This window comes from Pristis pectinata, chromosome 22 (assembly GCF_009764475.1).
Source record: "Pristis pectinata isolate sPriPec2 chromosome 22, sPriPec2.1.pri, whole genome shotgun sequence".
NCBI classification, from domain to species: domain Eukaryota; kingdom Metazoa; phylum Chordata; class Chondrichthyes; order Rhinopristiformes; family Pristidae; genus Pristis; species Pristis pectinata.
In genome coordinates, this window is record NC_067426.1 from 8,361,953 (window position 1) to 8,506,131 (window position 144,179).

Genomic DNA, 144,179 nt, shown 5'->3' on the forward strand with positions numbered 1-144,179 from the left:
CACAAGTACAAGATTATCTTGTGGACAAAAAGCAGAGTTTAATGGCCAATAGTTGTTTATCAGCCTGAAGGGAGTTTACATGGTGTTGTCCTGAAGTGAAGCAAAAATCAAAGAAAAAACCTCCAGATGTTGGAAGAAACAGAATGATGTAGCTATTTGTTATGCAATGTGGGGAATTAAACATTTTCAAGTGGACAACCTTTCTTCAGAATGGAGAAAAATATAGACATTTGATCTCTTCACCCCTTCCACCTTCTCTGTGACTTAAAACATATTTGATAGCTAACTTTTTCCAGTTCTGATGAATGGTTATTGACCTAAAGTATTAACTGGTTCTCCCTTTCCACAGGCACTGCCTGACCAGCTGAGTATCTCCAGAGGGTTGGTAATAGGCCCAATGCTCTTTGATATTATTAATTTTGTGGACTTGGGTATTCAAGGCAAAATTTCACAATCATTAATAATTAATTAACTTGCGAACTGTGGAGAGTAGTTTTATGCTGAAGGACAGGACTTGGTGGGTATGCTAGATAGAAAAGAATACAGACAATTGGAGTGATTCATTTAGGTAGAAATATTAAGTCAAAGGAGTAGAAGCAATGCAAAATGTTTCAAGGCTACGTCTATTAAAATCTTTGAAGCTGTCACGATAGATTACAAAAAAAAATCCCTTCTCAAATATAATTTATGGAGTTAGCAGCTGTGATCTCGTGAGTGGCAGAATGGACTATTTCTACATATCAGAAGCCTTATGAATCTACTAATTTGCTCTTCAGCAATATTTTTGATTTCCACACAAACTACAATGTGATTGAAAATACCTGAAGAAAAAATATTTTTTTTAGTGGACAAAAATAAGTATTTGAAGCTAAATTCTGATCCTTGTGTGCTGTGTCAGCTTGAATGAGTTGTCAGCATTCTGGATTCTCAGTTAGACTTTTTGCACTCTTCATGTGTGAAACATTGCACTCTTCCGGTTTTTTTTAGCCCATAGATGCTTCAATTAATTTAAGATGGTGCTGTGGGACACGCATTTTAGGGACTTAAAACTGGAGCCCTGTCTATCTGTTATTGCGGGTGTAAAAGTTTCAATGGCATTACTTCAAGAACGAGGATAATCTCCCTTTTAGTTTGGCCAATATTCAACATGACCAATGATACCCAATCAACTGGTCATTTTCCCATTTGCATTGCGAGAACTAGGAACATGTAATTAATGTAACCGAAGCGGTTATTAAAATGGATACAGGTTCACAGTTAGGGCTCTTGAGTGGGTCAGTAGCTTGCTGTATCTATGTGAGAGTTAATATCTGCAACGTTTATCCCAGGCTCTTAAATGAAGCAAGGCAGGAAATATTGGCAACCCCACCTATTATTCTCCAACCCTCTTGGTTACAGGCATGGTAGTCGGGTCTAGAAGACAATTGTTGATTTAAAAAGGAAGAAAAATTATTAAAAAGAATTTTTAAAATGTTATTAAAAATTAAAAAAAGACAGTAAAGGCAAGTTGACTAAATAGTCAACGAGTTATTAGAAAAAATTCTGAGGGGTTACAGAAATCAGGTAGAGTGGCACAAATTAATTGTGGATTTGTCTGAATTTCTTGAACTTTGATAATTGGTGTCTCTTTACCATTGCCAAACTTCACAAGTCACCTGGATGAATAACTCAGTGCCAGGAGATTACAAAGCTGATGTGTGCAACCTGTGGGATGGAGGAGGTTGCTGCAGCTCGGCCTGATTCTAATGATTAAAAACACTGGTTACATCAAAACATGAAAGAACTTAGAAGAGCAAACAGCAGTGAAAACATGATATAATCTTCCAAGAATCACAGGAAGCCATTCAGCTATCCAATTTCCTACTCCCTATCAGGGTATTTTAAATTCCACAAATCAAGCTTGTCTCTTCTACCACTGAATTCTATCATCCAGATGGCTGACGTATGCCATGGCTACCAAATTTTTGAATGTTGTATAGTAATAAAAAAAATCACTTTACTGTGTTAGTTACATTACAATTTGTCTTCAGTGCTCTATTAATCACAGGACAGAAGTGTTTTAAATTGGAATAGCAATTCTGTTATTTCAAACAATCCACTGTATCTATGTAATTTAAATACAGAGGATTAGTTATTTATCCAGCTGCTAAAATAGTTTCTTGCACTTCTTTTCCCTGTATTTTTTGGAGGTACATTGAACTGTGAAACCAAGAAAATAACATACAATTACAAAGACATTGTTAGAAGTTTACATTATTTTTATTTATTTGCCTCTTCTAATTAATGTCCTATCCTGGTTTTATTGTCAACCTCTGCCTCAGTTCTGATGAAAGACTTAAAACATTAACCCTGCCTCTCTCTCCGTGGATCCTGGATGACCTGAATATTTCCTGCTATTTTTGGTTACTTTAGATTTCCAGCACTGCTTTTGTATCAGTAATTTCACACCAAGTTCCTTTGATCCTGCATTGAGTGTAAGTAGATTATTTGTGTGCACTTTGTTGCCATTCAGTGTTGATATGGAACAGAATTTCTGTCCTGGACTGTATTGTATGCAAGATTTTACTCGTAAAATCTCATTCAGTGCATGCCACTCTGAGCTGAAGCCCCAACTTTATGCTGATGAGACCCAACTATATTTGTCAGGTTCAGATCAGATCAGGTGTATGTGCTCATGAACCATCCAAACTTGGGTGAATTGGCTTTGGCAGTTAATAGATGCAGAAAGATAAAGAGAAGTTGTTAGAGAAAAGCAGCGAGATGTTGGGCAGGCCAATATGAATGATGCTTTGCAGAATGTGTTTGAATTAAAGTGAAGAAATTCCAATTGATGCTGCAAAGATTGCATGCCTGGTGAGTTCTTAGCCTCCAGCAGGATGCACAAACACATGAGGCAAGAGGAGCTCAAATAAAACATGCTTATTTATACAAGACTCTTCACAGACTGCCTCTGGAGCTTTCTATAAATATTATTGCAGCCCAAGAGCTGTTGTGCATGTGACAACATTTAAAAGGGGTGACAGCTTTAAAGCAACCAATATTACATATACTACTCTTGTGGGGAAAAAACACTGATTTAACATATTTTCAACTTTAAAAATTTAACCAAGTCACCAGTTTTTTAATTCTCTGCAGTCCTCCCAGCGATGCTGACGTTGCCTTAGTTGAACTCTCAGATTCACCTACGCATGTAGAGTACCATCCACTTATTGACTTTCATCAGAAATATTATCTGTTCTTAATGAACAATTGTAGTAGCCACTCTAGGAACATCTCCCATCTAGGCATCTTAATTGCAATTTGCCTGATTCTCCTGGGCTTACACACTTGGAGCAAGTGGTCTGCACACAGAGTCACAAATAAGGGAACATAGCTACAAAATAAGGGGCCAGTCATTTAGAACTGAGGTGGACACAAATTTCTTCTTTCATAGTGAATATCAGGAATTCTCTGCCTTCGCGCCCCCTGCCCCCACCCCGGGAGGTGGTGAAGGCTGGATCATTAGATATATTTAATGTGGGGATAGATAAAGATCTAGGGATTAGGGGTTATAGGGAGGAGAGGAGTTGAGGCCAGCATAGATCAGCCAAGATTATATTGAATGGCAGGGCAGACTTGAGAGGCCTGGGGACCTACTCCCACTCCTATTTTCTTGTGTTTCCATGATTTCTCAACAGTCTTCAAAGAAAAAAATTTGCAGAACTATATACCTCCACCAATCCCTCAACATTCTTTTTTTCTCAGCTGACCTGTCATTCGTTTGCACACGAACCTCATTGTGCAAACTGAACCAACTTTCATTGCAGCTTCTGCCATGACATCTTTTCTCCATTTTTGGTGTCAACAAGGCACAACTGTGTCTTGAATCTCTTGACCATCAGCACTTCTAGAGGAGTGTACGCCACTGTGGAATGAAGTATTGTTCTATAGCTTAGAAGAAATGCGACAAGTTGGTGTTTCATTTGGTGTTTGCTTAACACCAAACAACTACCCACACATTTTTTTCAATAATCTATCTGGAACCATTGGAATCCTCTTGTAAGCCACGTCCACACCTGAGTAGGAGCTTCAGGAGGTTGAGTTCTGCAGTATTAACATACATACACTGACCAGCTAGAAATTATCTATCTTTCTCTGTACCAAACCAAAAGACAAATCCTTTGGCCACTGCCTTTATCTTCACAACACCTAAGTATTCTGCACTGAGTTCTTCAAAATTTTGTTTTGCAGTTCCTTAAGTGTCATTAACCTGTGTTCCCAGTTTTGCCTGGAAGACAACTCATAGTATCTGCAATGAAATGGCTTCATGTCTTCATTCAGATCTGTGCCTGAGCCAGTGCATCCACTGAGCAATTACCCAATCTGTGTTTGGTTTCTCCAATATAGAGGAGACTACATTATGAACAGCATATGCTGTAACTAATTTGGAAGAAATGCAAGTGAATTGCTACCTCATCTGGAACGACTGTTTGGGTCCCTGGACAGTGGGAAGGGAAGCAGAGAAAGACAAACATTGCATCTCCTGTGGTTGCATGAAAAAGTGCCATAGGGTAGGGAGTGGTTGTGTGGGATGAACCAGGACTCACAAAGGGAGGGGTCCTTTTGAAATGCTGAGATGGGAGTGGAATTTGTATCAGGTAATGGAATCTTCTTGGAACCGGCAGAAATTGTTGAAAGCAGAAGCTGGTGGGGTGGAAGATGAGGACCAGGGAACTCTGTTCTTGCTCTGCCCAGGAGGAGAGGGGTAGAGGGCAGAGGTGCAGTGAAGAGGTGTGGTCAAGGGCTCTGTACTCAGTGATAAAGGGGATGCCATGCTTCAGGAATAAGGAAGGCGTTTCAGAGGTACCTTGTGTGGAAATTTTTGAGTTCTCTATGAGTGCAGGGAACAGCACTAATGGAGTCATGGATGTAAAAAGAATGGCGGGAGTGGGCCCAGGTAGGGCTGAAATGAAGAGTCTTCTCCTCCGACTTGGAAATCACCCAGGACATCTTCCAGTTCATCTGGGGTTTCAAGATGGAGCGAGCCTGAAGGCCATGATGCACAAGTCCCTAGAGAATGGGGGCAAAAGTGTACCCAATGTTGCCCTCATCCTGATGACCACCTTGGTATATGGCTGCATCAAGCTGTGCGTGGATCCAAGTACGTGAGCACCAAGTGTCACTACGTGCTGAGTTTCTACCTGTCCCTGGTGTTGCGGAGTGTAGGTCTGGACAAATCTTAACACTACTGAATGTATTGACTAAATGACACTACAAATGTAAAAAGTTTTTGCACTGTGTTTTTCTTTTTATGTATGTATTTTATTATGAATAAAGTTTGTGGGGGAGGGCACACAGATGTGGCCCATTCCCACCCAGCAGAAGATGCCCGCAGCTGCTGGCAAATCCATCCCCATCCATCCCAAACTCTTGTTCATATGTACGGGGGTCTATTAGTCAGGCATTTGTAACCCAAGGAGGACCTGTATCGGAATTAGAATTGGAATTGGTTTATTAGTGTCACAGGTACCGAGGTACAGTGAAAAACTTGTCTTGCACACCGTTCATACAGATCAATTCATTACACGGTGCATTAAGGTAGTACAAGATAAAACAATAACAGAATGCAGAATGAAGTGTAACAGCTACAGAGAAAGTGCAGTGCAGGTAGACAACAAGGTGCAAGGTAGGTTGTGAGGTCAAGCGTACATCTTATTGTACTAGGGAACCGTTCAATAGCCTTATAACAGTGAGATAGAAGCTGTCCTTGAGCCTGGTGGTATGTGCTTTCAGGCTTTTGTACCTTCAATCCAATGGGAGGGCGGAGAATGTCTGGGGTGGGAGGGGTCTTTGATTATGTTGGCTGCTTTACGGAGGCAGTGAGAAATGTAGACAGAGTCCATGGAGGGGAGGGTAATTTCCGTGATGTGCTGAGTGTCTACAAAACTCTGCAGTTCCTTGCAGTCACGGGCAGAGCAGTTGCCGTACCAAGCCATGATGCATCCAGATAGGATGCTTCCTATGGTGCATCAATAAAAATTGGTAAGGGTCGACGGGGACATGCCAAATTTCATTAGCCTCCTGAGGAAGTGAGCTTTCTTGGCCGTGGCGTCTACGTGGTTGCATCGAGGCAACTTCTCTGGAACAACTACATTATTACTAATCACCTTGTCTGATCGCTGAAAAATAGGATTATTTATATCATCAAAAAATCTGAATATGAATCAGCTTTATTATCATTGTCTTATATGATGTTTTGTGGCAGTACAGTGCAAAGATAAAAATTACAATAAATTTCAAAATAAAAAGTACAAAAAAAGGAATAACAAGGTAGTGTTCATGGATTGTTCAGAAATCTGATGGTGGAGGGGAAGAAGCTGTTCCTGAATCGTTGAGTGGGAGTCTTCAGGCTCCTGTACCTCCTCCCCGATGGCAGTAACGAGAAGAGGGCATGTCCCGGGTGGTGAGGGTTCTTAGTGATGGATGCCGCCTTCTTGAGGCACCGCCTCTTGAAGATGTCCTCCATGGTGGGGAGTGTTGTGCCTGTGAAAATCAATTAATTGCAAAAATAAAGCAAGTTAGAATAATGTAAGGCTTACTTTTCCATCCAGTGATTTTTAAAAATTTTTTCGGAATGTGGACGTCGCTGGCAGAGTCTGCATTTATTGGCCATGCCCAATTGCCCTAGGATAGGATGATTTGCCCTGCACTCTGTCGCTGAGTTCTCTCAAAAGCGTGATGAACTTCAAAATTATTTTGAAAATGTTTGTAATGTGACAAATTAGGGCACCTTCTTTTCTTGCAACCCACTGAACGCAAAGTATCTCAAAACGGAAAAGCCTGAACCGTCCGTCTGCCCCTCCATCGGAGCTCCCCCCACCCGTCTGCCTTTGGTTCACTGAACACAAAGGTTGCAGCACACGTGTCCCACCGGATCCTCGGCCTTGATTCCCGAATCAGACCCCTGAAACAAAAAAATCTGCTCCTTCTCCGGAGCCTCTTCCTATGATTTCGGATTTTGCAGAACAGAACAATGCACGGCGCTAAATTTCCAGAGCTCTGCACTCATATATATAAAGAAGGGGTGATAATCGGGTGCATTGGTAAAGGGGCGGTTGTGGGAGGGATGTGCAGGATTTGGGAGGGTTTCCCGGTTGCTGATTGGTAACTGCGAGGGGGCCCATTCCAGTGCGGTAGTTCCGCTCATGGTTGCGGGCTGTTGCTGCGTTCCCGGCGGCACGTAGCCTCCCGAGGAGAGCTGGTGGGGAGTCCGTGCGATAGAGGAGGGTGGGCGGATAAAACTAAGCCAACTCGTTCAATGCAGCCGGGGAGGAGTGAGGGTGCGGATGGATTGCGGCTGGAGTTAGGACCGCAGAACTGATGGCGTCTGATGTAAGGCAGCGCAAGATCCCACGGAACGGGGAGGGGGACCGAAGTCCGGCCCCATCGCCAGCGAAGCCCGGTATAGGGCTGGCGAAGAGCGGCCGCTGGGGGCTGCTGCCGTGGCTGGGACTCGGGCTGGTGATCCTGGGCATCGGAGGATGGAAACACTACACCGATTACCAGCGAGCGAAGCAAGTGAGAGAAACTAACACGCCCGCCCGCTGCGGTGTTTATTTCACTTTTAACCGGGGAAGGGAGCCGTTTTACTGGTGAAAGCACTGGAGTTAAATAAAACCTGACGGATTGGGTGAACTGGAGGGAGGATGTGGGGCATTTGGAGCTGAATTTTGTGCAAAGATCCACGTAAATGCCCCTGCTGGAAGGGCACTCCCGGTGAAGACCCCCTGTCCCTCCCTTCCCACACACACACACACACAAGCCGTGTTTTTATTATTAGATCACACGGAGTCTTTCTCTATTATGTCATCTACTTGAAACAACCATGAAAGTTGGGTTTTGCATTTAGTCCCGCTGGAACCAGTGGCAGTTAGGATCTTTCACCCACCAATTGACTCAGACTGCCAGTAAACTCAGAATCAGGTTTATTATCACTGATATATGACGTGAGATTGATTGTTTTGGGGCAGTGCAAGATTTAAAAATCTGTAAATTACTAAAGTAAATAAAGAGTGCAAAAATAAGGAATGATTAGGGTAGTGTTCATGGATTGTTCAGAAATCTGTTGGCAGAGGGGAAGAAGCTGTTCCTGAATCGTTGAGTGTGGGTCTTCAGGCTCCTGTACCTCCTCCCTGATGGTAGTAACGAGAAGAGGGCATGTCCCGGGGTGGTGAGGGAGGGTCCTTAATGATGGATGCCACCTTCTTGAGGCACCACCTCTTGAAGATGTCCTCGATGGTGGGGAGGGTTGTGTCCATGATGGAGCTGGCTGAGTCTACAACCCTCTGCAGTCTCTTGTGATCCTGTGCATTGGAGCCTCCATACCAGGCGGTGATGTAACCAGTCAGAATGCTCTCCACCGTACGTCTGTAGAAACTTGTAAGAGTCTTTGGTGACGTACCGAATCTCCTCAAACTCCTGACAAAGTAGAGTCAAACTCCTAACGAACCAACTCTTGATTTGAGTCTAAATCCTCCCCATTACAGCCCTCATCTTTCACCTCTGTAACATTGCCTGTCTATTCCCCCTTTCAGCACCATAGGAGGGAATGGGGGGTTGTCACTATGCAGAAGGACAGTAAACAAGGACATTAATAAAATTACAGAGTGGGCAAGTAATTGGCAGATACAATAGAGACTGCAGGTGCTGGAAATCTGGAGCAACACACACCAACTGCTGGAGGAACTCAGCGGGTCAGGCAGCATCTATGGAGGGAAATGGACAGTCGACGTTTCGGGTCAAGACCCTTTGTCTGGACTCGCTGGGAGCAGGTGTGGGGTCAGAGGAGGATGGCGAGGTGGTGGAAAGAGGACTCAGAGGAGTGAGGGGAGGACAAGGGGAAGGGGGAAGCGTGAGAGACCAGGGGTGAGTGGGGAGGGTGCTGCTGAAGTAATTGGCAGATGCAGTTCCACACAGATAAACGTGAGGCAGCCATTTTGGCTGGAAGGTGTAAGTCTAGTTTGGAAGTAGGAACAGAGAGATCTAGTACAAATATAACAATCACTTACATTTGTGCCTGACGTTAGCAAGGCCGAAAACAAAGCAAAGGGATTGATTCTGGAGGAACAGATCTGAAAAGTTCTGGGTCACTTTTCTCTTGGGGAAAGATCGCTGTGGGTTAACCTAATACTGCAGAGGTCTTTAAAATTATGACGGGTTTGGATGGAGTGGATGCAGAGAGAAGGTGTCCATCTGCGGGGAGGAGCTGAACTGGAGCTGGTAAGGAATTCAGAACTCGTTTACTCAAAGAGTGGAGAGAGTTCGGAAGGGGTTGAGGTGAACAACACAAATGGATGTAATGGGAGGCTGGAGAAGCAGATAGGAGCGAAAGGAATGGAGGTTCGTGCTGATAGGTTTAGATGAGGAAAGATGGGGGAGGCTCACATGGCATGGGGGAGTGGATGGGCTGAATGGCCTATTGCTGTGCTGTAAATTCCATGTTATCTGCAGCTGACATCCTCGTCCATGCCTTTGTTACCTCTGGATGTGAGAATGGCTGACCTCCCAGATAGTTCACTCAATTAAACTCCCCGATACAATTCCCTTCCCCTCACACTTACTTTGAAACCACTAATCCCAACCCAACACAGTCTCTTCCCACCCCCAATCCTTCTGCACCCACCAGCCAGACTCTTGAGGCTGTACCCTACCTCAGGCCAAATCACCACCAACCCTGCACTGGTCTGAAGTCTCCGTTGTGTGTGTTACCCCAGATGAGGGACTGGGGGGAGGCAGAAGAGCAGAGAGATGTAACAAATCCACTTGTTGGAAATTGCTACCCAACTGGTCAGTGTTGGGGAAGGTTTCTTGTTTGAGAACTAGATGTGACTGTGACAGCTATTGTTGGAAACTGGGTGGGGATGGAAAATCAGACACACAAATCCTGAGTTAATGTTTTAGGTCCGAGACACTTCGTCAGATCCTGCATTGCCAGACCTGAAACATTAACCTGCTTCTCTCTCCACAGATGCTGCTTGACCTGAACGCAGCTTTTTATGTTTTTATTTCAGATTTTCAGTGTCTTTTATTTTTGTATAATCCTTGTGTAGCTGAGTAACAGGAAAAAAAATGTAGAGGAATTCTCGCACAAAATTTTACTGCAAAATATTTAATGCTATTTATTAAGTTGAGTGTTTTTGATCAGCTGTTTAGTATTTAACCAAATACTTATTTTTATAGGAAAATGCTCTGAGGTCACTTGGCAATGAAGGCTTGTTCTTGTTTTCCTCATTTGACCTTAACAGCGACTTGTACCTCAGTCCAGAAGAATTTAAGCCTCTAGCTGAAAAACTAACAGGTACAGTATGGTGTCTTTATAGTGGGGACCCACCTATACAATAAGGATTGTTCAGCATTTAAATATGTGACATTTAATGGCACGTGATAAAAGCCAAATAAATATATCCTTTTATGCTTGCTTATCGTTTGATACAAAAAAATCTGACTTGAATCCAGCCCAAGATAGCACTTTAATCAGTTAATTGTGCAAGTGCAAAGGCGATTCACCCAGATGTTACAGCAACAAACAATCTGCTGGAGGAACTCAGCGGGTTGAACAGCATCTATAGGAGGAAAGGAATTGTCGAAACGCTGCGTCAGGGTTTCGACCCGAAACATTGACAATTCCTTTCCTCCCACAGACGCTGCTCGACCCGCTGAGTTCCTCCAGCAGATTGTTTGTTGCTCCAGATTCCAGCATCTGCAGTCTCTTGTGTCTTCACCCAGATGTTGCCTGGATTGGAGGACTTTAGTTATGGGGCAAGATTGGGCCGGCTGGGATTGTTTTCGTTGGAGTGAAGGAGCCTGATAGGGGTATATAAAACTATGAGAGGCATAGTTAGGATAATCAGAATCTTTTTCGCATTGGTAGGGAAATCAAAAACAACAGGGCTTAGGTTGAAGGTGAGAGGAAGCGGATCTGAGAAGTACCTTTTCTTTACACAAAGAGTAGGTGAAATCTGGAATGCGCTGCTAGCGGTGTAGAGTCAGATACAGTCATTACGTTTAAGAGGCTTTTAGACACTTGAAGAGGCCAGGCATAGAGGGATAGGATGCTAATGATTGCAAATGGTAGATGGGCTGAAAGGTCAGCATGTATGTGGTGGGCCGAAGGACCCGTTTCTGTGCTGTACGACTGTGATTCTGTGTGTTTTGTCTGTGTGCAGGAATGAGCCAAGCCCCTGACTACGACAGTGACGCAGAGACTGATCCCAATGCAGAGATGTTGACGATTGAAGCTGCGTTCCAGCCTCTCATCCTGGAAACCATGACAAAGAGCAAAGATGGATTCCTTGGAGTGAGTGGACTTCGCTTCCCACTTTTTGTTCAGGTGTTCTGATTGTGGTCTTGTATTTTGCCAGAAAGCACCTGTCTGGAAGTCATTCCCATTAGGGACACAAGTAGGAATATTTGTGCCGTGTTCTCGGACTCTCAACTTTACCTCAGTTATTCTGCCATTGTCACCTTAGCATTTCTTTTTGCTCTGCTTCAGCTTGCACTGCTGTCTTTGCACCGTTCTGTTTTGCGCTTGTCATTGTATTTATTATTACCGTGTACACTGTTTACAAGGAATTTCATTACACCCGGTGTATATGACAATAAACTAATCTGGTATAGAATAATGTTAATGAAATTATCATGGAATAATGATAATAAAATAATTTACTGAGATACGGTGAAAAACTTAGTTTTGCAAGCCATCCATACAGACCAAAAACATAAGTACTTTGAGGTAGTACAAGAGAAAAGCAATAACAGAATGCAGAATAAAGTGTTACAGTTACAGAGAAAGTGCAGTGCAGGCAGACAATAAGGTGCAAGGCCATGACGAGGTAGATTGTGAGGTCAAGAGTTCATCTTCAATGTACAAGAGGTCTGTTCAAGAGTCTTGGGACAAAGTGATAGAAGCTGTCCTTGAGCTTGGTGATTTGAAGCTTTGTGTTTCAAGCTCTTGTATCTTCTGCCCGAAGGGAGGGGGGAGAAGTGAGAATGTCCGGGGTGGGAGGGGTCTTTGATTATGCTGGCTACTTTACCAAGGCAGCCAGCATAATCTATTTTCGTGAGTTTAGAATCACAAAGGGTAATCTCATTGAAATGCGTAACATTCTTAAAGCGCTTCACGATATAGATGCAGAGTTGGTGTTTATCCTGGTTGGACTGTCCAGAACAAGAGGTTTCAATCAGAAAATAAGGCGTCAGTTATTCAGGACAGAGATGAGAAGTTTTTTTTCCCATCCAGAGTATGGTGACTTTTTAGGTTCATCAACCCAAGTGGACTGTCAAGGCTCAATCACCCAGAATATTCAAGGAAAACATCAACAGATTTCTAGATGTTAAGGGACTTTATTGAACGACAGAGAAGGCACGAGGCCAAAAGGCTTACTTCTGTATCTGCTTCTTACATTGCTGTGCTGTTTGAGAAGTCTCCCACTGGGACCGTCCAAAATGACAACCAGGCCCTTCAGGAGCGGAGGGTGGGAGACACTTCTACACACTGAGGTTGATAGGAATTCGGAACCACTTCCTTCTGTAGGCATTCGATGCTGGGCCATTGTCAGTTTTAAATCTCTGAATAATTTTTTGTTAGTTAATGGTATCGAGGGATATGAGGATAGACAGGTACGTGGAGGTAGCTCTCAAATCACCCTTGATATTGAGCGGCTAACTTCCTCCTATTCAGATGGTTATTGGAATTTAGGATTAACCCTACGTTACCTGTAGATCAAAACACACTATCGCACAGTAGAACAACTTCATGCAGAGCCAAACCACAAATCTAATTTGATTTCAATCGTATGCTTTATAGCAACAAATATACTTATTAAATATTAAATCATCCTCTGAGCTGGGCCAGTGTTTAGAAAAAAATTATATGCTCACTGTCACGCTGCTTTTCATGCGATCTTGTTTTGTGCAAAGTGGCTGCTATTTTTACTTTATTACAACAATAACTATTCTTCAGCAGTCGTACTTTGGAACATTCAGTGGTTGTGAAAGACACTTCATAAATACCAAGTATTTTAGAGATGTATACAATACTCATCAACTGCTTAAGAGCATTACTTGAACATTCAAAGCTTGAAAGATTCTCCTTTTTTTATACTCTTTAACTTCCTAGAACCATTGATCATTTGTACTTAATTGGACATTCAATGATCCTCATTAGAGTAAATGAACCATTTTGTAATGGTGTTCTGTTGGAATTGCTAATGAAGATATAATGTGTGATCCGAGGTGATTTAATATTGAGGCCAATAACTAGAGGATGTAGAGTTCATTGGGTGGAAGGATTAGAAGGTAGCTTGGGGAACAAAGAATTGCTCCATAGTTAGCTGGGGTCGGGCACTCGCTGTTGTAAGGGATGGTGGAGACAAGTTGTGGTTATGTTTAAGAAGTGCTCAGATGAGCTTTGGAGACCCCTAACCTACAAGGCTAAAGGCCAAGAGCTGGGAAGTGAAATTGTATAGTCCAATCATAGACTGGTGGTGGTGTACATTTCTATGTCCATAACATATAGGAGCAGATTAGGCCATTCAGCCCACTGAATCTGCTCTGCCATTCAATCATGGTTGATTTTTTCACCCCCACTCTCCCACCTTCTCCCCCTCACCAATCAAGAACCTATCAACCTCTGCCTTAAATACACCCAATGACATGGCCTCTACAGCCCTGCATGGCAACAAATTCCACAGATTCCCCATCCTCTGTCGGAAGGAGTTCCTCCTCAGTTTTAAAGGGACATCTGTTTATACTGAGGCCGTGCCCTCAGATCCTAGACTCTCCTACTAATGGGAACATCCTCTCCATGTCCACTCTATCCAGCACTTTCAATATCTGGCAGGTTTCAATGAGATCTCCCCTCATCCTTCTGAACTCCAAGTACAGGCCCAGAGATGTCAGACGCTCCTCATGTGTTAAGCCTTTCATTTCTAATTTAATATAACAGCAGTATTGAATTGATTTAAAAATTACCTGCCTATTTTACCAGACATTTGCCACACACAAGTGGATCCTTAGGTTAACATAGTCTCGGACAACGTGATAGTTAATGAAACAAGGTTAAAAGAAAATCTACTACCATGATTGAAGAAACTTTAGTTTTGCAGTGACTTAGGATTGAATAGGTAATCCATTTTGCATTTAGTGGTAGAAAAATATAGGACAACTTAATTGAACCTGAACGAGCTGTTATTTTAATAGATTAGCAGCAAACTTTGCATTTTATTATAAATAAATAAATACGTGGTAAGGTAGCAGCAGTGTTTCCACTGTTGTTTGCAAGCACTGAAAGGAATGGTTCAAAGATCACACATATTTCCTTGTGTTTTAGGTTTCCCATGGTTCTCTGTCAGGACTGAGGAACTGGAAAACAGCAGAAATGTCCTCTGGTGTGTTCAGTACCAGCCTGTTCAAAGCCTTCCTTCCTCTTAAGAATAAACTAGAGCTGGGAGAGACGTGGTGGATCATCCCCAGTGAGCTTTCCATCTTCACAGGATACCTCTCGAACAATAGATTTTACCCTCCTGCGCCACAAGGGAGAGAGGTATGTAATGGCTTTTTCTCTGCTGCTGCTTCCTCCCTCCGCACCCCTCCCACACCACCCTTCTACAGTCGTGTAACCTGCAAGGTGACAAAGAACCGAGTTATTTAAGCTGTATGATGACGCGTCTATAGTTACAGCCAGTGTCCCATTGGGTAGCTCTCTGCAATGATTCAAACTAAATTCAGCTCAGTTAACAGATGAAGAAACGTGCTCGACACAGGACTGGCAGTGAGGATAGGGCTCTCCTCCAGATGTGGGTACGTTCTCACTGAAATGGTATGGTTTAAAAGTACTTTCATCTCTTCAGTATTAAAACTCTTTCAAGGTCATCCTTCAGCCTCAGACTGTTTCTGCTTTTAGTAGTGTAATGATTCCGAGGAGCTTTCATTCCGGGAAGAAGGCAGAGGTGGTAATTCCATTCTGCTTGTGACCCGTGGCACCGGCAGAAATGGGGTGGATTGTGAAGCGCAAGTTTCCTCCTGCGCTGCAGTTTGAATGTTTGTAATTTTCTGGCCTGTTTGTAGCCAGTCAGAGGTGCTGGCTTGAGCTCTTGGCTTTCCTTCCTGCCTGGTAGGGACATGGGGCAACTGTTGATATTTACAAAACACACATCATGCAAAGAAACTTGGAGGAATGGGTTTGAATCTCAAACCTGGGAGATGGCTGTTTCCCAAGTTCCTCTGTTATTGTAGGTCAGAAGTAAAGCATCAAATTATTTTGCAAACTGAAATGGTAGTTTTCTGAAAATTGGGGTCAATCTGTTGAGCAGAAATTGGTATCTATTAACGTGCCTCAGTACTCACCAACTCAGTTACTGGGCTGGCTTACCTCTCAGGGAGAAGACGTGGGTTCAGATCCCACTTGATCGTATAAATCTAAATTCACAAGCAACTGCATTAGTGAGGGAATGCTACATTGCCAGTGATGTCATCTTTTAGATGAGAACCTCAACCAAGGCCTTGTTGTCCACTTTGTCAGGTGGATGTGGGAGATCCCTCAGCACTGTTTAAGGAAATTTTGAGAGTTTTCCCTGCTCTCCTGACCGACATCAATAAAACAGATTGTTCATTAATACATTGCTGCTTGTGGGATCTTGCTGTATGTCATTTGGCCTTGTTATTTCTTGCTTTAAAGCAAAGACTATGCTTCGAAAGCTTCATTAGCTGTAAAGACTTTTCACTTCTACATTCCAGGGGTTGAACTATCTAATACTAGGGGGTGTGCATTTGAGCTGAGGGGGGGTAAATTCAAAGATGTGTGGGGCAAGTTTTTTTTTACACAGAGAGTGGAGGGTGCTTGGAATGCGCTGCCAAGAGTGGTGGTGGAGGCAATTATGATAGATGTGTTTAAGAGGCTCTTAGATAGGCACATGAATGTGCAGAGAATGGAGGGATATGGACATTGTGTAGGCAGAAGGGACTAACTTAGTAGGCCTTTAATTACTAGTTTAATTTGTTCAGCACAACATTCACCACAGCATTCTATGTAAAGTGTTTTGGAACCTCCTGAAATACTTAAAATCAACCCTTAGATAAAAGTTCTGTGTGTGTGTGTGTGTGTGTGTGTGTGTGTGTGTGTGTGTGTGTGTGTGTGTGTGTGTGTGTGTGTGTGTGTGTGTGTGTGTGTGTGTGTGTGTGTGTGTGTGTGTGTGTGTGTGTGTGTGTGTGTGTGTGTGTTGATGAGCCAGGGCTTGTGCACATCTCTTGAACATGTCTCCTTTTTAAGCAGGTCCTTATTCATAAACTGCTCAGCATGTTTCACCCACGGCCCTTTGTGAAGACCAGATTTGCTCCACAGGGAGCGGTGGCCTGTATCCGAGCCGTCAGTGACTTCTATTACGACGTAGTGTTTCGGTGGGTATAATTCCTCCGTCGGTTCCACAAGTTGTTTTGCTGTGTTCAGGTGTGAGCAAAGTCCGCTTGGGTATTTTGAAACGTTGAGGCACCTTGGGGGATACGTGGGTGGCAGAGCAGCGCAGCTGATGGAGCTGCTGCCTCACAGCTCCAGTGACCTGGGTTCAATCCTGACCTCCGATGCTGTCTGTGTGGAGATTGCACATTTCTCCCCGTGACCGTGTGGGTTTCCTCCGGGTGCTCCGGTTTCCTCCCACTTCCCAAAGACGTGTGCGTTGGTAGGTTGATTGCCCATAGTGTATAGGTGAGTGGTAGAGGGATGAGTTGATGGGAACGTGGGAAGAATAAAATAGGGTTGGTGTCAATGGGTGCTCGCTGGTCAGTGTGAGCTCAGCGGACTGAAGAGGCTTGTTTCCCCGCTGTAAGACCGTATGACTCTATTGTTGAAGTCAGTCCTACCTTTAAACAACAGTGTAAATCAGTCGCTGACTCCACCCCCCCTCCCTCACTTCTATCCCCATTGATGTGGAAAAGATCCCAAATGAGCTGCTGCAGTATCAAAATCTACAGCAGTAATTTTACGCTTTCATTGTTGGGATACTTTGGGCAAGAATTCATTACAACTTCTTATATATGCATTGGTTTTACTCACCAACCTTTAACTGATCTACAGTGTGATTTAATTTCAGCCCAAGTAAGAGTTACACAGAAGTTTAGCATCTTTCTCCATATTTTAAAATGATTGTATTGTTTTAGCGCAAGAACAGTGAAGGCAGTGCATAGGAAATCGCAGACTTGGGAAGTGTTTGGGATGTCGAACAGGCCTTTAGTTTGCTAATTGCTGAACACTGGAAATAGGGGAAATAGTGATTAACCTGGGCACAAACTGCAGTATTTAGCTGAGGTTAGGGTTAGAATAAAACACGATAAATACAACTGGTCCCTGAGAAGTATTCCGGAGTGTCTGCCTGGATTTGTGACTAAGGATCTTTGATTATAAATGCAGCAGTATTCTACTCTTAAGGCAGCTTGTTGTGAATCCTTGCCCTGCTTTGGGATACAGCCCTCTCCTAATAAGCATTGAGCAAAATTTCACCATCTTAAAAGATAACTGCAGAATACAGAATTAAAGGCCTATTCAAATGTCAAATTAAAACCCAACCCAACTGCTGCCAATTCCAGCCTGAGAACTTGTAATCTTTTTCCATTCCCAACCCAGAAGCTTTTGATCAAGAACAATGTGCAGTGATACTCGGCAAGTTATTCTGACCCGGATAAAATACTGAGCCACACATGCACAAAGTTCAACACACACAAAATGCTGGAGGAACTCAGCGGGTCAGGCAGCATCTGTGGAGGGAAATAAACAGTCGACATTTCGGGCTGAGACCCTTCATCAGGAGTGGAAAGGAAGAGGGCAGGAGCCAGAATAAGAAGGTCAGGGGGGGGGAGGAGCACACGCAGGCAGGTGATAGGTGAGTCCAGGTGAGAGGGGAAGGTAGGGGAGGGGGATGAAAGGGAGTGGTGTCAGAAGCTGAGAGGTGATAGGTAAAAGAGGCAAAGGGCTGAAGAAGGAATCTGATAGGAGAGGGCAGTGGACCATGGAATAAGGGAAGGAGGTGGGGAATAGATGGGCAGATCATGAGGGTGAGGGAGGGGAAAGAAAAGGGGTGAGAGGGCCACAGGAATGAGGGAAGACAAAGCAGCGGGGGGAAGGGCAGGGGGTTACCAGAAATTGATGTTGAGGCCGTCAGGTTGGAGGCTACCAAGGCGGAATATGAGGTGTTGTTCCTCCAACCTGCATCTGCCCTCAACGTGGCAGTAGAGGAGGCCATAGATAGACATGTTGGTATGGGAGTGGGATGTGGAATTGAAGTGGGTGACCACTGGGAGATTTTCGCTTTTGCAGTGGACAGAACGAAGGTGCTCGACGAAGTGGTCACCCAACCTGCGTCGGGTCTCACAAATATACAGGAGGCCACACCAGATGCAATAAAGTTAGTTTAGAGTCTGTTTGCTTGCAGGGCAGGAATTAAGCTTTATTGCACCCTTAGCTCACTTAAACTTTAATTGGAATTGGTTTATTATTGTCACATGTACCGAGGTACAGTGAAAAACTTGCATACTATTCATACAGATCAATTCATTACACAGTGCATCGAACTAGTACAAGGTAAAACAATAACAGAATGCAGAATAAAGTGTTACAGTTACAGAGAAAGTGCAGTGCAGGTAGACAGTAAGGTGCATGGTCACAACGAGGTAGATTGTGAGGTCAAGAGTCCATCTTATCGTACTAGGGGACTATTCAATGGTCTTATAACAGTGGGATAGAAGCTGTCCTTGAGCCTGGTGACTTTCAGGCTTTTGTATCTTCTGCCTGATGGAAGGCGGGAGAAGGGAGAATGTAACACGGCTTAAGATTTTCAGTGTATTTTACTGTGGGGTCCAGCTTATAAACAACTTAAGTTCATGTAAATTGTAAAGATTTCCTTTAATTGTGATGGAGCGGGTTGGATTAGTTACAGTACTTGGGATTTCTGCTGTCAACTGTGCACATGTAGAAATCCCCCAGTTGATGTCAGTTTCAAGGATTAATGAGAGTTTGTGCTGGCGGCTTTGCAACGCTTGGCTCTGTATCTAATGAGTGGTGGTCATCAGTCTGACAGACCGAGAGTTGTGTTTGTGTTTCAGGATCCATGGAGAATTCCAGTTGAACGAGCCTCCAGATTTTCCCTTCTGGTTCACACCAGGACAGTTCACTGGACATGTCATCCTCTCCAAAGATGCATCGCACGTTCGAGACTTCTGGATGTATGTTCCCAATGGCAGGTTGGTATAATTTTTCTTTCATTTTGGGTGATTATTTTCTGTTGTCATTTCATTGTTTTTTGGTGAGGTCCTCTGGTCTCGGGGTAGAAACTGTGGCTTTAATGTCCACGAGTACATAACCCAGGTGGACCCTTCTGAGTGGCCATCGGCTGCCTCCTTTGGAACAAAATGTTAAGCAGAACCGTACCTGCCCTCTCAGCTGGATGTCACAGGTCCTGTTACTGAAGAGGAGCTGGAGTCCTGGCTGATGTACATCCCTCAGCAACTATCACCAAAGCAGGTTAAGTAGTCATTTGTGGAATCTTCCTGTGTGCAGCTTGGCTTCCCTCTGTGGCAACAGTTCAGATCAGAGGTCATTCATCAGCTCTGAAGACACTTGATATAAATCCAGGGCTCCCCTTTCTGTTAGTGGGTTCCAGCACGGCCACTTGGGGTGGTTCTGAAGCAATAAGCTGTCAAGATGTTTTCATTCTGGAGATGGGGAAGATTTGCACAGGGGAGAGATCCCATAGCACGTACTGGAAGTAAACCCCCATTATCTGGAACGCCAGCTCATTTTTGTTTCTTTCATCCAAAATGTCGTCCTCTCTGGGCCGGGGCATTTCCTGGGGGGTTTGGGAGTTTGGGAGCCCTCTCGCCTCCTGGTCCGAGATGATAGGCTCAAGTCTCACCCCAGAGGTGGCCTGAGTACTCCAGTGCAAAGCGAAGACGGTCGTGCACCGTCGTTCAGATGGGACGTTTTATGCCCCCTCAAGTGGACGTAAAAGATCCCATGGCCCCGTATATCGAAGAGCAGAGATGATTATCCCTGGGATTTTGGCCATTACATATCCCTCATTCAACAAGATGGAAAGATTATTTGGTCATTTTCATGTCGCTCTGTGTGGGGTCTTGCTGTGTGCAAATTGTGTGTTCCTACATGACAGCAAGCAGTACTCTTCAAAAGTACATCATTTGTCGTCACGCGGCACGGACACAGGCCATTCAGCCCACAACATCCATGCTGAGCAGTAGGCATTAATCCCATCTCCCCACACTTGGCCTGTAGCCTCCTGTGCCTAGCGAATTTGTGTAGGATTGTGCAGGAACTGAAATAACCTTTTGTTGGACATTTATACACAAACCCATGTGCATCCTTCATGTCTTTAATCGTTAAGGGGGAGGTGGGATGTGCGTACACCTGATTGGCTATAAAGTGCTCTCTAAAGACGTGAAAGTTGCTATACAGTAAAGCTGACAGTGCAATACCCCAGGTCTGGCAGATTTTCCCAACCCTGGGATATTATTCCTATTGATACCCCCAGCATACTTTTAATTCCCTTTTAATTTGATTTTAAAGGGATCACAGGGAATAGACTCTGGTGAGCCATTGGGATTCCCAAACAATGGGCTCATAGATTATCAGAGTTTTCCTGCTGGCCTTTATCCGGCTTTTCCCCCTTTTCCTGGTTTTATTCCATCTATCGGTCATTTCTGCGTGACTGGCGACGCTGCTGCCCAGTGCTGGCCCCTGCTGCGGTAACTAGACTCGGTGAAGATGTAGGAGTGGGTGACAATAAATAAGGAAGGGAGCTGTCAAGACACTGGCCCTTGGCAGCGAGCAGTGCAGTTGGCAATGTGAACTTGCTGATTCTCAGGTTTGTTAAGCTCCTGCTGCTCCCTGGGCTCCTCAGTAATTACTGGGTCCCTGTGAGTTCAGCAATGTTGCCTGCTCTTCATGCTGCTCTTCCCACTTCTTCCAAAGTCTGGAGAATGTACAAGTTGGACTCATTCTCAGGATAAGCTGTCGATCATTCGCGACTGAGGTGAGGAGGTTCATCTTCAGTCAGAGGTTTGTGAATCTGTGGAATTCTCTGTCATAAACCCCAACTTCAACATTCTATTTAAGCTCCGTTTTTACCAAGTAGTGGGAGTGAGCCTTACCCTGTTGATCTTGCCAGTGCTTGTTGGGAGTGTAGGGGTGGGACTGTCCCATTCCTAAAACCCTTGTCGGTAGACTGCACGGTGAGATCTTGCATGATCGATAAGATTTCTTTATTAGTCACGTGTACGTCGAAAGACACAGTGAAATGCACCTTTGCGTAGAGTGTCCTGGGGGCAGCCCGCAAGTGTCGCCACGCTTCCGGCGCCAACATAGCACGCCCACAACTTCCCAACCCGTCCGTCTTTGGAATGTGGGAGGAAACCGGAGCACCCGGAGGAAACCCACGAAGACACGGGGAGAACATACAAACTCCTTACAGACAGCGGCGGGATTTGAACCTGGGTCGCTGGCGCTGTAATAGCATTACACTAACCACTACACTACCGTGCCTGCCCTCGAGAGTACCAGATGATTGCATTATTATCTTTCATTAGTGAATAGAATGATTACAGGGATCTCCCTGACACACGGAGGGATTGGCTGGGAAAGTGGATGAGCTACGGGGTCAGCAGTGACCTGGCTGATTGGTGGAGTAGCTCAGGGACTCGCTCCTTTTAGTGTGACTTGTTCACAGAGGGAGGAAGGCGAAAGGTGGGGAACTACAGTTCAGCCCTTTGCCTCTTCTACCTATCACCTCTCAGTTTATTACATCTTCTCCCCCTCTTCCACCCATCTACCTTCCCCCTCTCACCTGGTCTCGCCTATCACCTGGACTCACGCCTGCGTGTGCTCCTCCCCCTCCCCCCACCTTCTTATTCTGGCTTCTGCCCTCTTCCTTTCCAGTCCTGATGAAGGGTCTCAGTCCAAAACGTCGACTGTTTAGTTACCTCCATAGATGCTGCCTGACCTGCTGAGTTCCTCCAGCACTTTTTGTGTATTGGTCCAGATACATCCAGCATCTACAGAATCTCTTGTGTGTTAGCATCTTACAAACAATAGAGATTAAACTAGGGTCAATAATCAATAGGAGAAATAGCTAATAATTTAGGAAGGCTTAATATAATCAAACCATGTCAACATGATTTCATCAAAGGCAAATCAAGTTCTTCAAGGATGTAACAAGCGGAGTAGATAGAAGGAAACCTGTAGGTGTAGAGTATTTGAACTTCCAAAAGGCATCTGACAAGGTGCACAAGTTAAAAGCTCATGGTATTGATGAAGTGTGCCAGCATGAATTGAAAACTGGTTGTCGCATGGAAAACAGAGTTGGAATAAATGGGTCCTCTTCAGGCAGGAGGGAGGTAACTAGTGGAGTACCCCAAAGATCAGTTCTTGGCCCTCAGTTACATACTGTGTATGTTAATAACCTGGAGTAGGGGGCAGAATGTCTTCAACTTTGCCAGTGACATAAAACTGAGTGGAAGGGGAGGCTATGATGAGGATATTGTGACTCTGCAATGTGATGTGGATAGGTTGAGTGAGTGGGCGAAAACCTGGCAAATGGCAAATTCACTGTAGGAAAGTGAGCTCACGCACTTCAGTAAGAGGAATCAAAAGGTGGATTATAATCTACGTGGAAAGAGACTGCAAATGAGTGAAGTGCAGAGGGATCTAGATGTTCAAGGACATGAATCACAAAACGTTAGCAGGCTGGTGCAGCAAGAGGACAAATGGCATATTGGCCTTTATTGCAAAGAGGTTGGCGTGTAGAAATGGGGAAGCTTTGTTACGGATGTACAGGGTGTTGGTGAGGCCGTAGCTGGAACACTGCACACTGTTCTGGTCCGCTTACGTGAAGGACGAAGTGGAAGCCGTCCAGTGGAGGGTCACCAGGGTTATTCCTGGAATGAGAGGGTTGTCCTGTCGAGAGAGGACAAACGGGTTGGGTTTGTATCCCTTGGAGTTTAGAAGAATGATATTATTGTAACGTGTCAAATCCTGAGGGGGCTGACGGGGTGGTGTTGAGATGTTTTCACTACTGGGAGAATCTCAAACCAGAGAACATGGTCATTTACGACTAAGGTATGTCGAAGTTTCTTCTCGCAGAGGGTGGTGAATCTCTGGAAATCTCTGCCCAAGGGACCAGTGGAGGCTCTCTCATGAGAAATGTTTAGAGTGATAAGCTTTGAAAGATGGGGGATTGAGGGTTGTGGGGAACTACACAGAAGAAAGGGGTAGATCAGCCATGGTTATATTGAATAGTGGGACAGGCTTGAGGGGCCGAGTGGCCTACTCCTGCTCCTGTTCTGAGAGATTACAAGAGGTTTTTCTCTGCTATGTAGCTTCCCAGCTGGGTCTGACGGTCTTAGCCAGAGTTTGGGGTTGAGGTATTTTTGGTGGATTATCATTCGTCTGGGAGAGGAAGTTGTCCAGGATTCTAGATGTGTTCACAATACTGTCTCCTCTTCCCGGAACAATTCTGTGCTGAGTTAAGAACACTCTGGTTAAGTTACTCTGATCAATCGCAGAGTCCGTTCAGTTGTTCCAGTTAAAACGATTTTGGGGTCTGATGACTCTCTTTCCCAAGGTATGTCGGGATTTTCACCATTCACCAACAGTACAGCTTAACACAGCTCTGCAAAGGCCAGTGAGCCAGTGACAGCTTGTGTTTGTGACCCCAACCAGATCTCTGAACGTGGACATGGAGTGGCTGTACGGGACAGGCAACAGTGGCAACATGGAAGTGGACATCGGTTACCTGCCACAGGTTTGTTCTCATTTCCAGCTCCGGTAAACGGTTCGATGGAGTAAATGAGGTTGGGATTTTTTTATATTGGAATGTAGGAGAATGAAAGTTTCCAGTGCTTTCAGAAAGTTGGCACTGGAAATGAAGGGCTACATGTCCTCCAGCGATCTGGAGTTCAGTGGTTCCATGAAACTGACATTCATTCCATGAATGCAGGGGGGGGGGGGGGGGGAGCAGTGGGGAGAATGTGTTGCACTTTTAAAGTTTGTTTGTAGATATGTGACCTAGGTGTGTGCATCTTTACCTGGAAAACAACGTTTAAAAGTGTCTTTTGGAGAAATGAACGTTATTTCTAAATAACGAGTTCAGCAGCGTGACCTTCCCATTGCTGGTCATAAACACGTTTCTCAGCACTCCGAATAACATCCGGTTTTCCCAATGGATTAGGAGGGATCTTTACCCAGGAGAAGCTGGCCTCATCCTTCACTCTGCATCATTCCGGACGGTGAGGGAGGGACTGTACCACACAGTCCGAAACTCGAGTCAAGCGTGCAGTGAGATGATTGGGGACGATGGAGATCTTTGCAGGATCGAGGGTCTCAGTGGTTGGATTATCTTCTCTTGTAGTTGGGGAGTGGAATGATCTCTAATCGATCTCCCTGACACCATCTGTGTGTGTGAGCCGAGCCTCTGCTGGCTTCGAGCTGTTCCATACAACAATGTTAGTGGTTGTCACTAATGATCTGGTTAATATTGCAAAGGTCCAGAAATCCTGGATAAGAGTGACAATCTGCGGACACGTGACTTGAAAGTAACAGCATTGTGTCTGGTAGCAAAACAAACACATTGTCACAATCAGGAGCACCTTGTGTTGCCTCAGATGTCTGCCCTTTCTCCTAAGTGCCTGTCCCCCTCTCCTCCATTTAGATGGAACTCAAGGCTGCAGGTCCGTCTATTCCGAGTGTTATCCTCGATGAGAATGGGAACGTAATCGACAGCACTGACCCTTCGGGGGAGCCCATTCAATTTGTTTTCGAGGAGATTGTCTGGCAGTCAGAAATCAGTTTTGAAGAGGCTGCCAAGAAGCTGGAGACAACTCTGTATCCGTTTAAAAAGGTAATTGGGAATAGAACTGGACACTTCTCGACTTGTGGCGGTTCCCATTGTCTCAGCCATTCAGCCGATGGGGAGAGCAGAGCTGATTCTCATTAGATTATTTCTTTTCAAGGTTTCCTACCTTCCTTTCACTGAAGCCTTTGAGCGGGCCAAGGCAGAAGACAAGCTCGTGCATTCCATATTACTTTGGGGTGCACTTGATGACCAGTCCTGCTGAGGTAAGTTGCAGCCTTCAGTCTGTGCATTCTGAAATGGAGCCTGCAGTCTGGCTCACTGACCATAGCTGGTCTTCATTGTTAATCTTTAGTTGTCATTGAGCAATGGGGATTCCTGCTCCTGAGGGCTTGTTTGGAAGGTGGACGAAAGTTTGCCTCAGCTACCGTGAGATTGTTCAGAGTCCAATCTCAATCAACTAAGAGCCCACACTATATCCAGCCCTCAACTGGATAGAGTCAGAGAGTCATACAACCTGGAAACAGGCCCTTCGGCCCAACTGGTCCATACTGACCAAGATGCCCATCTAAGCAGTCCCATTTGCACACATTTAGCCCGTACCATTCCTGTCCAAGTGCATTTTAAATGTTGGCTTAGACGCTTGCTTTAGACAATGTTTTAGATGTCGGCTTGTGCTCTGAGCTTAAGCCGCTGACTGTTGCCGCTCTGAGTTTGGCTCAGGATGGGGAAATTTGTTCCAGATCGGTCCAGGTTGTACTCAGAGGAGGGAATTATTACAATGCAAAATGCTGCATTTTGCAGCGCCAGCATTTCTCACCCTGGTGATTGCAACCCATCCTGACAGAAACTATTTTGAAACTTTGGTTTGGGCTTGTCCGTGTGGTTTGGATTGTGAGGCAGGATTGCAGCCAATGTCAGTCCTGCTCTGTACCTCAAATCCAAAGCGCACTCCCGCTAAGCACTGAGCAACTGATCAGAAACACAGAATGTCAGGGATACTGAGCAGGTCAGGCAGCATCTGTGGAGAGAGAAACAGTTAGTGCTTCTGTCGATGATCCTCAGTCAGAGCCAGAAAAGTGAGGAAGCAACTGCAGAGAGAGGGCCTGAGATGGAGAGAACAAAGAGGATGCCTGTGATTGGCTGTTGGTCAGGTGACACAATTGCCTTCCAGCGGTCGGGGGAAATTGTACCTGATGCACCTGTTCAAGAACTGACCGATTTGTGTTGAGGCAGAGGGGTTGATGATGGGACTTGCTGTCCCTTGCCTGAGGGATGATATTGACTGGTGCCACCTGATCCTCACCTTGCCCAAGTGTCAACAGGGCCAGTTGCAACTGAGCGTTGGGCAGTGTCCGTGGTAACGGAGGGGGACAGGACAGTGGCCTTGGTCTTGGGAGAGCGCAGATTATCTGCTCCCTAACTTGGGCTGGGTTTGTGAGGCTGCTGTAGGAAGGTTTAGAGTAAAGGTTCTGTTCTATATTATCTGTGGGGAGAAATTCTGCAGGTCCGTACATTCAGTTCACATCACAGCTCGTTGCCTTTGTGAGGCTGAATTTCTGCTTTTGTATTTTGTGTAAAACGAGCTTTCCTCTTGTTGAAGCACTGTTGGTCGTCACTCGCTTTAATAAACTGAACACCCTCTTCATTTCTCTTTGCTCGTGCAGGCTCAGGGCGGACTCTGCGAGAGACAGTTCTCGAGAGTTCGCCCGTCCTCTCACTGCTGAATGAGAGTTTTGTCAGCAGCTGGTCGCTGGTCAAGGAGCTGGAGGCTCTCCAGGTAAAGGGATGGCGAAGCGGGAATAATGAGGGATCGGTTTGAACCAATAACCAGCCGGCTTAAACAGATTAGATTTCTAACTGGGACAGTCGTAGGAAATATTTTAATTTAGAGAATGATTAGGGTGTGATTTGATTTAACCACTGTGTGTTTGGAAGCTGCCAGATTAAATTCAGAAGTGGGGAAAATGTTTAAAGTTTTTATTATCGATGAATGGTGTGGGGGTGTCACAGCAAGGCCAGCATTTAGTGCTGACCCCTAATTGCCCCTTGAGAAGTCAGTCGTAGGCTGTTGCTTTGAAGAAGTGCAGATCAAATAACAGAGTATGAAGGAAGAATGGAAAGGGGATTTCAATGGGTACTTGCTCACTGAGGCACAGAAGGAGGCCATTCAGCTGATTGGGTCTATGCTAGCTCTCAGCAATCTCATCAGTCCCATTTGCCCTCCTTATTTCCCTGTGGCCATTATTACTTATTCCTCTCTCACATGCACTCCCATTCCCCTTTGGCTATCTGTCACTTACCTACACTAAGGGGTAATTTACAGCAGCCAATTCACCCACCAGCACGCCTTTGGGATGTGGGAGGGAACCAGCACAGCCGCAGCAAACATGCAAACTCCACACAGACAGCACCGGAGGTGAAGATCGAACCCTGGGTCCCTGGACCTGTGAGGCAGTTGCACTGCTATCCACCGTGCCTCTGTGGGTAGCTCTGGTGGAGATAGCACAGACCAGTTAATGCAGAGCGGCCCTTACTGGAGGAAAGCAATTGTAATATCTAAATGGACTAAGTTATGACATCTCTGATTTAGCACGTTACTTTCAGGAGGGCGAAGGTGAAGATCGTGGTACTCGGACAAGCTTCTGGAGAGAAGTTGGTCGGGTACTCATTGGATTAATGAGTTATAAGCTGGTGAAAGTGTGAGGGTTTTCTGTCGCAGGTGAGCCAAAGAAAGGGGTGGAATCAGGCAATATGAGAGGTGGGACAGGCAATCCAGGTATAGTGGGAAGCTCGCTTGGGGCCAAACAACATCAAAGCTGTTTTAGTTTCAGACAGTTACCATGGAGATGGTGATTAGGGAACAGTTTGTGATGGAGACGGAAAGTAGTTTGAGTGAAGGTGCAGTTTAGCAAAGGCAAATGGCTTTGTTTAAATGGAAAATTCTATCCTAATGTGTTAACACACTGTCAAATTCCACTGAGAAGTTTCCCTCCTCACACAGTTGATATTTGACTAGACGGTTGGTGTGGGGGTCAAGGAATGGCTGGGTCCTTGTATGGTCATTCAATGTTTCTGAGTGCTCCCACACACACGTTGCTGATTCGATGTTCTCCTCCCCAGAGCAACCACGAGAATGAGGAACATGCCCGGTTAGCGAAGCTGCATTTAGAACACTATAACTTCCCTGTTGAGATGATCATAGCTTTACCAAATGGCATGGTGGTAAGTTCTGTAACCTGTTGTGGTCAGTTGAAACCAGCTGGTACCTGTCCATATTACTGACTGATTTAGATCCCAGGACCAATTGTATCTCGTTGTCTGAATGCACATTGCTTTTAAGGAACAAATATCTAAACATTTAAGTTAGTTGCTGAGCTGTTTGCAATTCCAGCAGTGGAAAACTTAACTAAGTTTTATTGTGATGTCCGTTCCTGGTGTGGCTGTTACGTCCAGTTTGGTGTTGGTGATGGGACTGAAAATAATTCTAAGGAAGGTGCCACTTAAACTGAGCAAATGGTTCTGTTTAAATCACATCAACGTTTCAGACAGACGTGTTAACACCCTGTTGGCTCGCAACAAGCACGTGTCCGAGGTCACCAGAGGTTGAAATATGATCAGTTCCTTTGTTGCAAATCCATCCCTCTACACTCCCCTCGTAAGCCCCTTTGCTAAAGATACAAAAGCCTGAAAGTGAGAACCGCCGGGCTCAGGGACAGTTTCTACCTGCTGTTATAAGACTATTGGCATAATTTTAAGGTGATTGGAGGAAGATACAAGAGGGATGTCAGGGGTAAGTTGTTTTTTACACAGAGTGGTGGGTACATGGAACGATGGAACGCACTGCCGGCAGAAGTTGTGGGGGCAGATACATTAGGGACATTTAAGGGACTCTTTGATAAACACATGAATGATAGAGAAATAGAGAGCTATGTGGGAGGGAAGGGTTAGATAGATATTAGAGCAGGATAAAATGTTGGCACAACATTGTGGGCCGAAGGGCCTGTACTGTGCTGTAGTGTTCTATGTTCTATTGAATGGTTCCCTAGTATGCTAAGATCTCTTGACCTCACAATCTACCGTGTTATGACCTTGCTGTCTACCTGCACTGCACTTTCTCTGTAACACTTTATTCTATAGTCTGTTATTGTTTTACCTTGTACTACCTCAATGCACTGTTGTAATGAAATGATCTATATGGACAGTATGCAAGACAAGTTTTTCACTGTACCTCGGTACATGTGGCAATAATAAACCAATTTACCAATTTGCTGGCAGTCCTGTCTTGCCTGAGAATGCATCCATGAACCCTCTGGAGTTTAGCAGAATGAGAGGTGATCTAATTGAAAAGTCTACAACCAGGGATCACAGCTTCAACTGAGGGCAGCCATTCAGAACAGGATGAACACTTATTCATTCATAATTATGTACATACATTTAAGGGTACTTTGGGATTTCTGAGGTTAGGTGGGAGGTGCCTAGTGCAGAATGTAGGAAGCTGTACAGATCAGTGGTTAAATGACTGGCTTCTGTCTCCAGGGTTTAAAACTGCCCTGTGTAATTGGCCAGTACTAACGTTGCTTACCACCTTAAAATGTAGGAAGGAATGAGCTTTAGTTTATAGAACTGACTAAACATTTTCCATTTCAGAGGTGTTCCTGTTCTGACTGGCCACCTGATTGGGAGTGATGTCTTGTGGTTATTTGCATTTGGTTAGTGACTTGTGATTGCTATTAACAGGTTCACCACATCAATGCAAACTATTTCCTGGATGTCACTTCAATGAAGCAGGACGAGATGGACAAAGGCCTCTTTGTCTCCTCGCGGTTCGAGGACCCTTCCACTGCAGCTTACGTCCAATTTCTGAAGGAAGGGCTGGAAATGGCCAAGCAGTTTGTACCGTCCTAACTAAGAGAAATGCATCAGAATGAAGCTCAGATTGATCACGCTGCTCCTTCCCTACAGGCCTTGATGCATGGTCACTAACCATTTACCCAGGGAACCCAGTTATCTGGGCTTCAGAGAACCGAGGAAATGGACTACATATGTTGCTGAGGTCTGTATGTGAACAGAGGTGTGGTATATGTTGGAATGTTCCTCTGCTGCACCACATCCTTGTAAGGTGATGAATCAATCAGTTGTTCTGTGTAAATATTGCTGGGAGAAATTTTAAGTGAGAAAGCAAATGATTTGAGATGTTGATTTAGGAACTCTCTCTGTCCCATTAATAGTCATCAGAGGATGAGAAAATTTTATCTCAACACTTACAGTAATTAGGATTATTTCAGGAATATTATTTTACATTTCCACTTCATTTTCTTATAAAATTTGAGTGCTGGCAGGCTCCAGAGCCTTGTGAAGCATGTCTATGAATTTCATACTTGCAACATGATAACCTTAATGTGTCTCGCTCCTTGTTTTCACTTCCAGCAGTGCTGCCGATGTCCAGTTACTGAATTAGTTCCTGGGTGGGAGTTGCCACCACTTCCCATTCCCTTCTGTGGAACTTTCTTCCTTACTCCCAGGGTTAGCCAGGTCGTTGACTGATGATGCTTGATTTGTTGCCTCCCTGTCATCCCAGGTCCATAGATTTGACTAATGACCTGGCTGAAGCCCTGTTACAATTTCAGGTCTCATGACCTTATTCCCTGTTTGAGAAGATCGTGCTCTTCCACTTGTGAAGATTCAGCCCATTCTGCAGTGCCTTCTAGCATGGCAGCAGAGGGGAGGAGGGCAAGACTTGAGAGAGGATCAAACACATGGTCTCAAATATTAGATTTGCTTAAAAGAGAGACTTTCTAACCTGACCACTTCTTAAAGATTCAGATAAGTAGCAACAATGCAAAAGTAACTGAATTGAGGTACAGGATCTGAATGTCTCCATGAATAAAGCAGAAACGAGGTACAGGGTTGGCTGTGCAGTCTGTGCTCATGGGTTATTACAAACCCTTCATTCTGTTTGATGCAAAATCATAAAATTTAACAGCACGGAACTGCCCATCATTATTGTCTAGGCTTTCTGAAAAGAACCATTGTTTCTCTTTTACAATTGTCTAATATTTACCAACTTTTTTTTAAATATCCTGTTTTGTAGTCAGTATTTCTTGTAGGGCATCACGTGATTGAACATCCCTTTGTGCAAGTATTATTTCTCAGAGCCTCTTCCTTTTGATGCTGAGCTTCAGTTTATGGCCTCAAGTTAATTGACTGTTAGATCTGTTCATTTATCTCTTTACCGTCATAACTTTACACCTCTATTCAATTTATTCCAGTGAAGGCCTGTGATGATGCTTGCTGGTATGATTTTTTTTAAATGAGTCTGAATGTTTAAAATTGAGGACAAGTTGGAAAGTCTAAAATTGAGGTTTATTTGGTGGTGTGGGGGGGAAATGGGAGAAATAAGTCACTTTAAAAGGTCAGCAACAACACTTCACAGCAACATCCCTTGCCTATTATAAACAACTTGAAACAAACTCCATTGAATTGTGACTTAACTCTTGTGAACAGGAGCGTATATTTAAAATTCTGCACACTTTTCCAATTCAGCTTTATTGTGGATGTGAAGATTGGGTTTTTAATGCAGAAAATGAGCAGTCTTAGCATCAGAACCTCTTGCATTAACTTGCAAGCCTGGTTCAACTTAATCTTTATCTCTAATAAATCAAAATTATGAAGGGTTTTGCAAGAGTATATGAAGCCAAACTGTTAGAATCAGTAACCAGAGGACCGTGCATCTGAGGTAACTGGGAGAAAGGATGGGAAATCAGCAAAGTGCACCTAGGATAGATGTTTGAAAAGGCAAGGTTTGTTGGAAGTGGAACTAATTATACATCTTGCTGAAAGTGCTGGCAGCAATGCAATGGGCTGAATGGTCCTCAGTACTTCTATTAATTTGCACATAGTAGACCAAATGATGATTAGCTACACAAGACTTGCTTATGAACAGTAATCCTTCGGGTCGATTCGTCCCTCTTCAGAACTATAAGTTCATCCAGGTCACTTTCAACCTTCCTGGTAGTCCAATTATACTGCAATAATGTGGTTGTCCAGTCAAGTTCTACCAGTAGTCTACACCAGACCCAGATACGGGAGAGGAGAATCCAAGAGTTGGAGCAACACAGGAGCAGTCTCTCATGAATCCAAGAGATGGAGTGCTTTGAGAAGGAGTGAGCCAAAGTCCCAAGTCTTTCCTGAGCCTGTTTGTGCCTGGCCATTTCATATCTCATTGTGTCCCAAATGTCATTTTTGATGGAAATCTGAACTGATTTTTTTTAAATTTAAGCTAATCTGTACTAAATGCTTCCACCATTGCCCAAAGACTGCTCTGTAGCCACAGATGACAGACAGTATTTAAGTACATTAACACTTGCATCTACCTAGAGGTTAAGAGGCCTACTCCTGGATGTATGTTTACACTCAGTGCGGGCATCAATTCCTCTATCCTGATCCATTGGCATGTGCCAAATGGGATTTCATCATTGGGGAAGTGGGATTGGGTTTTCATAATGTGAGCATCAACTGGCTCCATACACGACCTAGACACAGCCCCTGCCAGTGTGGGTATATGAAAGGCAAAGTTATGACTCCGCCACCATCCTGGAACTTGCACAAATACAGAAGTACTGTCATGACCTTGTGCAACCTGACCAGATAGTTGAAATAAGGTAAATGTAACTGTGCCTCAAGGTTTTCTGTAGGTTGCTCCATGTGATATAAAACAGTTGTCGCTTCAACCTGGCTGTTCATTACTTTTTCTATGCAAAGGTTGCTTCGCTATTTAAAACTATTTTATCATGGCTACAAAATATTTATAGTCAGAAGTAGATAGGTTTGACATTTTTGTACTTGATTTGCATTTTATACATTGACAGCCCAGTGTTATTTTTATGCTAGTTATAACATGAAGTGCATCAAAGTGGCTGTGGGGAGAATCCAGACCTGGCCACCTAGAAGCAGAAGTCAAGGATGGCATGGGTTATTCTTTTTAAGAACTGCATTAATGAAGGCTCATCCCCAAAGCCTGCAAAAGGACTGGGTTCAGCCTGATGCCAGTGAGCTACTCTTCAGAAGGAACAGCCTGATGCCACCCTTGCTGAATAAATTAAAGTCAGAATCCAGAGGTCTTTCATTGTGGTTTCTTTTGTTCATTGATTTGCATTGTGTGGAGTCAAATGGAAGAAAACAAGATCAGCTAGGAATCATCCAAGTGTTATAGTAGCTAAAAGGTTGAGGTGCCCAAGTCCCATGACAGATTGACCAAGAGAGGCTCAATTTGAATTGAATGTAAAACTCATGTTACCACTGCCTTTTTTCCTGGATTTTATATCCTTGGGCAAGGACAGTACCTCCTCAGCAAAATGGCTACAGTCCCTCTCTTAAGCCATTTCTTGATAACTGGAGTAGCAGCAGCATCTCAACACAGTCTTTTAGGCTACCAAAACATGTACACTGGAAGGATCAATACTTGGCTCCTTTGAACTGCACTGAGCAGCTGTTCAGATTTATACATTAGTAGTTCAATCAGTATGCAGCTAGCAGATTTATACAATAAGTAACTATTTCTGCCATTCTAAGGTTGTACTTGCCTTAAATACAAAGTTATTGATTCATGGATAAAGATCCTGGTTTTGTTACTTGCAAACATTTTAATTTGGAAAACAATTTTTTTGGGATTGTTGAGTTGCTAGTATTTCAGTAAAGCAAGTTTAAACTACCAGTTGTTGGCAATGGACTCTGACATCTAAAAAATGTGCATATAGGGGGCAAGGTTCTTCACTCACATTTCTCCAGCTAGGACAGTGCAATAGTGTACATTGTTGTAGTACTTAATGCCAGAAGTTTACATTTCTGCAGTTTTGTCATGACTGCATTTCAGAACATTAAAGTCACCTACACATTTTAGATCCAATGCATTCCAGTGATATTTATGATTACAATAAGGTATTTACTATGAACTCATTGGCATCACTACAGATACACACATGATAATCCTTACATTAATTTTCAGTAGCAGCAGGAGATTAAGGCTGTGTAATAAACATGGAACACCATTCCTGTAACAAAGTGTACAGATGCACAGTGATAAGTCAGTAGCAAAGTGCAAGTCAGTAAACTTGCTCATCCCCATGCTTTGCTTGGATTATATCAATACTATATGAGCAGATTTTCACATATTCTAGAAGTATGCCAGTGCTTCACTATTTAAAACTACAGCCACCTTCACTTTGGCAGTGCAAAACCATCTTTCTAGGTACACTGGGGGAAAAGGTTCAGAGAGCCCTGAGCTACTAGAGACAAGGTTTCCACCTCACATACTAAGAGTTAACTTGTCACTTTCTAGGTGCAAACTTCCTCACTAAATCAATATACCCAGCTGCAGACACAATACCACACCCTATATGAAGTGGGAATGGCAGGTCATGTCCCTTTTTAACTGAATCAGCCCACAAGTGAGAACATGAATCTTGTATTATTTCCTGCAGCACCCCCCTCCCTCCCAGGTGCTTCATGCAAGCAGTAGTCATCAGCTGGTAGAAACAGGACATCAGTGCACAGCTAGCGAAACGTCCACACTTCAAGATCCTGCACCATGAAATCTTCGTTTTTGGACAGAATGGAGTTGTTGAATGTTGTACAAGGATTGCTTCTTCCACGATTGAGATCTTCATCCAACCACAAACCAAAGTGTCCACTTAACAGAAGAGATAAACATTAAATTTATCACCAAAACTTCTGGCATATTTTAAAAGGTTCCTCTGTCAACTGAGTTTAGAAATATTACATGAAAATCTATGAAAATATTGGCAAGTTTGTTTGGTTCAAACCCCCCACCTTCATTTTTCTTTCTTTCTGGGAGAAGAGGACACACCCAGCTTGACCTGCCAGGCACATCTTCCTGCTCTGCATTTCACAACTCTTATATTCTTTAGTCAATATTCTCACTCTAACCGCTCCCATTCCACTCAATGATCAGAGAACCTTATTTACAGTTTTGCCCTGTCAGAGAGATCTTCCCTCCACACCCTTTCCATAGCTTAATGAGCTTTTCACAGTTCTGACAAAGGGTCTTTAACCTGAAACTGTTTCTCTACCCACAGATGCAGCCTGACCTGCTGAGTGTTTCCAGCATTTTTCATTTTTTGAAAATTTATTTCTGTTGATTCAAGTGTGCTGGTATTTCCAAGCTAAAAGTATAGATTGATTGGGCATACACAAATTGTTGGCAAGACAAAAGTGAATTAAGTGTATTAATTGAGAAGAGCCCTTCTTAAGAAATTCTGCACATTCAAAAGGCTGAAAGACTTTATGCTTTATACATTTGCTGATTGAATGGAGTCTGAAGTGGGAAGCAAATGTATGAAGATAATTCAGCAATAGGAAGGAAATGTGGGTGTTAGACTATATAGTTCTCTCCTCCTCTGCTTGAAAGCAGCACTTTGTGGGGTAGGCAATGTCCTGAACAGGACTTAGAGGATGGTTTGCATTAGAGCAGAGGCATTATAGAGGCAGACTTATTCCTGTGCCAGATTGAGACAAGTTTAAAGGATAACATTCAAATTAAAAGACAATAAACACATTAAAACCAAAGCAACAGTATATCCCAAGTAATCAGAAAATGTTGAAAATACTCAGGTCAGGCAGCATCTGTGGAGAGTAACAGTTAACATTTCATGTCACTGACCTTTCAAACTCCACCAATGCTGTCTGGCCTGCATTGAGATCATCCAAATCAAAATGGAAAAGCTGCAGCTTTCTAGAAACCAGCTGAATGCAGACTCATTCACAAACATTAATGCCTGTTTAGATGGTTTTCCCAGTTAGATACAATGGTAGTCAATTTGTGTTATGGTCTAGAAAGGAAAGTATTTGGTGGACTGAACAGGTAGTGTTGGGAACTGGAAGCTTTCTCCCTCCTGTTGCAGGCGCATTGAACTATTAAGCATCTCCCCACCATCAAAAATGGCAGAAATCATTTTCCAAAAAGGTACCTGCCACCCCCTAATGCCAGGGAGTCCAAACTTCCTTTTATGAAGAAAGAATTCTCTCCAGTCCATTGGAAGATCTGGGGGAAGAAAAAGTGTATCAAAAGGAGCCCGTTCTTTAATGAAAGGAGAGGAACTTCCTTCAGAACAATCACTTTACAGCCAATGAAGTTTTTCAAAATCTGTTTACTATTCAGCTGGTGAAGTAACTTTCCTTTGCCAGTCATTAAATCTATGCTTGCTTGATATTGATCTAAGAAATAGGACCTATTTATTCAGTCCATGCCTCTCAATTTTGTACACTGCAATTAATACACCTAGGTCAGATCTATATACAATCACAAAAAAGGTCTAGTTCAAATCCCTGTGGAGCACATCACTAAAATTCCTGCCACTGTTGAGCTTTGCTTTCTGCCATTGATCCCACAGGCTTCTACTTCCTTAATCTATATAGACACATCTATTGCCTTGCTAAACTCACTCACACCAATCAAATGCTCTGCCCCTGTTCCTCATTACATCTTCAAAGATAATTCAATTAGATTAAAAAAAAAGGAATAAATGGGTCTTTTTCAGGTTGGGAGGCTGTGACTGGTGGGGAGCCTCAGGGATTGGAGTCAATGATTTGAATGAAAGGATCAAGTATAATATACACAATTTTGTTGGTGATGCAGAGTTAGGTGGCAATGTGGGCTGCAAGGAGAATGCAGGGGGCCACTGATAGGCTATGTGAATGGGCAAGAACATGGCAGATGGAATTTATGTGGAAAAATGTGAAGTTATCCAACTTCATAGGAAAAGATGGTAGTTTTAAGTACCGATCAATTGAAAAGTGTGTTCAGAGGGACCAATCTGACCTTGTACATATGCAAGTCAAGTACACAATCAGGAAGGCAAACCATATTCATTGCAAGGAGATTGGAATATGGGAGCAAAAGCTTCTGGCTCCTATTATGTAGGACCATGCAATACTGAGTACAGGTCTCATCTTTCTACTTAAGCATAAACTTGTAATAGAGGGAGTACAATGAATGTCCAGATTGATTTGAGAGATGCCTGGAGTTTTCCATAGGAGAAATTAAATAGACTAGGCCTATATTCTAGAATTTACAATGAGATGATCTCACTGAATTATACAAAATTGTGCAGCTTTTGACAAGGTAGATGTGGAGTTGATGTTTCCTTTGGTTAGCATGTTAGAGACACAAATTAAGGGACTGGAAAAATACTGGATGAGAGAAAAGAATCTTCTCACCCAGGTGGTGAATCTTTTAGTTTGTCTACCCAAGGGGATGCCGTCTCAGTCACCAAATATATTCAAGATAGGAGATTTTTAGACAAAGGGAATCAAATGATGCAGAGGTAAAAGATCAGCCACAATCTTATGGGATGATGGAGTAGGCAGGGACTCACAAAACTGTTGTTAATGTTACCATCTTCTTACAGACCTTCAGTACATTCTCAGCTTGTTATTTAAATAGTAAACGTGCCTGTGCACATGTACACACATGCAGGGGGATGGAGTTTATGCTCCCAGGTTGCCCAAAGCTAGCAGCTGATCAAGTGGTGGCTCTTGTTATAGATTTAACATGCTGCCATTGGCTCAAAGAGGTGAAAAAATAAAGATGGAACCAATCTTCCTTCTTTATGGGATAAAGGCCCTCTAATTATATATAAACACAATAAAGAGCAATGCTGTACACCAAGATCAGGTCAGCAAACACCATTCCTACAAATAGTGAAAGAGCCTTTAATGATGCAAGAGGGTCATGAACTCAGCCCAGAACTCTGCTTGTACACGATCTGACACCATCCAATTCACCCATCACTATTTATAAACCAGAGAACACGCCTCTACTCCCTGGGCACTGGTACCTGGCGTACAAATTTCTCATCCTAGTATACATCCCGACCTGGCCTCACCCCACCCTCTGTACAACATTTTTCAGACCTCCATGAGTTCCCTTCTCCTACTTCAAGCTTTGTACCCATGCAAAACTTTCACATTAGTAGTGACCTTTCAGCCTCAAACTCTGAAAAGGTTTAGGATGGAAACTCCCATCATGCTGTTAGCTGCCTGTTGCACTGACTCCTTTTTGACTTGATACCAATTCCTCCCCCCAAGCTCAAGATGACCTAGAAACCTCGTCGAATGGCATTATACAATTATGCTAAAGGTCTTCATACAACTACCAGATTTATGCTACAACTTCATTTCTAACTAAATAATTAATGGAAACCCTTTCCTTAAATCTCAATTCAAAAAGCATAATTGATCTGCAAATAAAAGATCATTTCATAGATTTGAAACACATACAACACCCAATCAGAAGTGTATGAATAAAGTTTACCCCATGTGACAAAAGGTTATGCATTTTATTTTCATGGGGCGTTCATGCTTGGAGTAACACAACTTGGACACCAGCATCACTTCTATTGTTCCATCAATAGTCTCCAGAGAAAGCCACAAAGGGGTAATTTGAGAGCAGCGCAATGGCAGAGATCTCATCTAACAGCTGGAAGCAACAAGCTAAGTTATGATCTATCCCATGATTAAATTGCCTGACATCAACCACGTCCAAGCTTGGAAGCAACAAAATTGCTGTTTGGGCACAATTCCAGGGAGCTGCCACTGCACTTGGAATCATAACCAGCAAGGAGAATAATGATGGGAAAAAATCCACATAACTATTGATAAATGTCTAGTACCAGATTGTGACGAACGTACCTTAAAATCAAGATTAAAAGTAAACAGAAAGGTTTCTCCTGTCCCAAAGTAATGGTCACTCAGCTTTGGGGGGTGAGAAGTCAAGGCACCAAACACCTGTAATTGATACAGGGGAGTTAGGCATTTGTTTTTCATGCATGTCAGGAGGAAGTTGCAACACCAGTGTCTCTCTCTTACCTGACCACATGTATCCTTTACAACCAGCAGTACTGGTGAGTCCGTATTAGCTACTTTGCGGTACAAGGTTTTTAGGCTGAAGCCATGCAGGGATGTGCTGAATGCCAAGCACCAAGGATGGCCCACTGTTCTAGGTGGCAGATATTTGGAAATCTACAGATCAAGGGAGGAATCTAGATTAAAGCAAGCAGAAACTAAGTCGTCGTTATTTGAATAAACATTTCTAGAACAGATTTTGTGGGAACTAATTAGCTTTCAATGTTCAGCTGTATTAAAATAACAATTCATTGATTTTTGTAGAGGGCCTTCTATTGTCTCCAGTGCACTACATTTATTGAGGAATTTCATAGCTCAAGAAAATCTTGCAAACCTTTGGACCTTACACAATTTTAGATACCAAGTATCAGGAGTCAGTGGGATCTGCCAGTAACTTCTGTCCATTGTCTTCCCAGGACGTGAAGCAAGCAACAGGAACAGCAGGTGTACAGTTTGTTTTGGGAAAGCAAACCAGAAAAGGTGGCAACCAGAGAGAATACCAGAGTTGCCAAATCCAGTAGCTAAGGAAGTTCTTTCTAAAAAGAAGGACAACCCTGTTCCAATGTCTTCTTAGCAATGACAGATATCAGGGTACAGGTAGTGTTGGGACCTTCTAAAGCACCCCACACACCTCCAAAACCTGCCCATAGCTCCTTTGACTCATGTTAAGAAACCCCAAGCTTATGATCCTATTCCGCAGAGAAAAAAAAAATCACATTTACCAATACACTTATAAAACTCTTACCAAGACTTCATTTCTGCCAGATTTCTCCCTCTCCTTCTCTAAGTGCACCACTCACCTTGATTGCTTAAAATTTAAGAGTGCCCACCCTCCTCTTAATTGGGTCGTAAAAACTAAGTGACACTTAGGTCTGGCAGCATCTTTGGAAGGAGAGATTGAGTTAATGTTTCACATTGAAGACTTAATTCTGTTTCTCTTTCTACAGATGCCACCTGACCCAAGTGTTTCCAGCATTTTTGTTTTAATATTTCATTTGCAGTTTGCTTTTCATTAACACTTTCATCAAGTTTAACAACTTATCTTGGTACTGCTCCGCTTGGGGGAGAAAGTCATATTAGGGCAAATTGTTAAGGTTGGATAAAGCATAGGAGGAGCTTCATAAACAGGCATAGGCAAATTGGGGCCAATGACCTGCTTCTGCAATGCAATTTAAGCAAATTCACAGTTTGGTTCTCACTTGCAATTTTCATCCCTCTTAAAATTTGCTCTTTATTTCTTAAAATTCTGATGCCTTATAATGTAAAACCGTTTCTCTCCTCAGTGATGCTCCTAGCATTTTCTGTTTTTGGTATGTTGTTGTTTCCTTGCCTGAACAGTGCACTCTTGGAGAGATGGACAAGGACCTGCAAAATAAGGGAGGTAACCTCACTGTGTCATACCTTCTCAATGTGGAAAGGTTCCATTAAGCAGCTTTTCCCCTGAAGAACAGGTGCCATGTTCCCAAATTCTGGATCAAAAGAATCATTGAAGTGCTTCAAAGGGTCATCTTCCTCTGTTATAATCTGCAAAGTGCATGAATTGCAAGTGAATAGCTAATTAGTTTTTAGACTCTTCAGATTACCACATGTCCTGACCATTGTAGCAGGGCACCCATGCTATAAACACATGTTTCTTTAAGAACTTCAGTGACAGACAAACAGGCTTACACAGAGCTTGTGCCTGTGGAGTACAAGTTTCAGTCAGGTTGTATAACCAAGGTACTACTTGACAAAAATCCAAAACATTTACTGCTTTTAGATCAAGCAGCTAGTAATTTGATCCAAATCTGGCCAGGTAGAATAGTATAAACTGCTCTCTTGCTCCATTTTAAGTAACTTGTACAATAATTCACACTTTAAAATCATTTCCTTTGTCAAAGGCCTTCTGATGTTATCAGTTCCCAATTACAGGTCTCAGGTAATCTACCATCAAAAAGCTTCCACGACTAAAGGCCTATTTTACTCCATTGGCAAATCCTAGCACTTCGATATTAGTTGGCAGTTGGCTGTGCAAGACCTCTACTTCACTGGTAAAGTTATACTTGTGCAAAGATTGGATATTTAAGTCACTGGTTGAGGTTAAACACAGAGGGATAGGGTCTATTTTCCCTCAGGTTTCCCACATCAGCAGCAGCACCAGCTGTGGCTCAAATCTACTGTAACTAGTACTTAAATAATAACTTGCAGACCTTTTCCGCCTCAAGCTTTCACGGCCCATTTAAAATTGGAGACACTTAAGGACATTAGGAGGAAAAGATTTAAAACTGACAACACACCATGACATTTCCATTAACTAGAACAAGTCTTAAGATGTCCACCACAACCCAAGGGAATACAGTACTTGAATGAGGAAAAGAAAGATCAAGTGGGCAGAGGGACACCATTGATCTTGACTCTTAACTGAAAGCAGTCAGATTTATTTTGGGATTGGATAAATAGGTAGCATGATTACATAAAGCAGAACAGGAACATTGAACTGATGTGTAAAAGCTTGACCCAAGTCAGGCAAGAAGAAACTACAACAACAGCAGGATTCCCAATGGGATTTGATGCTTTGCCTATTGATTCAGCTTTTTGTTAATATTATCATGGATAATGTCAGAATTTACCTTACAATTATATACATTATCCATATGATTTTGATGGTTTATTACTAAAGTCACATGTACTGAGGTACAGTGAAAAACTGTTTTGCATGCTATCCATACAGGTCATCTCATCACAGTGCATTGAGTAAAAGGGAAAAACAATAATGCAGAATAAAGTGTTACAGTTACAGAGAAAGCGCAAAGCAAGCAGACATTAAGGTGAAAGACCATAACAAGGTAGATTGAGGTCAAGAATCCATTTTATCATACTAGGGAACCGTTCAATTGTCTTATAATGGGGGGGGGGGGGGGGGGGGGAGGAAGAGCAGAAGCTGTCCTTGAGCCTAGTAGTACGTGCTTTCAGGCTTTTGTATCTTCTGCCTGGTGGGAGAGGGGAGAAAAGAGAATGTCCAGCGTGGGTGGGGCCTTTGATTCTGGTGTACACAGTACAGCTTCTTGCTGTTGCAGTGTGGCCAATGAAATTATTTATAATGTCAGTGGACAGACACAAGACAATCACTCCATACCAATAATTCAATGAAAGTTCTTTAACTCACCTCCCAATCATCACACAGTCTATCAAAAAGTTTCTCGTTCAAGGGGAATGGACACCTTCCATCCAAGAGAACAAAGTCATCTACACGAGCGTCTCCCATTCCTTCAAATAAATAAATATCAGGTCTCCAATGTTTCAGGTATTTGTGGAATTCAGTCACTCTGCAATGACAGAACAGGAAATGGAAGTTGAATGCATTTTTTATGGTACTGTCCATAACCAAAAGTGCATTCCAAAATACATCACAGCCAATTCAGTGCTTTTAAAGTGTAGTTACTCTTGAAATGTTGGGAAACAGTCAAAATAACCATTACCAAAAATGGATTATTGGGTCATTTAAGGGGTTAATGTTAGAAAGGGTATTGGCAAACTGCTTTTGTATTCAACATGGTACATGAATAGGAAACATTTGGATGGATATGAGCCAAATGGGAGTAGCTCAGGTAGGCAACTTGTTTGGCACACACCCCTACCCCTCCACTCCCCCGGATTCTTAATGAAAGTCTGCAAACTGACCCAACCTCTGTTGCATTTACAAAAGGGAAAGTAGACAATTTCAGATGAATCAGAGGAGGTTGACTGTGTACAGAAAGCATTATATGTTTCATTTCACATCAGGCATTGCCAGGAGTGGTTGTATGAGGGTTAGTAACTATTTCCATTGACACTGCTTGTGTAATACAAAGGAGTTCACACTTTGCTATTGCAGCACAAAGGATTTTCATTCCAACATCAGTTGTCACTTGTAGACCAAGTCCATTAAATAAAATTCACCTTATGTCCAGGCCTGTACAAAGTGTACTGATTGAGACTTTCCTATGGCAATGACTTATAACAGGGTTTTTATTCATTTCACCCTAATGAGGTGCAAACTCAATTCCCAGAGTATACAAGATACTATACCAAGTTAATCATTTAAGTCATATGACAGAACTCAGTTAATGACAAACTAGTTCTTCCCAATTTTCTTAAAAACTGCTTGCTGGAAATAATTGAGCTACAATTAGAAGGCTATAGCAAAGAAAAATTATAAAAGTTAATTTAAAGATTAAAATCAACATGTAGATGAATAAATCACTAACAATCCTTGCAGCTCCATAATACCAATGATTCATTTTGTATACATTCACACTCAGCTGAAATACAACCAGAAAACATTAACTAAAATTCTGATTTCTCTCTTCAGTGGAAAGATCGATACTCACCACACAGACTCTTCTAGTCTGAGCCTCTCCAGGCTTGCAATTGAAACAATCTGCAGAATAGACTGAGCTTTTAAAGTAGGCTATAAACACGGTTATAAATCTTTCACTGACTAATCAGGAGCCTGTTCCAGTTAACATAAAGATAACATAGGTAATCATTCACAGCCTACATTCTCAGTTCCAAGTATGGTAAACCAGCTGCTCAAACAGTGCAACAGGAGAGATATTTAGAAGAGCTTCTGAAATTTATAACGACATTGGACCACATCTTAAATCCTAAAAGCAGATATGTTGGGGCAGTGTTGTAGATGAAAGATACAAACAAAATATCTGGAACAGGAAGCAAAACCACCTACTTATGGATTTAATAAGGGTGAGCAGTTAGCCAATCTACTTGTGGGATATGGGTGGATCATTTAAATATGATAATGAGAGTGATTACCCTAATTTGAACAATCATTCTACTTTTAACCATAAGGCAGTCAGCTTTATCATCTGAAAGAAGCTAAACATGCTGAATGCTTATGATATGTGTCTTTATACACATTCAAAGTAATGTGGAGTGAAAAGCAGATTCAATTTTATGCACAGTCCCTTTGCAATAGAACATACAACAGGAGGTTTAACTCAGGACCAGTTGCCCATGCAGTTCTCAGTGGTGGATCACAAAGACACTTCATTTGTATAGCCAGTTTTGTAAAACAAAAAATAACTCTAATTGAAGATCAATGCATTGCGCTCCTGCTTGCAATAGGAATGGTGTTTTAAGTTGCTTTTTTTAAGCATCAAAGCTGTCAATGGACTCCAAATATGTGGGAGATATAACAAATATCTGTTGGGGGTTGTGGGGAATGAAAGTTGCAGGGATATACAGGCTGTGGCCTTGGCTCCAAGTCAAGTAACCCACCAATATTTCTTGCTCAAAATAACAAATTATATGTGTGAAACATTAGCACTGGATTTTGCAGGGATAAAGTGTTAGAAGCATTGGAGTATAACTATAATTTCTACACTTTTCCAATTTTAGACCTGATGCAAGATATACATTTTATACAAAATAACCAATACCTTACCCTTCCATCTAACTATTATTGCTGTAGGTTGGAACAGATGTGCATTATTTAAATGGTTTGACAAGTTTCTTAATTTATTATGGGTTAGATTGTCACAGACCTGACCACTCTCAACAAGTCTAATAATGAAGAAAATGCTGGAAATGTTAAGGAGGTCAGGATGATCTATGGTGGAAGAGACAAAGGTGATGGTTCAAGTTCATAACTTTGCATCAGAACTAGCATGTTTTAAGCTACAGAGATGGAAGGCACTATCTGACCTGCTAGCTGTTGTTGGGGTCAGTTGTTGGCTTTGCAGGTACTGCTTGACTTACTAAGTATATAGCTTTACATTGGGATTTTGGTTCACTCTTTCTCAGCTTTTAAGACCCCTGGGCACAACTAAAAGGATTTTTACATTACAGAGGTATCACCAACTGGTAGCTGGTGTGCAATGGCCGGGCCATTTCATGCTAAAAGAATTTACTTCCAATCCTCAGAACTGAAGGAGAAGCAAATCATCCCCAATCTTGAGTGATTGCCTAATAACATGTGGGTCCTGCTTAAACAACAGCACAACTTAAGATATTTTTTCTTAAATCTTTGTAATTGTCACCTCTCCTTTTGTAAGATGCCCCTTCAAACTCCTCCTTTACCTAAACTTTGCCATCTGACTATCAACTCTTTAGTGGCTCAGAGACAAATTTTGTTTAATAGTGCTCCTGTGAAGTGCCATGAGTCACTTGGATATGCAAGTGCTATACAGATGGAAGCTGTGTCAATGAATGAACCCATCTATGATAAAGTGATGAACAAAATGGAAAAGCTTGTTTCAACTACAGGATGCAAATTATGCTGGAACAACTTAGTTAGAATCTATTAACTCCCTACCACTTTTAACATGATGGATGCCAGGAATAAATGTAAAAGAGACAAAAAGCAAATCTATTACTGCTCTTCAATAAAATCATCAAGCAACTATTGCAGTGGGTCCTGTCATCTGTATGGATGTGCAAGCAATTTGCCTTTTATAATATGCAGTTTAAAAAGTGGAAACCATGCAAAGAAAGAAATAAAATGAGGTCCATATATTTCCTTATACCTTTTTGTTAATACTTGAATTCGTAAAACTTAAGTGGATTGAGAAGACCTTCTGTTTAGAGGGTTGCCAGCTCTCGACTGATGTTAGGTTACAGATACTAGAGGAACGTTCCACCAGCCTACGTATCCAACACATCAGTCTCCGCCACTTCTGCAGCAGTCCTGAAGAAGGGTCCTGACCCGAAATGTTGGCCGCCAACTTTTCTCCACAGATGCTGCCTGGCCTGCTGAGTTCCTCCAGCATCATCGTGTTTTTCATACAGATACTAGATACTGAACATGCTCATCCGAAATCCTTTTCTTCAAATGAAATTTTAAATTGTTTCTTGTGCTCTTTTTCTCCTTAAGACAGAGTTGTGGGTCACCCTATGACTGGCCTGCATAAACAGCAAGAACTTCAATTGCAAGGTTCACAGAAGAACATTCTCAGTTTCCCTTGTTATGCCAAGACAAAGTATACAGTCTCAATGTCCCCAGTTGGTACGTTGCATGTTCTCACAGTTCTCTGCATTCAGCAACAGCTGTGAATTTTGGAGTCAGCTCTTAAAGGATCACACCACAATGCAAACACTGCCCCTCCATCTAAAGGAGAGTATTGTAACTGTAGCAATGATAATGGTGATGGAAGTGCACTCCCTGTGAACCAAAAGGACTAGATAGGCTGGTGTCACAGGATACCAATATGTCCTTTGTGCATGGGAGGCTACAGACCTTCCAGGGTTACTGCCAGGCCATCCCACCAGGAATGTACCAGGGAGGTCTCCGTCAGGACTTTAGTGCAGTCTCTGAACGCATGCACTCTGGGGAGGTCTTCCATGCAGGCAAATGTCCTTGTCCATTCCATCCACTCCAATGGGATGAAGAAAAACTAGTTAAAGTCTCCAACCCCTGAGGAAGGAGCTTAGCTGACCTTCCTGATGCAGGAGGGCAGCACACTGAGAAATGTTGCAGGGATCAACAGCAGCAGCCTGTATGATCCTGAGAGCAGGAAGCGGGGAATGAGCAGGACCCTGACCACCACGGCCAAAGCAGGAAAACCAATAGTTGAATCTGACGTTGTAGGAATTCAAAGATCTTGGTGACGATAAAGGACACAGTTTGAATACTGATCCTTTAAACAGCACTTTTTCAGGAAAAATGGGGTTGGGAAAACCTGGTCGATCTAAGAATAAACTCATTTTTCATACTACTGAGGTTGAAATTTTTCTGTGTTGCACCAATCTGTTTTACACAGAGAGAAAAAAAATGAAAGGGTGAATGAAAATCCCACCATAAAATGAGGAGGTAAACTTACTGATCCAGATTTTTGAGTCAAATTATTCCACTCCGCATTAACACTATTCTCCAACAGCATTGAGTTGTATTTCATCACTATTTTCTGGAGTGGGTGGGAATAGATGGAGCAAAGGCACTGTTCCTTTCCTAAGCTTTCCTCACTTTTCATATCTTACATTCTACTGCACCCCCTTTTTCTGTCATGGGTTCTGTTCCGTATGTACCAATCTATGACTTATTTTAGGATTTTCCGTTTACATTAAGGGTTTTACACCGTAGCAAGTTCTGGTGAGCATGAGAGGCATAGACAGGGTGAATGCACTCAGTCTTTTTCCCAGGGTTGGGGAATCAAGAACTGGAGGGCATAAGTTTAAGGTGAGAGGGGAAAGATTTAATAGGAACTTGAGGGGCAATCTTTTTACACAGAGGGTGGTATCTGTGTGGAATGAGCTGCCAGAGGAAGTGGTTGAGGCAGGTACAATAACAACTTTTAAAAGACAGTTGAACAGGTACATGGATTGGAAAGATTTAGAAGGTTTTGGGCCAAATGCTGGCAAATGAGACTCGCTTGGATGGGGCATCTTGGCCGGCATGGACTAGTTGGGCTGAGTGGCCTGTTTCCGTGCTGTGTAACTCTATGACTGTGACTCTATGAGCTTGTATAGTCAATCTTTAAACCGTAAGAAGTGGCTTAACAAGTCAGAACAAAAATATTCTTGGGTAGAACAGCTGTTTTACCAGTTGGGTAGAACAGTAGTCACAGTTGTTTACATACATAGGTAAGCCTCAGTTATATCTCTGATGTGACTAAGTTAATGATTAGGTTTTCACTGATGATGTCAAGGAATTTATTCTTTTTTGGCTCGCCAGTCCCAAGATAGATCTGCCCCACTCATTTTTCAAATCAAACTAAAAGACTAGAGAAATAAAACAATGTTAACCATCACAATCAATGACCATTTGAATTATTGTAGGTAGATTGTTTATATTACAGGCATTTTCTGGTTAGAGGTTGGTGCTTGTAATCTGCTTCCTGTAAACTGTAAAAGCAATATTTATTTTCCTTGCTCTGTCTTGGTTGCCATGCAGGGACTGACAGAAGAAGGCTGCGTGTTCTTTCCCCACTTATTCCTATTTTTCTGCCTCCACTTTCTGACAGTGAATTCAATGGAACAAATTTTCATACATGGACTACACTGTGCATTCCTACATGTTGCATGTGACTGAGGACCAACTCCTACCTCGTGAACTTTAGCTGATTCCTCTTCCCTCAGCTCCAGCCTCTAACCCCACTCCCAAGTTAGGTTTACACTGAACCCTCACCCTCCTTATCAACCACGGCGCAATGGTGGGAAAAGTTGTTTAACTTGGTTGTTGAGTGTGATGGTTAATATTGTGTGGAGAGATTGAGGCCTGGAGTCATGAGCATCATCATCAGAGTGGCTGTTGCCTTGAGACCACCCTTTGGCTTGATGTGGTTGGTTAAACACAGACTGCTGCAGAGTGAAGGCATTACGATCACAGACAGGATTCCTGGCACTGAGCTGCATTATTTGCCATCTGTGGTCTCACGCCAATTAGATGCTGAGGGAATCGGAAGTCTTTTGGTTCGGATATAGGGTAGAGCTGACATGCAGTTCATGATGTGAGCACACTACAACGTCTGCACGCCACAATCTAGGCAAAGTTTTATATTTACTCCATCTATTAACCTCTGGTAAGAATTAATTAAATATTGTCAGCTCTCTTTGAAGACAGAATATTAGAAACCTCATTCAAAGAGTGAGCCTCACATTTGAATTGCTCATTGGCTAAGGAGGTTTCCTCTGAATGAAGTGTTCAGTGACCACTTAATAATTTCTGTATCTAGTTTTCATCTTCAGGGTCAGAGAAAAAAATCTACCAATTAAAATTCTGTGGGTATCACCCATAATTTTTCAATCCTCTTTTCACTTTGGCCGTACTCTTCCAGGTTCAGTAAAGGTAAAGGTAATTACACCTGAAATAGACATAAAATGTTAATCTATTTTACAGCTATTCAGCCTGAAATTGCCATTAAGCCACTTAATCACCTGAATGTGGTCAAGTGTACCTTAAGTAATACCATGCAAGAAGATACAGACATTGCCCCAAACACAGAAGACACAGGGTCACCTGCACTCACAGGGTAATAGTCCAACCTGCATTGGAATTACATAAAAACAAAAAAATCAGATAATAAACATCAATGTGAAATTTGCCGCACTTTGCATAAATCAAGCCAACAGGATGCAAAGGGGTCCATTTTTAGCCTGTGTAGTTTTTTTTGATGATTCTTCTGTTGCCCTAGCTGTTACTTCTTAAGTGAAACTGCACATATTTATTTTTTCCCCTGCAGTTGCTAGACTCTATATAACTAACCTATCAATGTGAGTACAGCATGCAGCAGGAGAACAGAAGCACATACAGCTGTATTCTAACAACCAAATTTAAATAATAAAGTCGTGGATGTAAGTCATGCATCTCCACAGTGCTGTCTGATAATGGATGTCACAGTAATAGCTGAAATACTCCTGACAAATATTCACATTACTTCCCAAACTTTATGGGGACCTTAACCGTGCTGCAGGTTCAGTGGCTATTGTTGGAAATAGGTAGCACAATACGAAAGTGATTTAGCAGATAGAACTATTTGTGTAAAATTATTCAAAGCTTTACTTAATTTTCTGTTGTTCTTTGAGTTTTGTTGTTGTTGTTGACTCTGGAGCAGCAGAAGCTGAGGACAGACCTGATAGATGTTTATAAGATTATGAGAGGCATAGATAGAGTAGGCAGTCGGTATATTTTTCTCAGGGTTGAAATGTCTAATACAAGAGAGCATGCATTTAAGATGAGAGGGGGTAAGTTCAAAGGAGATGTGTGGGGAAAGTTTTTTTACACAGAGTGGTGGGTGCCTGGAATACACTGCCAGGGTGGTGGTGGAGACAAATATGATAGAGGTGTTTTTCTTAGAAAGGCACATGAATATGCAGAGAATGGAGGGATATGGACCTTGTGTAGGCATAAGGGACTAGTTTAGTTAGGTGTTTAGTTACAGGTTCTAAATTGGAGAAAGGCCAATTTTGTGGAAATGAGAAAGGATCTAGGTAGGGTGGATTGGGATAAGTTATTTTCTGGCAAGGATGTGCTCAGTAAGTGGAAAGCCTTCAAAGATGAAATTTTGAGAGTGCAGAGTTTGTATGTCCCTGTCAGGATTAAAGGCAAGGGTAACAAGCATAGGGAACCATGGTTTTCAAGGGATATTGGTGAGCTGGTTAAGAAAAAGAGAGAGGTGTATAGCAGGTATAGACAACTAGGAATGGATGAGGTACTTGAACAGTATAGGAAATGTAAGAAAATACTAAAAAAGGAAATCAAGAAGGCAAAAAGACATGAGGCTGCTTTGGCAGATAATGTGAAGGTAAACCCAAAGGGTTTCTACAGGTATATTAAGAGCAAAAGGATAATAAGAGACAGAATTGGTCCCCTAGAAGATCGGAGTGGTCGTATATGTGTGGAGCCTCAGGAGATGGGGCAGGTCTTAAACAGTTTTTTTGCATCAGTATTTACTCAGGAAACTGGCAGCGTGGATATGGAAGGAAGGGAAACAAGCAGTAGTGTCATGGAACATATAGAGATTAAAAAGGAGGTACTTGATGCTTTACAGCGAATAAAGGTAGATAAATCCCCAGGGCCTGACAAGATATTTCCTCGGACCTTGAGAGAGACTAGTGTAGAAATTGCAGGGGCCCTGGCAGATATATTTAAAATGTCCTTAGCCACGGGTGCGGTGCCGGAGGACTGGAGGATAGCTCATGTTGTTCCATTGTTTAAGAAAGGCTCAAAGAGTAAACCAGGTAATTACAGGCCAGTGAGCCTGACATCAGTAGTGGGTAAATTATTGGAAGGTGTTCTGAGAGGTAGAACATACAAGTATTTGGACAGCCAAGGGTTGATTAAGGATAGTCAGCATGGCTTTGTGCATGGTAGATCATGTTTAACGAATCTTGTGGAGTTTTTTGAGGAGGTCACTAAGAAAGTAGATGAAGGTAAGGCTGTGGATGTTGTCTACATGGACTTTAGTAAGGCCTTTGACAAGGTCCCACATGGGAGATTAGTTCAGAAGGTTCAGTCAATGGGTATCCATGGAAAGGTTGTAAACTGGATTCGAAATTGGCTGAGTGGGAGAAGACAGAGTGGTTGTGGATGGTTGTTTCTCAGATTGGAGGCCTGTGACTAGTGGTGTGCCTCAGGGATCTGTGTTGGGGCCATTGTTGTTTGTTGTATATATCAATGATCTAGAAGATAATGTGGTAAATTGGATTAGTAAGTTTGTGGATGACACTAAGATTGGAGGTGTAGTGGACAGCGAGGAAGGCTTTCAAAGCTTGCAGAGGGATCTGGACCAAATGGGAAAATGGTCCAGAAAATGGCAGATGGAATTTAATGCAGACAAGTGTGAGGTGTTGCATTTTGGAAGGACAAATCAAGGGAGGACATACACAGTAAATGGTAGGGCACTGAGGAGTGCGGAGGAACAAAGGGATCTGGGAGTTCAGATACATAATTCCCTGAAAGTAAAGTCACAGGTAGACAGGGTTGTAAAAAAGGCTTTTGGCATCCTGGCACTTATAAATCAAAGTATTGAGTATAGGAGTTGGAATGTTTTGGTGAGGTTGTGAGAACAAATGTAGAATATTCTGTTCAGTTCTGGTCGCCGAACTACAAGAAGGGTGTCAGTAAGATTGAAAGAGTGCAGAGGAGATTTACAAGAATGTTGCCGGGTCTTCAGGAGTTGAGTTACAGGGAAAGACTGAGCATGTTAGGACTTTATTCCTTGGAACGGAGAAGAATGAGGGGAGATATGATACAGGTTTACAAATGATGAGGGGGCATAGACAGAGTTAATGCAAGTAGGCTCTTTCCACCTAGACTAGGAGAGATAAGTACGAGAGGACATGGCTTTAGGGTGAAAGGGGAAAGGTTTAGGGGGAACATTAGAGGGAACTTCTTCACTCAAAGAGTGGTGGGAGTGTGGAATGGGCTGCCATCTGATGTGGTAAATGCAGGCTCGCTCTTAACTTTTAAGAGTAAATTGGACAGATACATGGACGAGAGAGGTCTGGAGGGGTATGGGCTGGGGGCAGGTAAATGGGACTAACAGAATAATGTTTCGGCACAGACTAGAATGGCCGAATGGCCTGTTTTCTGTGCTGTAGTTTTCTATGGTTTCTATGGTTTAATTAGTTCAGCACAACATCGTGGGCTGAAGGGCCTGTTCCTGTGCTGTACTGTTCTATGTTCTATGGTCAGTCCTATCAATAAATCATTCCATGCAGGTAGTTGTGTGAGTGCTGGTAATTTGGCATTCAGTCACTGGCAAGCTCATTCAATGAGTGTGTCAGTGGTAACACCACTGCCGGCAACCTATTGGGTCCCTGTCGAGGGCAGGTGAGACATGGTCTGCAACAAGGCCAACTACAGCCACACTCTGTTACGTACCTTTGAACAAGGATGCTGTTTACCTTAAATGAGGGTACATTGCAACAGTTCTAGTGTGATCAGGATAGATAATACAACAAAAATGGAATTAAAAAACCTGAAAATTATTGTGTGCTTTAATGTTAATTCCCTGGTTTCACAGTTTCTTACATGGGTTTCAGTCTCCTAGGTTTAAATCAGTGGCCCCTCTGTGGTTACAACCTGGCTAGAGGAAGACTGCTCCCTTTCTACTGGAGCCTACACAGATGTCATTGATACCCAAGTAATTCTTGTCCGAGATGTTCTGGTTTCAGAGAGCTATATGCTGCCTGTGAGGGCGAGGTGGAAGGGAACTTGGTTCTCTCTCGAGGGGAGACATCAGTGTCCTGAACCTGTACACCAGGCGATGTTGGTGTAATGGTGTATTGGTCTGCTGGCACTTGGACTACTTCACCATTGTTTCAACCTCCAAACCAGGAGCCTCAGCTGGATGGCAGCCTACAGATGACAGATGTCTGTTCCCTGTTGTCCTTAATCGTCCACAGAATCAGCTCTCTGAACTACCTTAGAAGGACTCTGCAAACAGTGAAGAAAGGTTTGAGTTGGGGGTGGGAGGGCGCGAGGGGGATACATCTCTGTGCTCATGCAGGAGAACTATCTACTGTCTGTAGTATTTCTGTTTGGTCCAACAGTTGGCTCTTCACATGTAGCATCTCTTCACTCCTGGAGAACGGCAAGGTGCATTTAGATTATATCCCTGCGTCCACTGAAAGCATGCTCATGACTGGCAAGTCTCTGCACAATGAGAACATGGTGCTCCGTATGACATATCACTGTTGATGTACAACTACAGGGTGATCCAAAGCAGCAGAGACCAGACCACTAGCTGGATTAGCCAGAGACTGTATAAAAGCAGAAAGGTGTCCTGTGGCCTCTTTCTTTGCTTCCACAGCAGATGTCACCTGAACCACCTAGGTGCTGTGTGACAGGTTGTCACCGATACTCTTCAAAAATGTTCATGACCAGGTCTCCTGGCTGCGATAGCTTGTAGATACTTCTTGTTATCTCTTGCATTTGATGAAGCAGAGCTGACAACATGCCATCCATTCTGCGGTACCTCTGCATCACCCTGGTAATGAAAGCACCTCAGTTGTGGTCTCCATCTGAATCCTCTGGGGCAGTACAGATGTTCAGCATCCCCAGCACCCCACTGATGAGCTTTGCTGTGCTTGGTGCCAGATTGCACCCCACTAGTGCCTGATGATGGACTTCATTTTTTCTGTTCTAATTTTGTCCTGTCTTGTAAAAATTGTTAATTCATGTTTTTCTTGTGAATGCTGCTTATATGATGCTATGTGCCTGTGATGCTGCTGCAAGTAAGTTTTTCATTGCATCTGTGCATACATGTACTTGTGCGTATGACAATAAGCTCAAATTTGACTTTTTCACTTTGACTTTAACTGTGACACTCATCCCTGTAAAGTGATCTGCTCATTGCTTGCAGTGCCAAGCTGCCGAGGTGGTGCTGAGGGGTGTTGGGTGCAAGGATGCACAATGCATTTCACCATTATCATCATCCCCTTCTCTTCCCTTTTCCTCAGTATCCCCTCTATCCACTGCATGTCCTCACCTCCTGGGGCCTATCCCAATAACCTGCAAAAACTAAACGGGATCTGTCCTGATGCAGGGCCTCAACCTGAAATGTGGGCCATCCCTTTGTCTCCACAGATACTGCTTGACCTGCTGAATTCTTCCAGCTGTGTGCTTTTTAAAACAAAGCAGCAGATGGCTACACTTGCAACTTGTGGCAGGAGCACCTTTATGGAGATGCTGTAGCATGGATAGTAATGGTGGTGTTTACCGTTGATCAAATCAAAAGGGATCACAATAAAATATTGACAGCAAAGAGACTACATATAACACTTGCACAATGTGGTTTGAGTCTCGGTGGTCCCTCTGCTCTCTGCAAGGTATAGGATAATCTCCTCTGATGGGGACAATCTCCACTGCATCGGAATGGACCACCCTCCTACTCCTCACTGTTGTTGCCTAACTAGACGAGATGAAGGATGTTGAGTTACCTTGCTATTATTATCCTTTTGGAGACTTGACATCTGCATAAGTAATAAGGGGTGGTAGAAAGTCAATGTATGGAGATGTATTGTGTGTTCGTGTTTCTGAATAAAAGAGCAAAATTTATGTTAGTGAAAAGCTTAGCTTCACATAACTATGGTACATCTGGTAAGGTCAAGAAATTTCTTCTGGCATTGCAGTCCTTTTTATTCATTCAAGGGATATGGGCTTCACAGGATGACCCAACATTTAATTGCCCATCCCTAATTGCCCCTGAGAAGGTGGTGGTGAGCTGCCTTCTCGAACCACTGCAGTTCTTGAGGTGTTAGGGTTCCAGGATTTTGACCCAGCGACAGCGAAGAAACATCAAAACACTTCCAAGTCCATGACTGAATGGCAGAGCAGACTTGATGGGTCGAATGGCCTAATACTGCTCCTATAACTTATAGTTAGCAGGGTAAATGCCGCGGGGGGAATCTAAAACTGAGGGGCATTGTTTCACAATTAAGGGTTGCCTATTTAAGTTTAAGGTGACAAAGAATTTCATCTCTCAGTGAGATGTGAATTTCTTGAATTGTTTACTCCCGGGCGAAGTTGAGTCGTCGAGTAAATTTAAGGTGGAAACAAACAGATTTTTGGACTATATGGGAATCAAGGGTATTGGGGAACAGGCAAGGAGTAGTTGAGTCCAACGTCAGAGCAGCCCGTTGGATGGTAGAGCAGGCTCAAAGGGTTATATGGCTTTTTCTTACATAGAGCATGGATACAGGCCCTTCAGCCCAACCGGTCCATGCTGACCACAGTGCCTACCCAGCCGCTCCCAACTTCCTGCATTATGCCCCTATCCCTCCAGGCCCCTCCGCTCCATGTACCTATCCAAGTGCTTCTTAAATGATACTATTGTACTTGCCTCAGCCACTTCCTCTGGCAGCTCATTCCATATACTCACCAACCTCGCCATGAAAAAATTGCCCCTCAAGTCCCTTTTAAATCTTACCTCCCCACTCTAAACCTATGCCTCCTAGTTTTGGACTCAACTACCCTGGGGAAAAGACTGTTACCGTTCACCTTATCTACGCCTCTTATAATTTAAAACACTTCTACAAGGTTGCCTCTCATTCTCCTACATTCCAAGGAATAAAGACCTAGCCTGGCCAACCTCTCCCTATAACTCAGGGCCTCTAGTCCTGGCAACATCCTCGTAAATCTTTTTTGCACTCTTTCCAGTTTAACCACGTCTTTCCTATAACAGGGTGACCAAAACTGTACACACTACTCCAAGTGTGGCCTCACCAATGACTTATACAACTGCTACATAATGTCCCAACACCTATACTCAATGCTCTGACTGAAGGCCAGCATGCTAAATGCCTATTTCACCACCCTGTCTACCTGTGACACTGCTTTCAGCGAACTATGTACCTGTACTCCTAGGTCCCTCTGTTCCATTACACTTCCTAGTGCCCTACATTCATAGTGTAAGTCCTACGCTGGTTGACTTTCCAAAATGTATCACCTCACACTTATCTGTTTTGAAATCCATTTGCCAATCCTCGGCCCCCACTTCCCTCACTGATCAAGATCCCCCTGTAATCTACAATAACCTTCTTCACTACCAGCAACACCTCCTAAATTTGTCATCTGCAAACTTGCTGATCAAGCCTTATGCATTCACATCTAAATCATTTATACAAATAATGAATAACAATCATCCCAAAACTGATCTTCTTTGCAAATTCTTTTTCTATTTCCCTCCACATTTTAAATCTGCCTTAAACCAAAAAAAATCACAACTTAGAAAATGTAACATGCAATGTTGGCTAGGTTTTACCATGTATAAGTGAACACAATTTGCATAGTCAACCTATGACTTAACACTTAATTGTGGAAATACAGGTTCCACAGGGCATGTTCTGAGACAAGGATTGCCATCGATGAACCTACTTTTCTTGGGACATCGCAAACCAGTATTCCTCGGATTTGTTCCGTCCCATATCCTGAGATGCAGCACTCCAAACTTAAGCAAATGCGTCCTTTTTGCAGGAAGTTTGACCTTTAGGCATAGAAACATCATCGAAGTTTGTCTTCATCATCTTTAGAAGGATACAGGCCTGCAATTAAAAACATTAATTTTTATAATTACTTAGTTAGTACTGGTTAATTAAGTAGTGATAGAGATGGGAGGAACATAAACGTACAACAACATTCTAGACCATTGATGCGTTATGTTTTTTACAAAACACCTTTTAAACATTCAAGGTAAACCACTTAAAGATACTAAGGCAAGTTACAGTAAAATTCACTAATCTTGGTAGGCTTGCATTTTGGTGATCCTGGACTGGCAGGATTTTCCGGACAATTGGATGTTATTCCCTAATAATACCTCAAGCAACCTTTAATATACTTTTTTTTTAGATGTTACACAGTAATGCAATACATTTTTCAGTGAACCAGGGGTGAACTTAAAGAGAATACGGGAAACAAAACTGCTCGTTTTAAGGGAGTGTGGGAAACGGGGCCCGGTGAGTTTAAAACGAGTGTGGAAGGAGGCGCTGTGAATTTAAAGGGCGTGTGGGAAAAAAATCATTTGGTCAGCTGGATGCTGAACTATCGCAATTTTTGAACAATTGGATGGTAGATTACTGGAGTTTTACTTTAAAATCATAGCATCATCTCCAAAGAAAGTAGTAGAGGTAATTTGGTAAAAACTTCACTAAAATTACATAACAGGCATAACAGATTTGGCTCTTCATTCAAACAATAATCTCCATAAACAGGAACATCCTTTACAAGCTGGCATCCAGATCTTGCATGCTTTCCAGATACAATGAACCTCACGTTGGATCATGGCAATTGGCATTTTGAAATGTTCATAAAATATTCACTCCACAAGCAGTCTGTTGGATGATGGGTTCATTATTGGGTGATCTCAGCAAGTTGTAGGGCAACATTTAATTCTTGCTGATTTGTATAAGCAATACACAGGACTGCAAGAGGCTGCAGAAGGTTATAGCCAGCTCCATCACGGGCACAACCCTCCCCACTACCAAGGACATTTTCAAGAAGCAGTACCTCAAGAAGGCGGCATCCATCATTAAGGACCCTCACTATCCGGGACAAGCCCTCTTCTCGTTATTACCATCGGGGAAGAGGTACAGGAGCTTGAAGGCACACACTCAATGATTCAGGAACAGCTTCTTCCTCTCTGCCATCAGATTTCTGAATGGTCCATGAACCCATTAACACTACCTCATTATTCCTTCTTTTGGGGGTACTATTTATTTATTTATTTTTGTGATTTGTAGCAATTTATGTCTTTGCAGTGTGCCACTGCTGCAGAACAACAAATTTCACATCATATAAGTCAGTGATAATAAATCTGATTCTGATTCTGATTCCAATCCAGAATAAATTCTGATCGGTCTCATATCCACACCTGGATGTTGGCAGGGGGTGGGGATGGGAGAAGGTTGGGGGTGGTTGCAGAATAAAGAAAGCTACTAAAAATAAAAAAATAAATCAACATAATGTGTACAAGTATCTATAACACAATTGTAAAGGATGAGAACACCATGATAATCAATCTTCTATCTGGTCAAGAATAAAACAGGATGCAATAAGGGGTGATGTAATAAAGTGAGTTACTGTTTCACAGATACTGTTACTCATTTCTGGTTTGCCAGCCACAATTTACTTTTATTTTGTTTGGAGGAAATATTGGAGAAGATTATTTTTATTTTTGTTTATAATGAATCATAATTCTCTCTTTAAGTCAATAAATGTCAATAGATTGTCAAATTAATTATCCAAAAATAGACTATCTACCTATCTGTAATGCCTATAAAAATAGAATAGTTAGATGATGTTATAAAACTGTATGATGCAGTAGCCCGATCTGACTAAATGTTATATTTATTAACAGGAGTGACTTAATTACTAAGGAACACAAAAGCACCAAGGAAAGTTTACCAGTTTAGCAATCACTTTATCCCCCGATATCCCTCCACGGATGTTGTCCAAATCTAGTTACTGAGGTATTATGCAATTATTCAAGTGCAGAGAACAGCCATGAAGGTGATTCCTGACATCAAATGTCTGAGTTATCATTACAGGTAATGTCTAATTTTGTAGAAGTGAATGAAATAATTAAGGGAGCGGAGAACGAAAGCTTAAAGTGGGATAAGGGAACAGAGGTTCAAACTACTATAACGTAATGGATTCAGGGACCTCTGGTACAGGTGGACTAATGGAGGCAAATTCTTGAAAAAATGGCTACTGTAATGAATACATGTTAAAAGAGCTAATTGGACTTCTTATCCATAATTATTTCAAGCTCTTATGAATAGACAAAGAACTTGTGTGTTCACAAATCACATATAAAACTGCTTAACATTCAATGAAGTACTCTTTCAACTCAGATAAATAGTTATGTTCATTTCTGTTGTATGTAAAGTGTACTATTTGCAAATTTCCCAAACAGAAGTTTAATTTGGTTTGAGAAGTAAAGAAATTGTGGAAGATAAAATGATCAGTCTTGGGATAAAGTGAAGTTAAAGTGGTAAAACTTTCCTTGGTGCTTTTGTGTTGCTTTAGTAATTCGACTCACTTCTGTTAATGCATTTACTGTATAACTATAAAATTCCAGAATGTTTTGTGGATATAAATCAGCATGGAATTATGTGAATAAGAGGAGATAAGAACTGCTAAAAACAAAGTTAATTTGATGCCTAAAAACAACAAAGATTGAATATAAATTAAACTGCAGGAGAACTCTCTTTATGAAGAAATGGTAAAGTTTGGAAATGGAATATTATCCCCTCTGGCACAAGCCAACTGTGTGGGTGTCTTAGAAGCATTAGCCTCATGGGAGCCATTTAAAATGCAATCGGAACCCCTATCTTGGGTGGTCCTGTGATATACCTGGCTTGTTCCCAGTGTGTAAGAATGGTTCTGGTGATATTGTCGTGGAAGGCTCCATTTATTTGGAAAGTGCCATGTCCGCTGTCCTTCATAGCAGAGTTTGAGCAGAACAACATCTTTGACTACAAGACCTGCATGGGAATGTCCTCAAGTCTCTGCATGAAAAGGAGAGGGTGGATCCTGTCAGATGGTTCCAAAGAGGACTGTTGGAAGTCACTTGGAAGAATGCCCCATAAAATCTTTCCAACAAGCACTCATTTGGCCTGTGGTGAGAAGGGTTCTTCCTGTCAGATCATCTATGGACACAGTGGTAGTTTCAGCTTCACTGCATGCCTCCTTCAAGGCAGCTACAGTGGGAACGAGACCTCATCCATCTCCTTCTGCAATGTGCTTGAAGAGTCTTTGTTGAGGTTCATCCCAAGCAGTGTGTAACACAGGACTCTGTGCCCGAGAGGCTAATCCCAGGGATGTGTACTGAGACAAACGTCGACTCCGGCTAGGAGATCGTCAGCTCAATGGAAGACAAATATTGGTCTGCCTGAAACTTGCTGGTCTTCCGGTTCAAGGAGCTGTCCACAGCCAAGTGTTGCTGACTGGCATATACCAAGGTGCAGGAGCACATGCTGAGGGACACACTGAAGTTTGGTGCAAGAACCACAAGGGCTCTGTGGGGAAAGACCACGGTTTATGGATCACCTACCACTGGACACCGACGATGGAATGTTTGAGAAAGAAAATTAATGTCATGTTGACATAATGAAAATATTATAATGAAATGCTGGGTACAGTGAAGGAGGACAAATGAGTGATCCATATATACACAATTGCAAATTTTATGAATTAGTTTTAGTTTTAGGGGAAAAAAATCCGGCTTCTAACCAGCATCACCAACATCTAGCCACAGGGAAGACCAGAGTGGGAATGTGATATGGGAAATAAAAGGGAAAAACTTCTTCCAATGTTGACTGGTGGGGCCTGAGAGGAAGGTGTAATATTGGAACATTATCTTTCTTTTAAATTCTCATTCTTAATCTCTTTAATGGAATGTCTGAATAGTATCATCCTTGAATTACAATTGCAGTACAATAAACTCACTGATTATCCTGATAGTTAAACCAAGTAAGGTCCCGGCATATTTACACAACTGGATACCAATTACATGGCTTGAAGAGGACTGTAAAAGTTGCCCTTATCCCTAGCAAATTAAAGCTGCTGTCTGTGTACCACCACAATTTAACCAAAATGTCTTCAAGAAACTCCAGGGTTCAGAATTCAGCTTTATTTTATGTCATAAGATGTATTATTACTCACAAAATAGCATGGAATTTCCACCATTTTAACAGTACTGCAATTCAAAAGTATTTAAATGCCTCTAGGGGGTTTTGACAAGTCCTGGGGTCATAACAGCATTTAGCAACATGGTTAACTCCTAATTAGATGATGGTGGACTAAGACTTGAAGCTAGAGACCTGTACACCAACATCTAAGATTGTGCTCAGGTAATTATACACAGATTTCTGTTTTGTTAAAGGTCCTGTCTTTTGAGCGAAATGTTAAACTGAATCCTCATCTGTTCCCTCAGGTAGATATAAAGCATTACAGGACACTACTTCATGAAAGAACATGGGAGTTATTTCCAGCATCCTGGTCAATATTTTTCCTTCAGTCAGTATCATTAAGGAACGCAATATGGTCATATTATGATGTTGTTCATGGCAGCTTCCTACAATAAAAATTTTTTTTTTTTGATTTGATTGTGAAAGAAGCTATAAAAATAAAAGTCTTCCTTAAATAATGTTTTGTTTTCATGGTTTCTATCAACCATCAATAATGAATAGTGCTTTATACTGAAATAATTTTCTGCCAAATGGATTAAAATGTTGGGAGTCAAAAGGAATACTGTCTCTTTTTGGAGGGCAGAGGATCAGAAAAGATCTGCATAGAATCAGAAAATTTACAGCAAAAAGGACTGGAATGTCATAGTGATCTGGCTCAGGGAAGGAAATCTGCCTTACTTATCTTTGTCTGACATCAGAACCACCAATGTGAGTGGCTCTTTACTGCCTCACATGCTCAGGGGCAACTAGATTTGGACAATAACATTTCCAGTGACATCTGTACCATGAACCAATAAATAAAAAAAAGCTCAGGAACTGAATCGAGGACTCTATAATTGGTAATAGTTCATCAATATATTGCTGTATACAGGCTATAAATGCACCATTTTCACCCTGGTACTGGGGAACTATTGTCCACGACTGGACACAATCAGTATCCTTGCCAATTGAAAAAGTACTAATCTCACTATCATTTGAGATACTGTCATGGCTTAACTACTTCTCTGGCTTATCCTTGCAAGTTCCATTTAGTAGTTTGACATCAAACAGTGCTGACTCAAAATATCACGCTTTAGGTTCTGGAATTTGGTTGGGATGGCTAAGACCGTACCAATGAAACCATCTTAATTGTCTTCTTTCTCTATGCATCTTCCAGAGGAATTTCTTTCTTTAGAACTCAACATTGAATTATGGTCACGAATTTATTAAACACACGAGTACACAAAAGATTACAACAGTAACTGCACATCTAAAGTACTTAATTAGTTGTAAAGTGCTTTGAGACATCATGAGGTTCTGAAAGGCACCATATAAATAAGAATTCTTTAATTTCAATTGAATTCATTACTGTGTTTAGACAAATTTCAGGTATTTTCTATCTTGCCAATATTTTAGTTTGGATTTAGACAAATAAGAATCCATAAGCTATCTTTTAACATAATCCATTTCTCTTATCTTGATGACAGAGATAGAGAAAAGTTGACTTATCTACTATCAAACCATAATCAAAGACCCCACCCATCCCAGACATTCTCTTTTCCTCCCCCTCCCCTCAGGCGAAAGCCTGAAAGGACGTACCACCAGACTCAAAGACAGCTTCGATCCCACTGTTATAAGACTATTGAACGGTCCCCTAGTACGATAAAATGGACTCTTGATGTCACAATCTACCTCGTTATGATCTTGCACCTTATTGTTTGCCTGTACTGCACTTTCTCTGTAACTGTTACACTTTATTCTGCATTCTGTATTGTTTTACCTTGTACTACCTCAATGCACTACTGTAATGAAATGATCTGTATGGATGACATGCAAAACAAGTTTTTCACTGTACCTCGGTATATGTAACAATAATAAATGAATTTGAGAGAAGTTAATTTAGTCATTTAAAAAAGTGAGATCCAGTTTATGAACTCTAGTCCACTGGAATCAAAACATCAGAGCCACAAATACAAAAACAATTTCTAATTATCATTACAAATGGAGCTGAAACAGAAATAAAATCAATCAAGGACTATAACTGGAAAGCCCATAACTAAAACCATCTCTTGATGACGGATTAAGTAGCATTTAGATGAGTACTTATGTGATTCAGGGGACTATTCTATCTGTATTGTACTGTGCAGATGTGGTAGATGCCATTTGCTTGTATTTATCTGTTGTGTAAAATTATGATCTGCTGACATCACTCAATAGTGCTTCCAAAGCTGTAGAAAATACTAAAGAACCAGTGTGTCTTAATTTACTGTTCAACTAATTTAAGGCCTGTGGAGTAAAAGAAAATGGGACTAGGTTAACAAAAGCAGACTAAGATAAATATATGGATTACATTCTGTCAGCAGACAGTGTCACATCAAGGGAGCTTGGGTAGAGATAAGGCTTCAATGATGGTTGCCTGTTTCATGCTTCTGATTGGGGCTGGTGCCCTCATCAGTAATGTGAGATTGGGAATTTACTGTCTGGCAGATTAGGGTATGCTATTACCAACTATAGAATTCTTGATTCAATCCCTGAGGTTTTTTTTATGGTTTACAGAATGTGGACATCACTGGATGTGTTTGCATTTAGTGTTCAACACTAATTGTCCATGAATAGATGAGATAGTTAAGAGTCAACCTGCTCATTGGGTCTGGAGTCACATACAGGCCAGAACAGGTAAAGATGACAGATATCCTTCCCAGAAGGATGTTCATGAACCAGATCACTGTGGCAACCCAGTTGTTGTTAATTTTAATTTTAATTCCAGATATATTTAATGATTTAAATTTAATTTAAAATTCCCCATCTTTCATGGTAGGATTCAAATTTGTGTCCCTCGAAAAATGATTCAGCACTCCAGCTGCTGGTCTTGTACTTAACCACTGCTTTTGTATTCCTATATCTGAATTTCCCATTTTCAGAAAAATGTTGATACTTTGTCCACATGTTTTTTGAATGACAATCAACTTGCTATGATTTCCCTTGACTGCATTTATAATTCAGCTGTCCACTTACAACGTTGTAAAAGCAGGTACTAGTGGTGAATAGTTCTTGCTGTGTAACTAATCCATTAGAAGAAACTTTGTCCAGAAATTCAGTTGCAAGTGATTGCCGTTGATATATTTCTGTTGGTATTTAGAATTATTGAGATAAAATCCTTAAGAAAATATTTTCTTTGTGTATCCCTGCACCTATGGTTACTGATTAAGAGTTTTTACTGATTATAAAACAGTGGGATTGAAACAGAAACTTTGGAATGCTGCAATCTCATGCAGTAACTGTGTTACCTAATGCTCTAATCTAATAAATATCTAATTATCTAAATATTGCAAAGCTAGCTACCAATGTTGTTTCTTTCATTCCTGGTGTTGATAAGTTTCCAGTGTCAGATCAAACTGGTTTCATGGATAAAAGAATAGGAAGGTCCTGGTTGATCTTTGGTCTGTGCTGAATTAGTTGATTGCAGTTGAGGACAGCCATACAGACAACGGATGAATACAGTTCCCCTGAGTTAGCAATGTTTTCCCTGGTTCTTGCTCCAGGTTGCTACCAATCACACCCAGTGGAAATACACGTGTAGATGTTCAGTCAGAACACGTTGAAGCGTGAGATGGCTGGTTGATTGATCAAGTCAGGCAATTTTATAATTAAATTAGTAGAAGACTGCTGTATAGATACCATGTGGCATTTTAACTTACAGTGTATAAAGAGGGCTGATGTGGGACAGCCAGATTCATAGGGTGATAAAATGAATTACTTAATGAAAAAGATGTAGGAGGATAGTTGTGAATAAATAAACGACAGTTGTGAATAGAGAAATGATAATAGGACATCAGGAGAAAACATATTTAGTGATGTTGAGAAAGTTTCTTTAGAAGTCAGAACAATTAGCATTAAATTAGAGACAATGAAACCTCCTGTGTTTAATTGCTTGGCTGGCTTCAGTCCAGGCAGAAGCCCTCGCTGGACAAGGGTAAAATTAACTTTCAGTCATGATCCAATGACTCTTGCTGGAAAATATGAATGGGTTCATACTTGGTGATGATGATGCCTTTTGTGGGCAAATGGACGTTCACATGGGGAATCACCATTTGAGCAAGGAGGCTGCTTGAACAAAGCCCACTGAACTAGCAAGAGATGGAATGTTTCATATGGAAAGGGAGAATGTAAACAAAGTAAAGCAGATTAATAGAAATGTATGACACAGGCAGCCATTTGACCATCACCTCCATGATGGCCAGACACAACCTATTTCCCATCTCTTGATCTGTGGTCTTGCTGGAAATATTTATCTCAGCCAATCAAACTCAAGGTTCATTCCGGTTCTCCAACTGGCATATTGCTGCACGTTGAATTTTCCTTTTTAAGTAACAATCAAAGTCTGAATGCCATCAATGAGGTGGAGAAACAAAGGGTTCTTCAATTGCTGTTTTTTTCAATTTTCTAATTATCAAGGGAGGCTGAAACGGCCTCTTTATCTCAATAAGTTCCAGGTGGCTTCAATCAGTAAGCCACCTGAAGTTTAGCTGAAGTTTAGCCTGTATGCAAAGAACAAATCTTTGCTCCAAGCTACCTATGCTCATTGCTTCCTTACCTCCTAGGCTCTCACTTTCCAGACTTTCAAGAGAAGGCTGCCACCAAAGATACTTGGAGTTTTTTTTTGTTTGTTGCCCATTGAGGGGATATGAACGTTGCTTGCAAGGACCATTTACTGTTCATCTCTAATTAGCCCCTATACAAATATTAAAATAAAATGATTAAAATAAAAGTTAACTTGCCCTTTCCCTACTAATCTCCAGGTTGTAAACCTCATTGAAATGAATGGGGTCTCCAAGCCTATGCTGGAAATGACTGATGTAGGATCAGAGAGGTAGACCCGTCAGCATAATGTTGGGGAATCCCAGAATGTATGAGTCCATGTGGAATTGACTGACAGAGTGGTGACAAATGAACCTACATCTCACGTTTGTGGGAGCAGCTGAATTACAGCAGTTCCCTGTAGCCAGAGCCAATCTGATACCTTCAAGAGTAGGAGAAAATTTCCATAAAGAACATATAGAATGTTGTTTGGAAATAGCAAACCAAAAAAAGTGAAATAAGATCCTTGTGCTTAGGGAGAGTTCACCATTTTGCCAACTGTCTCAGGTATCCAATTGTAATCAAGTTCTGAACTGGGGCCAGATATCTTCTCCCAAGAAGGAAGTCATAACATCTGTGAGCATCTCTGTAACCGTAACACTTTATTCTGCACTCTTGTTATTGTTTTCCCCTGTACAATCTCAATGCACTGTTGTAATGAAATGATCTCTATGGATGGCATGCAAAACAAAATTTTTCACCGTACCTCGGTACATGTGACAAAAATAAACCAATTTACCATCGGACCGCTAACTCTCAGAGTTTGGCTTGTGAACAGCATTGGTGGAAGAAGTCCTAGGAGCTAAGTTAGGGCCTTCTCTCAGTTTGGGAAAGTGTTTGGAATAGATCAATTCCACAGATAAATCTGGGAGAAAATATAAAGGTGGAAAAATGAATGTGGTGTTAAAAACTGCTGAATATAGCAGCAATTATCTCCTACCTTGATCAAATCCATGTTTGCTCGTCAATGTGGGTAGTGTATCATTTGCTTTATTATCTTGTTTATTACATAATCCACACCGATCATCTTTAGCTTTGTTTATTATATAACAAACTTCTTCGGCCTTCAAGCTTGACAATTCAGTATAAAGTTTTTTCTCTCCTGGGTTCTCCACCATCTGAGACCATGGATATCTACATCCTTGATCTGATAGATTTATCTCACAAAATGATGCAGATTTATCTTCTGTATTGTTGAGTGAATCACAGGGTGTCTCTCCCTTATTTTCCTTAAATAACTGCTTCTCTGTCAATATATGGGATAAATACTGGTTGCCATCATAATTTGCCTCTGGTTCCAAGATTCTTTCTCTTGTAAATTTTTCAGAACAGTCACATTGTTTGTTCCCTGACATTGAATTTTTCCCTCTGTATTTTTCTGTGCTTGTGAAGGGAAATGTATCTTCATTCTCAATTTTATCATTTTCTTTCAGGTCCAAACACATTATATTCTCCTGCAATTCCATCATTTTGTTGTGCGATTTTATATTAACCCGACATACAGAATCTGGACAGGAGGAGGGGATGCCAGTAAGTTTTGTCAAAGTTTTAGCTTCTTGGTCAGTGGGAAATAAATCAGTTTCTTTGACCTCTGCACAACGTGATTTGCCTTTGATCTGAGCTGCTGTAATGCTACAAGGTTTTTTCTTTTGACTGGAGTTTGCAGTTTCTCTTTCTGTCTGTTGTACTTTACTTTGGATAGGAACTTTTCTTCTATAAGAGAGAGAGAGAGAGAGAAAGAACTCTTATGTTCCATTCAGGCAAAGCAATTTAACATGGAACTTAACAGTTAAGTAAGAGACTGTGCAAGTACATAGGGAGGAATTTAAATTCCATTCCTCACCCATTCTTAACAATGGGAATCACAACTGTGACCTATAGTTTCTCAGGTCCTGTTTCATCTTAAGGTTGGACCAGAAATCTGGTTTGCTGAGACAGATTGGTAATTGTCATTTATATAGGCTATGTACCTCAGTTTTTATGATCAGGAGTATTGTGCTGAGACTTTACCAGAGCAATCCAAAATTAATTGCAAGCACTGCTCTCTTCCTGGTATGTTCTCCAGCTCCATATATAAATCCAATCCAGAATTAGAAGTGAAATTACAACAGCAGATCACATGGTGGTGCAAAGTAGTCTTACAAGAATTCTCTTTTCAGCTCTTTTATCCAAACATCTCTTTAGCTTTCTGAGTTCAGTCAGGTTTGCTTCTTCTGATTATTTCTAATTATACCAGTCTCTCCTCTTCCATCATCTATAATTTCTCTTTGGTTCCCTTTAACCATAACACAGGTTTGCCTAACCACTTCAGAATTTGTCAAACTCTGCTCAGCTTTTGGGATCTACATTCTTTCCTCTGGCTTTGTTCCAACACTTAGGAATTCTATCCATTGTTCTGTGTCTTTTCCTGGAGCTTGCTTTTTTCCTGGTGTTAATTTGGGAAAAGACGCCTGAATATTAGACCGATCTAATTTAGCAATCCTCTTCCAGTTTTCATTTGTAATGGCTCTGCAGTATTTGTGATAAGAGAATGGTTGGTTTTAATTAAAAAATAATGTCTGAAAAGCACAATTTGAAGATAGCTTTATACAATTATAGTATTTGATATAATAAATGTTATAATGGTTTGTTGATTGCAATTTCAGCTTTATTTTGAGGAAGTGTAAACGTTTAAACATGGTTGTGGTGACTGAAAGCCTTCACAGAGGTGTAAGTAAACTGAACCAGGGTCTGGTTGTTGACTGTCTAGTAATCTTGGCTTTATAAAAACTCTTTCGATGCAGGAGATCAGATGACTAGCCTTTATCAGTTGTAAAAATGCTTTGGGAAATTGGGACTCTGTATCCTAGAATCTAGTACTTTCAGGATTGACAGAAGTATTAAAGTCAGAATAAACTTTTTAAAAATAAAATCATCACTGAAGCAAGTTTACCCATTTAACATGTATTGGATGGATTTGACATCATAGCTAAGAGTCTTCATAAAAATGTTCATGAAATATATGAGAGTGCTAAATAAACCAGCATCGTGTTTAACTAGAAGACAGAGAAAGGAATTTGTTTAAGTTGTTAATTGTTTTACCGTGTTATAGTTAAAATGTTTTAACTTTACTAGCATGAAATTATATGCTGAACATTAATGCTTTAAAAACAAGAATATAAAAATCGCAATATGTTCATTTTGACAGTGGTTTCATTCTTTCTCTTCAATTGTTACGGATTCCTCGATGGCCATGATACAACTGGAAACACACACCCTTTAGTATTTCACACAGGTAGTTAAAATTCACAATGTGTGTGTGCACTCTAGAAGTCTAGTGTGGAAGATATCACATTTGAACCTAATTCTGCCCTCATCTGACTCTGACATTGACACATGCATGCACATGCATTGCCTTTCTGTAGGGATCTCTAAGGTCCTTTCTCCGCAAAATTCTTTTGTAACCTTCTCCTGTCGAATTGCACTTCTGTATATTTTGTACAATTTCCACAATAATACACTGCAGAAATACATTTTATTCATATCAACTCTATGAAACTCAGCTGTGTGATTGCTGGGAGTTTTTTTTCACTTTGCAAACATTTAATATATACCGTACTGGGCTGCATCTATACTGTGTGGTCCTAATAGTCTAGGAAAATATTCTTTTTATGAATAGAAGGGCTACATAAAATCGAACAAGAATATGGCAAGGGACAGATCATTAACTGCAGAATGAACTCAAACTGTGAATCTGCATATTTTTCAAATGTCAGCAACATGCACCATCCACAAGGTGCACTGTTGCAACTTGCCAAGTTTCCTTGACACATTCACGATGCCTACCATTTGGAAGGACAAGGGCAACAGGTGCCTGGGGACAGCAGCACCTGCAAGATCCCCTCCACACTGATTTGGAGATACACTGCTGCTGGGTCATAATCCCACAATTCCATACTTAACAGCACTATGGGAGGACCTTCAACACACAGCTGGCAATGGTTCAAGACAGTCCCCTGCTATTAAAGGGGAAATAGTGATGGACAATAGATGCTGGTCCTGCTGGTGATCCTCATGTCCTGTGAGTGCAAGAAAGAATGCAGATAACCTTGAATAAACATTCTGGTTCAAATGGAGTGATTTTAAATTACTCACACATGGAGAAGATGTGTAAAGCTTCATTTGAGAAATGTCTTTGTGAGATTCAGCTGAAATGATTGATTGTGTGCTGCAGGCAAAGAAATAATCTTCACAGCCATTTTCAATGATAAGATGATGGATTTCGTATGGGTCAAAAAGATCTTTTTTCTGGAGTGACAAACAGGATTCCCATTACAACACCCTGCAGACAGATCACAAAGTGTAAACACAATGAGAAACGATTACTGACAAGCATCCCAGTGTTTTGTTAAAAGATTAAAACATTGTAATCTATAATATAAATAATTTATTGGCGGCTAGATACTAGGTAATTGCTGTGAAACCATTCTAAGTTATTACATACTCAATATTTTAGGAAGAGTTTGTTCCCCTCCGCCATCAGATTTATTAACAGTCCATGAACACTACCTCGTTATTCCTCTTTCGCACTATTTATTTATTTATTTTTTAGTAACTTATAGTAATTTTTATGTGTACTGCTGCTGCAAAACAACAAATTTCATGACATATGTCAGTGATAATAAACCTGATTCTGATTCTGATTCATTTACATTGCTTAAACAAAAAAAAATCCTTTTCAAATTCACTTAGAGAATCATCGTTTTGAAACAAATATTCTCTTTTAAACAAGTCCCACTCTTGTTTAATAGTTTTACCCAAACAATGATCTCAGGATGTTATTAGAAGATAAGTCTTGAGTATAGATACATGGCTGAGAAATGCCAATCTTGTGCACTGGCCAATTTTCCTATTATACAAACCCATTTTCAACATCAAATACTTCTAAATATACAGTATGTGCGTACATAGAGTAAAACTCCCTGTGTTCTGCTGTTGAAATATGCCTGCAGTCAGGTGTGATTTCTATACAGATAATGCAGGTGAAGTTATGCTGGCACACATTCTGGAAATGGTGCTGCCCAGGACAACAGCAGTAAATAAATGCCTCATATGCCCCAGTATTGTTACTTCAATACACACAAATTGGTGATACAAAGCTCATTGTATAAAATATGCTGAACATTTTCTGGTTGTTACATCAGTACGATAAAACCCTATAACTTTCATAATGTTAAATAAGGATAAGTTTGTAACCTTAATTCTGTTGTTATAAGGGAACAGCTACTCCCCTTCAACCATTCAGTTCTTGAACCAACTGGCAAGACCCTAACCACTACAGTTCAGCAACATTTTGACCACTTTGCACTAAAATGGACTTTTTTTCTGCTCTAATTGTGTTCTTTCTTGTAAAAATTGCGTAAAATTTATGTTTAACTTGTGTTTTATTTGAATGCTGCTTACATGCCTGTGATGCTGCTGCAAGTAAGTTTTTCATTGCACTTGTGCATACATGTACTTATGCATATGACAATAAACTCGACTTTGACTTTATAATTAAAGTATTTTACCTTTCTGTCTGTGAAATACTTGCAACAGATTTTTAAGAATCTTTCAGAACTAGGTATTTCAGCCCTGACTTGACGCGAGGAGCCGATGACGTTCTGCGAGCACCACTGTACACTGGACATTTCTGCAGAATCAGCATCCTGCAAGTTACAGAATAATTATTAACACAATGAGACAATGGTAGCACAGCAGGTAGTGCTGCTGCCTCACTGCTCCAGTGACCCAGGTTCGATCCTGACCTCCGGTGCTGTGTGTGTGTGCGCAGTTTATACGTTCTCTCTGTGACTGCGTGGGTTTCCTCCCACATCCCAAAGACATGCTGCTTGGTAGGTTGATTGATCATTATAAATTACCCCTAGTGTAGGCAAGTGGTAGGAGAATTGGAGGGAATTGTTGGCTGTGTGAGATAAAATAGGTTACAAGGAAATAAGTGGGGGAATAGAAGTGATGGGATTGCTCTGAGAACCAGCATAGACTCAACGGGCTGAATGGCTTCCTTCAATGTCATGAGGAAGTATGAGAAACAGCAACACACTCATTAGATATCCTATATGTTTGAAAGAAGTGACTTTGGAATTTAATCCTTCCAACAACAGATTGCGCAACTTATTTTCTTACTTTTTATAATACTTTTTGATAATAATGCTTTTATTTATGCTGATTGAGGATTACATATTAGCCAGGACATGACACATTCAATACCAGACAACACTGTGAGAAAATTGGCAGCCATGTTTTCTACACTTCAGCACAGATTAACCTAAAAGTAGGTCATGAAAGGTGGCATATAAATGCTGGTCCTTTTACCACTTTTATGTATTGCCTAGGAGAAGAATTCTTAGCTAAAATGGCCAATCTGTTGTCAAAATTGTTGTATGATTATGACTGCTGACACAATGACCTGAGTTTTATTTGCAAAGAGAAGATTTGTGCTATGAACACCAACACCTGTCAGGAATTCTACCAACAAACAAGATACTGGAGGAACTCAGGGGCCAGGCAGCATTTGTAGAGGGAAATGGACAGTCAAAAGTTGGGTCATGAAATATCAACTGTCAGTTCCCTCCACAGATGTTGCCTGGGCCGCTGAGTTCCTCCAGTATCTTGTTTGTTGCTCCAGGTTCCAGCATCTGCAGTCTCTTGTGCTTCCAGGAATTCTACCACCATGCCTTTATACAAATAATACCATGGATGTATAGTTTCACCTGTAAATTTCAGGAAGAACAGCAAATGCTCTGAAAGCCACTCATTGTATCCATTTTTTTCAAGGAATGGATGGTTGAAGAAAGGTTGAGTGAGCTAGGACTTTTCTCTTTGGAGCGATGCAGGATGAGAAGCGACTCGATAGAGGTGTATAAGATTATGAGGGGCATAGATAGAGTGGACAGCCAGCACCTTTTCCACAGGGAGGCAATGGCCAATACCAGAGGATATCAGTTTAAGATCAGAGGAGGAAAGTTTAGGGGAAACGTCAGAAGTAGGTATTTTACACAGAGAGTGGTGGGTGCCTGGAATGCACTGCCGGGGTGGTGGTAGGGGCCGATACATTAGGGAAACTTAAAAGACTCTTAGATAGGCACATGGATGTAAGAAAAAATGGAGGGTTATGGGCTATGTAGGAGGGAAGGGTTAGAGTGATCATGGAGCAGGTGTTTATATAGGTCGGCACAACATCGAAGGGCCTGTACTGTGCTGTACTGTTCTATGTTCTTTCCTCTTTCTGAAGAGATATTACACAAATACTGTATCTGCTTTCTTGTATTTCATATGCTGGCCAATATTTAACCCTCAATCAACATAAAACAGATGATTTTGTCATTTTCACGTTGTTGATCATTACACCTTACTGTAGGAAAATTGACAGCTCGACTTTCTAAATTTCAAACTCTAAAATGTTACTTTATTGGCAGCAGTCATGAAAGGTAGTATATAAATGCATGTCCTTTTCCAGGATGCATAGTACAAGCAAATATAGAAATGGCACACAAGCACTTGGGTTTTTATTTCAATCACAGATGGCTTAGCAGGAGGACTGAATTATTTTTTTAAGATTTCTGGTTGAGGGGCCATGGCTTGTAGCTCAAGGCACCAAAGGGTTGTAAAACATGCACTGCATGCCTGTTCACTGATCTTTTCCTGACTATTCTTCACTCTCTTTCTCCTATTTTGTGTGTTGCTTCACTTCCCCAACCATATTCCATGAGTATTTCCTCCATATAGGAGGGCAGGGATGGACACACTTGATGAGCCAAATTCCTGGTGTCTGTGCTGCGACAATCTCTAATTATGCTCTTAAGTTTTTTTTGTCTATACCACGATAATGCATGATGCACTCTGCATTACAAATTGGCCCTTGTAATGTTACTGCCTCTGCAGATAGCCCAAACCTCTACAGCCTGTCTGAAGGTGGTATTATTGTAACTATATAAGACAAGATATCTTTATTAGTCACATGTACATCAAAACAAACATTGAAATGTATCTTTTGTGTAGGGTGTTCTGGGGGCAGCCCGCAAGTGTCACCACGCTTCTGGCGCCAACATAGCATGCCCATAACTTCCTAACCTGTACGACTTTGGAATGTGGGAGGAAACCGGAGCACCCAGAGGAAACCCACACAGAGACGGGGAGAACGTACAAACTCCTTACAGACAGCAGCCGGAATTGAACCCCGGTCGCTAGTGCTGTAATAGCATTGCACTAACTGCTACACTACCATGCCTTAGTAATACTTACTATTACAAATTTTAACTTCATTTTTTACCAGGGTATACAATAATTTGGGTATAATATCATTGGAACCATTGATTTTCTTGTTGTGATTCTGGGGCTAGTAACTCTTCATCCAATTTTCCCAATTTAAATTTATTCCGTTCTTATTAAAAAATTGCCATGTTTTCTGTTCCTCCTTTCCTACTCTTCCACAATGCTTACTAAAGCTAAATATCCTTTTCCACTCTCTGTTCAATTTTTACAAGGTGTCTTTCTAACTCCACTCATTAAGAAGCATTAAGTGATTATTTTTAGGGAGGCCTGGGTAAAAGCCAGGAGTGGGGTGGCGGGATGTGGGATATTAACTGGATGCCCCGTTAGCATATTGGTCATGACAGAACTTACCAAGAGTTTGTCATACTCAGCATCTGATGAAGACAGACTTGGAGATTGGCTTGGACTTGAGGACAAGGGGCTGTCTTCACTCTGTGCACTGACTGGATAAGGAATGTACAATCGCTGCAGGGGAAAGAATTCAATTCAGAGTTTGTTAATTTATGCATAACATTGCTTTCTTGCTGATGCAGATCTTATGTAGGTGTAAAAGAAATTGCAGAGTTGTGAATGTAACCCAGTCCATCACGAAAACCAACCTCCCCTCCATGGACTCCATCTACACTTCCCGCTGCCTAAGAAAAGCATCCAACATAATCAAGGACCCCTCCCACCCCAGTCATTCTCTCTTCCCCCCTCTCCTGTTGGGCAGAAGATAAAAAATCCTGAGAGCACTAACCACCAGACTCAAGAATAGCTTCTTTCCCACTGTTATTAGACTCTTGAATGGACCTCTCATACGCTGTCTTGAACTCTTGATCTCTCAATCTACCTCATCATAGGCTTTGCACTTTATTTGTCTACCTGCACTGCAATTTCTCTGCATCTGTAACACTGTATTCTGCATTCTGTTTTCTTTCTACTACTTCAATGTAATTATGTATGGCATGATATGTTTGGATGACATGCAAAGCAAAACCTTTTCACTGTATTCGGTACATGTGATAATAATAAACCAATACCAATACCTCAGAGGAAATATTGACAATCTTTTTCCAGTTATATGCTAACTAGTCCACAGTGAACTGTCAGTAGTTCATTTTTTTTTAATTCATGGATTACAGTTCTTTTTCTCTTTAACAATGTACATACCTGCCCAGGAACAATACTTTGTGAATAGAGCTTGTTTAAATGAACCAGTTTATTTGGTGTACTGTTGAACTTCAGGGCTATGCTGCAGAGAGTATCCTCCATTCCTGCCTATAAAAGAAAATCACACTGTATCTCCATTTCTAACGTTACTTATAAAGCAAATAAAGTGATATAATTGGAAAACACTTACTCTATATTCTATAGTGCCTTCCAGTTTCCCTTGGATTAGTTTTCTACCATTATTCTCTGCATTTTTATTTTCTGAAAGATTTTGAAAGCAAATGCACAAAGATTAATAATAAGCTGAGTTGATGGCCTGAATAGTTGTCCCTGATTCTATGAGTGAAATGGGGTCAATTTTCCTCTATATTACTATGCATCAAATGTTTTGGGGAAGAGAGGAAAATCAAGCATGGGAGAGCACTTACCATCACTACCATTTATTGCCTGGAGACACAAGAGACTGCAGATGATGGAACCTGGACCAAAATAAATCTGTATTGCTTAATTTTCTTCCCTTTATTCTCCACCTACCAGTAAAGAAATTATTTCATCAAATGGAAAGTTTCGTGCACAGGGTTTGCATTTCAGCAAAAACACACTGGAGGCACTTTCCTTGATATCAAACTTACTGAACTAATTCCTAGCATTAACTATTTTCCTTTCACTCCAGATCTGTGTAACTTCTTATTCCAATAATCTTCTTCCTAGTTATTAGAGTTGTGAAAGTCATAGTGTATCCAGCTTTGCAGGATTACGGCAGCTCCCTATTTAAAATGCTTACACCATGACTGCTTTCCTATTTTTTACTTTCCCTGAAATGATAGATTCTTCCCTTTGGGAATCTTTGGGAATTATTGGGAAAGTATGTATGGGAATGCATTTTTTAATAAAATCATTTTTGGGATTTGGAAATTTCTGGCCTGGTCAGCGTTTAATGCCCATCCCTAATTTCCCTTGAGAAGATGGTGGTTGTCCTTCTTCTTGAGTTACTGCAGTCCTTCTAGAGAAGGTATTCCCATTGTTGGGTAGGGAGATCCGGGATTTAGACCCAGTGACATTGAAGGACTGGAGTGTTACTTGGAGTGTAACCCATTGGTGGTGGTATTCCTACGCTCCTCTCGCCCATGTCCTTCTTTGTGGTAGTGGTCACTGGCAGGTGCTGTCAAAGTAACCAGTGGGGAAATAACCAGTGTACTTTGTACATGGTACACTGCATCTAGTGAGCACTAGTTGTGGAGAGAATGAACACTTAGGGAGATGGATAGGATGCCAGTCAAGTGGTCTGCTTTGTCCTGGATGGCGTTGAGTTTCTTGACAATTGTTGGTGCCTTACTCATCCAGGCAGGTGGAGAGCTTTCCATTATGTTCCTGACTTGCGCCTTGCAGGTGGTGGAAAGACCCTGTGGTCATAGGGGGTGTGTCATGTGCTGCAGATACCCAGCCTCTGACCTGTGCTTATATCCATGATATTTATGTGGCTGGTCTGGTTGACTTTCTGGTCAATGGTGACCCCCAGGATATTGATAGTGACAAATTCAGCAATAGTAATGGTAGGTGGTTAGACTGTCTCTTATTGGAGATAATCATAGCCTGCAATTTTGTGGCTCGAGTGTAGCTTGCCATTTATGAGCCTGTGCCTGAATGCTGTCTCGGTTTTGCTGCATATTTGCTGAGGAGTTGCAGATGGAATTGAACATTGTGCAAACATCAGTGAATGTACTTCCTTTTGACCTTATAATGGACGGAAGGTTATTGAGGAAGTAGCTGAAGATGGTTGGGTGAAGGGCATTCCCTGAAGAACTCCTGGAGATGATTCAGCTCCAGCAACCACAACCACATTCATGTGATGTATGGCTCAAACGATGAAAGTTACACCTCACAACCAGGAACCAGAATCAGCTGTTTGAATTTGCAATTATTTAATAATGAATTAAATATATATGGTGAACAAACTGCAACATTGAATTCAGTGAGTACAAATATAATAGTTTTAGTATAAAGAAATCTTGTTTTATCTTAGTTTTGTTGTATAGACAGTAATTATAATTAGCACAATTTTAAACACTGTTCTACATTCCTGCTGTTTTGAAAAAATATTTCAGCATGAAAGGGAAATCATGTTTGACTAATCTACTGGAGTCCTTTGAGGATGTGACAAGTAAAATAGATAACAGGGAATCGGTGGGCGTGATGTATTTGGATTTTCAGAAGGCTTTCTGTAAGGTGCCAGATACGAGATTAGAGGAGGTGGAATTGGGAGTAATATATTAACGTTGAATCAGAATTAGTTATTGGACAGAAAGGAAAGAGTTGAAATGAATGCATCTTTCTCAGGCTGGAAGGTTGATGATTGGGATCCACAGGAGTTTATGTTTGGGGCCCAGCTGTTGCAATCACTATTAACCATTTGGCTGAGGGTATGAAATCACATCAAGGAACCAAAATCAGCTGTTTGAATTTGCAATTATTTTAGTAATAAATTAAATATCTTCAGGTTTACTCACGATCCTAAACTAGCTGGGATAGTGAGTATGGAGGGAGATGTAATGAAGCTTCAAGGGGCTATGGCAGGCTGAGTGAGTGGGGGAGAATATGGCAGGTGGAACACATTGTGGTCCACTTTGGTGCAGATGACAGAACATTTCTTAAATAGTGAGTGATTGGGTACTGTTGATGTTGAGAGGGACCTAGGTAAGCTTATACATAAGTCACTGAAGGCCAACATGTGGAAGCAACATGCAATGGTATGTTAGCCTTTATAACAAGAGGATTTGATTACAGGATTAAGGATGTTTTATTGCAATTGTGTAGGGCCTTCATGAAACTGCACCTGGACTATTGTGCACAATTTTGGTCTCCTTACCTAAGAAAGGCTGTACTTGTTGTGAAGATTTACTAAATTGGTTCCATGGATACTGGCTTTGCCTTATGAGGAGAGTTGGACTTTGCTCTCCAGAGTTTAGATCTCATCAAAGATTACAAAACTGTTAAATGGCTTGACTAGCGAGATAAGGGGATGATTCCCCTGATTGAGGAGTTTAGGACAGGGGGTACAGTAGTCTTGTCTTTGCAATGTTTTCCCTCTCTCTTCACTGTCTTTTATAACTTGTGTATAATTTGTATTCTGTGTGTTGTCTATGCCTATGTGTCTGTGATGCTGCTGCAAGTTCTTCCATTGTACCTGTACCTCACCGTGCTTGTGCACATGACAATAAGCTCGACTTGACTAGTCCATTTAGGGTGGAGACAAGAAAAAATTTCTTTACTTATAGGGTATGAACCTTTGGAATTGTCCACCCTGGATAGCTCAGATATTGTTTTCATTTCAAACTGAGATTGTTAGATTTCTGGGCAAAAAGGGAATCAGGAATATGGGGATAGTGCTGGAAATTGCACCAAAAGTCAGCCATGATCTTGATTAACAGCAGAGCTAGCTTGATGGTTCACATGGCCTACTCCTGCTGCTACTTATTATGTTATTAGGTGGGTTCTGGTGGCAAGGTTCTAGAGGAGGGAATAACCACTAAATGGTCTCATGCTGCAGTGTGTGCCTTGATACAGGCAATGGTGAGGAGAAGGGACAACCTTTTCTCAATCTAGGAAATAGGATTGCCACCAGCGCTTCTTTGGGGGGGGGGGGGGGGGAGATAAACAAGGGCATCATTGCCGGATGCCTTACTACAAATGTGGTGGCAGTCAAAGAAGTAAGTATTCTGACTACAGCCAGTAAGCTAATCATTTTGTTGAAGTCACAGCTGCATCACCTTAAAACTTTCAACATTGCTGTCCTTCATTATGCTGCTCTTCCCTAGAATCAACACCAAACATTCTTCTCCTCAAACAATGTGCTGGAGGAACCCAGCGGTTCGAGCAGCATCTGTGGGGGAAAAGGAATTGTTGACGTTTCAGGTCAAAACCCTGCATCAGGGTTTCATCCCAAAACATCAACAATTCCTTTGCCCCAACAGATGCTGCTCGACCCGCTGAGTTCCTCCAGCACATTGTTTGTTGCTCCAGAGTCCAGCATCCGCAGTCTCTTGTGCCTCTGTCCTTCTGCTCATGCTCATACACTTGCTATTACTTACGGACTTCATCTTCCAACAAACAAGTCAAATACCCGCTTTTTGGCTGCTCTACAATTACTGTCAAGTATTCCAAATTCTTCACTCGATACATTGAATAAACATTATTCCTTGTTAAAGGAAGAGTCACAGGACAGCGGGCAACAGGTAGCCCATCTTGTCCCTCTCCACTTCTCTCAGCAAAAGCAAAAGCGTTCTAGATAAGCTTCATAAATGTTCTGATCCCACTTCTTTCACTCTGTTCTCTGTCAGACTGCATGTCTTATTTGTTTCATTTCCTGAGACTATTGATGCTGCTGAGATGTCAGACGAAGAGGACTAGGATGTTGCAGTAGATGCATCATCTCTCAATCTCGTTCTTGCAAGCACCAACTTAGATTTTGAAACTAGGTGGAGCTTAGAGACCAGGTTAGAGTCTGGACTGAACCTGGAAACTCTGATAGAAGGAACCAGTGCAAGGGGATGGAATGTGAAGGACTTCAGATCAGCTGAAGCAATGTCACTTAGTAGTTCTGCTGCAGGGGACTTGTTTGCTGACTTTGAGGACCCAGAAAAGGAAATGCTTAGGCAGCCTGCCAAAAAACCTGTACAATATTGCAGAGAATGGAGAAGTGAAGCTCTTAAGTTATTTCAAAGCTTTACACAGAGCATATAATTCTATAGTCAGCTCCTCTATCATCGGTGGAACTCATTATGAAAAAATTTTACAGCAGCTTGCAAGGCACCGCAACTGTAGTCACAGAAACATAGGACTACTGTGTTAGCTCACTTTGGTGATATGAAAGCTTGGATAGTTACCATCATGATTTTAGTTGCTTCCAACATGTAATCCCATTCCAGCATTTAAACTAGGGTTGCTCCAGGTGTGTGGTCTCAGCTCTATAGGAGAGGCATTCCATGCTCACTCAGTTTTGCAAAGACCAGTTTTTTATGGATCTTTCTGGTTGATGACTGTAACTTATCATTACATTGGATTTGATACTGTTACGTGCATTGGGTGTCAATGTCGCTATGACAATGGTTCATGCCATTTAGAACGTAGAACAGTACAGCAGATGAACAAGAACTTCAGCCCATGATGTTGTGCCAAACTCATTAAGCTAATGATTCCTAATCCCTTCTGCCTGCACATGGTCCGTATCCTTCCATTCCAAATAAGAGATTCTTAAACGCCTCTATTGTATCTGCCTCCACCACCACCCTTGGCAGCGCATCCAGGCACCCACCACTCTTTGTATAAAAAAATTTGCCCTGCACATCTCCTTTGAATTTGCCCCCCCCCCTCACCTTAAATGCATGCCCTCCAGTATTAGACATATCGACTCTGGGAGAAAGATACTGGTTGTCTACTCTATCTATGTCTCTCATAATTTTATAAACTTCTATCAGGTCTTCCCTCAGCCTCCGCCGCTCCAGAGAAAACGTAGTTTATCCAACCTCTCTTTGCAGCACATTTAAAACCAGCTGTAGCATGAGTGAGGTACATTCTTATTTTATACCAAAAAAAAAGCTGGAGGAATTCAGTGGTTCAGGCAGCATCCACAGAGGGAAATGGACAGTAGATGTTTCAGGTTTCTCAGCCCGAAGTATTGACTGTCCATTTCCCTCCACAGATGCTGCCTGACCTGCTGAGTTCCTCCAACATCTTGTGTTTTTCTTCAGATTCCAGCATCTACAGTCTCTTGTATCCTTGTCTTTATTTTATTACCATTCCGACAAGAGCAAATTATCAGGTTGCCTGTGGGCTACAATCCCTCACTGGTAAATCAGAGAATGTCCTTCGATCACCAGTTATAGGGTTGGTTAATTTCTGCAGATTGTAAATAGAATTTCCAAATGGAAGTATGAAACCAGATCTGGCATAACAGGAACAATACAAAATTCTTCTGATATCAAGCAGTAACATTCTAGAATATCATTTCATCATTTTCACATTTTTTTAAACATCCTATTACTCTTCTCTTCAAAAGTAAATATCTTCTCATTAGGGTGTGGCTTCATCAGCACCATTTACTCCAATTACCTCGCTCTAGTTGCTGATTATATGAGGAACTTTTCAACTATGAAGAGCATCCAGGCCCGATCTTATTCTCACCCAACATCGAAGCACAGCAGAGGTAAAAGTCAGACTAGGAGAGGGAACTATGGGCAGGTTTCGCCTCGTTAATGACCTTTACAAAGGCACTAAAAGTAACTGCATTACTTTACTCTTGCCCCTTGTTGAGATCACTGACAGACAAAATAATGATCTGGGAATTTTCCTGATGTCCAAGTCTCAACTGCTAAACAGATAAACATTGAGTTTAAGGGATTGCATTTAATTCCCCCAGCCTGGTAGATTTCAGGTTGGTGGATATTGTGGAGTTTGGAGGGGTGGGGGTGGGTAGGGGGAAGTGGTGGTGAGGAGAGGGGTTCAAATAAAATGCAACACCACTTGAACCCATTCATTTTGTTTCCTGACATGGCCACTTGCAACAAGGACACCTGCACCAAAGCTGGTGAGATCTAATTTAAACAACGAAACTAATTTTACCAAAGCATGAGAGTAGCTTTAGTTGCATGATCAGACTGTGCTGGACCACAAGCCAAATGTAAGTTAAGTTTCAAAAGAAAGTTATTTCCTTGGAGACCAGGAGGATACTGGAGTCGATATCTTCAAAAAGATACGGCAGAAACTTGGTGAAATTAAAAACTGTTATTTTGTTTTGATTCTGATTCTGAGATACAGTAAACTCCACACACAAATGTGAATACACACGGGCAACTATATTTAAAAAAATTACCTATTGCCTGGAATTGTTGAAGATCAGTTTTCTGTCTTCCTGATGGATTCATTACTGGCGGGGAATGTGCTACATTTAACACAACAGCTTTGTTTGTCATGGAGGCCATCTTGATGTTATTATGCTTTGTCCCTGGAGACTTTATTGCTTAAATTTCTTCTTTGTCTTGTGGAAAGAAATTATTCAATTAAAACTCTTCCAGCAAATTCTGCCCATGTAATTCCACCATAAGACCCTCCAAATGCCAGCCAGTCGACAAGATAGAAGAGATTCCTTGAAGGTTCTGATGCCAAGATAAAAATTTAAAAGGATTAACCATACTTATTCTAGAATCTCAATTGTTGACTCTGCACCTTTGAACAGCAAGGACACCATGTGGTGACGTGAAGGTCTTGCTACTCTAAAGGTTAACTCATCAGAAAAGAGGTGTGAACTGAAATAAGGACGTAAGAGAATGCTGCCTTTTTCATTCTCTGAAACATAAACACATAAGTCTTTCAGGATGAAAATAATTAGAATGAAAGATGTTGAATCAAGACTATTTTGCCTCCACAATCATGGGCTTGCACAGGGAAAAGGCACAGAAAACAAAAAAACACAGAAAAAATAGGAGCAGGAATAGAGTATTCAACACTTCAAACTTGCTCCACTATTCAATACAATCATGACTATCTACCTCTTTTTAAATACATTCCGTGACTTGTCCTCTTCTGCTCTTTGGTGGAGAATTCCGATGGCTGAGCTTTTTCTGGTAACAGTTTCAGGTTTGGATTGTTTAATGGATTTCATTTCTGCGCTGGTCTAGTTTTTTTTCTTTTTGAATGATGTCCTCAGGCATGCTTTCTTTAGGGAATATGTTGAACCTCCTGGTCTCTCTCTCCTGCATGATTGCAAACACTCCAGCGAAAGAACCACAAGTATCCACTCGAATGGTGGATTCAAAGTCCATGCAAGATTGGACTCAAGGTTCAACTTCTATGAACACCCAAGATCTTTCGAGGGAAGTGGTAAATTCTCAGACTTTCATGGCTGTTCTGAAAGATGGAAGCCAAGTTGCCGTCCATTCGTTCAGGAGTACCAAAAGGATTCTGTAGTACTGTTTAGAGTTCACCTAGTGCCCTAGCTAATTTCTATATCCCAACAAATACCATCAAAAACAGATTAGGTGATCACTTATTGAATGTGCTGTTTGTCAGGGCTATCTGAGAATATATTTTCATTCACAGTAACTTACAAAACAATGTGATAAAAAATAATCAGTTAACTGTGAAACATCTGGATCTCTTTGAACGTTTTAAATCAATATGATTTCTTTTTTTTTTGGTGACACAGCACATTGTCCTAAACCACTGACTGGCCCAAGTTTGCAGTCATCTAGAATAATTTCAAACTTCCACTAAATTCATCACCGCCACCTTATAAAATACTGCAACACCTGAGTCATAGAAGTAAAATATAAATTGGTGTTATGTTTTATTGCTTTACTTATAATGAAAATTTAACATTAAAATGGTTTTATTTCGAGCAGGTGTACTCTGTCTTGTTGAAGATGGTCACTAGCTGGTACTTGTGGTGAGAATGACACTTGTGACTTCAGCCCACATCAGAATGTTACCTGGGTCTTACTGTATACAGCCATGGGCTGCTTCATTTGCTGGGGAGTTGCAAATGGAATTAAACATAATACAATCTTCAGCAAACATCCCCACCTCTGGTCTTATGAAAGGAGAAAGTTCATTGATGAAGCAGCTGAAGATGGTTGGGCCTGGAACAGCTACCTGAAGAATTCTTGCAATGATGTCCTGGGACAAGGATGACTGACCGCCAACAAGACAACCATTCAACTTTGACTGAGTTACGATTTCAACCACTGCTTTCCCTTAGATGCCCATTGACTACAATTTTACCAGAGTGCCTTAATGCCACACTAGATCACATGCTACCTTGGACAGTCACTCTCACCTCACCTCAAGAACTTAGGGCCAAAGAGGTGTTTGGACCAAGGCTGGCAAAACATAAACTGTGCATTGTTGAGTTGGTTATTGGTTAGCAAGTGACACTTGACAACACTGTTCATGATAAGCCTCCTTCACTTTGCTTGTGATTAAGAGTAGACTGATTAGATGGTGATTAGTTAGATTGGTTTGTCCTGCTTTATGTGGAACCTGGGCAACTTTCCACATTGTCAGGTGGAACACTAGTTCCAGAGCAAAGGCGAGATGTTTCTTGGTCCCTTATCCTTTGTTGTATCCAGTGCTCATACAATTTCTTGATAATCATGTGGAAGTGAATTAAATTGGCTTCTGTGATGGTGGGGATCTCAGGAAGAAGCCAAGGCTAATATCATAAGGGAAGGGGGCATTAATTGAATATTCCTTTGGAAACTCCTTTGCAATTTCCACATGACATTGTGACCAGAAACATACTATGTGGTGCTGTACTGTTTTAGAAATACCAGGCATTTTTGAATGTTAGTTAGCAAAGAGTTCTTCACTCAAACATGGTTGCATTTTTCATTTGATACACTAAGCCCCTTTGAAATAGTTTAAGGCACCATTTTTGTATGCCTGGGAACCCTGCTGACGGCTGTATTTTTCACCTATGCACTAATTTGTCCAAAACAAAAAGTAAATGGAAGTATAATGCAGGTTCCTGCTAAGTGTTCACTCCCAACTATTTTAATTTCACAATACACAATGTCCTTTGGAAGGCCACTCAAGCCGCTATTCTTTACGTGTCATATTGAGCATTGGCAGGATATTCAATTAAAATCTGTTTCTCCAATATTTATCCATTGAGTTCAGTGAAGAGAGGCCATGACTTCCTCCTGCCAAGTCTGAGGATTGTAGACATCACTGCGTTGCTTCCCCTCCCACTCTGTCTGAGATCCAGCCTCAGACTAATGTCCATTTCAGACAGTCTCAACTTAATTCTTGAATAACTGCCCAAACCTTGCTGCCCTTTATTTCCTTGTAGCATTAAAGACAATTATCATTAGCAAAAAGAAAAGATTTGACAATACCTATGACAAACACTTTCTTTTGTTAAAAGTAAATTAAAATAACTAGGCCAATATAAACTGAAATAGAAACTGAAAACTGCTATGGCTATCTATTCCTTGAGAGGGCATTAAAGTTGTTCACTTGTGATTCATTGGAAGTAATTTATAACATCAGTTTGTATAAATCTGTAATCCTGTGACGTAGTGGCACTGCAGTTAGCACTGCTGCCTCACGACTCCAGAAACATTGTGACTTGACCTTGGGTGCTTACTATTGGAGTTCTTCCTGTGACTGCTTCGGTTTCCCAGTTCGCTCCCATATGCCAAAGATGCGCCGGTTGGTAGTTTGATTGGTTAATGTAAATTGTCCCTAGTGCAGGGGCATGGTAAGAGAATCGCAGCGGGAAGGTTGGTGGTGGGGCAATGGGTAATATTAGAGGCAGCAGTTTATGGGAATGAGAGAGGAAAAATGGGATTAGTGCAGGTGGTTCTTGATGGCTGGCACGGGTGTCATAGGCTGAAGAGTAATACAGCACAATTTTAAAAAAAGTTATTGCTTATTTATATTATCCTGGTTAAAGTATATAAGATTCATATCAGAAACTGCTTTGCCAGTGTTGAATAATTATTTGTAAGTTATTGCTGTGTACCCTTCCTTTCCTCAGCTCCGGACCTGTGACCTTTGGCTCTAGCTACGCACCTGACTTCATTCATCCTTGGAAAGAAAAAGTCGGAAGGCCTGGCTGTAATTTGAAATTAATGTCCATTTATTCTGGATTGGTCCATCTCAAGAAAGTACTTCAGATTTACTGCAAAGATAAGTGAACCAGTGTTAGTGTCCTTGTCCTGGCCAACATCCCCAGCAATGAGACCCAAATTAGACTCAGTCAGCTCTAATGAGCAAACTACATTGCTTGTATGCTCAACATCAGGTTCCCAAAACAGACACTCGATTAGCTGGTGGACTGAGGAAAAGATTCAAGGATGTGCTCAAAATACAACATCACCACAGCTGTTCAAAAGAGCAGTTGGGATGGTACTGAGAACCTCAAATCCATCGATTGGGAGCACTCAGAAGCCCTGCATAAACAGCTGAAGAGGGCACACCACCTCATGAACTACCCACCGCGTCAGCCACATTCTGCCCCCTCTGCGGAAGAATCTGCAGTTCCCACCTTAGTGACTGAACCAATAAAATCAGAGTGGAAGTCATCCTCGATCCTGAGGCACTGCCTAAGAGAGAAGAGAGGATTATTGGATACAAAAGAGTTGCCATGTTTGCTGAAGTAAATTATTCAAAATAATTCCTATTAAGCACTTTGGTATATTCCTTGAGATGTGATGGTATGTTACATAAAGGCAAGACTCCCTTCCTTTCATAATGTTTTCTCTACTCTCAGTGTTATTACTTATCGACTAGAGCGGAAAAGAGGTCCAGCGACCCAGTTCAATGCTGACCTCGGGTGTTTTGTGTGCAGAATTTGCATGTTCATATTTTCTAGAGGGCATGCATTTGTGAGAAGGGAAAAGTTCAAGGTGATGTGCAGGCAAGTTTTTTTTCCCCAGAAACACAGAGTGGTGGGTGCCTGGAATGCACTGTCAGGGGTGGTGGTGGTGGTGGAGGTGGAGGCAGATACAACAGAGGCATTTAAGAGGATTTTAGATAGGCACACAAATATGCAGAGAATGTAGGGATATAGACCATGTGCAGGCAGAAAGGATTAGTTTAATTAGGCACCATTAGCTTAATTTGTTCGACAAAACATCATGGGCCAAAGGGCTTGTTCCTGTGCTGTACTGTTCTATGTTCCAGGTGTTTCCATTTCAAAGACATGCCAGTAGAAAAACTGGCTTTTTTAAAATACCCATAGAATTGATTCTTTTTGATATTCACCTAAGGTGAGTTGGTGGGCTTGTGTGAATGAGTAAGTTGCAAAGATAAAGGGAAATAAAGAGAGTGAATGGGATTGCTCCCCGGGAGCTGGCATACACCTGAAGGGCTGAATAACCTCCTGTGTTGTGATAAAGGAGATGATGTTTAGATTTAGTGTGGCACTTAAAGGGCAGTTTTATTTATTTCTCTTTTAGTTGAGAGTACAGAGGCCTGAATTCAATCCTAAAAATATTTCTTTAGGCAGTAAGCCTGGATTCCTGAAATAACTCATTGTCAAGTGCATTGAACTTTTGTCACTCACTAAACCAGTTTATCAGGCTTCTAATGTTTTATATTGCCAACGTTGAATGCCACTTTGCCTTCACATCAGTAGAATAATCTTATCACTTCTTCCTCTGTTCATTGCAATCCATGGTTATACCAATGCTACAGAGCCAAAATGTTTGCTATTTTAAAAACATAGACTGTTTCACTTCTGTCTCCAGTGGCACTCTTCCTCATTAATTGGAAACTGACCATGTGGAATGGTGCCAAGGTGTACATCTGTACAGGAAATTTAAAATAAAATTCAACAAGTAAGAAAGAATTCAAGAATAAATTATGATTAACTAAAAAGATAAAAAAATATAAATTACTAAACCTATTACTATTTTGTATTAGTGCCATTCATGTGAGAACTGGTTATTTCTGGAGTGAAAAGGGATTGCAATGATACTTGGATACTTCAATGGCTATAAATCACTTTAGGATATCCTGAAAGGGTTATGATAGCCATTCTTTCTTTCAAACCATCTGAAGTGAGCAAAAGGCTCGAGAGGTTGATCAACCTGCTACTACGTGAATGTGCTAACCTAAGCCTATATTCTACCTCCTCACCCCCATCACCATAACAACTGTTCCTAGTAAGTGTGTGTGTGGGGGGGGGGGGAATGGGGTGGTTGTGGCGGAGAGCAGAATTGGAAGGGTTGCTTGGCAGTATCAGTGGAAAGGAGAAACATATCCAAACAAATATCCAATCATAATGGTTTAAATGGAGCCTTTCACATTTTGATTTCTTAATATATTATTCTTTCATACCCTCTGCCCACCCCTACCCCTGATCTATGGCTCCCCATCTAGATCCAGTAATCCACCTCCACAGAAACATCAGCCCTCAATCCTCCCTTTTGTTCAATTGTGAGACTCTGAGCACCCCCCCTCCCTATCCCTTGTAGGACTCAAATATCAGTCCTCAATTCCTCCAGCCCAATTGGAACACAGCTCCTTTCACCCTGACTGGACTTGGACAAGATGAACCCTTTACTTATTTTGAATCAGAGGTTCAGATGTTGAATAATTTTCTCACTTTGAATAATTTTCAAAAGGTCGGAGAGCTCTTTCATAAGAAAGATTTTTAGAATGCAGTTATGTAGAAGTGGTTTCACTGGTATCTTAGATTTGGAACACCATTAGCATGTCATATGCATGGAGGAACCAGAAAGAAACAAGAACTATAGGGTGAAGATGGTAAGTTTTAGGTTATGTCTAGCAATTATTTTTCTGATTAAATGCCAGCACAGATGAGAGGGTAATGTAATACAATTTCTAGGCCATTTGTCTTTGCAAACACTGCTGCAATTCTTTGGAATGCTTCTTAAAGCAAGACAACTCCTTCTCCCAAAAGAAATTATAACTATTACATCATAGAAAGGGTTATTATCATACCATAACTCATCTCTTATCGTTCTGTTGGTTAGTTTAGAAGTTATAATAGCAAGAAAACAAAATCTCCTGCATCTTGCATTCCAAAAAACATTACAAAATCACAACTGTGTTGTACTGACTTATTGCACTGGAGGAACAGTACCTACAAACTGTCCCATGGACTGCACAAACAGCTACTCAAAAGCTATGTAGCCATGAAAGCAAAAGAGTGGGTGTCAGAAGGGGTGGAGATGCTCATCGGCTGGAAAACAGAATCTTGAACTGAGTTACAACAAATAGTGGGAAGATTGGGAGAGGGGTGTCAAGGAAAGATAAAAACTGGTGGTAAAAAAGCCCAGATGTGAATTTTGGAAATATGGTATCAGGAGGTTGTTATTTAAACGTAAGCCTGTTAAGACATTCAATGAGATCATGTTAGTTCTGTGACTGTATTCCATGCATCATCTTTTCCCCAAATACCCTATCATCTTTGGTCAAAGGTCTGTCAATCTCAGAGTTAAAACTGGCATTTGAACTACAGTAGTTCCAAATGTCATTATCAGAAGAAAGTTCCATATTTCTAACACCCCTTCATGTAAAAATGTTCCTACCCTCATCAAAGGCTTTGCCTAGCCCCAAGTGCTTCAAGCAACAGAACTAAACAGTCTATTGCATCAGTTCCTTTTAATATACTGAAAACTTGAAGAAAATCATCCCTTAGCCTTCTCCCCATAATTTAACCGTGGAGTCCAAGTAGCATGCTGCAAATCTAAGCAACATATCCTCCCCCCACAGGTACATGGTTCCACATTCAACTAAAAGTGATAGCCAAGGTACTTTATGGAATTCAGATTCATAAAGATTGAAGGAATCTCTTGGCTCACCATGTGGTCTTCTGGAAACCTTTGTACAAATGTGTACAAGTTCTTGTAAAGCATGACAGTGCAGCAGCTTGGGGCAAAACATGGGCTGAAATCACCATCCAGAATAAACATCTAATGTTTTATCCCTTCTTTGACCTTCCATGAGAAAGTGACCATAGCAAACCTGACAAAATTACGTGACAACACTATGGTCTGTTTATAAATTTAGGGATTACCATCTCGTGGGTACAGTTTCTTTCCTCAACACTGTTAAACCGGTTTACTAACCATAAACCATATGTGCAAGCTGGCAGTCAGCCATACAAAGAGAAAAGTCCTGGACTAGGGTCATAAAGTCATTGAGCACAGAACATCCCCTTCGGCCCACCATGCCCATGCAGACCATTGTACTTATCTATACTGGTTCAATGTACCCACACTTGATCTGTAACTTTCTATGCCATGCCAATTCAAGTGGTTGTCTAGATACATCTAAAATGTTGTGAGAGTACCGGCCTCCACCACTTCCCCAGGCAGTGTGTTCCAGATTCCAACCACTCTGTGTGAAAAATTCCCCCTCTTTAAACATATTCTAAAACCTATATTTTTCACTGTCATTTAATTGCCCTCCTCAAACTCAGGAGTTTTAGCTATTCAACTATTGTTGCTGTTTTCTATAATATTTCTCCATTTTATCAATACTGCTGCTTAGTTTATATTCTTCCATTTTTCCCCCTTATGCTGCTCCTAAATTCAACTGAACTCTCTCTAATGTCCTTTCTTCTTTTTAAATCTCGTTTGTGGTGAATATCCATTGTACCCGTTCCAGTCTTTTTCATAATTTTGGTACACTGGAATTTCTTATCTCCTCGCTCTCTCTTCCTAAAACACCATCTTGGAATGACTTAAATATACTTCCCAATCATCTACTGTTGTCTTCTATTCTTTTCACCTTATGATGATGACACCTTTTTCTGCTAATATAGGTACAAGTTTAGTGCCAGGAATTAATAAGTTTTAATTGTCAATCAGGCAAAGTTAAAAGGTTTAATAGTCCCACTCCTAAACATGGAACCCTTGTAGTAACTGGATGGATATAAATATCAACTGAGGCCATAGCTGGCTGACACACATTATTATAGATGTTACCAGAATGAGAGGCTCCAATCTTGCTTAGACACTTGTGATGCAAGAGCCTATACCACACAGCTCAGAAAGTGAAGCCTTACTTAGTATTTTCAAGATTAGGAATGATTATGGCATTTTGATAGATTGTTTCACCTGGTCAGCAAGGCAGTAAATGAGAGGTTACAAATTAGAAACAAATTTCTTTGCACAAGATAGTTGGGATGAACAGATCTCCATCACAAGTTATTTTTAAAAATGAGTTTTAAAACTATTCAAAAAATATTTACCTGAAAAATGTATTAAAAGAACTTGGAGTGGTAAATAACACAAACTCAGAAAGATCAAAACATCTTGCAGGCATTATATTGCATATTTATGAAGGCAGAAACGCTAGAGAAAATTTGTGCACAGCAAGCCACAGACAACAGTGATAATGACCAGACTGAAAAGCAAAACACTGCAGAAGCTAGAAATCTGAAATATAAACAGAAAATGAAGGAAAGTTTAGTTTGTCAGGTAGCATCTCCGGAGAGAAAAAGGGTTAATATTTCATCAGAAGGTCATCGACCCGTTAGTAATGACCAGAAAATCTGTGTCAGCGATATAAACAAGTAAGGAGAGCAGCGAGACCTCCTGTTCTTAACAATGCAGTACATTCAATTGAGAGAATAAATATGACAGTACCGCATTTGGTGCAGCACACCCTCAGTAATGCACTTGAATTTTGTCGACATGTGTCTGAAGTAAGATATGAAACCACAGCATACTGTCTCACAAGCAGGATTGCTGCTACAAAACACCAACTTAACACGCGGAATTAGACAGCATTTCAAAACACCAGTGCAGGTTTGATGGACTGGTGCTATAATTTTGAGATCACATACCATCTCCAAAGAAGCCTTGAGCTAGCTACACTGTTTTTAAAGTGGTCTGTACATAACACTTTAAAATACAAGCCAGAAAGATTATTTCTAAATTAGAAGTCAATGTTTTCGCACTCACCTATGTCCTGTCGCATTTTAGTTATTAAGATTTTCAATAAATATAATGGATTAGTATTTACATGTGCTTGTCAAGTGCAATCAGATGAATTCTGAACAGATCCTGGTAAATGCTGCATACTATCATACGCCACAGGATCCTTAGCTGCAGCACAAAGACCGAAAGGAAGCGAAAATACTGGTGTGAGCAGATTTAAGCATTAACAAATCACCTGCTACAAAAAAAATCCTTCACTTAATGAAACGTCACTCCCTGTACCGCCCAGCCCAAAGCTTCACGATTGACAGTCGGTGGGCAAACGACAGTAAATAACCAATTAATAACAAATATAACAAAGAAGATAATTACTGAGGTACAGAAGTGGGAAGGGAAATAGCCATAGGTGGGCATTTGAGAGACAGATTGTGTAATAGTCCCATGCACTGTAGGGAAACCCTGCAGAAGACAAAACCGACTCAGATCAGGGGACCCTTTACAACTACAGGCCGACATCTTTGTTCTTCCTCCTGCTCCCGCTCCGGCAGCATTAGCTCCCATCATCGTCCATCCCGGATACCCCCATTGGCTGCGGGCAATCGAGAACCTCATCGAGGGACCAATAGGAGACGGGGTTGTTAAAAAGCCCATGGAAACGACATGCCAGTCTTCCACACCAAGCGGCCTAGTCGGACCTGAAGCTTCGGGGACGGTTTAGTTCGACAACCCGAATGTGTTGGTGTCCTTAACGCACAAGGGCCAATTCCTTGTTGGCAAGGTACATTTAAAAACTTTAATATGCAATGACTATCTCAGCACTGATCTAGAGTTTCAGGCCCGAGGCCACAGCGGAATGCAAACACTATTGTTTAATTTAGCTGCGCTGTCGTACTAAAATGGGATGAATGATTTTTTTCACTTCTGCTTAATAATTAATATGTAAACAAAAAACTTTATGAACTAGTGACTTGACTCACATTTACAGTTTGGATAGTGATTCATCTTTTATTGTCATAAAGTAAAATTCGGTGGGCCTTTAGTAAGGATGTACGATCTTTTGTACAAGCTGTCAGAAGTTGTTGGTGTTGGCTGACCTTGATCTGTTTTGGCCATGGATTAAATAGCTTTCCCCAAATCTCCAGGCTCACCAAATACCAACAGGGTGAAGCCAGCAAATATTTGGTATAACTCTGACTACATTGTCCAGTTTATGAGACATGATTGCTAGGGCACAGTTGATGGCACTGTCACAATGCAATTATAACATTGTCCATGTCAGACTGTTCAAAATGTAATTTTTTTAAATCTAGGAAGTAAATAAATTGGAGAACAGGCAACATTTTACAAACCGTCACAGTTGACATTTAAAAATGTTTGCAATTAATTGAAATAATAGCATACATAGCTGTTCAAATTTTACCAAAACAAAAATGATTTTGTACGCAAACTATGGTAGAAGTCAGTGGTCATAGTTCCTGTTCAAAACTGGTGACTCTAATGTTTGTAGGGGAAAATATTAATTCTTGAATGCGAACATTTTGAAATAGAGAATTTTTGATTTTCACCTTGTACAAGGCAGTCTGTACAAATATTTCTTTATTTCTGTTCCATTTCAAATTATTAAATGTACTAGACACACAAATAAACTGATATTAAACCACCTTGCTATGGGATCATTCTGATAGCTTCATCCTCATTAATCTCATAGTGTGACCTTTGTTATGTTCATTTCATTTTTATAACCAGTGCATCATCCCTTGGTTGTGGTAATTTTCCTTGTGCCTGCAATGATCTTATTGTTTGTCTTTCCTGATCTATTATTGTCTATTCTTTTTCTAGACTGCAATACAAATCCTGAATCTTTACTTCCTTCCTCCTGTAACCTACAGGTCTTTGCAGTTTTTTGTATGTTTAATTTTCATTATTTAAAATAACAGTGGATATCCATGCAAACACATGTTCTTGGACTGTTTGAGTTTTTTTTAAATAAGTGGTCATGAAAGTGGAAAGTGTTGGAATTGTTCACAGGTTAGGCAACATCTGTGGAGAAACAAACAGATCTGTTAGAGGGTCATCAGTCTGAAAGGTAGACTCTGTCTGTCTGTCTCTCTCTCCATGGATGCTATCTGACTTGAGTATTTCCCACAGCTGTAGTTTTTTTGCTTTGTGGTTATAGCTAAGTGTTCAACTTGGCATGATTCTTTAAAGGTTCTCAAATTTTCAATTAAAGGAGGAGTGTAACAGTTAAAATGTGTACTGTTAATAAATGAGCTGCTGAGTGCATATATTTTAATCCTTGGTTCTGGTACCCTTCAGTTTGAGTATACAATTTTGAATGTACATCTATGCAGATATTTTACAGCATTGATATTTTGTATATATTTTGAGCAAATGCTCAATCCTTGATATTGAAACAAAAACCAATGAATCATTAAATAAAAATAAACTTCCATAGTTTTCTCACTCAAGTCCCAGGGTTCGTTATTTTGATTCTACTTCTAAGGACAGGTGCCTCAATTAGGAGAGCTGTACCAGTCAAGGAAATTCTGACACAGTTGTAGTTGCAGAATCATGCCTTGCAGATAACATACCAGACTTTTCCATCACAATCCCAAGGTACATCTGTCCCACTGTTGTTAGAAATGACCACATCAGACCTTTTGGACATAAAGCCCTATCTTCATGTTGAAGCCACCCTCCACCATGTTGTGTGCCACTACAATCATACTATATGGGATAAGAGCAAATCTGGTGGCTCAAAACTCTGCATCAATGAGGTGCTATGGAATGTCAGCAGCAGAAATAACACATCCCTCGCTCTACTATTACCATCAAGTAAAGAGATCAGCTCTGGAGCCTGCCAGATGTACATAGAAATGAAATAAGAACAGAAAATGCTGGAGCTGCACAGCAGGTCAGGCAGCAAGTGTGGAGAGAATAACACAGGTAACATTTCAGGTCAAAGACCCTTCATTGGAACCTAAAAGTTAGCTGCAACACGAGTCTACGTGCATTGCCAAACAGTATGTAGGAGACAACTAAACCTTCTCACAACCAACAAGTCAAATTAAAGTTCTGTAATTCTGCCACATCTGGTTGTGCATGATGTGGCCAATTGAACAGCTAATGGAGAAGGTAGCATTAAAAACACCCCCTTCTACAACAACGATCGGATCTAGCACGTGAGTGCTGAAGACAGGGATGAAGCATTTGCAATCACATTCAGCCCGAAGTACAGAGTGGATGATCCATCTTGGTTTTCTCCAGAGGTTTTCATCTTCACAGAAGCCAGTCTTTGGTCAATTATATTTGTTCCACATAATATGAAGAAATTGAATTCTGGAACTAGCTGTACTTCTAGCTAAACTGCTATTATAGTTACGACACTGGCGAGTACTCAGCAATATGGAAAATTGCGAACCCAATATGATGAGGCAGAAAACAGAATAAATGAATTGAACTAATTGCCACCCAACCAGTCTACTCTTGATCATCAGCAAAGTGATGGAAATTATCATCAACTGTACTGTTAAGTGGCATTTGTGCACCAATAACCTACTCATAAATACCCATTTTTGATTTTGTCAGTAGCACTCAACTCCAGACCTTCATGGACGAAAGAGTTAAATTCCAGAGTTGAGCTGTGAATGGCTGCCTTGATATTAAAGCAGCACTTGACTGTGTGTGACATCAAACAGCCTTGGTAAAATGGAAATTATTGGGCATCAAGGAGAAAACACTTGGAGTCCTGCTTCATGGAAAGGAAGGTGGTTGTAGTTGTTGGACATCAATGATCCCAGTGACGAGACATTACTGCTGGAGTTCTTGGGTATTGTCCTAGGCCCTACCATCATCCATTGCTTCATCAATGACCTTTCTTCCTTTATAAGGTCAGAATGGGGATGTGCAGTTATCAGTGAACGATGTTCAATTCCATTTTGCAACTCCTCTGCAAATCAGGTGGGTGCACACTGAGACTTGCATCAGGAATGAACTGATAAGTGGAAAATAACTTTCAAGCCATAAAAATGGCAGCCAATGGCTACCGCAATAAAACAGAGGTTATCCACCGACCCTTGCCATTCAGTCTCTTTCCCACCGCCCACCACTATCAATATTCTGAGGGTGGGTCACCATTGATTAGTCCCTCAACTGTACTGCTGGATATCCTGTGGTGAACAGCACCTCAAAGCCTTTCCAACATATACAGGGCACAAAATAAGAGTGTGATGGGATACTGGTCATTAACCTCTGTACAACTGCAATGATACCTGAGAAACTCAAACAGCCTGCTTGATTGGCTCCTATCCACCATGTTAAACACTCATTCTGTCAACCACTGGCTGAAGTGTATACCATATACAAAATGTACTCCATTTACTCACCTGAGCAATTCTGATACCATCTCCCAAAACACTTGGCGTTTCTACTACCAAGAAGTGCAAGGGCTTCAAGCACGTGGGACGGTACAGCAATCTACAAATTATCCTCCAAGTCACACACTACTCCTCTGGGAAATGTATTACCATTTCCTCATTGACGCTTGGTCTAAATCCTGGATCTCCTGACAGCACTTTGGAAGTTTATTCACTGGACGGACTTCAACATCCACTCACCCTCATCCTCTTGAGGGTTTTTAGGAATGAGGAATAAAGGCTGACATTGCCAGCATCCAGATCCTGAAAAAAAAAATTAAATACAAAACTGAGCTGCTTTCTTCACTTGTGTTAAATGCTTCCTCATTGTATAATTCTCTATTCCTGATTTCCGTCTGCACAATTACAGTTGTATTGCTTTAAAATTTTAATAATCCTTTTACACTTCATTGATAGAACTGCATGCAGGCTAGCCTACTTGTTGCTATTGTGGAGAAATCTGCTCAAAAAATTTAAAGGCTTTCTTTTATTTCCACTTTTTTTTCCTTCTATAATTCATGCTGGTGTGGTATTCCTCATGGTTTGAGTTTCTTCCTTTTTTTTCCCGCAAGTTACAATCCTTCCTGTTTGAGTGCAGGCAGAAAGTTGATTTGTTCTAAACTACTGAGAAGGGTGTGCTGCACAAGACACTAGAGCCCTGTTCTGTCTTTGATGTCCAAGAATTTAGTGAGAATTATTGAAAAAATGAAGACTATTGTGCTACATTTGAGACAGGCCAACTCAATGTGTCAAGGGATCAAATGTAGGGGCCTGTCATTCCCTGTGTCACAGCTATATACTTGGTAATGTCTGTTCAACTGAGCCATTGTTTTAGCAATATGTTTTGATCCATATTTTATGGATACATGGTGCAGACCTAAACATCAATTTAATTCATTTTGCAAATGAAGGAAGGAGTTGCTTTGTTAACTCTTGAAGGATTTTTTTGCTTTATTGCTTGTTAGTGAGGAGGATCTGGTGAGGTGAATTTTCAGGTTTTTGCCATCCTTTGAAACATCATTTGTATTGTTGCTTGCTAGTTATGAGTTGCATACTGTTTGCTCCGTACCAGATGTGTACTTGTCATATTTAAAGTTCACTAGCTTGCATCTAAGCATTTGTTTTGTGCAAACAACTCTAGGGGATTTTCCCATTGTTCTAAGAAGTGTTGTGGCAATATTTATTTTACAGATGATTCCAATATGGCAAAATAAACCTTATGGATCTTCCCGCAGTGTTGTTCGAATGATTGGATCAAACCTCCCTTTGAAGCCATGTCCCAGAGTTTGTTTTCAGGTAATGCTATTTAAATAGAAAACTTGTACATGCTTGTGTCTGGGAATACATTTATTATTGGTGTACAGTTTGAAATGTCAATAGTTGGATTAAAATGCAGAAGCTTTTTATGTTGCTACTTCATTTGACAAGGCACTTTATATTTTGCATATTGGTCCTTTAAGGAACTGGAAAAACGGTGGTTAAGTTGGTCATTTTCTGTTATTAAACAAGTTTGTGTAAAGCTTCATAGCACATAGTTGACCATAGTAGGACAGTGAATTATATGAAACCACATTAAACTAGCAAAATTATGATATCTCTATATGTCTGTGTCTGAGTATATTGAATTCTTTGGGTACAGATTTTGTGACTTGTTGCACTGTGCTATATAAATGACAGAATTGTCAAATGTTATGTGTTCTCTTTGGATAGCTGACATTTGGTTTGTTTTGTGTTAGAATGGTGATTTCCCAGGGAAGAGCCCCTATGAGCACTTTAAAGGTCTGCCATGCTGAAAATTATCAGCTTGTAGTAAATCTGCACCTGGCTTATTTTCTCATTTGGTTGTTTTGGGAAAAGTAGTCAAACATAGTAAACTTTCCATTCATACATGACTAAAAAATGTATTGTTAAAGTGTACAACTGTGGATAGTTTCTGACAAGCTTGTGTCTCAAAGGTAGGAAATTTCTTGCATGCACATGATAGTTTTATGTCCTACAGCTAGCAAATGGGTAGATCATTTTGGATTCTCTAATGAGCCAGATTTAGTAAGTGGGATAATGAGATGACAGAATACTCGAGGGAGAATTGTAAAATGGCTGATTTTCGATTTAAGGTTGGCTTCAATGAAATGGAAGCCGTGCATAGTAAAGTGGTAAAATCTGCAAATGAGTTAAAAGCACAGTGGAGTGGTGGGGGGTGATCAAAGAATTTACCTTGATGTTGAACTGGATTATACACCCTAAGGACAAGTACAGCGGTCATCAAAAAAAAAACAAGCATGGATGATCAAAAGCAAAATCAAAACATACAGAAAGACAAAAGTAGTGTAAATCCTGGCCACAGTAAAGAAGTGAATGGTGATTAAAAATATCCAGGGCTACAAAAAGGTCTCTAAGTAGAAACTTGAAAGGGATATTAATGTTTACAATTATACCAAGTGAAAGGAGATGGACAGGAACAATATGGACTCCTCTTTAAAAACTGATAATAGTCATACCGTAAATAAGAAAATATCCAGAATATGTCAAATGATTACTTTGCATTAATGTTTGCGGTGGAGGAAGAGGAAAACCAGGAATAATGGACCACTTATCCAACAACAATCAATGTCTGACATTCAGGATGGAGTTTCAGGATCAACAGCTTTTGTGTTTCCAAAAAAAAACATTTAATTAGATGCATGATGGATTTGTAAAAGCAGGTATGTCTGACAAACCTGACAGAATTATTTTGAAGAGATGACTGAAGTGATGAAGTTGTGCAGAGGATAATGTCCAGGGATGTTAATTAAATGGACTTCCATTAGAGATTTGAAGTCTTGCTGAAGGAACTGTTTGCTTAAGTTCAAGATTATACATTTGAAGGCAATTTGTTGATCTGATAAGCAAAATGGTTGAATGGAAGAATAAGTGGGATGGGGTAATGGGCAGTCACTCAAATTTTTAGCTTCTGATTGGGATGGTCTCTCCTGGCTCTGCATTCAGGTTAAATACATTTTATTAATAATTGAAAGCAAATATCATGGCTTTCATTTGCATTTATAAAAGGTGTTGCAAGCATATGTTAATACAATTCTCTTTTTGCCTTTATTAGCACGATTGGCAATATATCTCTGATCATTGTTGTGGAAGCTTTATATGCCTTTTAGTGTCCATAAAACACATGTTAGGATGGTTTCTTTATTGACTTGACCTTTTTTGAGTACAGCTCCAAGGATGGTGATGCCTTTTGTATTAAAACCTTTTAGGTAATGGAGCTCCCTTTGACTTAAATTTTGTTAATTATTTGCACCTTGCTTCCTTCCAAAGGAGAAGTGTTTTAAGATGGTTTTACTGCTATGATTCACTTGTTCATAAAATCACTGAGTGCTTATTTAATTATTTACCTACAAACCTTGCTTTTTGCACTTAATTTGTGAGAACTCATTTTCAACAACTGAGGTCGGAACTGGGAAAACTACAGCAGTACTGTAATGCGTATGTTAGGAAAGGGAATAAACTCAATGCTTCGGTGCTTGCAAATCCCTGCCTAGATTCCCATGGCTTGGGAAAATGAGGTTATTCTTACATTCTTAATATTTGACCAACAGAAACTATCTGTGTGAATTTCACAATACTATGTGTGGAAGACTCTGGAGGGAAATACATTACTAGTACTGTTGGCCAAAAGCAAATTAATCTCCCATGAATGCAGATATGATTTTTGATAATCCAAGTTTATGCATGTTGTTTTTGATGAAACATCAAACATACAGAATTGTAAAATGGTTGAAATTTTAAATATTTACAGTGGAAGGAGGCCACTTGGCCCAGTATGTTTAAGTTGGGTGGTTTTTAAAAAAAAAAGAGCTATTTGGGTTATTCTGACATTCCACATCCTGGTAGGTTGTGACATGCAAAATGGACTTAGTGTTGCAAAACGGTCATCAGCTTTTCTCATCCTGACAATCTTGTCTGAATGAAGAATAAATGAAGGTGATAAAATAAAATGTATGGGAGTGCTGGGAACCTTCAGTTGGTTGCCACAGAATTTATGAAAGAAAAAGCCTTAAAGTGATAGAATTTAAGTATGTGCACACACTCAAATATTGTTTGGAATGGGAAAGACTTTACAATATCTAAAGATCATTTTAAACCTAATGATTTTTGAAGTTACAGTACCATAATTTTGTTTTTACCCAGTAAACATAAACTTTGTGTTTTCATTCACATTTTCTTACAATTATTGAAGGATGCCATTTAGCCCATCGAGACCTTGCTGAATCTGAGAAATCCTAGAAATCTCTTTTCCCCTACTTGCACTCTATTCTCTTCTCTCGTGCTCATCAATTCCCCACCCACCTACACTAGGGGTAAGTTTACAGTAACCAATTAACCAACAAGCTGCACATCTTTGTTGTGCAGTGTGGGAGGAAACTAGAGCACACACAGGAAACCCCACTTACTCACAAAAGGAGAGTGAATATTGCCCACTGACAGCACCAGAGGTTAGGACTGAACCCGGGTTACTGAAGTTGTGAAGCAGCAGCACCTCTTGCTAAATCGCTGTGCCGTCTCTTTGAGAAATGTAATATTAACATACTATAATTGAATGTCACAGTGCCTGCAAGGGTAAGGTGGCTGCAGAATGGAATGAAAGACAGAAAATAACACTGTGCTAATTAAGTTCCTAGCTTTTGATTCATTCGTTTCAAGCATTTTGAGCCTTTAGTAATTTAAATTGTCCTTCACATATCTTGTCTTCACTCTCTATTGGGGCAATTATTAACTAGCTTTTTTAAAATTTAAAATATATGATAAGATGGCCCATATCTATAACTTCTTTTAAAACAGAGAAAAGTTCATTCCATTTATTTTGACTCATTTAGTCCAGCCAAATGTTTCTATTTCTATTAATAAATCTTTTTTTTTCCCTTTCCATTAATGCAATTTTTTTTTTTGTTGTTTCCTCAGCTTGTTCCTGGGCTCACTGCAGCTGAGTCTTTAAGTTCTGTCCATGGAGATAAACCAGCAGTGCCGACTCTGGCAGACATTGCATGGATAGCTGCAGATGAAGGGGAAGCTTTTACCAGGATGAGGTATTCACCTATGGGACTGAATCTGAATTTCCAAACACTGGTGGATTGGGGTTGTCTGTGAGGTTATGTTGCCAAGAAATTAGGAATGGGAACAGAACCCAGTTAATTCTACTTTTAACAAAGATGGGGTTTGGAATGGGCAGCTAATCTGTTGAGAGAAAAGTGTTGCTCACTCAAGTATTAAAATGAGTCAGTCTGGCCTCAGACTGTCATTTCTATTTTTGACTGGGTGGCAAGGTTCCCCGGCCTCTGGACACTGGTAAGAATGACTGAATCCATTAAAATGATTGCTTTTACAGATCTACTTCTGTTCCAAGGATGTTTTTCTCCATTTCCATGTTAATTGATCTACCCCCATCCTCTCTTCTCTCCAGACAACTTGAGGGCTGTCAATATCCCTGTATTGGTCAGAATGTTCTACTTAAATAAAAAGTTGATAGCTCAGTATGGGCGGCCCTGACTTTAAAAAAAAATCCTGGACCGGTCTTGAACTGAATTTTTAATTTCTAGATGTGGGTATCACTTGACTAGGCTTTATTGCTTATTCCTATAAGCAATAAAGATAGTGGTGAACAACCTTCTTGAAACACTGCAGTCCTTTCTGTGAAGATACTGGATAGGGAGTTACAGGACTTAGACCCAGTGATAATAAGGTAAGACCAAAATATTTCCAAATCTGGATGGTGCACAACTTGAAAGGGGAACCTGCTGGTGGTGGAGGTCGCATGGTCCTGCTGGCCTTGTCCTCTTGAAGGCAAGGTCATGGATTTGGGAAGTTTTCTGTCTGGAGTAGCCTAGGTGAGTTACTGCAGTGCAGTTTGCAGATGAGAAAATAAATTGAAGTAGGAGCAGGCCTTTCAATAAGATCATTGATCTTTTACCTTGGCATTGCTAGCCCTGTGTTTAAAAATCCTATTGATCTGTCTCCAACTCTACAGTCTTCTTGGTAAAGAAGCCCAAAGGTTCAGCATCCTCGTCTCATTTGTCTGCATGGCCATCCCTAACTTTAAGATTGTGACCCCTGATTCTAGACACCTCATAGAGGAAACATCATTTGAATGTCAGGTTAAAGATGACCCTCATAATAATGCTGGGAACTTGGGAACAGCAATGGTGTCTCCAGAGTTATCTGTCAGATGCAATGGCCCACGATTTTGTGATTGCTGACAAACAGCATCAGAGTGCCGCTGATTCAAAAATAAACCTTGCTTTGTGAGATCCTCCCTGCAGTAGCTGCTGAGAACTGCTGAGAGGAATCTTGCCTGGTGCGGCACAAGAGCAGAGTTCCAAAGCCTTGCACCTTTGGAGGAATAAAATATCATCTCATCTGTCTTAAATGGGTAACCCCTTATTTTTAAACAGTGACTCCTAGTTCTAGATTCTTCCACAAGACTTAACATCCCATCCACATCCTCCCTGTCAAGATTCTTTAGGGTCTTTTATGTTTCCATCAAGTCTCCTCTCACTCTTCTACAGTGGATACAAGCCTAACCTGACTAGTGTTTTCTCATAAGACATAATAGCTCATTTCAGATATTAATACATTAAATCTTCTCTGAAGTGCTTCCAGATTATTAACATCCTTCCTTAAATAAGAAGACCAAAACTGTAGATGTGGTCTCACCATTGATCACTTTTTGATTCTTTTCCCTCTTTGCCCCACTACCACTCTCACTCCAAAGTCGATAAGGGACTAGGAGGCTACTCCGCTGAAATAGGCTTTCTGCCTAAAGGACGTCCGCCTGTCCATCAGGCTGTTTGTGAACAGGAGCTCCACATAAAGGAGCTTTGAATTTAAATTCTTCAGGCTGTTTTAGAAACTCATTCTTCCATGTTCCTGTCTTCACAATAGCTTATCGCATTACTAACCATCACCCAACTCCTCTACTTGCATGGGTCACTTCTCCCAGTTGTCATGAAGTAGTTAACTGATATTAACATCTAGTTTAGTACTAAATTGTATTCTACTGCAGTATTTTCCCAAATGAGTGCACTTTCTGGTTTAACTGTTATTAATGAGTGAATAGAATAATGGATAGAATGTGATGTTGATGGATATTGAAAATATTTTACATTTCCTCTCTGTTAATGGATTTTACATATTTTCACACAGAAGACACTGTTAATAATTCATTCTGAACCCTTTCTTGGACTTTTAAGTGTCTTAACTATTAAAAATCTTTTTCCTATGACTGGAAACAACAGTTTATCCATAATATGGTGCAAAGGTTCATATTGCCATTTTAATAGGACAAAACCACTTGGCACTGATAGTTTTTAGATCTGTAGTTTTAACAGATGACTCTTGAACTATGTTTTTATTTTAAGACGGTAGCGTAGCAGTTAGCGCAATGCTATTACAGTGCCAGCAATTGGGGTTCGATTCCTGTCACTGTCTGTAAGGAGTTTGTGGGTTTCCTCCGGGTGCTCCAGTTTCCTCCCACATTGCAAAGACGTATGGGTAGGTTAATTTGGGTTTAAAATGGGCGGCGCGGACTCGGGCTGGAAGGGCCTGTTACCACGCTGTAAGTAAATAAAATTTTTTTAAAAATTTAAATTTTAAAAACTTGCCTCTGAATGATATTTTTTAAAATCTGTCTGGTTTGGATTGCAGAGCTGATGCCAGACCCTACAGGGACGAATGGCATCCTACTCCACTGCTCATAATGCATAGAAATTCATCAGTCCCCAACTTCCGAAGGGAAGGGAGGAAGTACGAAAGTCTGAAGAAGCCGGGTCTGACTGCTCTGAATCACACCGTTGCACTTCAAGATGAACTTAGCCGCTTGCGAGAACAGATTGCTAAAATAGTTGCTGTGCCAGAGAGTAAAATGGAAGCTGGTGAGTTAGTGAAAATATTGTCTCTCCACTGAAAGCAACATTCCAGAAAAAGTTAATAACACAAGAATTGAGTCAGATCATTCCATTAAAACCACAAACTGTTGGGGGGGTAAGGTTGGGTGGTGCCCAACTCTCTCCCCCTCCCTCCCTCTCTCTCCCCCTCCCTCCCTCCCTCTATCTCCCCAAATGGCCAAATGTTTGTCTACATACATATATATGTGTGTGTGTGGTGAATAGATGGTTCTGGGATAAAGTTCAGAATTTCACGGTGGCTGAAGATTCTTATACCATTGTTAGTGTAAGGAGGGCGAATTGAATAACAAAAAATAGACACAAGCCCGTGGAGCTGGTGAAGATTGTAGAAGGCACGAAGATATGGAGCTGGTTAAGTGTGATGAATGGGGAATTCGAGTGGTGATGTTTTCCCAGAGGGAAAATTTGGGCACCAGTGAGGGGCATCTGTATTTAATATGGGTTTTTATAATTGACAGCCTTTTAGTGCAGTGGAACAGTAATTGCAGATGTGTGCAGTTAGTTACAGAACAGTGAGGCCAAAATAGTTAGGGATTGAGGGTAAAAGATTTTTTCAGTGTGTGGGTTTAGTTTTAAGAGATGTAGAATAACACATGGTTTAGTCCCATTGTTATTAACTGGTCATATCTAGATACTGAACCATTAGGGTCTTGAACATTCCCTGTTGATGTTTTTTTTAGATATTTAAAATTATTTTTTCAGAAAAAATGGTCATCTAACATGTGCTGGATAAAAAAGAATCTAAGATTTCCCTTTTGTCTTTCAGCATCTGCTCCTTTTACGCCAGAACTTGGGTCTCCTGACACATCAAGCGTTGCCTGCTCTTTACCAGATTTTGAATCTGCATATCCTCCTTTAGCATCATTTACCCTAAATGATGATATTCCAGAAACTGATCCAGCTGAATCTATGAGCATTGCATCATTTTCCATGGCTGCCTCATCAAACTTTGACCTTGATTTTGAAAATAAAAGGCAGGATATAACTATAAACGAAGATGATGAAACCTCCTGTCTATCAAAGTCCACAAGCTTTGCAGATATGATGGATATTCTGAAAGATATGAATAGGGTCAAATTAAACTCCTTACAAGGGTGAGTTGGAAGTAGAGATAACATGGGTGTATAATCACATAACCATGCTAACAGTGTTAAATTGTGGAATGTTTATGTTCCAAAGTGTCAGACTGTTTTGGAAAATGTTTGTCTACCACTCTGCTAGAAACACAGCATAGTTACAGCAAAGAAGGAGGCCATTCTGTGCATCATTTCCACTCCAGTGCTCTACCAGTTCTCCACCATTTGGTTATCCATTTCCCTCTTGAAGGCCACAATGGAAGTAGCCTCCACCATGTCATCAGGCAGTGCACCCTAGATTCCAACCACATTGCATTTTTCAAAAAAATTAGTTTCTTCCTCATGTCACTTTTAATTCTCTTCCCTCTTATTTTATACCCATGGCCTTGAGTCTTTGACACCTCCATCAAATGGAGCAGCCCCCAACTATCCACACTGTTCAGACCCTTCATTTTATGTGCAATAAAATCACTCGGCCTTCTCTTCAAAGAAAACTGTCCCAGTCTCTCTTTGTAACTTCAGTCACTCATTCCAGGAACCATCCTTGTAATCCTTCTCTGGATCCCCTCCAAAATAGGGCAACCTGTTGAGATCTGACGTAGGATTTTATAAAGCTTCGGCACAATGTGCATGGAATGTCTATGTAATGTCCATCTCATGGAATGTGTCATTGTGCAAACATTTTTATTGCAAATGATCCATTTGTTTATATCTAAAGCCATCTTTTTCTGTTCTGTAACAAAGAAGATTTCTGTATCACCAGTACTTTCTTTGACTTTACAAGCTATATAATTTTTCAGTTATGTAGCAAGATTTCCGAAGAGAAATGCTGAACATGGGCATTATTGGCAGAAAACCATAACCCCACACAACTTGATGTGTATGAAAGAAAACCATTACAGATGCTGGAAAACTGGAGTAAAAGCAGAAAATGGTAGAAATACTTAGCAGGTCAAACAGTGTGTGTGGAAAGAGCAACAGTGTTAATCAGAACCAATATGATGCATTAACTCTGTTCCTGCAGGTGCTGCCTGATCCGAGTGTTTGCATCTTAAGAGGTCCAATACCATAACTGTCCAAAATATAACCAAAATGCTGGAGATACTCAGCAGGTCAGACACCATCTGAGATTTCACAGAAGTTATGTGACCTGCTGAATGGGTCCAGCATTTTCTGGTTTTATTTCAAATTTCCAGCATGTGCATTTTTATTTGGTGTCCCCCCCTTTTTGTTGTTATTGGTGAGTTGGCTTACAAACTAATGTTGAAAGTAACAGCAACTAATAAGTATCAAAGGGATTATTGTACTACCTGCAATGTGTTGCAAAGCTACAATAAATATCCATCAACAAGTTTGTTTTATAAAGGCTTAAATTTGATTGGAAAGGCAAGTTTTAATTACTGGAATTATTGCTGTAATTGTATTGCTTTAGGTCCAGAAGAGGCTCTCAGCTTTTGAGAGAGAATGACCCTTCAGTACTCATATCAGAAGCATTGAAGCGCAAGTTTACTGTACCAGACAGCAGCATTTTTATGAAGGAAGACTGATCTACGCAAGTTCTCCAAACATCAAGTAGTACCCCCAACGCAAGTAAGTCTCTTAATTATGTACACAAAGTTTGGTCCATTATTTAATCCTTTTGCATGAATAACAATACGACAGATTCCTGATTCCATGCAAGAAAAGATTTATAAATGTTCCTCCCATTCTCATTCATTCTCTATTTCTTAAGCCAGTAAAAATTTGAACTTTTTCTCATTAAATCTGGCTGGTGTAATTAGAAAGTGTTCACCTATTTATGGTCAGATTGTCATGTGAAAATTTTTCAAGGGGCTGCAATATTTCTCATGACTGAATAGGCATCTGCTATGGGAATGGCATATAATAATTGGCCAGTAGATTAAAGCAAAAGTTTGTCACTTGCATGAAGATGAGCAGTGTTGATGGGGTGGGGACACAGTGGGAAAGGGAGAAAGAGGACCAGTAAAGGAAGAGGACGGTGTTGTTTTTATTGATGCATTGTGAGGACAAATTTAGTTTTAGGAACTCCCATCATGGAGGAAGCAATTGATGGGGGATGTCTAATGGCAATCATTTCACTTCGGGGAAAATGGTGGGGGAAGGGAATAGAAAAATGGAGGTTTTGGCTTCCGGGTGATTCCAGGAATCGTTGATTTTCATGAAACTCAAAACAAAATGTCATTGCCCAATATGGATTTTCTCCATAGTTAAACATTAAAATTAAACTGCATTTGATAGGTTTTTGTCTCTTATCTTTTTGTCTTCCCATTAGGTTTAAAACAAGGACTGTTGATGGAAAACTGCAGTTATTTGGAAGGGACTGCTGTACTCCTGGGCAGTTCAATATGCCCTGTGGACCCTGCTACTAATATATAAAGAACTTGGAGCAAAAATGCTGTGTTGATCAGGACATCTCCTGTTCACTTTGCACTGCAATATTACAGGTTGTGGAAACAAGGTTATAAATGGAGCAAGCTTGTATTTGTGCCTTGACTGTAGGAAAACTTAATACAGAGGAATGCCTTCCTTACCTCATTTTGTTTTCAGGGGGTGGGTGGTGGGCTAAAGATGGTAGGGATGGGAGTGGTTAAATGGATAAATTGGGGATTTATGTTCGATTTAACGAATAATTTTCCCTAGTCTATTTTGCATTCTCTCAACCAATACACTGCACTTCAGAGCACTGGGATATCCAGGGAAAATTCATTAGTGAGGGGGTTCTGTGGTTTCGTCAATTTTTTTAAATGGTGGTTTCTCTGTTTGACATCCTTGATTTTGCATCCAATTGTGCAAAGCAGCTCTTATGAACTCTTTCGATTCTTGATATCCTCCTTTTCTCATTGCCCCACCACTAAAGTTGAATAAATTCTGTCATTCACAATTTGTGATTAAGAGCACCAATGCAAACTTCAGCTGCTGAGTTGTAAATGTTTTGGGAAATGTTACAGATAAATGTTACTTCTTCATATAAGCTGTAGCTGAAATAAGTTTTCTTGTTCAGTTTTGGTCCTCCACTGCCGCTGCCTTCCACCACTTCTCTCCCACTGTCCCCAACTTTGAAATCCTTGAAAGCACAATGCGGATCCAGTGTGTGTTTAGCAGTTTTCAAGCCCTATTTAACTGGATGTTGATCATTGTTAAAGGGATGATATTGCTTTCTTCATGTCACACAGACAGCCATTAGCCAGTTAGAATAGAAATCTGATAGTTTGTTGCTGATAAGTCATATTTCCAATTTTGATCTTAAACTAGATTTTTTGTAGATGTACTGAATTTGTGCTGTTTATTTTCAGAATATTTTTACTCTTGTTGGTTTTGAACTATAGCTTCTGTTTGTGAAGTTTAACTTTGATTTGTTGCAAGGTTTGGATTGTAAAAGAATACCTGCCTTAGGGTTAAGATGCATCTAAAGTTGCAAAATGTGATAGAGTAAGTTACAGTTTTAGTAGAGTTTACAGAAAGTCTTATGTCAAGAAAGTGACAATGTACTCAACAGCTCTAATTTGTATGTTACAGTGAAGGACGAAGTATTGCAACAGCCAGTTGTAATACAGTAAGTGCATGATGCATTTGTGAAATTATTTAAAACATATGCTACATTTGACAGTGGCTCAGTAAGGCTGTGAACATGATATAATGCAATTACTCTGAACTAGAAAATGGTGTGTAAGGGTAGACAAATAAGCCTTTATATATTACACACTTTTTATGGCTTGAGTCACAAGAATTTAGTTGGTCTAAAACCAAATAAAGCTCTTAATTTTTGGCTAAATAATAGTACATATTTTATCTCATGCAATCTGCTGGAAATATTTAGATCTGAATGATCAGAAAACATTCCTTTGTAAAACTGCTTCATTAGTGAGGACTTGGATCACTATTGGGAAGTTACTGAAGGAAGTGGCAGGGAATCCACTTCCATCCCTAATAGGGATGGTAAAACTATTGGTATGCTATTACATGTTCCTACTGTAGTCAAACCTCCCACTACCCAAGTGTACATTGAAGAGGAAAAGTTGTCATTGAATGATGGTATTTGGAGAAAACGTGAGATAAATAAGGAAGAGAACCAACCTGGCTTGTATTTTGCAAAGTCAGAATTAACACTGTATTTAAGAATTTCCTGTTTAATTGTGCTGCCAGGTTACCTAGGCTTTCAGACCTTTGGTGGGTGTGGGTTTCCATCCCGCACTCCAAATCCATACCCTAGTTCGAGAGCCCTGAGTAACAAAGGTGGCACCCATGTGGATGGCTTTTTGAAATTTGAGACTAGGTACTTGCAGCAAACAAAGAAACTTGTGGCTTATTTGCCATATTTATTCAGTTGATTTCCACTATGCTTTTTCAAAGAAATCTGATAACTTTGTATATTTCCAAGTGTTTATCCACTTTTGCTATTAAAATGATTATCTGTAAACAAATATTCAGAATTAAAACCCAGGTTTGGTCAGAATTGCTGAAAGCATTTATATGCTTGTCACCTGCCAGTTCAGGAAGTGGAAGTAAAGATTTGATATGAGAGATGATGATTGGTGCAATGAATCAGATCGTTGTCCTTTCAATTCTTATACCTGAATTCAAAAAGTCAGATGAAAGTCACAGTGCTCTGTTGGCTGCTTTTTTTTAAAAAAACAAAATGATGTCCAACATGAAATTAGACCAAAATGAAACAATGTCCAACATGAAATCAGTCACATTAGACCTATCAGGGACGAATTGTCAGTGGAATACTGCTCAATGCTCTAATTAGACACATTGACAAGGGAATTGAATGGTCACAATAGGATTAGTCTTGTGGTATACTTTTAATATTCCCTAATGCTGGATTTCATTTATGGACAAAGGCAGAAAATAAATTGCTTTCCTGCAACATGCTGTCCTCCCTATCCTTGCTGAGCCCAGAAGGTTAATAGATAATGCTGGATGGAATGCTTTCCTCTTGTGCTACTTTTTTTTAGACATTACACAATTGCATCGAATTCACTGCCAATGTGCTCAACTTGCACCCCCACTCACACTTCAGCAAAACTAATGTTTCTGATTTTGAGAATAAGTTGCTCATCATGGTGCCATAAACTTTATCGATGTGCTTGCAGCTTTGTTACACAAACCAACTGGAATAACTTCTAGCACTTTTGTTTTCTCTCCACCTTCCACTACCAACCCTCACTCCCCACATAAATTTTATTGTAATCACAGAACCTTTTTTTTTTGTTAGTAACTGCATTTTCAATTTCATCGGGATCTTTAAATGTTTTTGCCAGGGAGCAAAGAAATCTTCAGACTGATTCTTCACAGCACATGCTTCAAATGGTAAACAAACAAAGCTTTGGTTCTAGGAATGTTACTTTTTTGGGCCCAAGTACTTCAGTCGTGCACAATGAAGGTGCTCATATAACTGCAAGCTCATCCTGCACGTCTATGGTGCCACTTTAGACCTGATGGGTGAGAGTTGACATATTTATTCAAAACTATTTTAGTATTTAAATGATAAACTGCATTATTGAATGTTTATCTGGATTTAAGTGCTCATTTCACACAACGTTAAAAGCAATAAAAGGCATCAGCATGATTGGTTAACTATTTATTACATTTAAGACAGATCTATTGAAATAGTTTTCAACCCATGTATAAGAAGATTTTTTAAGCATTGATATTTCTGAAAATGCCAATAAAAGAAATTCAAATATTTTGAGATTTCTGAACTTATTTTAGTTATATCATGAGTATTTAATAATGCCATCTCCCTTTGCACCCAACTAATTATTGGGCCAGTATCCCAGTACACCCTGAATGTTGGTCTGAGGTTGGAGGAGGATTTTATTATCTAACTTGTCTAAAACCAAGTAAGGGGAATATTTGTAAATACAGTCTGCTTGCAGAATAGTTTGGCAAGCTTATCCAGTGGGCACAACTGCTGTGGTAGCTCATCTCAGTAGAGGTGAAGTAGGGACAGCCACAAATGGCCTCAGCACTGCAGATTAGGGGAGGGCAAAATTATACAAGGCTGGCTTTCCCTGATGCTTCTAGGACCTCCTGAGAGGCAGTGCACAGACTAACATCCACTTTTGGAACTGCCTTCCCACGTGATAGGGTGGGAGTGGGTGGAGATGTGTCTGACAAGTGTGTGTATTCAATTTTGGATTTAAAAAAAAATGCATTTCAGATTTTTTTTCTGAGGTGTTTATTTCCATAACTAATTTAAAAATGGGTCCTTCAGACCATACAACACTGGAATGTATTTTTTGGCTTGGGGGCTGGTATTAAAAGTAGTCTGGCTGTGAGCAAGACTTGTGGTCATATGTTGCCTCCCCGGTGCCGGGGTCAAGGATGTCTCTGAGTGGGCACAGAACATTCTGAAAGGAGAGGGTGAGCAGCCAGAGGTCATGGTCCATATTGGTTGTAGCCACACAGGCAGGAAGAGAAATGAGGCCCTGCAAAGAGAATTTGGGGAGTTGGGCAGAAAGTTAAAATTTAGGACCTCTAGGGTTGTAATCCCAGGATTACTCCCAGGCCACATGCTAGCAAAGCAAGAAATAGGAAGGTAGTGCAGTCAAGTTGTATAGCTAAGGAGCTGGTACAGAGGGCAGGGCTTAAGGTACATGGAGCACTGGGCTCTCTTCCAAGGTAGATGGGACTGTACAAGAAGGGTGGGCGGCACCTAAACTGGAGGGGCACCTATATCCTTGTAGGGAGGTTTGCTAGTGCTGCTCGGGAGGGTTTAAATTAGACTGGCAGTGGGCTGGGGACCAGAGGAGTAGGTCAGCAAGTGAAAGGGAAAGTAAAGGTTTGGTTAAGTATGGCCGAAAGGAAGGACAGGCAGGGCCAGGTTAATGAGCATGTTGGGGCTGATGGGCTGAAGTATATTTCAGTGCAAGAAAAATTATGGGTAAGACAGATGAACTTGGAGGCTGGATTAGTACATGGAACTATGATACTGTAGCCATTACAGAGACTTGGTTGAGAGAAGGCTAATCACAACGGTATTAGGCAGAAGCTAGGGAGAAATGATCGGGAGCAGCTGTCATTGGGTAAATCCACATCTGGCATATGGGAGTCGTTTAAAAGCTAGCTGATCAGAATTCAGGAACAATATCTTCTCGTGAAGAAGAAAGCCAAGGATGAAAGGTTCAGGAACCTTGGATGACGAGATATTGCAAGTTTAGTCTGAAGGGCTTAGGAAGCAGAAGTTTGACAGGACTTTTTGAAGAATATAAAGGAAGCAGGGAGAGAATTTAAACAGGAAATCAGGAAAGCTAAAAGGGGCCATGAAATGTCCTTGCCAAGTACAAGTGAATGTATTTTATATGTACATTAAAAAGAGGGTAGGTATGCTGAAGGACAAAGGACGGAATTTATGCTTGGAGCCAGAAGAAATGGATGAGGTACTAAATGAATATTTTGCATTGGTATTCACCAAGGAGGAAGACATGGATGATGGTGAGATCGAGGAGGGGAATGCTGATATTCTAGGGAACGGAGGACTTTTTGGGTTTCATGAAAAGGTGGGCAAGTCCCAGGGCCTGATGGAATCTATCCCAGGTTATCAAGACAGGCAAGAGGAGATTGCTGGGGCCTTGACTGAGATCTTTGTATCCTCATTAGCTACAGGTAAGGTCCCAGAGGACTGGAGAATAACCAATGAGTTCCTCTGCCTTAAGAAGGGCAGTAAAGACAAACCAGGAAATTGTAGGCTGGTGAGCCTTGCATCAGCGGTACAGAAGTTATTGGAGAAGATTCTTGGCGATAGGATCTGGTAAAGCATGGACTTATCAGGGCATAGCTTTGTCTTAACAGCGTGATTTGAGTTTTTTGAGGAGGTGACAAAGATGATTGATGAGGGTAGGGCAGTGGATGTTGTGTACATGGACTTTGGTAAAGCTTACAACGAGGTCCCTTATGGTAGGCTGATCCAGAAGATTAAGGCACATGGGATCCATGGTGACTTGGTAGATTGAATTCAGAATTGGTCATAGAAGATAGGGTAGTGGTGGAGGGGTGTTAGTCTAAGACTCGTGTTCTGCAAGGATCAGTGCTGAAACCTCTGTAATGTATACAAATGATTTGGATGAAAATGCAGGTGGGCTGATTAGTATGTTTGCAAATGACGGAAAAGTTAGCTGAGTTGTGGATAGTGAGGAAGATTATTAAAGGATTCAGCAGGGTATAGACCAGTTGGAAATATGGGCAGAGAAATGGCAGATGAAGTTTAATCCAGACAAGTGAGGTGCAGGAGGAAAGTATGCAGTAAATGGCAGGACCCTTAGGAACATTGATGTACAGAGGGATCTTGTGGTGCAAGTCCATAGCTTCCTGAAAGTTGCAACACTGGTAGATAGGGTGGTAAAGAAGGCGTATGGCATGCTTGCCTTCATCGGTAGAGGTGTTGAGTATAATTGTAAGGAAGACGCTGCAGCTGTATAAAACTTTGGTCAGGCCACACCTGGAGTATTGTGTGCTGTTCTGGTTATTACATTACAGCAAAGATGTGAAGGCTTCGAAGAGGGTGCAGAAGAGATTCACCACTATGTTGCCTGGGTTAGAGAGTATTAGCTGTAAGAGGTTGGACAAACTTAAATTGTTTTCTTTGGAGTGTCGGAGGCTGAGGGGAAACCCAATCAGTGTGTGTATGTAAAATTATGAGAGGCATAGAAAGAGAAGATGGTCAGTCTTTTTTCCAGGATGGAAATGTAATATCCTAGAGAGCATAGGTTTAAGGTGAGAGGAGGAAAGTTTAAGGGAGATTTATGTGGCAAGTTCTTTTCTCCCCTGCACAGAGTGCTTGGTGCCTAAAACGTGCTGCCACATAACATGAGGTTGTGGAAGCAGATACCATAGCAACATTTAAGAGACATTTAGACAGGCAGGGAATTAAGGGGTATAGACCACATGCAGACAGTTGTGCAGTTTAAGTTGGTCTCATGGTCAGCACAGATATCATGGGCTGAAAGGCCTGTTCCTGTACTGTACTTCTATGAATTTTAATATAAATCTGCAGTAAATTGTGTGCCAGCTGAGGGCAGCATTTCACAATAGTTTGAACAAAATGTGACAAACCAGTAGGCTTGAGCAGCAAAGCGCAATTATCTTCAATCTGAAACATTAACAGCTTCTCTTTCCACATGCTGAACAGTTCCAGCATTTTCTGTATTTATTTAAGATTTATTTCTCCCACTGAGGATCAACAAAAACTGCAGATGGTATAAATCTAAAATACAAATAGTAAGTGCTGGAAATATTCAGCAGGTCAGGCAGCATCTGTGGAGACACAGTCAGTATTTTGGATCAATGACCTTTTGTCAGAACTAGGAACACTTAGCAAATGGGGATGCTTTGAGTTGCAGAAGGGTGGGATGAACTAAGGGGATGTCTGTGATAGGGTGGAGATCAAGAAAGCAAATGGACTAGTACACACACAATGCTGGAGGAATTCAGCAGGTCAGGCAGCACCGATGGAGGGAAATAAACAGTCAATGTTTTGGGTCGAGACCCTTCATCAGGATTTCGTAGATTGCTGCTGATTGAGAGAGGGTGGTGAAGGCTTGTTTTCACACAAAAAAAAGCAGCTAATCTGTCCACAGGAGATACAGGAGAAACTAAGGGAAGGGAGGGCAGGGGAGGGGGTTGGGGAGGGAAGAAACCAGCTGAAGCTGAGAGATACAGAATATAGTAGTTGCAGTAATCTGAAATGAGAATACTGCGAAAGCCTTGCAGATCAAATGGTATCTGTGAAAACAGGAAACTATGTTGTATCAGAACCAGCCAGGGATTGAAGTCCCATTTGAAATACTATCTTAAAATTCCTTAAAGAATGAAAGAGCAAATGTAAAGGACCCTTCATTTTTCCTATGTTTACTAGCATAAATACACCAAGTTTTTAAGTTACCTAAATCCAAACAGTTCCCTTGATGAAAAATATTCTTGTCCTCTTATTTAAATCATAAACATTTTTTACTTAATGAATTTCATTATTTATGGTGCTGTTTGTTGCATTGTGCTTTGAGTACTAGATAACTGCCAGCAACATGCCTAAGTAGGAGTAGGACAATCTGCCCCTCAGGCCTGCTCCACCATTTTATATTTATCTACTTATTAGTCACATGTATGTCGAAATGCAGTGAAATGCGTCTTTTTGCGTTACTGAGAATGTGCTGGGGGGAGCAGCCCGCAAATGTCGCCACTCTGCTGGTGCCAACATAGCATGCCCACAGCTCCTTAACCTGTACACCTTTGGAATGTAGGAGGAAACTGGAGCACCCGGAGGAAACCCACACAGATACGGCGAGAACATACAAACTCCTTACAGACAGCGGCGGAATTGAACCTGGGTCGCTGGCGCTGTGATAGCGTCGCACTAACCGCTACACTACCGTGCTGCTCATTTAACAAGATCAAGATCATGGCTAATCCAATTTTTGGTGTCAACTCTACTTTCTTGCTTTCTTGACATATTTGCTGACTCATTGTAGTTTAATATTTGTCAACTTTTACCTTAAATATTTTCAATTAATTCACCTCTACAACTCTCTGGGGTACAGAAGTCCAGAGATCCATAACCCTCTGAAGAAATTCCTTCTTGTCTGTTGTAAAAGGGAACTCCTCATTCTGAAAGTATAACCCCTGATTTTAGATACCCCCAATGGGGCAAACATCCACGCTCAGAATCTTATTTGTTTCAATAAGTTCACTTCTCATTCTCCTAAGCTCCAATGAGTAAAGGCTCAATCTCCCCATGTGTCAACCTCTTCAGCCCAGGAGTCAACCTACTGAGCCTTCTCTGCACTACCTTTAGTGCAAGTTTATCTTTCCTGTAAGTATAGACACCCAAACTATACACAGTATTACAGGTTAGATCTTGCCTATTCCCTGTAAAGTTGCATCAGAACATTCCAACTTTTATACTCCATATATCCTGCAATAAAAATCCACATTTCATTATTCTTCCTGCTTACTTATTGTACCTGCATACTCTCTTATGCTTTCTGTGCTTAGACCCCCTGTCCCTTTCTACCCCCACATTTTGTAGTTTTGCTCCATTTAAATATATTTGTTTTTCATTCTTCCTTCCAGAATGAATAAGTTTCCCGCATTAGACTCCATCTGCCAACTTACCCACTCCTCAAGGAGCACATCCCATGTGAAAGTCTAACAAAGTCATGCTGACAACACAACACATTTCAGTGACTGATTAAACACACAAGCTCCCACAAACGAAAGGATAATGACCAGATCATTTGTTTTGGCCACAAACAATCTGTTGGAAAAACTCAACTGGTCAAGCAGCATCTGTGGGAGGAAAGGAATTGTCGATATTTCGGGTTGAAACCCTGCATCAGGACTGAGGGTAGAGAGGCGAGGTGGCCAGTAAAAAGAGAGGAAGGGAAGTGGTGGACTGAGGAGGGGTGTAAGATGACAGGCAGGTAGTGCCTGGACAGGGAGGGGAGCAGGGCTGGAGTTGGGATGAAGTGGCGGGTGAATGATAGATGGAGGCAGACAGAGAGAGAGAGTGAAGAAAAAGAAAATATTGCGAGGCAGATGGAGCGAGGTGGGTGAAGGGGAGGGTGAAGGTTGGAGACAGCTGCTGGAGGGAGATAAGCAGGAACACACAGGGCTACCAGTGCTGGTCTGATTAGTAAAGGAAGTGAGAATAGGAACCATTAGGGGAGAGGTGAATGAAACAGAAACAGGTTGGGGGGGGGGGGTTGGTGAACTGCGTAGGTAGCGGGTGGATGGAACCAGGAGGGGAAGGGGGATGAAGATTGATGATGGGGGACTGGGGTGGGGGTAGTTGAAGGAAAGAGAACAAAAATGGGAGGGCCAGAGGAGGATGGTAAGGAGGGGAGGGTTACCTAAAATTGGAAACTCAATGTTCATGCCATTGGTTTGTAGACTATCCAGGTGAAATATGAGGTGTTGGCATTGTGGATTGAGAGAGAAACGTTGGCCAGAACGTTGGGAAATAACTCTCCAAGTTATCTTTAATCTGAAATGCAGAATGGAATCTTTACGTCCATCTGAAGTATTAGGCAGGATGTTGCTGTAATGTCTCATTTGAAAGATGACACTTCTCCCTATGCAGAGTTCCCTCTAGTTCTGTTGTGAGTGTCAACCAAGATCTTTGTTCTCAAGCCTCTGGAGTGAGACTTGAACCCATTGGCTTGTGATTCAGAGGCAGGTGTGTTACCAGCTGAGTTACAATAGGAAATGGTTGTCACCACCATTTTATGTAAAATTGTACGATGGGCTACTGTTCATCTTGTACAGAGTGGGATTCCAACCACCCAATTGCTGCCTTAAGTCGTCATAAATTCTGGCCATAAATATTATCTTCCCTTGTCTTTCTCCATCTCCCTTCTGCAATAATGCTAAGCTGTTTTAACTTTCAGCTGTTGATTGAAAAGTCATCGCACCAGCAGCTTTTTATGTTTGTCTCCTAACTATCCCTGCAGGCTTGTATTTATATATTTCCCCTTGATGGGTTCAGTCCTACAGATGTCACTAGCTTGCAATCATTGGACCACAGTGACTTTGACTGTGTTGCTGGACATTTGTGCTCAATCTTAGAAGTGGGATGAAGCCAGTACCTTCTGACTGAGAGGTAAGACTGTTGAAAACATTGTGCCACAGCTGGCAGATGAATAGAGGTGAGAAAAAAGCATGGAGCAGCTGCCATAGGCCACTTTTTTTATTTATTCAAGGGATGTGAGCTTCATAGGCTGAGCCAGCATTTAATTGCCCGTCCCTAATTGCCCTTGAGAAGGTGGTGGTGAGCTGCCTTCTTGCAGTCCACAGGCTAAATGGCCTGTTTGTGCATTGTATCTAAGGATCGCATAGATCGAGAGGATTGTTTACAAGTTAGTCTCATAATTGTGAACTGTTTTTCCTAATGGATGGAAAAAGATTATTTTTGTTCCCGATTGATCACTTAACTCATTTTAGACCATGAATGTTTCCTAGTCATTTGATGCGATGTCAAACTGTTATGGAAACCTTCTAAAAGAATGCACATAAGTCAGCAAAGGCATTTTTAATTCATAATCCTCTTCTGCTTCTAATTAAAATGGAGAATTTAGGCTTCCAGTCAGCTTGTTTATTTTGTAATCAACCGTGTGAGGGAAAAATGGATTAGAACAGTCATTGAATTTTGAAGTAGGAAAACAAACAAAACTGCAGGATTTGAAACAAAAACATAATGATGGAAGAACTCAACCAGCCGGGCAGCCTCTGTGGATAGGGAAACCAGTTAGCATTTAAGGTCGAAGACACTTCATCAGAACTGAGAAAGATGGCAAGCAAGTTGGTCTAAGTAGCAGAGGAGGCAGGGGAGGGCAATGGAGACATAAGAGACTCTGGATGCTGGAATCTGGAGTAAAAAACAAACTGCTCGGGGAACTCAGCAGGTCAAGTAGCATCTATGGAGGCAAAGGGATAGTCGACAGGGAGGCAATGTGTGAAATGTCAGTAGTAGGTGAAATGAAGTAGCTGTGGAATGGAGAGTTAAGCTCCTTTCTCTGTGTAATGTGTTGCTAATTTTGTGAGGTCTGGGTGAATCAGAATCAGGTTTATTATCACTGACATATGTTGTGAAATTTGTTGTTCTGTGGCAATGGTACAGTGCAAGACATAAAGACATAAAAATTACTATAAGTTACAAAACTAAATAAATAGTGCAAAAGAGGAATAACTAGCTAGTGTTCATGGGTTCGTGGACCATTCAGAAATCTGATGGCGGAGGGGAAGAAGCTGTTCCTGAAATGTTGAGTGTGGGTCTTCAGGCTCCTGTACCTCCTCCCTGATGGTAGTAATGAGAAGAGGGCATGTCCCAGGTGGTGAGGGTCCTCAATGATGGATGTTGCCTTCTTGAGACACCACCTCTTGAAGATGTCCTCGATGGCGGGAAGGGTGTGCCCGTGATGGAGCTGGCTGAGTCTACACCCCTCTGCAGCCTCTTTCAATCCTGAACATTGGATAATGTTGTACAGACAACCTACTGGGATGTGCTGAACAGGTAAGGATATACAAATGGTTGGAGGCAGGGTTTGTTAGTGGAATGGCTTGTAGAAATGGCCAGTTCTGCTACAAACAGGAAAAAAGAGCAAGTTATCTGAAGTTGGAGAATTCATTACTGGGTCCTGCAGGCTGCAATGTGCCCAGATGAAAAATGAGGTGTTCTTCTTTGAGTTGGCTTGGGTCTCATTGTAACATTGCAGGAAGTCACAGACAGAGGTCAGAGTGAGGGTGGGATGGTGAATTAAAATGGCAGGCAACCTGAAACTCAGGGTTACTCCTGCTGACTGAAAAACTAATTCAGAATTGCCATTTTACATAGCTATAGGCTATCAATGTGGTTAGTTCACTGGATGCTGACACAGTAGGTTAGCAGTTGTTTGAACATGAAGGAGCACATCCCATCCTGGGCCAATTCACATTACACAGCACACTAATCTGCTAATTTAGAGTCTGGCACTAAAATATTGGAGTCAAGAGTTCAAATGCCACCAGGACAGCTGGCTATTAGAATTCCATAATAAAAACAGTTTATCAGTAATAGTGACCATTAAACTCCCAGGTTGTCAAGGTGATCTGCAGTCCTCACCTGGTCTGGCCTAAGGGTGACTCCAGACTTATAGCAATGTAGTTGACTCTTAATTGCTCTCTGAAAGGCTCTGACCAGCCAAGTTCAAAGGTATTTGGAGATGGCAAATACTGGCATTGCCAATGATGCCACACCACTTGAATTTACAACAATATTTGTATATTCCCACTTTCACTGGGACACTTTTTCCAGTTTCTCATACATTAGCCAAAAGCAGTAAAATATGATGAGCGTCCCTTAGCAATTCCTTGAATTTTTGTCAATTAACTCATTGGAGATGGGATTTAATCTGGGTTACAGAACTCTAGGTAGATCCAAACAATGTCAAAAGTTTCTTTCAACCAATATCACAACAATTGGATTATTTGGTCATTATCATATTGATGTATGTGAGAGCTTGCCTATGATAGTGACTGCATGTCAGAAATATCCCATTGGCTGCAAAGTGCTTTGGAATGTCCTGGTGAGGATATGAAAGGTTCTATATACAGCCAATGATTGCTTTGCAGAGGGGATATGATCTCAGAAAACATTTGGTTAAGTGAAATAGAAAATGCATTCTCAGTACTTTGGTACAGTGTTCCAATGGGCAGAGTGTGGCACTACAGTGAAAAGTAGAATTGCAAATTGAAGGCACGTAGCCCAAACAGTCAATGGCATGACAGCAAAATTTGTAAATGGTATGTTCATAAACTGAGTAATACCTGTAAATGCAAGTCTTATTTCTGTCCCCTTTGTCTGTCTCTGTCCTTTTCTTTGACCAAAAAAATAAATGGACCCGAGAGCACGTGCATTGCCCATGATTTATACCTCTGTATGTAACTGGTTTTGGTCTGGTGGAGACCCTGATGAAGCTGGGCTTGTTCTATTTGGAGTAGAGGTTATGAAATTTGATAGAGCTGCAGAGTTTCGATGAACTTAAAGAATTGAACTCTTTCCAGATGGAGAATTAGTAATCAGTGGGTAAAGGTTTGAGGTGAATGGCAAATAAATTTGAAGACAACATGAAATTTTATTTTAGCTTTTTTGAATTAACTTTCATGACTATTTTAGATCAACAGTATCCTTCAAAGGGCAGTTGGCTACGTAGTTGTGGAACTAATGCATTGGGGTTAGGCAGAAAGCAGTGGGGTTGGATAAATTTGGATAATTATGCCAAGTAGCTGGCACAGGCATGATGAATTGATTAATCGCATTCTTTGAATCCAAAAGGTAATAAGTGTGAGGTGCTAGGTATTTCCTTTTTAGCTATATGTTTGCAAGTCATATTGTTAAAATGGGAATAGTTTCAGCAAGGTTTAATTAGTGCTAAGCTCATGTATTGGCCTTCAAATAGTGCAGCTTCACTCACTTAACTCTGTGATCTTCAAGAATTATAGTAACTGCCCAGGAGCAGTACTATTCGATATTTAATGGCAAGCGTGACCTATGTTGCTGTTTCCCAGCTCATAGACATCTTGCTTCTTGTTTTTCAATCAGCTTAAACATGGTACATCACATGGTTTGCAGATGTATGTATGTCTATTTCCATTGATTAGTTTTCTTTGACTATTTTTACTTATCACTCCTAAAATAGTGGAGATCTACAGTGGTAGGTGGGTTGACGAGAGAGAGAGTCCGATTGGATGGAACAACTGTAGAACTAGGGTTGTTTTCACCAGAGCGCAGAGACTGAGGGGACACCTGACAGAGGTTTATAAGTTATGAGAAGCATAGATAGGGTAATGGTCAGAGTCTTTTTCCCAGGGTAGAAATGTTAAACACTAGAGGGCATAGCTTTCAGGTGAGGGGGGAAAGTTTAAAGGAGATGTGCAGAGCAATTCTTTAACACAGTGAATGGTAGGTGCCTGGAACGCGCTGCCAGAGATAGTGGTGGAAGCCGAACCGATGGTGGCATTTAAGAGGCATTTAGACAGGCATGTGAAAATGCAGGGAATGAGGGATATGGATCACCTGCAGGCAGATGGGTTTAGCATCATAGTCGGCACAGAAATTGTTGGTCAAAGGGCCCGTTCCTGTGCTTTACTCTTCTATGTTCTATATTCTATCACACGTGATTGAAACCTCCAGGGATACATCCAAGCATCACTGGCAACTATGGGCGAGCTTCTATATTTTATTTGTCTAATCGTGTTACTATACTGAGAGATTAAGAATTATTAAATAAAAATCTAGTCCTCTGGATTAGAAATGGCTCGATTCTATGCCGCTGTTATAAAACTATTGAATGGACCTCTTGTGCAATAAAGATGAACTCTTGACTTCACAATCTACCTTGTCTGGCCCTTGCACATAATTGTCTGCCTGCACTATGCTTTCTCTGTAACTATAACACTATATTCTGCATTTTACTTTTCCCTTGTATTACCTTGATGTACTTACATTTTGAAATAATCTGTATGGATGGCATGCAAAACAAAGTTTTTCACTGTATCTTGGTACATGTGACAATAATAAACCAATTACAATTACAGTGCTTAACCAGGGTTAAACCAGCCAGGGAAGCCAGAGTAAATAGTGAGCAGGCTGCCCCTGCTGGTGCCTGCACAGATTGATGTTGAGTAAGAGAAATATCAGCTGGAGAGTCCCTAAAATCAAATTGGTACAGTATTTGAAGGTGGAAGTTGCATGACTGAGACTAATAGCGCACCTTTGAATGCTTTCCCAGAAAAAACATACATTTTTAAAAGTTCTACCAGAAGAATATTAGAACTTAATGACAAAGCCAGAACCTTGGATGTTAAATCACAGCCACTCTCAGCACCATAGATAGTGCATGCTGCTAAGAGCAGGTAACTCATTATAAACTTTGAAACTTGTTGCCTTCCTCTTATGCATTGGATGACTTCTTCTCAGCATGGACTGTTCATCATAATGGATGGTGACAATAAAAGCAGGTTGTGTATGAATAGGTTTGCTTAACTGGATTTGATCTGAATGTTATTGCTAAGTAAAACCAAAGTCAATATTACCTGCAGTTGTAATGCACTATCTCATTGGAAATTATGTTTGTTCTACCCTGACGTAAAGGATGAGTCACCTAGTCTTGAGGTAGGAAGTGAAATAGAAGAATGAACACCCACTAATAATTGTGTATTGAACTTCCTGTTGAATGACATTGTGCAGATCATAAAAGTCCACAGTGCTAAATTTAGATCTACGTTCTTAAGTATAGAAGGTAGAAAACAATCTTGTTTCCTACACATCATTTATAGAAGAAAACAGAAGATTGGAATGTCATCTGACCAGAATCCTGGTTCCTCTTTGACTGGGAATTACCAATAAAACTGGCACAGAGGCATCAGATGCCTTTGTATTTAAACTGACTTTTCAGAAAGAATAAGTATCTACAATCAGGCATCCATCGGTATTTCACAGTTCAAGAATAGCGAACAGTGAGAAGGATAGTGATGGCTGCAAAAGGTATAGCTAGGTAGGTGGAATGAGCAGGCACATGGCAGGTAAAATTTAATGCTGAAAAATGCAAAATGTTGCATTTGAAAAATGAAGAGTGTGGCAAAATCATATGTTTTTGGAAATAGATCTGTCAGTATAGCTGCAAATACTGTTGAAAGTAGCAAAGCAGATTGAGAAAACAGTTAAAGTATAAAAGGAAGGAAGTCACTATGAGTCTTCAAGTCTTTTGTTTGTGTGTGCAGTCCAGTTTTGCACAAGGCCAGAAGAGGTTTAATAAAACAATTCCAGGGATGGGGGACTTTTAATTACATGTGTAGACTGAAGCAGTTGAGGTTACCTTCCTTCGAACAGAGAAGGATGAGGGGCAAATGTTTCAAGTCAAAGGTCTTTCAGCAGAACTGATGAAAAGTCATTGACCTGAAACATTAACTCTGAATCTCCCTCCACAGATGCTGGCTAACTTGCTGAGTATTTCCAGCATTTCATGTTTTTTTTAGATTTCCAGCATCTACAGTTTTTATTTCTGCTTTTCAATTTATAAAACATTTTCTGCCTGCTTTATAACTTGTTCTTGTTGAAGTACCTTGCACCAACAACTGATGGATACTCTATCAAAATAAAATGCCTTTAGAATCTTTATTCAACGTCCTTCAACAAAAAGAACATGGTCCGTGATGCTTAACAACAGCATTCCAATCAATATCAAGAAGTGCTGCAGTTAGATCCATGACAACAATCCAGTTCTAAAGTAGTAAACACATTCTTTCAGGCTAAAAATACAAAGCAGCTTCCGGATGGGTTACGAAAAATAATCGTGTGCAGTAAAATTGGGAACCTGAAAATCTTTTTACAAGTCTGCTAGTTACAGTCAAAGCATGTTGAACTTACCTCTGTCTTGGTCCCAAAAAATGTTTCTACCATTAATGAAGGCCTTGCAAAGCAAGATAACAGCTCATCTATTTGTTCAGTGACAGTATAACCTATCTGACTCTGCTTGGCTGTGCTCTGGCCAATTGCTTGCATGCTAAAATTTGCCTAAAGTCATTTTTCATCCAAAGTTAACTTATAACAGCATTAATGTGGAAATATACAAGCCTTTCGTCCTTACAAAAAGGTGCAGTCGTAGTTAGACCAACTTAGTAAATCAGTAATGCCTAACCTTCTGTTGTAATGTAAAGTCATTTACAGAAATAACAATAACATAACAAGCAGCATTTGTAGGATAAATAACTCTCTTAAATGTGTCCACAGATTTTGATTCAGTGTGAAAATTAATTCTCTTGGTTAAAATGTATATATTAAATGAAAATCATTTGTAATTATTCTTTGCAATAACTCTGCATTGTTATGGAATTAATTTGACACAGATCTTCTGTTAATAAAATTCTTCTCAAACACTTTTTGTGACAAGCTGGTCAGGATAGTTGAGAGCAGGAATTAATCAAACAGTGCTATACAAATTAATTGTTCCGGATAACTTAAGTCAGTTATATTAATGACAAAACTTTTTGTTTTGTATTTAGTCTATCAATTGTCACTTTTAATTCCAACAATGAACTTGCAGGACTTCTCTACCAGGGTGTTTAGAATGTGCAACTCCCTATAAAAAGGAGAAATTGAAATAAACGGAGCCAATGAAAGGAATAGGAGGATATATTGATGGAGTGAGGAGTGAAAGGGGAGGAGGTTTTTTGGAGGATCATAAATGTCAGTATCGGGTTGGTGGCTCAAATGGCCAGTTTCAGTGATGCAAAATTCTGTGCAAGTCTGATGTTGTTCATATTAAAAAGAAATGGGGAAAAATGTGAATTTATAATGTTTCAACTTGCAGGATTGAAAAAGCACAAACTTTTAATTAGGTTTTCATATTATTTGGTTTGTGTCATTTGTCTACCCGCAGTATTGGCTGTGGCTCAATTCCTTACAATATAGAAGGAGGCCATTCAGCCCACTGAGTCAATGCCAGCTCAGAGAAATCCAATCAATCCTGTTGCCTTACTTATGTCCCTGTAACCCATCTTCTCTCACATGTCCATTAACTAAACTCTGATTCTCCCATCACCCGTGTCTAGTGGGGTAATTTACAATAACCAATTAACTCACCAACTAGAGTATCTTCAGGAGGTAACTGGAGCACCTGGAGGAAACCCATGCAGTCACAGGGAGAACGTGCAAACTCTGCACAGGCAGCACCATGAGCCCAGATTAAACCTGAGTCCCTGGAGCTGTGCACCATCGTGCCTCTCTGTTGAAAGTTCTGTTGCCTTTGGGCCAGAAGGCTGTGGGTCCAAGATCATTGCAAGGAGGATCCCAAAGTGACATCTGAGTGCAATACTAAGGAAGTAGTGCATTGGCTGGACTGCTCCTCCTGCTGTCTACCTAGCTTTTATTGGTAACTTACAACTACAAATTGCATCTGTTGTCTGAACTCTTGATGGAGTTTGGCAGATTGGTCCCAATGGTGGAATCCCTACCATTCATCAGTGTGCTAGAGTGATCATGTGACCAGCCTACTTGTGCACTGATAACGTCAGCATCAAAACCACCCTCCTGCCACGCCCAAGCCCTCAAAAAAAATACATTGTTCAACTTACTCATGGGATACAATCAAGATAATTAAAGTCAAATGATATCAGAATATTAGAAGTCATTTATTGCATGTATGTTCTTACCTGTGCAAATATTAAATGATCCTTGCCTGTTCATTTTACAATTTGTTTAAGCCATTATGTCATCAATAATTGACAACTACACTCAGCAGACTGCAGGGACATTTTTAATGGTAAATAAAAATACTTATTATGAAGTATTTGGCAGATCGCATAACCTGTGCTATGGAAGAACTAACATACTTTCAAAGGATGAAATAATTTTACAGGCCATTTTGGTCCAAACCCAAATCTGTTGCAATATTGCACATGGAGTTTCAGGATGTGATGTAAAACAAACATCAAAATCTATAAAATGGTCGGAATGGTTCACAGGCACCAAATAAATAATTTTCGGTGTGTTTTTTCTAAAATGGGTTAAAACTCCATGCCATTGCATTCCCTCCATCAAAAACTGAGCTGGAAGCCCTATTGCTTTGGTTAGCTGCACCAGAAAATCTCAGCAGAACTTGGATTGCCGTTTAATTATCATTGGGTGGAAGGTTGGTGGTTCAACAGTCACCCGGGATTCCTCTTATTCAGAGTCTTCTGACTGGGAAGCAGGTACTGTTGGACTGCAGGTCAGGTGATCCAGTCTACTTTTTGATGGGATAATATGGTAAATGGAGGTTTGTTGCAAAATGCTGGTTTATTACAATGTGATTCTGATACCGTCAATATGTTTGGGGAAATTGTTTTAGACCATAAGACAAAGGAGCAGAAGCCAGACATTCGGCCCATCAAGTCTGCTCTGCCATTCTATCATGAGCTAATCCATTCTCCCATTTAGCCCCGCTCCCCCACCTTCTTTTGATGCCCTGTCTACTCAGATACCTATCAATCTCTGCCTTAAATACACCCAATGACTTTGCCTCCACAGCTGCCTGTGGCAACAAGTTCCACAGATTCGTCACTCTGGTTAAAGAAATTTCTCCTCATCTCTGTTCTGAATGGGCGCCCTTCAATCCTGAAGTCGTGCCCTCTTGTACTAGACTCCCCTACCATGGAAAAACAACTTTGCCACATCTACTCTGTCCAGGTCTTTTAACATTCAAAATGTTTCTATGAGGTCCCCCCTCATTCTTCTGAACTCCAAGGAGTACAGCCCAAGAACCGTCAAACATTCCTCATGTGTTAACCCTCTCATTCCTGGAATCATTCTAATGAATCTTCTCTTAACCCTCTCCAACGTCAGCACATCCTTTCTTAAATAAGGAGCCCAAAACTGCACACAGTACTCCAAATGAAGTCTTACCAATGCCTTATAGAGCCTCAACATCACATCCCTGCTCTTATATTCTATTCCTCTAGAAATGAATGCCAACATTACATTCGCCTTCTTCACCACCGACTCAACCTGGAGATTAACTTTTAGGGTATCCTGCATGAGGACTCCCAAGTCCCTTTGCATCTCTGAATTTTGAATTTTCTCCCCATTTAAATAATAATCTGCCCATTTATTTCTTCAACCAAAGTGCATGACCATACACTTTCCAACACTATTTATTAAGCAATTAGTAACAAGGAGAAATCAGTTTGCCCTATTAAAGTAAACACAGCTCTCATACCACTACAGTGAGTGGTGAGCCCTGGTAACAGCGATTGTAAGAGTCAGTCTATTGCCCTTAATACCACCAGTGATCATGGTTCAAAACGGAAATCTGCTCAATTGATCCCAAAAACAAACTGTTCTCAAATAAAACAGTGTTTTTGCATTCCTCCTGCTGTTCTGCACTCCTAGCAACAGCAAATATAAAAGTATCTCCTCTTTTTATAGCCCTTGGCACCAATCACAATCCCAGTCCAAAGGTGAAGTCCTCTCCATCAGTGGAAAATCTGTTATACCCATGATCAAACACTCTTCCTGTAACGTGACAAATCACTATAGCAAGCCAACTTTAATTAAGCTGTTTAACAGATTTACCATTACCACACCGGTGGTTCTTAACAATATTAGCTGCACACATTACAAAGTGTTAATAAACCAAGAATATATAACATCACTATTCTAAATCAATTACAAAGTTCTTGCTGTCTTCTGCATCATGCTACAGGGCTCCATCTGTTTGCTACAATCTCAGAATTATTTTAAAGACAAGGAGGGGAGCTATCACTGGACAATGTTTATCCTTCGGGCAACATCAGTGAAACAAAGTGCTCACTGTCACATTGCTGTAAGTGGCAAATTGCCAAATCTAGATCGGCTTGGTTTATACTTCCAAAGTACTTCAATGTAGCTGCCTGAGTGTAAGTAGGGCCTCAGTATTGGGGATGTTGGCCTGGAAGAGGAAACCGATGTCAGTTCATGTCCTTCCAGTGAATTTGGAAGATTTTATAGAGATAGTGTAGCGACCCACCGCACCGGCATCGAACCAGCTCCCAACGTCGCGACGTCGTCGGAGGCCCGATCCAAGATGGCACGGGGCCATCCTTCTTCCCCAGCGTTGGGCTGGGAAAGCCCGCACGTGGGAAGGTCAGGTGACCCGCGCAGGAAGGTCAGGTGACCCGCACATGACGTCAGCGCAGGAACTGTAGCGCGGGAAGTTTTCGGCTATTAAAGGCGCACTGCGCCCCTGGTCTGCATTTGACCTCTGATTTCGAAACCAGCAACTCTGTGTCTTCATGTTGTGGTGTGTAGCTAGCCGCTACAATAGCATTAATTGTATTTTCTCAGTGCCTTGAGATGCTTTTCTATAGGCATTCCAAGTTTCAGATCCTATATGAGGGCAGGGATCACTGGTGCCCAGCAGACCATGAGTTTTGTGTTAAACTGAAGTCTTGGTCTTTAAATTGACAAAGGCATTGCAGGTGCATTGGAGGTGGTGGTGACTTTCATCATCGACGTCTGCCTTCACAGAGGGGTGACTCCTGAAATAAGAAAAGCAATCCATGTTTTCTAGGCCCTTGTGCCTTTATTGTCAAAGTGTAGTGTGCTGCAGCAAGGGATAGGTTAGTGGAGGATGTTTGTCTTGCTGATGTTGAGTGCAAGGCCCATCCTTTTGTATGCTTTAGTGAAAGCGCGACAAAGGCCTGGATCTCAGTCTCTAAGTGTGCACAAGTGCAAACTCGGCTACTGAGGTCTGGATAACCTTAGTTCTGGACTGCAGGTTGAACTGCTTCCTATAAGTTCTGAAGATTAGCCCCACTCCCATGGGAAATTTATTGGAGACATTGCAGCAAGAGAGATTGAAGAAAGTGTTGAGCAATGATACAGTCTTGTTTTGACACAGGCCTTCACTGAGAATGATTCTGCTGTAGACCCTTTGGCTGATATCATGCGTTGCACGTCATTGTGGGACAAGCATTTCCACAGGCAGTCAAACTTGAGGAGATTGTTCCACAGGCCGTCCTGCTTGTGATGTCAAAAAGTTTCATGTGCTCTGGCTGGTGCTGTCCCCTGCTCTTGGAGTTGTCACACAGCGAAGATCATGTCCGCCGTGCCTCTGGATGGATCCATTGGGAGGAGATGGTTGAAGGAAGACCCTGGCAATGACTCTCCCCGCAGTGGGTAGCAGGCAGACCCCTCTGCAGTTACCACAGTACGACTTGTCTCGTTTCTCGAAGGTGGTCATGGTCACTGTATCTCATAGAACATAGAACACTACAGCACAGTACTGGCCCTTCGGCCCACAATGTTGTGCTGACATTTTATCCTGCTCTAAGATCTATCTAACCCTTCCCTCCCACATAGCCCCCTATTTTTCTATCATTCATGTGTCTATCTAAGAGTCTCATAAATGTCCCTAATTTATCTGCCCCCACAACCTCTGCTGGCAGTGCGTTCCATGCACCCACCACTCTCTGTGTAAAAAAACTTATCCCTGACATCCCCCTTATACCTTCCTCCAATCACCTTAAAATTATATCCCCTCATGTTAGCCATTGTCGCACTGGGAAAAAGTCTCTGACTGTCCACTTGATCTATGCCTCTTATCATCTTGTGCACCTCTATCAAGTCATCTCTCATCCTCCTTCTCTCCAAAGAGAAAAGCCCTAGCTCGGTCTACCTATCCTCATAAGACATACTCTCCAATCCAGGCAACATCCTGGTAAATCTCTGCACCCTCTCTAAAGCTTCCCCATTCTTTCTATAATGAGGCGACCAGAACTGAACACAATACTCCAAGTGTGGTCTGACCAGAGCTCTATAGAGCTGCAACATTACCTCATGGCTCTTGAACTCAATACCCCGACTAATGATCTCCCTTAGAATATCCCCAGTAGTGAGGCTATAGTTACGCTCAGTTGGGAAGGACACATCATTCACATGCTGGCTCCTCAAACAGGCCCTCTTCTGAGCTCTGAGAAGGAAAGAGATTACCAGACAAGCAGAGGAAAATATTCAAGGGTACGATCAAAGCTTTAGTGAAAACCTGCAGCATTCCTTCTGACTCCTGGGAATCTCTGACCCATGATCGCTCAGTAGAAAAGAAACATTAGGGATGGCACTGAGAACCTTGAGTCCATGCATCAAGAACACCCAGTGGCTCTGCATAAGTGGCAAAAGGAGCAGCCCACCTCACAAGCCACCCATTTGTGGCTCCTTAGGTCACCACCTGCTCCATATGTAGAAGAGTCTGCAGTGTCCACATTGGCCTCATTAGCCAGCCCTGAACTCACAGAACCAGAGTGACAGCAACCCACTCTTGTTTCCGAAGGACAACCTTAGGCTGAAGAAAATGGGGAGGCACATTACGATGAGGATATTAGGACTCTGCAACTGGATATAGATAGGCAAAGTGAATGGGCAGAAGCTTGGCGAATTGAGTTTAATATGGGAAAGTGTGAGGTTATGCACTTTGGTAAGAGGAATCAATAGGCAGACTAGGATCTAAAAGGAGAAAGATTGCAGACGAGTGAAGTGCAGAGAGATCTGAATGTTCTTGTGCGTAAATCGCAAAAGGTTAGCAGGCAGGTGGAGCAGGTTAGGAAGGCAGGTGGCATATTGGCCTTTATAACAAGAGGGATGGAGTTTAAAAATGGGGTAATTGTAATTGTTCAGGGCACTGATGAGGCCACGCCTGGAGGATTGTGTGCAGTTTTGGTCTCCTTATTTACCGAAGGGGATATATTGGCATTGGAGGCAGTCCAAAAGAAATTCACTTGGCTAATTCCTGGAATAAGAGTGTTGTCCCATCACAAGCGGCTAAAGAAATTAGATCGATATTCTTTAGAGTTTAGGAGAATGAGGGGTGATCTTACTGAAACATATAAGATCCTTAGGGGACATGATAGGATGGGTGTTGAAATGTTTCCTCTAGAACCTCGAATGAGGTGACATAAGCAGTAGCTTTTATTGAAGTTTAAATCGATTCCTTCCTCCATTGTTCCTGGTCTCTCACCATTAAGAAAACAATCTAAAGTATCTTTCACAGGGTCAGTTGACTTCACAATTCTCCATATTGAATTTCATCTGTGATAATTAGCCCACTCACTAAGTCAGGTCCTTTGTAATTAAGCTGAAAGTGCTGAAAATTCTCAGCAGGAGAGAGAAAAGCTGAGTTCATGTCAAAAGTTGCTGAATTTACTTCGGAGCAGACAGTTCCGACCTAGAAAATCTGATTGTCTGAAAATGCTGAATTCAAAAGTTGAGACCCAAGGGCTGCACCGATCCAAGGTGGGAGATGAGGTGCCTTTTCTTGACTTACTTTGGACTTCATTGGAAGAGTTAGGAGACTGAATACGGAGAAGTCAGAGTGGGAATGGGAGCCACATTATCACTCTTTTGACTGCAGTATTTTTAGAAACTACTCAAACCGCGCATCCACAATCACCATTCAGTGAATCTCCTTCTCCAAAGTCAGATACCCCGCTTCTCCAAAGTCACATAACCCCAACAACACACTTCATTAGGATTCATGTAAAGATTGGCTGCTTGTCTCTGCTACTGGAGGATGTGTGTAAGTCAGCTCATTAAAATATCAAGAGGAGGAAATAAAGACAAACATAATAGTTGTAAAAGTTGCCTTGCCCCTTAATTTTGTTTCCCATCTTTTTCTTTTTCGTTAATGGAAAGGAAAAGGGGATTTAAACGTTACCACTTACAGCCTCCTGCCCTCTCAACCAATGCAGTACTTCAAAATGTAGTCCTTTTTTTTGGCAAATGGAGGAAGGAATGTAAATGGATATTCCTGTGTGCTACATTTATCTTTATAGCATATCAAGTGTCTAACTTTTCTGTTTATACAACTCTTTACTTCCTATTTTCACATCTTTGTGCCCATTTTTTTGATTATAAATTTCTACATCTACATTTTGTAAACTTATAACAATAGGAGGTATTATCAATGGTCTCATTGAGCAGCACTTAGTCACCAATAAACTGCTTACTCATACTCAACTTACCAATTTGAGTTCTACTAGGACTTCTCCAATACTCATTAGATTCTTACTCAAAACATGGACAAAAGCGCACAATTCCAGAGGCCAGGTGAGACATAAAGATGGTTTTTCACTATGTGGATTCAAGGGCCAGTCATAAAATTGTAGTCAATACAAATCAAGGGGAAAACTTTCTCCTGACTGGAGACGTTGCTACATAAAGGAAGATAACTGTGTTAGTGGGAGATTACTAAGGTCAACCCTCAGATTTCACTGCAGGAGTTGCTCAGGACAGAGTCCAAGTCCCAACTATCTTTGTCAGTGACCTTTCCTTATTTGTAAGTTCAGAAGTAGGGATGTTCGCTGATGATTGCACAATGTTCAGTTCATTCACAACTCTACAGGAAATTTAGTCTTTCATTGATAAAGAGCCAGTAAGATTTGCAGCATTCAAGAGCCAGACAATGGCTATTGCCAACAAAGGAACCTCTTGACAGTCAACAGATCGCAATGACCAAATCTCCCAACTTCAGCATGTGAAGGGTTCCTTATTGTGTGTAACTGGAACAGCTGGATAAATACTGTAGCAGCAAGTTCAGGTCATGGGCTGTGGCAACATCTGGACTCCACAAAGCATTGACACCATCTATGAAGCACAACTCAGAAGTGTGTTGGAAAACACTCAACTTCCCTTGGATAAATGCAGCATCAACAACACTCAAGAAGCTCAACATCATCCTGGACCAGCGACTCCATTTGATTAGCCCTCTCATTCATCATCCCACATATCCATCCCTTCCACTGCTGATGTCCCATTGCTCCAGCGGAAACCGCCTACAAAATTTTCCACAGCAGCTCACCTAGGCTTGTTTGCCAGCACCTTGCAAACCTGGGGCTCTATCATCTAAAAAGGCAATGGCAACAGTGCATGGGAGTATCATCACCCGCAGGTTCCTTTCCAAGCCAAACACCATCCTGACTTGAAAATAAATTACCTTCGTCCAAATCCTGAACTCCTACCTAATATTATGCCAAAGTTCATTCAGGACAGATAATCATTGCTGGAGCTACCAGTGATGCCCTCATCTCATTTATGAATGAAAAATTGGCACTCTTTTGTCACTGTTAGTTAGGTTAAGCCTTAGTGTGGTGTCCCTGCTCCAGCATTTGCAGCACAGAGAAGCTGACAAAAGTTTAACATCTCAAATTACAAGGATAACTCCACTAATCTGGCACTTTGGTAGTGCTGAACTAGCAGATTTTCTGGACTGTTGAATGTCACTCTTATTGATAGCCAAACACACTTTTATTTAACTCCTTTTACATTGTATTACAATTAATTTTCCAGTGAACCCAGTGAGAGGGAACTATACAAGCAATACCAGCCGTAAACCTACCCACGTTCCTGATCCTTGGGTTCCAGATCCCAACCCTGGTTCCAGCAACACATCTGGCCCACAGTCTGGAGCCCCAGATCTGGCCACACTCCCCACTTGCTCTCAGGATCCCAGCTCACATTCCAGACTAGTGACTGAGTCAGATGCCAGACCCTCAGGATTTCTAGACAATCGAACACTGAATTATTGGAGTTTTACTCCGCCCTCTATTGGTTGTTTAGACATTGAAGAACTCACAGTACACTCAAACGAATAGAAGATATGACTTTAAAACAGAATATGAATGTCTTGCTCCAATTATTTCTGCCTCTAACCCACTTTACCCGAAGGCTGTGATTAACTGTGATTTTCTGTTTGCATTGCCACATAAGATTAACCCGTTAGCATTTGGATATATTATGATTTCACCTTAAGTAGGCAATGCTTCCAGTAAAATGTGCATAAAGCATTCACATTTCTTGTGTTAATCAAGGTAATTTCCAGGCTTTTAAACTTATATATTAATGCTGAAAAGCCACATTAACAACAAAAGCTTGCATTTGTATAGGGCCTTAATGTAGTAAAACATCCCAAGGCTCCTTATGGGAATAAGTTTGACAATGACAAAAAGGAATATTAGGACAGGTGTTCAATAAGTTTGTCAAAAATATGGAGCAGCTTAAAGGAGAGGGAGCAGGGGAAAAGACTTGGAGGAATCCCAGAATGTAGGGTCTTGGTTTATGAAGGTACAACTGCCAGTGGTGTAATCCTAAATGGAGGGATACCCAGAGGTCAGAATTATCTCTGAGGTTTTGAAGATTGGTGGAGATTACAGAAAAATGGAATCTTGCATAGCAATGAATAATCTCCTGGAGGGTGAGCAGCTTCTGTGGGGGGGAAAGGAATTGTTGACGTGTTGGGTCGAAACCCTGCATCAGGACTAAGGGTGGAGAGGGGAGATGGCCAGTGTAAAGAGAAGAGGGGGAGTGCTGAGAAAGGGGGCAGACTGATTGGTGGATCGAGGGGGGGTGGTGAAGGATTGTGTCTCCATTTTAAAATTGTGGTTTTGTTGGGCAGGGTGTCACAGTAAGTCAGTGAGCACAAGGATGGGTGATAAAACAGAAAGTTCCATACAGAGTGTCAAAAAGAGCTGTAAGGCAAGTAATGAATAAAGAAATGCAAAATATGAAGTGATAATAAACAAGAAGGTACAGAGGTGTAGGAGTGTGAGTATCAAGAAACAGTGGTGGCTTTTGATTTTTTTTGTGTATGTAAATACTCAGAGAAATGACAATAAAATAAATCTTGAATCTTGAACCTTGGTGCACATATAACCTGGCTTAACTGTCTGAGTGTAGGCTGTATTTGAGGTAAGGGAAGCATTCTGTCTGAATCAGTTAATGACAGCCACGTACAACAAAAATGCTCCCACCCTCTATTGACAATGGTGATGTTTCTGCTTACAGGAATGGTGAGAATCAGGGCAAGTCTTCATTGTTCTTTGGAAAATTGCCTCTTCCTTATTATGTAAATACACAGGAGACTGTTACCAGACCCTATATCACTACAATAGCATAATTTTGCGAATAACCTTCAAAAGGCAGCCTTTCACACTTCCATGAGATTCTTCTGTGCGACAATGACTTTCCCAGGCAACACCACTAGTAATGGGTGATGTCAGAGAGTGAAAGAGATATGATTAGGAAAATAGCACATACACTCTTACATGGGAGTGAAGGGTCAAATTATTAGGCAGGTGATATAAACTCATATCAGAACCAGGTTTATTATCACTGATTTATAAGATGTGAAATTTGTTGTTTTGTGGCAGCACAGTGCCATAAAATTACTATAAATTACAAAAATAACTAAATAGTGCAAAAAAAGGAATAACGAGGTAGTGTTCATGGTTTCATGGACAGTTGAGAAATCTGATGGCGGAGGGGAAGAAGCTGTTCCTAAATTGTTGAATGTTGGTCTTCAGGCTCCTATATCTCCACCCCAATGGTAGTAATGAGAAGAGAGCATGTTCCCAATGGTGGGTATCCTTAGTGATGGATGCCGCCTTCTTGAGGCACCGTCTCTTGAAGATGTCCTCGATGGTGGGGAGGGTTGTGCCCGTGATGGAGCTGGCTGAGTCTACAACCCTCTGCAGCCTCTTGCGATTCTGTGCATTGGAGCCTCCATACCAGGCGGTGATGCAACCAGTCAGAATGCTCACCACCGTACATCTATAGAAATTTGTAAGAGTCTTTGGTGACGTACCAAATCTTCTCAAACTCCTAACGAATTAGAGCCCCTGCCTTGCCTTCTTTGTGATTGCATCAATGTGTTGGGCCCAGGATAGATCCTCCGAGATGTTGACACCCAGGAACTTGAAGCTGCTCACCCTTTCCACCGCTGACCATTCAATGAGGGACTGGTGTGTGTTCTCCTGACTTCCCCTTCCTGAAGTCCACAATCAATTCCTTGGCCTTGCTGATGCTGATTCATTCCATGGAAGTTGAGTCATTCCATATATTCCATGGAAGAACAGAAGAAGGTTGTTATAATGCTAATATTGTTCAGCAGAATAGATGCAATGAAATTATTTTCTCCAGTGGAAAAATTTTAAATACAGGGACCTTACTTTAAAATCAGTTAGGTCACCTAGGAGTGAAATTAGGATGCACTTTAACTCACAATAGGCAGCAGAAATCTAAATTCCCACAAAGCCTGTGGTTGTTGGAACCTTCAAAGCTTGATCTTTCCTTTTAGGCAAGGAATACAAGGCTAGATTATCATCCAGGCCATGATAATCATCATCCAGGCAATCCTCTAAGCACATTAACCTTTAGACACAAATGGTCTCATCAGAAAGATTACACAAGGGAGCAAATATAGAGGTGTACAGCACAGAAACAGGCCCCTCAGCCCACCATGTCTATGCTGACCTTTTTGCCCATCTACACTCATCCCATTTGCCTGCACTGGGTCTGCATCCTTCTCTATCTTGGTGAAGGTGGTGAATCTGTGGAATTCGTTGCCACAGAGGGCTGTGGAGGCCAAGCCTCTGCATGTATTTAAGGCAGAGGTTGATAGGTTCTTGGTTGGTAAGGGGGTTATGGGGGCAAAGGGATTAATGGGGTTAAAAATAACAGCCATGATTGAATGGTGGAGCAGACACGATGGGCCGAATGGCTTAATTCTGCTCCTAGATCTTATGGTCTATCTTGCCTATTCAAGTGCCTGTCTAAATGTCTTTAGGCATTTAGGCAACTCCACCACCTGCTCTGGCAGTGAGTTCCAGATATCAAACACTCTCTGTGTAAAAAACATTGCCCTCAAATCCCCTTTAGAACTCCTTCCTCTCACCTTAAACCTATGCCCCCCTTGTTTTTGATACCATGCAAAGCTGATTCTGACTATCTGCCCTATCTATGCCTCTTATAATTTTATTTACATCTTACAGCCTCCTTCGCTCCAGGGAAAACAAGCCCAGCCTATCCAATCTCTCCTCATAACTAAAGTCCTGCAATCCAGGCAACATCCCAGTGAAGCTCCTTTGCACTCTCTCCAGCACAACCACTTCCTTCTGTAAATCTGGCATAAAATTCCATGTTACCATCTTAAAAGGGCAGGTGCTCTTTGAAGTAACTTATCGACAGGACTCTGAGCTGTGTGAACAGCCATTGGTGGACCACTGAGCCCTTAGGAGGGCAGTCAGTGGAGGCAGTTCAGGTGAAGGGTCTCGACCCGAAACATCAACTGTCTATTTCCCTCCATAGATGCTGCCTGACCCGCTGAGTTCCTCCAGTTTTTTGTGTTTTCCTCCAGATTCCAGTATCTGCCATCCAGTGTCTCCATGGAGAAGTTGATCTTTGATAGCAACACTGCCTTCATATTGAGAAAATAGATCTTACTAAAACTTTTCAGAATGACTTTGAAATTTATCTGTAAGATGAAATAACAATATAGTAATGACCAGATAATCTGCTTTTAGTAAAGTTCAGTGAAGGATAAATATTGGCCAGGACACCTGGGGCAAATAATGCCATGAGATCTTCTATGTCAACTGCATGCAGTGTGAGGCAAGTAGGTTCATTAACCATCCACCATCCTCACTCCTGGCTTAATATGTAACACATTTGTTGACCTCACGATCTACCTTGTTGTGACCTTGCACCTTATTGCACTGCACTTCCTCTGTAGCTGTGACACTTTACTGTTATTGTTTTTACCTGTACAACATCAATGCACTTTGTACTAACCCAGTGTAACTGCACTGTGTAATGAATTGACCTGTACGATCGGTATGCAAGACAAGTTTTTCACTCTACCTCGGTACAAGTGACAATAATAAACCAATACCAATACCAATACCAATGCCAATACATGCTCCTCAGATTCAGTCAAATATAAATCCCTGAGCACACCCCTGTTTTACGTGCACCTGGGAGGATAAATGGGGTCTCAGTTTTAATATCTCATCTGACTGAAGGTATGAAAGGACAGGCTCGCCTGTGAGGATGAATGGGCTTGTCACTGACAGAACTGAGCTGACTCAGGATCCTCAGGAGAGAAGATTGGAGGAAGCAGAATTAAATGCAGCTTATTTTACTTGTAAATCAGTCTGGTGGCAAGAATATTTTCTGGGTCCCGTAAGAGCTATAACCCCAACAAACAGAAAATTAGATCACGTTTACTGATTTCCTATCCAGTGTACCAAGCCTGTATCTCTTCTTGTCAGTAGTCCGCAGGCAAGGAATCGGCTCCAGTTATTGTTGCTTTTCATCAGGGAAACCATCAGTATGGGTTTTGTTTTGATAGATTTTCTTTTCAAGATACAGTTTCTACAGTTTTGAACAATTATTCCCTCGGGATATTGCCCCTCTGTTCCTTCTTTCCAAAAGCTGGCAGAAAGATATGTGATTCTGCTGAGAGGGAACTGTATCCCCATTGACAGAGTGCTGCTGAGAGCTGGGCTTCAAGGGCAAAATGTTAGAAGCTCTGGTGAAATGAGACACACTGCAGCACTTGTAAACATTTCAAGAATGTTCCTCGAATCACTGAAATCCTATACGGCATGAAGAATAACCCAGTGAAATCCTACTTTTTCTGAGAAACTTTCAGCAGCTTTAAGAAAACAAATGTTTGTTTGTATTAATCTGCAATGGAATTCAGGCCTTAACCCATTACCTCACTAATTTTCCACTGTGGGTAGCAATATGTGGGGCATGAGTAAACTTCCACACATCACTTACACTGACCAATGCTCCCCTTTGCCAATCGTAAGTTTTTTTAATCCATTCATGGGATCAGGATATCACTGATATCTTATTGAATTCATTGCTTTACAGCACCATTTGCAGATTGCTGGGAGTCAATAAAATTGCTGGGTCTGGAATCACATATATGTCAGCATGGGTAAGGGCAGCAGATTTGCTTTCCCAAAAGGACATTAATGACATTTTAGAACTATTTTTTACCCTAATCCTGCAGCTCATGGACACAATAATTGACGTTAGGATTTCATTTCAGATTTATTCAATTTGTTTATGGTCACCTTCTATGTCCATTTTGCTATCATCAAGACTGTTCCTGTCCCATCTGATCTGGTATGACAACTGATATGACATCATGTCAAAACTAAGTTGAAAATACAGCTCAGAGTCAGAGAAGCCAAAGCCATCTCTTATCTCCAGTACACGACCAGCTCTGGATCCATCAGTTTGTACAACCTGAGATGAATTTTCTAAGGCCATCCTCCCTGTCTTATAGTTGCATTCTTCAACTATCTCAGAACTCTGAAGTTGTCTTCTGCACCTCCTTGCCATGGTCCCCTGGATCCCTGTGTCTCAGGGTATTGAGCTATCATGTTTTTTTCTCTCAAGTCCTTTCAATGTCTTTCTCCATTGGATTGATAGCTGATGCAAGGTGGATTCACTAGGTTGTCTCCAGGGATGAGGTGGTTGCCAGTGAGGAGGGACTGAGGGAGACTGGCCTATACTCACCGGAGTTTAGAGGAATGGGAAGTGATATCATTGATTCTGACAGAGATTGGCAGGTAGATGTCATTTCCTCTTTGGTGGTGAATCTAGAGTGGGTGGGAATAGTCACAATTTCAGGAGTCATCCAATGAGGACTGAACTGAAGAGAAGGTTGTGTATCTTTGGAGGGCTGCGGGTGCTCCGTCACCAAGAATATTCTGAGATTGATAAGTCTTCAGACACTAAGGCAATCAAGAGGTAAGGGGTTGGACAGGAAAGCAGACAAGAAACAAGATCAGCCACCTCTTGTGAATGGCAGAACAGGTTCTTGGGGCTTCATATTCTTCCCATCAATCTCTCCACAATAATCTTGGGACTGTGTTTGTTGCCAGCTGGCCTGTTTATCATTCCTTGAGCTCATTCAGGTGGTCATTATACAGCTGGTGTGGTGGGAATGGGGACTGAACTGGGGACTTCCCTCCTTTGGCAGCCTCAGGCACTCACTAAAGAATCACAAAGTCATTGAGGAAGCTTCCAGTAATCAGCTTGGCTGTATTGACTTTAAACTGTGCTGCTCTTCATTGTCGTATGCAACCAGCACAATGAGAGCCTTGTGTGTAGTAGGTGTGGAGGAAGTGAAATGAAGATATCATTTCCTGATAGAATTGATGCACACTCTTTTATGAATCACCTAACACAGGGTATTTACTAAGACTTAATCAAATTCAGAATTAAATTCCTAGGACAGCAACAATATCCTGACAAAATCTGTTTGCAGCACAAAAATAACAATGAAATGGAACTTCACTTGCCAAGTGCATTGGCTTGACCTTTGTAAAAAGTGGTCATTGATCACACTTGCCCTTTTTTTTGGAGGAGGTACAAATTACTGAAATCATAAATGATTGTGTTACAATGAGGGTAACAAGGACTCTGTGACTTCCTTAAACAATTAGGTTTTTAAAACGTGCAAAATAAGCAGGGGGCTGGCAGAGTCAAATAGACAAAAGAAAATGAACAAATTTAGAGACAGAGAGGTTTTTAAATTCTCCAACAACAATTACTGGCACAGGAATGACTACACCTGTAATAGTTAACAAAGGTAGGAATGCTGGAAAAACACATCCAGTTAAGTGGCATCTGTGGTAGGAGAAACCAGTCAACATCTCAGGTCAGCAACCCTTCCTCAGAACCTGTCATATTTAAGTTTCTGTTGCAGAGAGTTGTTTTTAATTCATTAGAGGGATGTGGGCTTCACAGGCTGAGCCAGCATTTAATTGTCCATCCCTAATTGCCCTTGAGAAGGTGGTGGTGGCGAGCATCGGTAGTATCTACAGGAAGCGGTGCCTCAAGAAGGCAACATCCATCATCAAAGATCCCCACCATCTGGGCCATGCCATCTTCTCGCAGTTACCATCGGGCAGGAGGTACAGAAGCCTGAAGTCCCACATCACCAGGGTCAACAACAGCTACTTCCCTTCAACCATTCAGTTCTTGAACCAACCGGCACAACCCTAATCACAACAGTTTAGCAACGCTATGACAACTTTGATCACTTTGCACTAAAATGGACTTTGTTTTTCTTGTTCAAATTGTGTTCTTTCTTGTAAAATTGTGTTTTATTTATGTTTAATTATGGTTTTCTTGTGAATGCTGCTTATGTAATGCTATGTGCCTGTGACACTGCTGCAAATAAGTTTTTCATTGCACCTGTGCATACATGTACTTGTGCATATGACAATAAACTTGACCTTGACTTTGACTTTTGACTTTGAGTGGCCTTGTTGAACATCTACAGTCCTTGAGGTGTGGGTATAACCACAATGCTACTGGGGAGAGAGTTCCAGGACTTTGACCCAGCAACGATGAAGAACTGCAATATATTTCCAAGTCAGGATGGTGTGTCGCTTGGAGGGCAACTTCCAGGTTGTCATATTTTCACTGCCCTTGTCCTTCTAGCTGGTAGAGGTCATGGGTTTTGAAGGTGCTGTCTAAGGAGTCTTGGTAAGCTGATGCAGTGCATCCTGTAGATGGTACAAACTGCTGCTACTGTGCGTCGGCGGTGGAGTGAGTGAATGGTTGTGGACGGGGTGCCTATCAAGAGGGTTGTTATGTGCTGTATGGTATTGAGTTTCTTGAGTGTTGTTGAAGCTGCACTCATCCAGGCAAGTGGGGAGTGTTCCGTCACACTCCTGACTTGAGCCTTGTAGATGGTGGACAGGCTTTGGGGAGTTAGGAGGTGAGTTACTCGCTGAAGGATTCCCAGCCTCTGACCTGGTCTTGTAGCCACATTGTGTATATGGTTGCTCCACTTCAGATTCTGGGCAATGGTAACCTTATTGTTAGTGTGGAATTCAGTGACGGTAATTTGTAATTAACATCTACTACATTACTGAAAGGATGGTATTAATAAGAAAACTTCATTCTCTACAGTAAATAAAAACAGAAATTGCTGGAAAAACTCAGCAGGTCAGGCAGCATCAGTGGAAAGAGAAATGGTTAGCATTTCAAGTCATGGGGACAGACTTGACACATTACCCCTTTCTCTTGCCACAGATGCCGCCTGACATGCTGGGTTTTTGCAGCATTTTCTGATTTTATTTCAGATTTCCAGCATCTGCAGATGTTTTTGATTTTCATTCATTCCCTATGGCACTCATTTCCTATCTGTAACATTGTGTCATATGTAACATTGGTCTGTGGACAATATGTGCTTCTTAAATGTTGTTACCTCTTTAAGGATCATTTCCTGTGACTAATGCGGGCTAGTATTGCAACAGTTTCTAGTGACAAAGGTTCCAGAAGAAGTCTGGTTACAAAGAAGGCAACTGTAAGGAAGCTGGCTGAATCTGTGCGTTTTCATGAATAAAATAAATTTGTTGATAGTTTAAATTGCAGACCATTTCCAGTAGCTTCCTCCTATGGTAGCAATAAAACCTGGGACATAAACATAAGGAAAGTCACTGATAAATCCAGTAAAAAACTCGAGAGAAATTTCTTTCCTCAGTGGTTGGTGAGAATGTGAAGGCTAACGTCACAAGCAGTGTTACCTTAAACATAAGAATATAAGGGAGAAAGGAATAAAGGATATGTTAACAGTATGAGGTGAAACAGGGTGTAAGGAGGCTTTGGCAAAATGATTAGATCAAATCATATAAGCATAGGATCATATAATAGTTATAGCAGAGATGGATGCCATTTGGCCCATTGAGTTTATGCTATCGCTTTGTCGAGCTATTCAATCAGTCCTATCCATAGCCCCACAAACTATTTTCCCTCAAGTGCCTATCTAATTCCCTTTTGAAAATCCTTATTGATTCTGCTTCCACTACCCTATAGGAAGTAGGTTCAAGATCAGAACTGTTCAACATGATTTCTTTTTCCTCACATTCTGGTTGTATCTTTTGCCAAAAAACTTTAAGTCTGCAAACCCCAGTGTGTACTAGTCACTAATAGAAATAACTTGTCCCTTTTATCTGACCTAAACTTGTCGTGATCTTGCACATCTCTGTCAAATTTCCTCTCAACCTTCTTTACCCCATGAACAACCCTACCTACCCCAGTGCAGGCAGGTCCATCATCCCTGGTAGTATTCCAGTAAATCGAATGGCCTATTTCTGTGGTGTAACCAATATGCAATTCTGTTATGCCTGACTCATTCACTCTCCAGAAAGAAACATTGCAAGAACCCTCATTATTATTTCAGTAGGTAGCCTTAGCTTCTTTTGCTGCTATTATGTGACAAGTATTGAAATGTAAAGTACTATTCTCATGTGTCTGGCTTTCCAACTGAGTGATTGTTGTTATTTAAAGCTGCAATTCCCCATAAATGGCACATTGATATCTTTTTCTGACGTATATATATGAGATAAGAAAGCCAATCTCATTGCAACTGATAGGTCCTTCACGTCAGCATCACTTATGAAGATACTCTAAGAGAGCAGGGTTTCAAGAAGGAATGTTTGGATGGGGAGCCATCATAGAACAAAGGCTTAGCCAATGGTTTGTCTGCATAAAACAATCTTTATCTGTAGTCGGATATTAGTTAGAGAGTTAATAAGATCATAGGACCAGAAAAAGTAGGAACAAGAGTCAGCCATTCAGCCTTTCGATGTGATCCAACATTCAAGTCCACTTTTCTGCCATTTCTCCATAACCCTCCATTCCCTTACCGACTGAAATGAACAACTTCATATTTTCCTGCATTAAAATCAAAGTTAAAGTTGAGTTTATTGTCGTATGCACAAGTACATGAATGCACAGGTGCAATGAAAAACTTACTTGCAGCAGCATCACAGGCACACAGCACCAGATATACAACATTCACAAGAAAAATTAAACATAAATTATACACAATTTTTACAAGAAAGAACACAATTAAAACAAAAAAAAAGTCCATTGTAGTGCAAAGTAATCAAAGTGGTCATAGTGTTGCTATACTGAGGTAGTGATTAGGGTTGTGCAGTTTGGTTCCAGAACTGAATGGTTGAAGGGAAGTAGTTGTTGTTGAACCTGGTGGTGTGGGACTTCAGGCTTCTGTACCTCCTGCCCGGTGGTAGCTGTGAGAAGATGGCATGACCTGGATAGTGGGGGTCATTCACGTGGGGGAGAAAGGAGTAATGTAGTAGTCATAGCAGATAGCATAGTTAAGGGAACAGACACTGCAGCAAAGGCAGCAAGTTCCGAAGACTGTGTTACCCTCCTGGTACCAAGGTAAGAACATCCCTTCTGGACTGGAGAAGAACTTGCAGTGGGAGAAGGAGGATCCAGTTGTTGTGGTCCATTAGGTAGGACCAGAAAGGAACTTATCCTAAATAATAAATAAACTTGGGGTAAAATTAACTACCGCGGCAGAATATGAGACGTTGGTTTTCCAATTTGCATTTGGCCTCTTTTCCTAACAAAAGAGAAGGCCAAGGATAGACAGGTTGATGTGGGAAGGAAAGTTAAAATGACGTGCAACTGGGAACTCAAGATGATCATTGTGGATAGAACACAGGTGGTCCCCAAAACAGTCACTGAATCTATGCTTGGTTTCACCAATGTAGAGGATGCCAAAGGCCGTGAAGGAGGTGCAGGTGAACCTGGATGGGCTGTTTATGTCCCTGGATGGTGGTGAGGGAGGAGGTGAAGGGACAAGTGTTACACCTCCTATGGTTGCTAGGGGTCCAAAAGAGGTCCACTTGGCTAATTCCTGGGAAGAGAGAGTTGCCCTATCATGAGCAGATAAAGAAATTCGATCTATATTCTATGAAGTTTCGAAGAATGAGGAGTGATCTTATTGAAACATATTAGATTCTAAAGGGGAATGACATGGTAGATGTCGAGATATTTCTACCGTGTAGCGGTTAGCGTAATGCTGTTACAGCGCCAGTGACCCAAGTTCAATTCCTGCCGCTGTCTGTAAGGAGTTTGTACGTTCTCTCCATGTCCCTGGTGGGTTTCCTCCGGGTGTTCCGGTTTCCTCCCACGTTCCAA

The 144,179-nt window shown here is 41.2% G+C and overlaps 5 protein-coding genes across 12 annotated transcripts in view; 3 read left to right on the plus strand and 2 right to left on the minus strand.

The window, feature by feature from the left end:
• znf593 (zinc finger protein 593) overlaps positions 1 to 1,999 on the plus strand; it is a 9,920-nt gene extending 7,921 nt beyond the window's left edge. For all 6 annotated transcript variants that reach the window (XM_052036634.1, XM_052036639.1, XM_052036636.1 and 3 more), the window contains exon 4: positions 1 to 1,999. This exon is cut by the window's left edge and continues 1,504 nt beyond it. The gene's annotated coding sequence lies outside the window, so the exon portion shown is untranslated.
• A 5,146-nt stretch (positions 2,000 to 7,145) lies between these two features.
• Positions 7,146 to 34,401, plus strand: selenon (selenoprotein N). 2 transcript variants are annotated; one of them, XM_052036085.1, is made up of 12 exons: positions 7,146 to 7,557; positions 10,219 to 10,336; positions 11,205 to 11,335; positions 14,369 to 14,581; positions 16,310 to 16,434; positions 19,129 to 19,266; positions 23,756 to 23,837; positions 24,744 to 24,932; positions 25,045 to 25,150; positions 26,552 to 26,664; positions 28,008 to 28,109; positions 29,625 to 34,401. In XM_052036085.1, the coding sequence occupies exons 1-12, from the start codon at positions 7,360 to 7,362 to the stop codon at positions 29,790 to 29,792; spliced, it is 1,683 nt and encodes a 560-aa protein (XP_051892045.1). In that variant the 5' UTR covers positions 7,146 to 7,359; the 3' UTR covers positions 29,793 to 34,401. The 2 variants fall into 2 exon arrangements, with proteins under 2 accessions (XP_051892045.1, XP_051892046.1); XM_052036086.1 differs by having other exon boundaries at positions 7,385 to 7,553; positions 29,625 to 29,807.
• Positions 34,402 to 34,427: 26 nt separating this feature from the next.
• Positions 34,428 to 66,704, minus strand: si:ch211-15d5.11 (nuclear receptor coactivator 7). 2 transcript variants are annotated; one of them, XM_052036088.1, is made up of 8 exons: positions 65,971 to 66,704; positions 56,101 to 56,267; positions 41,953 to 42,112; positions 40,209 to 40,331; positions 38,772 to 38,924; positions 38,595 to 38,690; positions 35,873 to 35,946; positions 34,428 to 34,575 (listed from the first exon to the last, which is right to left on the minus strand). In XM_052036088.1, exons 2-8 carry the CDS (start codon positions 56,148 to 56,150, stop codon positions 34,440 to 34,442), a joined length of 792 nt encoding a protein of 263 aa, XP_051892048.1. In that variant the 5' UTR covers positions 56,151 to 56,267; positions 65,971 to 66,704; the 3' UTR covers positions 34,428 to 34,439. The 2 variants fall into 2 exon arrangements, with proteins under 2 accessions (XP_051892048.1, XP_051892049.1); XM_052036089.1 differs by lacking the exons at positions 56,101 to 56,267; positions 65,971 to 66,704 and adding an exon at positions 43,157 to 43,434.
• Positions 66,705 to 69,300: 2,596 nt separating this feature from the next.
• LOC127581885 (nuclear receptor coactivator 7) lies at positions 69,301 to 91,054 on the minus strand. The gene is made up of 7 exons (XM_052036713.1): positions 90,935 to 91,054; positions 81,364 to 81,528; positions 74,686 to 74,756; positions 74,496 to 74,603; positions 73,695 to 73,808; positions 70,580 to 70,717; positions 69,301 to 69,351 (listed from the first exon to the last, which is right to left on the minus strand). Exons 2-7 carry the CDS (start codon positions 81,470 to 81,472, stop codon positions 69,301 to 69,303), a joined length of 591 nt encoding a protein of 196 aa, XP_051892673.1. The 5' UTR covers positions 81,473 to 81,528; positions 90,935 to 91,054.
• A 273-nt stretch (positions 91,055 to 91,327) lies between these two features.
• On the plus strand, positions 91,328 to 110,068 carry mtfr1l (mitochondrial fission regulator 1-like). Its single transcript, XM_052036087.1, has 7 exons — positions 91,328 to 91,688; positions 96,517 to 96,621; positions 100,279 to 100,403; positions 103,018 to 103,244; positions 104,044 to 104,371; positions 105,786 to 105,943; positions 106,647 to 110,068. The coding sequence occupies exons 2-6, from the start codon at positions 96,517 to 96,519 to the stop codon at positions 105,898 to 105,900; spliced, it is 900 nt and encodes a 299-aa protein (XP_051892047.1). The 5' UTR covers positions 91,328 to 91,688; the 3' UTR covers positions 105,901 to 105,943; positions 106,647 to 110,068.
• Positions 110,069 to 144,179: the final 34,111 nt, after the last annotated feature.

Bases quoted from the DNA above. Each gene is read 5' to 3' on its own strand.
- mtfr1l (XM_052036087.1), top strand. From the start codon at position 96,517: ATGATTCCAATATGGCAAAATAAACCTTATGGATCTTCCCGCAGTGTT. The intron at 96,622-100,278 runs GTAATGCTATTT...TTGTTTCCTCAG, and splicing joins GTCCCAGAGTTTGTTTTCAG to CTTGTTCCTGGGCTCACTGC. The intron at 104,372-105,785 runs GTGAGTTGGAAG...GTATTGCTTTAG, and splicing joins AAATTAAACTCCTTACAAGG to GTCCAGAAGAGGCTCTCAGC.
- si:ch211-15d5.11 (XM_052036088.1), bottom strand. From the start codon at position 56,150: ATGGGACGGAACAAATCCGAGGAATACTGGTTTGCGATGTCCCAAGAA. The intron at 42,113-56,100 runs GTAGGTTCATCG...CTGTCATTGCAG, and splicing joins TTTGCGATGTCCCAAGAAAA to AGTGACTGAATTCCACAAAT. The intron at 38,925-40,208 runs GTATGACACAGT...CTTGATCTGTAG, and splicing joins AACCTTTCCACATTGAGAAG to ATTTCCAAATATCTGCCACC.
- LOC127581885 (XM_052036713.1), bottom strand. From the start codon at position 81,472: ATGGCCTCCATGACAAACAAAGCTGTTGTGTTAAATGTAGCACATTCC. The intron at 70,718-73,694 runs GTAAGTTCTGTC...TGTAACTTGCAG, and splicing joins CTGAGTATGACAAACTCTTG to GATGCTGATTCTGCAGAAAT. The intron at 69,352-70,579 runs GTAAAATACTTT...ATCTGTCTGCAG, and splicing joins AGTATTTCACAGACAGAAAG to GGTGTTGTAATGGGAATCCT.